Here is a 115,716-nt window from a genome sequence, read left to right as displayed (position 1 = left end):
CTTTGCTGTGGATATCTGCTCTGTACTTGTACTGACACTAAAACCCTTGGAGAGCAGGTCTCTTGTAAATGTCAATAGTGTGCCTGCCCACAAGAATGGAAGAGATAGGCACAAGCAGGGAAACATTACGTGCAGCTCTGAAGCTTGCACATAATGCTCATGTCTTAATAGTTTACTTTTTATTGCTGTCGTGATAATTGTAAGAGTGATTTGAAGATTCTGCGATAAAGCAGAATGTTAAAAGTTGGGGAGATGGTGTGAAAGATGCTGACTGCATTGCTTTCAGTGAATTGACATGAGAGATGAATTTGGACCATTGCCTTTATTCTTGAAAGTGACCCTTTTAAGATTGACAAGCATATATTTTTACCTACCATTAAAGTTACCACATGGTGGAATCTCAGCTGCCACAATTGTCCCCTATACTTTGAATAGGAGAGCTGTAGAAACAGCTGGCAAAAGTTCAATTTAATGGCTTCTGCTGTAGGTAAAATTGAATTGTGGGGTTCTTAGCCTTGACGAGTTTCCTTTAAGGAACAAAGGAAATGAGTCCAACTTCTAAGGATAAGTCCAATAAAGGAGATTACTTCAACTACCTTCTCTCGCTAATATTGTGGGATCAACATGGCTACAACAATCCTGCAAACAACTTATTCTCTGTCATTCCACTGAAGTTCACGGGTGTGAATTTGGTTTGCTCAGTCTTGGTAGATACTACTAATCTTGTAATCTGCCTCTTTTCTTCAACATAACCAAACTCTATTTCATATAACTAAGTAAAGACTAAAATGCTTTAGTGTTAATCAGATTTGTAACAATAGCTGTACACCTATGATTTGTGTCCATTATTTTCTATTAGCAATGTACAATATATATAATCGTTGTGATGGATGTGGGGTTGCTATGTATTAATTCATGAATACCGTATTTCCTATATGGCTGTGCAATTGCTGTAAGGGATGTTTTCTGTCCTGACAAGTGTTAAGTCAAAAGGGGCTATTAGTTTCATTTCCTGCTTGTTTTTGCTATGACTAGACAGAAGATACCTCCCAGTAAACCACTTCAGGATTGTTAAGAGAACAGGGACCGGGCTATTAACTGGGAAGACCTACCTGCCTTGGCTCTATGTTAAGAGACTTCTCATGCCTAAGTTTAAGGACTAGAAGGACCCTAAAAAATTGGGATTTGCAAAGGTATTTAGCTACTTGACTTCCATTTGTTATTAACTAAATACCTTTTTGAATCCCACCCTTTGTCACTCTCTAGAAAGAGAAGTGGGGTGGGGAGTCAGTTTCAGGGAAATGGCTACCAAAGACACTTTACAGAGGGACTCTGAAGAAGTTGGTCTTATTTAGCTACCAATACAGGAATAGTAAGCTTGAGGTAGGTAATCAATTTAAAAACCCATGTTCAGATTGTACGGTCACTGTGTATGTACCACTGGTCTCAGCTCCCATACCGCAGAACTGCAGGAACTGAGTTTAAACTGGGTTTGCTGAGCTAATCCTGGTTAACAAACAGGGATCTGTAACACAGGTCCTGGTCTAGAAGTGGAGAATCACACAACTATAGCGAGAGAGACGAGAAATTTTGAGGCTTGTCACCTGTTGGGGTGCACTGAGACCCAGAGAGAGACGGGGGTACATCTAACCCGGAAACTGTGACAAGTGTATATATTTCAATAAATAGATACAAACATGGAGAGATTTTTTTGAAGTCCTGCCTGAGGTTTTGTTTTGCTGTGGAGTTTATATATCATGACTATTAAACCCTCCCTTTGTTAGCTGTGGACTTCATAAAAATAGCCACATCAGTCAATAGATTTGTTCAGTATCACTTTCTCTCTATTTTATTTACTTGAGACTTTCAATCTGTAGTCATGCCAAAAAGAATATATACAGCTTCTGTAGGGAAAAAAAAACTAAACATTAAATCAATGGTTATACCTCAACTCCTAATTTGTTAAAATAAATCTTAAGAAAATAGCACACCACTTAATAAATTCCGATTCTTTTTTTTCTCATTAAACTACTTTGGACTTTAAAAAAGCATGAAGTAACAGCTTTAAAGATATGCAGGGGATGCACCTCCGGGGATGCATTCTTGGCTTCCTTTGCACAAGTATGGAATCCCTCAGAGCCTAGCTTTATGTTCTAGTTTTTAAATGCTGCTTTGGTAACACATTTTTATGCTGGACAAAATGGATACATTTTCCTGCACTTGAGTTCAATAAACTGGCATTTATGGAGTATGTTTGGGGCAGTAAGTTGTTTCATTGGAATTATTTCCCTATGTTTTCCCAAGGGACCATCAACCTAGTCAGCTCATGGTACTGTTTACACGCACAAACTGCCCTATTCCCTTTTGTGCACTTGGTCTGAACTCTGTAGTATGATGTGGATATAACATTTATACTTCCTTAGTAATCTTCAGTGTGTTTTTAATTCTGGGATGATATATGCTCCTTCAACTAGTAAAATCAACCATGAAAAAATTCAATATGAATTTTATACAAACCACTAATATAAAGAATGTTGGGGGCATTGTTTCAGGCCAGCAGTACTGCCCAGTGGCAATACTCCAGACTGCTGGCGAGAGTCTGTGGCCACTTTGCCTAGCTGCTAGAGCCAGTGATAATGTCATCCAATGGCAAGAGTTTTGGCTGCCTGGCTTAGCAGCTAGAGCCAATGGTGGTGTTGCCCAAGGGCGAAAGCCGATGGTTGGGGATAGGGGAATGCGAGCACATCCTGCTGCACCAGGTTCCAACCCAGGACCCTTCAAAACAATGGTCCAGTTATATGGCCTAAGGGTGGATGCCCTTATGCCTGTTCCCTGGGTCACTTCCTACCCATTTCTGTTCCTCCATCTGTGCCACAGGTCTGGGGGTTCCCCTCACTGTCTTTTCAGGTCATGCTCCAAAGCATCTTCCCTTATCTGAAGCAACTCATCACCCTTGGCCTCTACTGTTGAAAGGCTTGCAGCAACTTGACTGTGAGGCCTGGGCCTGGCTGCTCGGAGCCCCAGTGGCTTCTCTGCTGGAGGCTGCAGCACCCAACTGCTCTTCTGTTCAGTTAGCCTAGACTCAGCTGCTCCCTTTTGAACTCTTCCCTCCTTTGGGATCAGGCCCAGCGGGGGCAAAGGGGTGTGACTTCCCCTGGCCAGAGCAACTCCTTAACCCTCATCTCACCAGTATGAGGTTTGTGCCTCCTCATTATACACAGGCTCCCATTTGAAAAAAACACCCTCTTCCTTAGCCTGTAACATATCCTGTGGCACAGAGCATGGTACAGAAGCGAAGCAAAGAGCGGAGGAATCAATTTGGCTTTTTTTTGGTCATTTAAACAAAAAAAGTGTCCCTTAAGCCTCTGCTGAAGAACAGAGATATTTGCCTCATCAAATAGGGGAAAGAGATTCACATCTAAGGGCACCACAACTGAAGCATGAACACCTGCAGCTCTGAAGGTTTTTACTAGTCATTTTGGCCTGGTCTCTAAAGCACCTGACGATCAAGGAGATACCTGGTACCAAACTGGCATTGTTTTCCATTTAATAGACAGTGGCTGCACTATGAAGTTCTGCCATACAACTACTCCCCATAGCTATGTAGGGACTGCTTTGCAGCCCAAAATCCCCACAGTACTGAGTACTACAATCAATTCCCCTCTGCTTGGTTAGCGCCAGGACCAGGTCCTATATGTCTGACTAGCTCAGAAGTTTGTACCTCCCTCATTCTATTTGGAAACTACCAAATTTTATTGCCTTTCATCTGAATTCATCTTGTCAGGCCATGCAATATTGTGATGCATATTCATAGCTGCATCTGCAATAAAGTCTCTGTGCATTGTTATTTTATCTCACTATCAAACACACAGGCTGCACATAAATGAACATGTAGTTTTCTAGATTTTGTATGTCATTCTTTATTGAAGTGCTGTTGTGAAATATAAACAAAAAAAAAAAAAATTCTGCAATGTTGGAAGACTATAGTAGGGGTTCTGAGTAGAAATATTATCCAGCATTAAATTAGTTGTATAACTATTCTTTCCTATCTCATGCCTTTTTGCCATAAAGGATGACACTACTTTAAAATTTGGTTCACTTCAAATCCTATTATACTTCCATTATAAATACACTGATAGTGACCAACTCTCTACTGGCCCAGTTACACCTGTGCAACCCCACTGCCTTCAATGAGATTCCATGGATGTAAGTAAGGGAGTAAGATTGTGCATCACTCGGCATTCATTTGTACACTGACTGTGCATCATTCAGCACTATTCAAGAACTGGCACAGTGAAAGAATCAAATTACTATCTATTATCTTCAATTACAATAGTTCTTCTAGGGTAGGCCTCAATGTCCACAAATATGTAACGGTACTCATATCTTCTGCTTTCAGGATTCTGTAATAAGGAAAAACATGCAAGGGTTATTTTTCCCCCTTTAGTAGTTTAAGCATCAGGTGATGCTGGTTGTCTGTAACTGAGACAATTTTACCTCTTTCACTTCCACATGGACTGTCCCTTGCTTTCCACGTTCTGAGCCCTCAATGTAGAACTTCAAGCGCATGTATTTCAATCCATCTTTTACATACTCAATGTGACTAAGAAAAAGTAACAAGAAAACATGTTACACATTCTGTGCATTGCAGTTTGAGAAACCATGTACATTACAGGCATGATTATGTGAAGTGAAACAGCTGTACTCACAGCAATTTTGTCTCAATGTGTGATCTTACCTACATGTCAATGCCAAATTGTAATTGTATGGACAGAAGGTCTTAACTCACTTGTTAGATATAAGATAAAGGTGCCGGACTGCACTTTTTTAAAAATTATGTGGCTGCCTTGATATTTTAATGAATTGTATTTGAGTTAACACTCTCACCTAGAAAAGTTGCTTAGCTATGTTGGGAGGGAACGTAGTATGTAGTCCAGTGCTTTCAAGAGACACTGGCATGATCATTTAGGCAGAAAAGTTGTTTAACATAGGACCATTTTAGGTATCTGAGCAACTACTGTGTTGGTCCCATTTTCAGATCAATTCTGTGGATTCTAGCCGTACAGATGTGCACTCAATATCAGTCGTCTGTTAGGAGTTAAAATCAAGAGCAAGAATGCAGAGGTAGATATGTTACTCTACTATTAAATATTGGAAAACAAAACAAATTAATGCTTATGCATAATGGTGGTTGACTCCAGTTTTATTCAGCTTCAGGAAGCCAGTACACAGGGAAGAAGAAAAAAAACAACAACAACACAAAAGCCAGTGGTTTTATTGGCTCTGAAGTTAAACTTTGATAGACTTGGTGGCCGATTAAAGATTACTTGCTTGTAGATGTCAAATCTTAAAAGTTTCATTTTGCTGAACTCTTACTACTCAACAGCCAAACAGGAGTGTAGGATAAGCCAGGACTTTTTGTCAGGCATGGTGGCACTACATAGCTAGTTCCTCCTGCTTGGAGCTACTTCTTTTGAGGTCACTAATTAGATCCCATTGGGAGATGCTAATTTCCTTTATGCTAATGAAGGACTTCCCCATTCTTTGGGTTCAGAAAGGCCAGAGATCCAAAACTATACCCAGTGAGCAGGCCCATAGGTATTCTGAGACACATGAGATCATGGGTCAGGCCACAGACTTTATTGCAACCTTCCTCAAAAGTCCTGACTCAAAAATAACTTTTAAAAAAATGCACAGCTAGCAAAAAGTTGGAACTGAAATCATAGGAACCAATTACTTCTTCAGTCAGCTATGGCCTGAGAAGGACAGTTCCTGTTTTTATGGACAGATGCTTAAAACTTCCCTTTTACATTTTAGTATTCAGCAGCTCAACTGTGAACAGCATTTCTGACACACAATCTGGTAAAAAAAAAAAAAATCTTTAAGTGGGAGAAGAATTCTTTTCCTTTAAAAAAAACAAAAAAACCCTTCAATTTCAGTTTTTCTACGCAGGCCCATCAATCTGCCTCACACTAAATCCGTTTTGGTAAACTGAAGCCCAAAGGCCCGCATAAAGATTGAGATCTAAGCGCATTGGGCACCGTACTAAGCCATAAGAAGTCCATGCCCCCAAAGTGCTTATAATTTAATTTAAGAAGAGCTAGTGCAAGTGAATATGACAAATAAGAGAGAAGTGGGAATGTAATACATTCTCACGCTTTCAGAGGACTACATCCATTTCAAAGGTGTTGTCGGAGATCAAAATGATTACTGTATAGTATGTGCGTAGTGTCAAATGTGAAGAACTATATGACTGAAAAGTGGTCAGTGTTGGACATAAACAGACATTCTGCTGTATCGTATTAAAGCTTTTACACAGCATGTTCATTTTAGTATTCTACCACTAAGGTGTTTCTTTAGTTTTCTGCCAGTCTTACAGGAGAAGGAATTAGACCAATTGGAACAGAGGACCTTCGTGCATCTTTACAGTTAGGAGAAGGAAAATAAACCTGTCATTGACTGCCTTAAAAAAAAAAAAACAAAAAAAAAACAAAAAAAACCCTTTTCCAGCCTTCTCTCTTCCTTTAAAAATAAAATGCTCTTCTAGGTGGCAGTTCAGGACAGGGTCTAGCTACTCTTTAAACAAAACAGACCGCACTATAATACTTTACAATTTATACAAATAATTCTGTGAGTTAAATGATCAGCACAACTATAAACAGAAGATGAAAAACATTGTGACTGTGTTTGTAACCCTAATAACTCAAATTCTGAGCCCTCAGAAAGATGAACTTAGAAAAAATCTTCCACCTAAAATTGTTCTCAAATGTTCTTTAACCCTAGAAAACACTTGCTATGTGCCATGTAAGCAGCCCTACAAAAAAGGTTGCTCAGTTCTTTTTTATAAATGACAGAGCTCAAATATATCCTATGCAGCTAATTTAGTCTAGATGTAAATCTTGGCCCAAAGCGTCTTTGCAGAAATAGGTGTTTGTACAGAACAAATGCAAACAGTACCTGACAAGCTGTCGTCTTCCTCGTCGTGTTGGCTCACCATAACCTTTAATGGGTTCACCAAAAACACCTATTACCTAAGAAAAAGAACAGAGATGAGATATAGCATGTCTAAAGGGTCACATTCAAACACATACTCCAGCGTCATCCCACCTCCTCATCTGAAATCATTTTCGTTTCACCAAATGCTTCTCGTATACTATTGATTGTGACAACCCAAGAATTTAGGAAACAAACTAGAAGACAGCAGCAGATTCATATCAAATAGTATTTCTATATTTCAATGGATTTCTTTATCAACCAGTTTCAGAGTAGCAGCCGTGTTAGTCTGTATTCGCAAAAGGAAAAGGAGTACTTGTGGCACCTTAGAGACTAACCAATTTATTTGAGCATAAGGTTTCGTGAGCTACAGCTCACTTCATCGGATGCATTCAGTGGAAAATACAGTGGGGAGATTTATATACATAAAGAACATGAAACAATAATTCAATTATCCTTAAAATCCTATAAAGATCTGCATTATGGGCATCTATCTTAGCTGACAGAATTCTAACTTTTACTTGTACTGTATGTATATTATTTACTTTAGTCTTCCCAGGTTTACACTATACAAAGAAAGAAAAAGCAAAAATGCACTCCCATCTCATCAGAGACATTGCCTCGGAGTATTTCAAAGTTTCAGTTTTAAAAGTAATCTAATAATCTAAATAGCAATGATTCCTTTTATTAAAAACTACAAACAAAAGGTTTTGTCATTTCTATAAATCCGGTTCCAAAGCACAGCAAGAAATCAGCCAGGTGTTCAAACTTAGTTTAGTCAGATCAGAGAGGAAGCATGATTTTGTGGTATGCCACCGGAATGAGGTTATCATTTTTATAAGCCTAATTCCAAAGTATATCTCTCTATTTTTATCTTTCTAATATTTTTGCTATTTCTAGATGAATCCCACTGACACCCTAGTAATCTTGTCTGGAAGGCTATTACACACATTTATGGCTTTGTCTGAAAATGTGATTTTTAAGGTCTAGCTTTGAGTTGATTTTTATTTATATCTAGCTATCCTACACAACTTCATGGTCTTATTACTGTTAACTTCATCCTTCCCTCCCTTCTATTTATTAAAATCCCTTTGTTTCAAATTACACTAAGTTTTTTGGGTGAGGGGGGCATGTCTTCCTGAATATCTGTACAGCACCTAACTCAATGGTGTTCTGATCTTAATGAGACTCTTGTGCAGTACCACAGTATAAATAATAAGAGTATACCATTTGGTGAAGAAAGCAGTCAGAAATTACATGATGTACTTTCGTGGGCACCAATTCCCCACTATATTGAGTGGAATTATGTGTGTGACTGAGTCAACTGGAATTTTCTTTGGAGCTTAATGGTTCAAATCTTCCATTCAAAGAGCATGGAAAACAGCAATTAATAAGAAATCCTTTTGTTCAACTGTGAAACTGTAATTTAGGTTTGAACAACAACCTCTGGGTGAGATCTGCATTTCTCCAAGGCATCGCCATAGATCTTACTGGGACTGGAGGAAGAGAATAGTTCTTTAAAAATCACATAGAACAAACCACCTGAAATAGAGGGAAACAAAAGCAAATAAAATGAGAACTAAACTAATCTGATGAACAATAATGAATACAAAATATTTATAGGGCATATGGGCTTTTTATATAACCTGTAACACCAATCCCAACGAGTACCACTATTAAGTAGGTGAAATCCCTTCCAGCTTCTTTCACTGTAATAGAGACAAAAAATATAGTAGTTACAATGTCAGTTAATAAGATTAGCATAATTGTATCATATAAATAATTTTCTTCTCTTCTCTGAGCCAGTCTAAGATTCAATTAGCATTTTGGTAAGTAAGTCTCATATTGATAAGGGGGAAAAAGTCAGCTTTTAGTCCATTCCTTCTGTTATGCCTCAGCAGTAAAATAAAGAGACCATGAAAAGTTTGTCAGTTCCAGCAGAATTTTTTTTAAACCTTTCAATGAGTTTAAACCCAGAACAACCTGTGCTATTGCTCTCACGTTGACATACAAAGCCATTTTCTTTGAAGTTTTAGTAATACATTTTCAGCTGCAAAGTATTCAAGTTGCAATCTAACATTCATTTATAGCAATTTTTTTTAACAAAAGTATGGGGAAAAGAGTCAACACTACTGACAAAGAGACTGTGAATGAGGACTTATCAAATATGTGAACTATAAATGGCAAAGATGCCACAAAAGCATATCCTTTATTTAGTCAATTGTAATTTATTTATAATATTTCATCGTGTACAAGAGTAAGAAGTCTTATTATGAGACCTCATTACAACCTCTGCTATAAAAGCTTGCTTGAGAAGTGGGAAGAGATCACCAATTTGTGTGGATTATAAGGTGTGCTTTTTAGCAAAGTTCAAATTAGTGAGGAAACTTTAATAACCTCTTTTCCTCCCACTTTCCACAGCTGCCTTAACACCTGAGAAGGTTTTGTCCAAAGAAAAAAGTCCTTTCACTTTCTGAAGCTGTGTAACAATCACTTCTTGCTCGAAGGAATGAATGGGAGGAACTAGGGATCATATGATGGAACTGTCATCATTCATTACATAATTACAACCATAATAAATAATAATAATGTTAGAAATAGATAACTGAATTACTATAATTCCAAGAAAAGCCCTCTCATCCTACTCTACCTCTAAGCAAAGTATTTCATTTTTATTTCACTAGTAGTGGAACTAAACAGAAAAAACTGCTAGAGCCTTTAGGGAACTAAATTGGCTTACTGTAATAAAAGCTACATGTTGTAACTGCTTGACGGATGCTCAAATCATTCAAGATCTTAAGACATTACATTCTGATACTCACTTATGTCTATCAATGAAAATGGAATCTCTTTGGCCTCAGAGAAATAAGATTACATGGTTTAGCATTGTATTTATTCTATTGACGATTTAAGCAAAGAAGTATGAATGCCCAAGGCAGTTCCTGGGGATTAATACCTAGTTGAGACACCTCAAACTTGGGATCTCCAAACATGGACCACATCAAAGCCTCTTATGGCCATCTTCTTTCCCATTTGGAACAACATGGACTGCCTCCCCTTCCACTGGTGATCAAATGACAACGTTGATGGCAACTACAGTATATTAATTATGTACATGGAAATGCACTATTAGGAAAGCATTCACTATTTTTAAGATGTACCAGTTGTAAAGTAGGAGGTAGTACCATGTGATCAGCCAACTCTGCTGGCAACCAGCAAATGGACCACTGTTTGGAAACTGTCTCTTAGGTCATTAAACCCAGCCAGTCTTAATCTTCAGGAAATGACATGGACATAGAATTTATGCAGGCACTTATAGACAACAAATTCCAATTCAGTGAGAAGAGTTTGAGCCACCTCTACATTCCATTCAGTTTTTTTCCATTTGAACTGATGGATGATGATGTTCAACCTAAGACCATCATTGTGGCCATGTGGAAGAAATCCACAAAAGTGAGTTACAGTTTCCATATTAAATAGGGATTGATGAAACTGATATAAAATATCAATCTAATATATAGATGTGGAAATTATTAGATACAAAGCCCTTTTTCTTCCCACCCAAACTAAAAGAAAAATATTTTGTTATGTCAATAAGAAAATTTCATGTGTGCATTGGAAGAAGAAAATGATTTTAGAAGAGTTAATTAACAGTCTATTTGAATTTGTATCAGCCTTCAACCTATGTGTTACTGCAATTTTTTTCCAGTGTCTCTGAACCAGGTATCTTCCCTGTTTTCCCATCTATGATCCCATCTGACTTGGGTGGCACTTTGTAGAAGCAGAATGTGGACACTCTGCTTGGAAAATGTACTTTTACGTCACCTCCTGGCTTCCTGTTCCATGGGGATGTGGGGACAGCAGGGCTGGGGTGGAACCAAAAGCTGACTGCAGGCAGGCAAAAGGCAAGGGAATGGGAATGTAGTGGTAAACTTATGCAAGTGTGTGTGTGTGTGGGGGGGGGGGGGGGGGGTCCAGCCATAACTGGGGAGATAGATGGGAGAGGCACTGTGTGTTACTTAAGAGGATCCTACAAAATATATTAGGCTTACTCCAATTAGTCTAAATATAAGAGGCCAGCCACTTAGCTGTTTAGTATGCATTAGAAAGTGTGTGATGACATGCAAAATACAAGTCGAAATTTGCACAACTGGAGCAGTACTGTCCAGTCTGTCAAACATACACAACAGGAAAGTTTTCCAAAAAAATCAAAATCCCTATTGCTAACAACATCATTAAAGTTGAACTTGAATTAGCAACTCATGGACTTTATTTTTTCTCTAATGTAGCCATGTATTCAGAGTCCTCCCCACACCCTCAAACACTTGATGCATCAGATTCTTCCCTCATATGCACAGATACCACTCCCAATAAAGTCAAGAAGAGCTGTAAGGGGGAATCCAAGGGAAATTTTACCCTGTGTGTGGGTAATATACACATACAAGTAAAAAGTTAACACCGTATGAAGTAGTCATGCAAAACAATGCAGTGTGTACACCAGAGAATGAGTTGCAGCTGTGGGAACCACAGTTTTTAATTCCTCAATTCTGGTTGCCTAAAATCTCAATTGTAAGGGTGCAGCTAGTTCCTGCAGGAACAATCTCTAAAAACAATGCAAGTTGCGACTAATACTGGACACAGGCCCACTTACCTTTCTGAGCAGCCGACACGGGTGCTCCTCCTTTTTGACTTCTTTGCACCGATACTTGTTTGCTTTTATTCCCAGCTCTCAGGGACCCCTCCTGGGTCCAGATATTTTGTTTAGCACCTTGGAAAAACATACGAGGGCGCAACACAGATTCTCTGTGAGCAAATTCCTGCCCCCACCTAAAACACCGCGAAGTCCTTAGAAACACCTTCCCATGGGGCGCAAGCAACCACTTTCCTGGAGAGCCTTGTAACTTCTCACTGCATTGAATAACTCGCATAAACGAAGCAGAAAACATGATGAGGCAAAACAAGTCTTAATATGTTACCAACAACTAAGATCTATGCAGATTAGTTGAACTAAAGCGTCCCTTGATTGCTGCATAGATCTAGCCTACTGTAGTCTGCACCTAAGCCACACATGCATAGTGTGTGCACGGAAGGTGCAGCCCTTATGATGAAACAGAATTAGAGCAATCTCTCACTTTGAGTTTTACTTTTACCTTGTTGATTTACTTTAATTGAGAAACCTACATTACCCTTTGCTCGCTGACATTTGCAACTTCCTCGCCATTGCGTTTGCAAAGTTCTCTGGAAAAAAATACCACGAGGCCCTGGGAATTGTAGTTCACAGAAATTCTCTTCACGTCCACAGTTAATAGTGGCTTCGAAGAAAAATGACTACAACTACCACAATGCAAAGCGCCACCCCCTGCTGTTGAAATCAAATTACACGCGACACAAAACTACAGTACTTTCAATCCGCTGGTTCGGGTACAGATAGCACATAACGAAGTGGTAGGGGAGGCTGGACTTTTTTTTACCTCCTTTAACTATAAGGGCTTGTGAATGAAAAATAGCGTGTTTTGGTAGTGTTTCTTCTCTTTTGATTTTTTTTTAATATTTCCAATGATCTTCTCCTTAGAAAAACACTATGACCTTGCAATAATGCAAACTGTTCGGGTTTTTTTTCAAATAAAGTGGTAAAAATACAAATTTGGAAGTATTTCTTCCTTTTCCAGGGTGCATAAAATTAATCACATTAAAGTCTCAATCCCACAAAGATTTAAGTACACCTTTAGTCTCATTGTATTTGCAGGATCTAAGGTTGTCGTTTTTTTACGGAAACTGGTGGATGCAAAATCTATTTTAAAAGGCCCCGATCCAGCAACTGGGTCAGCATAGATGTAACTCTGCCCCTATGGTTCAAATTCTATTAATTATTTTTCCTCAGTTGAATAATTCCTTTGTGGTCAGCATGTACATAAAACTCATACACAATCATGTACATATTTATTAATTAAACTCAGTCAGTAAATAACTGTAGAAAGCCACCACTCAAAAACAGCTGTAAAGATTTTACTCAAACTTTCTAGGAAAATTCACACCCAACAGGAATTTGTTTAAGGAAGTTCTGAGCAATGAAAAAGCAGGAGTCATAATGACAGCTGGAATTCAATCACAACTTTAGTCTCTGCTGCCTCTAGCATGGATGCTATAATAATGATAATAAAAACAATAACAGAATTTTACTTTAAAACATCTTTAAGAATCTATGCTATCCCATTCGATAAACAGAGTTGCAATCCTTTATGTCCAAACCTACATCAATGAACTATTGAGATGGTGACTCATTGTTTATAAATTCTTTGTAATATTAGATGTATTTTAATATTTTCTTTAGGCCCTATCTACATAAAACTTTCATTGGAGTTTATATCCAGTGCTTAATAACCAATAATACCTACCATCTTTGTAGTGCTTTACATTTTCAAAGCACTTTACAGCCATGCTGTTAAACTCAGTTGGAAGTCCCATGTAGATGGGACTTTTGGTGCAAAATTTGAATCCAAACTTCTCCAAAATTTGGGGGTTGTGACAAAGTCAGTCTTGACAGACATAAAAGAGCAGTCCTGCTGGATTCTGGGAAGTAGGCTAAAGGATCTCCTGCCCCCTCCCAGGATGAGGTGAAGCAGGTAACCTGCCACTGTGTCTTCAGATGCCGAGTTTTGGTTTACTCCAATATAGTGATGAGGGGACATCTCTAAATCTGGATTCTGGGCTTTCAGTGAAGCTATCTCTAGTTAGGTTATGTGATAAGAACTACATTTCACCTTACATAATAATATATTGGCTTTATACCTATGTCTCCTTCTACTGGGTGAGTGCAATGACTATACTAACCTATTATCCCTCACACTTCTACTTCTGCCAAATAACCTCACACAGAATTTACTCCCTGCTGGTGGCTGTAGTAGGTAGTGCCTGTCTGAATATTACCATGGTTACCCTGAGATCCCTATGTATTTATGTATTCAGCTCCATAAGTTCCCTTCTCTGTTACAAATGTAATGGTTTTCTTTGGTCCAGTCTATATCATGTACCTAGTACACTTTAGGTTGCTGTATAAATAAGTTAAGAAGATCACCAAACCCAATAATAATATACTAATAAAAATACTTTGGTGAAGTGGTCACAAAACCACAACCCCCAGCATGGTTATTACGGAGGTACCAATTGCAGCTCGGTAGCTTAGGAGTTTTGCACTTAAAGCTGACATTCAACCCTTTTGTAATGTATAAAAATTATACATTACTCTTTTACTCAATTACTCTTTGAAAATAGGTTGAATTTTCTGACAATTTACAAGTAAACCCATTAATTAGTTTAGGAATTCAAATTAATAAAAAGTTGGGTCTTTTAAAAATTTACTATATGTCAAACTGATTTTTTTTTGGTCCCAGATTAGCTCAATAACAATACACAGACGCTTCAAACTCCCCACATAGTTTAAATTCAGAGAAATCTTATGCGTAGGCCTCTTTTGGTGGGTTTTAAAGGACTGATAATAATTTTTTCCCAATTAGTCTTCACAACTGCAAGTTTCTCCTTCAGCAGAGGCTGAACAATAAAGTTCTGCTACAGAGAATTCCACCCAGAGCTGCCCTCTTTCAAAATGACTGCCATCTCCCATTGTTCTCAATGAGCCTGAAGTCACCGGTTTTCCTCAGGTGGCCATTCTTAATAGCACTGGGCTCTATGCCTCCTAAAGGGTGTGGGGAAAACAATCTTTCCTGGTTTTACTCTCATCAGAACAAATGGCCAGTTTGAAAGAGGGCACTTCTTTGGGGGTTTCTCTGAAGGAGAAGTTTGATGCAGCAGCCTTTGCAGACAAGCTTTCAGTGATGAAAATGGCAAAAATGAGTCGACCCTTATTAATCCTATATTCTTCTTTCCAAAAATCTATCCATTGCACCGAATCTGCTCCAAAGGGATGACAGGAAAGAGGGGGAAACTGGTGTGTGTGTAGGACAATGTGGGGTGTCGTAGGGAGAGGGAGCTGGGCTGTGCGTGTGTACCCAGCCGAATATGGGGTGCAGATGGGAAACTGGTGGTTGTGCATGCTGTGGAAAGTAGAGGATAGGAGGGAGGAGGAGTTGAGGAAGTATGAGCAGGGGAGCATAGAGATGCCCGAGGCAGTGGGCATTTGGGGGAAGCAATGGTGGGAGCACTGAACTGGGTTCTGGAGAAGAGTTCAATAAGCTAGGGGAATGCGCTTATCCTTTTGTTGCCCACTATGGGGGTGACTGAATCCAGGGATGTTTTAGGGTGCAGTTGTGGGTGGAGGCGCTCTGCACTGGACTGCAACCCTTACAGAGTGTGGCGCTCACTACCAGATACAACCCTAGACTGGGGCCTTCTCTGGGCTGAAATTTGGTGTGTGTGTGTGTGTGTGTGTATGGGGGGGGGCATCTGAACGCCTGTAACCAGGATGTGCGTGGGTGGAAGAGCCAGGCCCTTCAATGGGCTGCACCCAGCAACCTCAGGCCAGGGAGAGGCCGCAGCGGCCCCGTCGGCTGCAGCCACCTCCTGCCCAGCTGCGACTCCGCCCGCGCGTCGCGGCGGCACAGGGAAGGCCAGGCAGAGGCAACAGCACGCGGGCGGGCTTGTTGCCGGGCCGCTTGGAACGCTGGGCCGCGACGTTCGGGTTCCGGTGTCACCATGGCGACCGGACGCGGCTGGATCCTGCAGCAGCACAGCCTGGGGCTGGCGTGGGCAGCGGCTGCTCCCCAGCGCCTGGCGCCGCCCGCCCTCCCCAGCCGGAGCCCCCTGTCCTCCGCGGCTCCTCCTCCGGGCCCGGACCGCGGCAGCTTCGCCCTCAGGTAACCCCCGGCTGAGCGGCACTCGGGTTCCCTCAGCACCGGTGCCAAGTGAACTGGGCGCAGAGCCGAGTCACGCGAGTCCCTCTACCTCCAGACGCCGCGTTTAATTGTGGTGCGGTGCCCATGCAGTCAGGCCTGCTCTCGATCTTCCCCCTGGCCGAGCTTGCTCATGGGAGCGTTGACTCGGAACCCTAATGATGGCGTCCCCACTGTTGCACCAGTGCCCGATGTGCAAGGGGAAGGAGAGCTGCAAAGTCTGCTGCGAGTGGCAGCTTGTAGGTCTACTTCACCTATGGGCAGAGCTTGGGAAAGTGTGGCCACTTTTTATTTCTCCCCCGACGGGTCAGTGCCACCCACTGTGGAGTGTGACCTGATCCGAGCCCCTGTTCCCAGGGTTTGTCTGCTGCACTCACTTGCTGCCTAGTTTGGACCCATTACTGCAACTGCATAGAAAAGTTTCAGGGAAGTAAGTGCACGGGAGGGACTCCAATAGGATGGTCAAAAGGAGAACAATGCCCTTCTTATTTCTCCTCTCAGTCATTGTGACACTGACTGTACTGCTTCAGAATCCTAGTAGGTCATGCCTTGGTCTTGCTGCCCATGTTGTACCTTGGGCCATTTTGAAACCAAAGCTTCATCAGGGGCTAGGACAGGTCACAGGTCAATGAGGGATAGGCAGCCGTGGTTAATCAATCTTTAGTGAAAAAGCTTTTTAGAAAGGAATAAAGGAGGAAGCTAGAGCTGGTATTTTTGGGTCTGGTTGTCTAAGGTTTGTAAAACTAGTGAAGCAGAATTGCTGGATCTTGTGGTTTCATCATGAATCTCTCAATATATGTTGTTTTCTTAAAGTCATAGCTCCTGGAGTCATGCAATTATGTGAAAATTTCTAGTTTCCAGACATAATTGATCTGTAGAAAAGCTTGAAAACATGAACTTTAAAGACTCAAAAACAGAAGCAAATAAATCTCTTCCATAGTCCCCATCCAAAAGTAATTTTAAAAAATTTGATGATTTGGAAAGGCCTGACTTGTGATTTTTTGATCCCTTGGGGCTAGCAATACAAGTGAAGAAAGTGTACTGGCTGCGGCTGCCTACTGTTGCGAATCATTGTCTTTTTTCATGTTAGTCAAAACTATCTTGGTTGGTACCGGTATCTGCAATAATTGAGGACCCAATCCTACAAACACTCACATGCATAAATGGTTGCGGGACTGGGCCTTAATATTGCAAGTCTCATTGACTCGTAGACTTTAAGGTCAGAAGGGACCATCGTGATCATCTAGTGAATACCTCCTGCACAAGTCAAGCCTCTTTTCTCATGTGTTCAAATCTTTCTGGAATATTCTCTCTCAAGGCATTTTTCATGTTTGTTCATTGCACAAAGATATTTTGTTTGTTTTTGGTTTGAAAGCTTGAGCAAAATTCCGTGAACTGTTTTTGGGTTATGGAAAATGAAACTCTCTTTTCTATTAAAGAAAATTGCTAAAACCACTCTTATAAATGCCTGTAGCAAAAATGGCAGAAGTTTGAAACTAGGCATGGATTTTGTACTCAAAGAAGATGTGCTTTTGTCTGGTTTGATTTAACAAAATATGGCTATTTGAAAATTTCATGCTGAGATTATGACATATTTATTTAAAGTCTTTCCTGTGGCACTAATTACTGTAGCATCTGAGCGCTTCACAAACTTATTATTATTTTTTCCTTTCTCAAGGGAATATTGCAAAGATGATATCATTATCCCTATTTTGCAGATGGGGAAACTGAATCATAGAGGACTATAAGGGTATGTGACACTTCAGTTGTGAAAGTGATCTTGAATAAAATGTAGGGGGAATAAAGTGTCTTGAACCTTGTGTAGTTATTTACATCTCTGTAAAGTAGTTGTAAAAAGCTAACAAATCAAAATTATCCACTCCTACTGTCAGAGGTGTTTAATTTAGAAGGGGTGTAAAGGACTAAACAAGGTGAAAGGCCAAGCAGATTGCAAAAAAGATGTGTTCACTTCACACAGAGAATATATTGTTATTCCTGATTTAAATATGTATTTGATGTAATTCTCTCCTTCCTACTTCCCATAATTGCAGCTTTCCATTACAGGCAAATGTAGGTCCAAGAAAGTTGTCCACATGGAAAGCCAAGGCAGTGTAATCAAACCATTTCTGAAGCAGGTTCAGGATGACTGCTGCTGGTCACATAAGTGTTGCTAAGGAACACCTCAGCTTCTCTATGGTTGGGGCGCTATCTTAGATGGGACATTGTAGTCAAGGGGGCCGCCAGAAGAGGCATGTATAGTTTCATATTAAATTTGGTGAGTAAGAAAGGGAGTAAAGTACATTCTAAGGTTATATATAAATAAAATGAAGTGGGGAAGAGGCTGTGAGGTTATGTCCAATTAGTTTAATTAATTTATATTGGAAAAACAGAAGAGGATCTGGGTCAGGTAAGGGCATGGGGTAGGACTTCAAATTCCTCTGGCCCTGAAAGACCTTATTTCAGGCCTGGGTGGTGAGAACTTATTTACTTTCTCCACACCAGTCATTATTTTATAGACCTCGTATCCCCCCTTAGTCGTCTCTTTTCCAAGCTGAAAAGTCCCAGTCTTATTCATTTCTCCTCATACGGCAGCCGTTCCATACCCCTAATAATTTTTGTTGCCCTTTTTTGAACCTTTTCCAATTCCAATATATCTTTTTTGAAATGGGGTGACCACATCTCCACACAGTATTCAAGATGTGGGCATACCATGGATTTATATAGAGGCAACATGATATTTTCTGTCTTATTATCTATCCCTTTCTTAATGATTCCCAACATTCTGTTCCCTTTTTTGACTGCCGCTGCACATTGGGTGTATGTTTTCAGAGAACTATCCACAATGACTCCAAGATCTCTTTCTTGAGTGGTAGGGAACAGCCAATTTAGACCCCATTGGAAAACATAATCCCAACTATACATATAAAACAATGTGCATTACTTTGCATTTATCAACATTGAATTTCATCTGCCATTTTGTTGCCCAGTCACCCAGTTTTGAGAGATCCTTTTGTAGCTCTTCGCAGTCTGCCTGGGACTTAACTACCTTGAGCAATTTTGTATCATCTGCAAATTTTGCCACCTCACTGTTTACCCCTTTTTCCAGATCATTTATGAATATATTGAATAAGACTGGGACCAGTACAGACCTCTGGGGGAACACCATTATTCACCTCTCTCCATTCTGAAAATTGACCATTTATTCCTACCCTTTGTTTCCTATCTTTTAACCAGTTACCAATCCATCAGAGGACCTTCCCTCTTATCCCATGACAGCTTACTTTGCTTAAGAGTCTTTGGTGAGGGACCTTGTCAAAGGCTTTCTGAAAATCTAATTGCACTGTATTCATTGGATCCCCCTTGTCCACAGGCTTGTTGACCCCCTCAAAGAATTCTAGTAGATTGGTGAGGCATGATTTCCCTTTACAAAAACCGTGTTGACTCTTCCCCAACAAATTATGTTCATCTATGTGTCTGACAATTTTGTTCTTTACTATAGTTTCAACCAGTTTGGCCGATACTGAAGTCAGGCTTACCGGCCTGTAATTGCTGGGATCACCTCTGGAGCCCTTTTAAAAAATTGGTGTCACATTTGCTATCCTCCAGTCATTTGGTACAGAAGCTGGTTTAAATGATAGGTTACAGACTACAGTTAATAGTTCTGCAATTTCACATTTTAGTTCCTTCAGAACTCTTGGGTCAATACCATCTGGTCCTAGTGACTTATTGTTGTTTAATTTATCAATTTGTTCCAAAACCTCCTCTAATGATACCTCAATCTGGGACAGTTCCTCAGATCTGTCACCTAAAAAGAATGGGTCAGGTTTGGGAATCTCCCTCGCATCCTCAGCTGTGAAGACCGATGCAAAGAATTCATTTATTTTCTCTGCAATGGCCTTATCGTTCTTGAGTGCTCCTTTAGCATCTCGATTGTCCAGTGGCCCCACTGGTTGTTGAGGAGGCTTCCTGCTTCTGATATACTTACAATTTTTTTTTGCTATTACTTTTTGAGCCTTTGGCTAGCTGTTCTTGAAATTTTTGTTGGCCTTTCTAAGGAGTTGAGTACTTAATGTTGTTACATTCCTAAATAGCTAAGAGGCATAGTGGAGGCAAGAAATCCAGAAGGGGGGAATAGGGGAGACTACATATGCCAAAGCCCTGGAAGTAAATTCTAGTAGTCAGAAAAAGTGAGCTTCTCACTTCCTGCATCACTGCTTATGACATTTCAGCTGGTAAGAGTGAAAGAATGACAGCAGGGGCAAATGTGTGAGTGACAATTGTCAAGTATGCTTAATGTTAAACAAGACTTAAAGTCAATGGCACTTCTAAAAAAAACAAACTGCCAAAACTGCACTGAACTTGTTATGCAGCAGTAAAGTTGCGCAGTTAAAATTACGAAGTCTGGACGTGTAAATCGTAACTGGATAAAATGCTATTAAATTGTTGTTTATTTCTTCGGTATTGTTTTTCTCAAAGTGCTATTTGCTGTGATATTTGGGACAAGCTTTCTCCTTTCTGTTTGGCCTGATTCATTCAGCAATGACAGAGTCCAGTGTGTTTGACATCAGAGGCCATCTCCATGAAATTTTTCACAAACGATAGATTGTGGCATTACTGAATGAACTGTACAGGAAAAGAATGGGAAAGAGAAATCTGAGTGAACAGAAGCTTAACTGGTATTTACCAATGGAAGTATGGGAAACAAAGGAAAAGATACGTGAGTTAAACAAGATTTCCCATAATAATTGCTAACAGACACGCTGCGACCCATTACTTCCCCATTTCTAATGAAGGTAAACTCCAAACATCGAATACTGGAATCTCCAAAATTAATATCTAGTCCCGTATCCAACATTCACATTCTGTGACATTTATAAAATTGAGGTTTGCCAAGTTCAACCAGGTGCATGATTGCTAAGATAAGGAAGGAGGGAATAGCATAGGTGGGGACAGGAGAAAGGCGAAGCATGGGCCCCCTGTGTTCTGTTTTATACCCTCAGTCCAATTTCAGGCATGTCCGGGGTGGGCATTGCTGAGTCCCTAGGCAAGGTTGAGCAATTCCCCTGGTGTGGCCTTATGCAGGTGAGTCATTGAATTGTAGCTCCCTTGCAGGACAATGGCTGTTAATGGTTGTTTGACACCCACCCGGGTGTTGGTTACTTTCCTTGGCATTATCTCTGGAGAGCTCTGGGCACTTCCCAAACCCACAGCATATTTGTGGGCCACGTCTACACTGGCAGAGTTACAGCACTGGCAGTTACAGCGCCTCTCAGAGAGCGCTGAAGGGAAACCGCTGTTGTGTGTTCACACTGTCAGCTGCCTGTGCAATAGCGTGTTCACACTTGTGGCACTTGCAGCAGTATTCAGAGCGCAGCTATCCCACAGAGCTCCTTTTTCTCTTCTGCCACTAAGACTTGTGGGAAGGCAGAGGGGGTTTCGGGGCATTCTGGGTCCTGTTCCAATGCCCCGTGATACATTGCTTCGCTTCCCAGCAATCCCTGTGCTTCCATCCGCATTTGGTGCCATCATTCAACGGTTTGTGTACTGTGCGCCCTTCCTCTTCATGGATCCTGAACTGAATGGATCCTGAACTGCTAACCAGTATGCGCCTCGCTCTGACCAACACATCACGAGTGGCAGTGGAGTTATTCCTTAAACTACAAAGTCAAGAAGAGTGCAACATTGATCTCGCCACGCGTAGTAGCTATGACACGAGATTGCTTGTGGCATTCACGGAGGTGCTGACCAGAGTAGAACCCCGCTTTTGGGCTTGGGAAACAAGCACTGAGTGGTGGGATCACATCGTGATGCACGTCTGGGGTAACAAGCAGAGGCTGCAGAACTTTTGGATGAGGAAAGCCACATTCATGGGACTGTGTGATGAGCTCGCCCCAGCCCTCCAGCACAAGGACACGAGAATGAGAGCTTCCCTGTCGTTGGAGAAGTGCGTGGCGATTGCACTGTGGAAGCTGGCTACTCCAGACTGCTACTGATCGGTCGCTAACCAGTTTGGAATGGAAAAGTTGACCATTGGGCTTGTGTTGACGGAAGTGTGCAGGGCCATTAATCGCATTCTGCTCCGAAAGACTGTGACTCTGGGCAACATGTGTGGCACTGTAGATGGCTTTGCACAAATGGGCTTACCTAACTGCGGAGGGGCGATAGATGGCACGCGTATTCCAATTCTGGCATCAGACCACCTAGCCACCTCGTACATTAATCGCAAGGGGTATTTCTCAATGTTTCTCCAGGCGCTTGTGGATCACCGTGGTCGTTTCACAGACATTAACGTTGGCTGGTCCGAAAAGGTGCATGACGCATTTTTCAGAACACTTGCCTGTTCAGGAAGCTGCAAGCAGGGACTTTCTTCCCGGACCAGAAGATCACCATAGGGAATGTCTAAATGCCCATTGTGATCCTGGGAGACCCCGCCTACCCCTTAATGCCGTGGCTTATGAAGCCATACACGGAGCAACTTGACAGCAACAAGGAGTGGTTCAACAACAGGCTGAGCAAGTGCAGAATGACTGCTAAGTGTGCTTTTGGCCGTTTAAAAGCCCGCTGGTGCTGCCCCTATGGGAAGCTGGACCTGGCTGATGACAATATTCCTTTGCTTACAGCTGCGTGATGTACGCTCCATAATATTTGTGAAGGGAAGGGTGAAAGCTTCACTCAGGGCTGGATCGCAGAGGCTCAGCGCCTGCAGGCTGAATATGAACAGCCTGAGACCAGGGCTATTAGAGGAGCGCAGAGCGGGGCCATAAGGATCAGGGATGCTTTGAGGCAGCAATTTGAAGCTGAAAGCTAGTAATATTTGGGTTTGCAGTGCTTGTAATGCTAGTAGGTGATTGGTGCACATGATGCAATAAATGAGTTTAACATAATTTTATGTTGCTTTTCTGTGCTCTTTTTGCTTTCAATTAATAGAATAAAGATTGCTTTCAAACAACCACAATTCTTTTATTAAAAGACAACAACTAGGGTAGAGTCAAACAAAAAAACCCATCAGCAGTGAGGGGGATGAGGGAAGGGAAGGTCCCAGGCAGCTAAAGATTTGTATATGTCCAGGGATCATATCCAGCCTTCTCCTTTGGAGTACAATATAGCGGGTGCTGTACTTCAGCAGGGCCAAACTGCAGAGGGACGGGTGTTGAGTGCAGTGGGTACTGCGAGTCCACGGGGCTGGACTGTGATGGGGCAGGAGTGGAATGCAGCGGGTACAGACTGGAACCAGGAAGTTGATAAGAGTGTGTTGGCAGTGTCTGAGGGGCGCATGGGAAAGAGTTTTGTAACAGTGGCTGCAGGGGAGGGTGGGCGCAGAGCTGCTCGGTATGAAGAGCTACTTGTGACGTTCCCCTCTGGTGTTGTCTGGACTAGTGATCTGCTAGGCCACTCCAATCCTTGTCTCTTGGAGCCAGCCTTACCCTGCTCTGCTGTGAGAACCCCCACTCCTGGGCTGTTCACGCACAGCCTCTGGTACGTAAGCTGCTCCCAGCTACTTGCAAGTGAATGACACTAGCCAATATCTCCGGTCCCAGAAACAACCCTAGGAACCTCCATCTTACAGTGTCCCATTATGCCCACTGGACGCTGCAAGCTTATATAAGTTCGTCAATTTAACAAAGAAATTGATATGTACCAGGCTTGTTATCCCAAGGGGAGTCTCTGACACGCTTCAAACCAAACGCACTGCTTCAGGTAGAATAAACAAACAGATTTATTAGCTATAAAGATAGATTTTAAGTGATTATAAGTCAAAGCATAACAAGTCAGATTTGGTCAAATGAAATAAAAGCAAAACGCATTCTAAGCTGATCTTAACACTTTCAATGTCCTTACAAACTTAGATGCTTCTCACCACAGGCTGGCTGGTTACTTTTCAGTCAGGCGCTCTCTTTTGATCAGCGCTTCAATCACTTGGTGGTGTCTGTAGATGTAGGTGGAAGAGACAGCGCATGGCAAAATGTCTCTCTCTTTTATCATGTCCTTTATTTCCTATTGGCTTTTCCCCCCAACCCCCTTCAGAGTCAGGTGAGCATTACCTCATCGCAGTCCCAAACTGCCCAAAGGAAGGGGGTGACTCCCTTGAGGGTCTAACACAGGGGTTCTCAAACTGGGGGTTGGGACCCCTCAGGGGGTCGTGAGATTATTACATGGGGAGGGTCACGAGCTGTAAACCTCCACCTCAAACCCTGCTTTACCTCCAGCATTTATAATGGTGTTAAATATATTAAAAAGTGTTTTTAATTTATAAGGGGGGGGTCTCACTCAGAGGCTTGCTATGTGAAAGGGGTCACCAGTACAAAAGTTTGAGAGCCACTGGTCTAACAGATTCATTTGTTGCTGCCTAAGCCAGTGTCCATTGTTCCTGTGAGGCTGGGCTGGATTTGTCCCATCCATGCCTGACGAGGAGTGAACTGCCTCTCTGTTCTTGGAGAGTTTTTGCATGGGCTTTCTTTAAGCCCTGAGGATACATTTTCAGCCTCATAACTATATACGTGAAATTGTAACCTTACTATAACATTAAGAAAAGGAGAACTTGTGGCACCTTAGAGACTAACCAATTTATTTGAGCGTAAGCTTTCATGAGCTACAGCTCACTTCATCGGATGCATGTAGCTCACGAAAGCTTATGCTCAAATAAATTGGTTAGTCTCTAAGGTGCCACAAGTACTCCTTTTCTTTTTGCGAACACAGACTAACATGGCTGTTACTCTGAAAACTATAACATTACTATAACATCACTATAACAACAATGCTCAGTGCATTATGAGCCTTCCGAAGATACCCAACATGACAAACTTTGCATTGGATACCACACAATCATTTAATAAAGATAACATGGGGGTGTAAGGTGTTCCCCCGAGGTACAGAGCGTCACACTAGTATTGCCTGGAGCGTGTCTGCTTGGCGCTCCATAACCTTTAGCTGCTCTGTGGCTTAATTCTGGCGTGCCACTTTCTTCTTTCGGTCCCTCTTCTCGCTGTCCCAACACTCCTTCAGTTCCTGTTTCTTGGTGGCAGAGTGCATCATAACATCACGCAGAAAATCCTCCTTAGTTCTTCTGGCCACTTTCTAATTCTGTGCAGCCATTCAGCTGCCGATAACAAAGAGGGAGGCTGAGCTCCCAAGGTCATTTTTGTGAAGTTTAAATGCAACATTTTACAGAAGCAGCATTGTTTGCAACATAGACAACACTGATTCAGTGATTTAAAACACAGCCAGTACTCGCACACCTGACACTAACTGGCTGACCCCAGGCAAGCACACATGAGCCACAAGACCCCCAAAATGGTGAGTAGCCACAGGGGCAGGGGCAGGGTAAATCTCTCTTCCCGGATCCTGCTGTACACTGGGCACGTGGCTCTTCGGGAGAACCAGCACGGTAGGGGGGGCCTGATAATCATTCCTGTCCTCACACTTTCCACAGGATGTGATCATTATGGCAGCACTGTGGCGCGGGAAAGTTACCATTAATGGGGCAAGAAACAAAGCAGCTCTGATGAAGAATCTGTGGCAGCGGATTGTCCAGTACCTCCACGAGAGTTTCCTGGAGATCTCTGAGGGAGATTCCGTTGAAGTGAGGGAGTCAATCAACAGCCTGTTCCAATGCTCAGACTAGGCATGCAGTGGGAGACAAGCCTGCTTTCTGCAACCCTCCTGCCCCCAACAACTCGCTTCAGCAATTCCCAAAATCAGATCCACTTACCAGGGGCCTCCTCTCCTGTTTGCGCTTCACCAAACTCCGACAGCTGTGACTGGCTAACCTCTTCTGGCTGCATGCATCTCTGGCCTCTGAGTCATCCTCTGTCTCAGGGTCTCTCTCCCCCTCCTCGTCCAAGATTTCCTCCTCCTGGCTCAGTCTACTCTCAACTGGCATGCAAGCCACCGAAGTATCCACAGTGGTCTTTGCAGTGGAGGTGGGGTCGCCGCCGAATATCGCATCCAGCTCTTTGTAGAACCGGCAGCTCGTGGGTGCAGCGCCGGAGCGGCTGTTTGCCTCCTGCACCTTGTGGTAGGCATTCCACAGCTCCTTCACTTTGACCGTGCACTGCAGTGTGTCCTGGTCATGGCCCCTTTCTGTCATGCATCATGAAATCTGTCTATAGGTATCCTCTCCCCAAATGCTGATGAGGAGCAGCTCGGCATTGCTCCAAGCGGGGGATCACCTGGTTCGTGGAGCAGGCATGGCCACCTGGAAAGATGCACTGAGACGACTGCATGCATCACTGAGCAAACAGGAAGGGGGGCCAGGGCTGGGCGTACATGTGAGACTCTGTCCCTCTTACTTGCTGTCTTTGTGTACCTGGCGTGGAGGGGCAGAACCCCGGGATATTTCTGGGGCAGGCCCAGCTCTTGCACTGTGTCAGGGTCGGGTGCAGCCTCACCACTGAGTCCGTGTCTGGGGAGGGGAAAGGGCAGGGAGGGACTACAGGGCAATCTCCCACCTCCGTGCAGCCAGTGGCCTGTGTTCCCTACTGCCATGCTGGAGCCTCCACATTTATTGATTGATTGATTTATATATTTATTTCCTTCTGTGCCAGGTGTGGACAGGCAGGCTCAGCAAGGCAGGATCCAGGTGTGGGTTGAGAGGATTCTGTGTGGGGCAATCTGGGGGTGGGCAGCTCAGTGGGGGATCCCGGGTGCAGGGGGGATCTGGATGCACAGGGGCTTGCTGGGGGGGGGTCTGGGTGCAACGGTAATGGGACTCTGCAGAGGGGTCCAGGTGAAGGTGGTAGGGGCTCAGCGTTGGGAGTCTGGGTATGGGGGATAGAGCTTGGCAGGGGTGTATGGGTGTGAGGGACTCAGTGGGGGGGTCCAGGTGCAGCTGGTTGGAGCTTGGTGGGGTGTAGATCTGGCTGCGGGTGGCTTGTTGGGGTGGTCCAGGTGCAGGGGGAGTGGGGCTCATTGGAGGGAGGGGTTATGAGTGCGGGAGGGTGAGGCTTGGCGGGAGGATCTGGGTATAAGGGGGTCTGGATGCACAGTGGTTGGGTGGATGGGGGAGAAGCTCGCTGTACAGGGTCCCTCCCCCTGCAGCTGAGGAGCGATGGGTACAGTAAGTGGGGAGGGAGGAGGAGGACAGAGGGGGAGTTTGCAGAACTTCCTTCAGCCAGGGGAGAAATCTGGGGGTGGGTCTGACCCGGCCCTGGATGCAGTGCAAGGGAAGAGGAAGTCCCATCCTCCCCAGCCCATCTGGGACAAGCAGCTGAGCCCGGTACAGGGTAGGAGCCACCAGCTGGGTCTTCCCCAGTCCCTCCTCCTGGCCCACAGTTTTACCTCTCTGCTGGCTGCCCTGGGCCCCTGAAACATACTGGGGAGGGTCGCATCACTGCTCTTGTGACTTCCTTTTGCTTCTCCGTGAGAGAGTCATTTTTCTGTGGGGAAGCAAAGAAATCTACAGGGAACATAAATTCTGTGCATGTGCAGTGGTGCATAATTCCCCCATGTATAATTTATACACCTTCTGTGATTGCAGTGTGGGGGTTTGTCAGGTTTCATTTTTCTGGAGTGGGGTTCAGCTTCCAAAGGTTTGAGAAACACTGACCTAGTAGTAATGTCAGAAGACTTTTGTGTTGTGTTCTCAACCCTTCTGTTGTGTGACCTTTGGCAAGTTTCTTATCCATTCTTCACCTCAGTTTCTCCACCTGTAAAGGAGGGTTAGTAATACCCCCTCCCCTTGTAAAGCACTTGGACATCATCAGATGAAATGAGAAATAGCCATTTAAATTATTATTGTCATTGTTTATGACTAGATATATTTTAAAATTTTGGAAACAGAATCGATATTGTCACAACTTTAATTACAACTTGCTATTTTCTTTGAAACAGGCTAGATTACTTCTTCTCTAAAAATGGTTGTCTCCACTTTGCATATACTACAGGTTATTGAGGTGAAAATACAGCTACAAAACTGAGTGCCACAAATTGAATAGCTAATGAATCAACCATTGAGGCTGTTATGCGCCTTTGAGCTTGAGCCTCTTAATATAATGATAAATGACGCTTCTGAAAAAAGTGTGTGTGGGATCAACATCTGGCATTTAGATTTTAAGTGGCAGGCCAGCCTTATCTATTTTGTCATGAAAGTTTTTCTTGTATTTGGACTGATTTCTTATCGTTGTGCATACAGTGCATGTGAAAATGATTGAATTAGTTGATGAATTAGGGAACTGTGGACTTTTTGTTTTGAAAGATGAACAATAATAAATGGAATACAAGGTTTTAAAAAAAAAGGCTTTAGCAAGGTGTAGAAATAGAGTGGAAGATTTTCAAAAGCACCTTTGGGGTTTAGGAACACATCCCATTGGTTTTAAAATGGACATAAGTTCCTAAATCCCTTGAGCGCTTTTGAAAACCTCCCTCAGAACACAGAAATCTTAATGACATTGCTTCATCCAAGATGATGTAATTTCATCCCTTTTTCTAGACAGTGATATTGGTAACCTGTACACAACTAAAGATTGGTGTTTTCTTTAACTTGTTAAGGCTGAAGTTCTGTGTTCCAGTTGCTGAGCAGTTTTACTGAAAAATGCAAAGTGACATTTTTCCCTTTCACAATTAAAAATGTCAACTTTGATCCAAAATTACCTATTAACAGTAGTTAACAGACATAGTCACACATACATCTGACCTTCAGGATCATATATGACATACACTTCGACATGTTATTACTGATCGTGCTGGTCCATTAGAGCAGTGGTTCTCAACCAGGGGTACACACAGTGGTGAGCTGGAGCCGGTTCGCACCGGTTCACGCGAACCAGTTGTTAAATTTAGAAGCCGGTTTAGAACCGGTTGTTAAAGGGGTGGGCAAACTCCCGTCCGTCCCGCCTGAGCTCTCGGCTGGGGAGGCTCCCCTGTGAATTTTTACTCACCCGGAGGCACTCCGAGCCTTCAGCGGCGGGTCCTTCAGTGCCGCCGAAGACCCGGAGCTGCTGAAGGAACCGGTTCTTCAGCTTCTGGCAGCTCATCACTGGGTACACGTAACCCTGGGGATACACAGAGGTCTTCCAGAGAGTACGTCAACTCATCTAGATACAGTATTTGTCTAGTTTTACAGTAGTTTACAGGAATAGACTCAATATGGAGAAAAACTTAATTGTTGCTGTTGCTTCACTGCCTCCCAGAATGACAAGGCTCAGAAGTGAAAAGCAGGCTCAAGGATCACACAGAAATGCAAGTACAATATTTATATTCCAATCAATTTATTTTAAAATTATATGGTAAAAAGGAGAAAGTAAGCAATATTTCAGTAATAGTGTGCTGTGACATGTTTGTATTTTTATGTCTGATTTTGTAAGCAAGTAGTTTTTAAGTGAGGTGAGACTTAAGGTACGCAAGACAAATCAGACCCCTGAAATGTGTACAGTAGTCTGGAAAGGTTGAGAATCGCTGCGTTAGAGGATTGGCTTTTGAAGTGTGCAGTTTATTACTTTTAGATCAGAAGGAAATATGCCCAATGGGATCTTAGGGATTTCTACTATGAAGGGATAGTAATTTGTGAAGGTAGCATAGTACGTAATGAGGTCAAAGTTAATTTTGTTCCTTATCTAAGTTTTATTTCTGCTCCATGACCATAAAATGTTCTTTATTTATTACCTATGTGTATTAAATGTTGTGCTGATCCATGTCCATCCAAATTAGATTTCTTTTTAAGCATCACCAGCATCAGTTAGTTGCCTAGGTATAGAGAGTTGGATTGACGAGATATTTGAATGCCAGCTGGCAATCCAAACGCTGGAGAATTACCAAAGAGAGAATATAGGAAGCTCTACTCAATGGCATTACAGAAACAGTGGGTGCTTGGTTGTCAGAGTCTGTTTAGGTTTCTGAGGCTCCATCTACATATTCTATTATTTCTTCCAGAGTTTTTGTGGGGTTTGATGATAATTAAGAATATTATGAATATATAGATACTGTTTTGGAAACTTAGGTATAAAATGTGTGGCAGGTTAAGGTATGTGGCTTTTTTTGCCCTTGGCACAAGCATGTTACTTTTTTGTTTTGTGGGAAGAAATGGCAATTTGTCTCACACTCCCAGCACATGTTAAAAACTAAATGCATAAAAACAGCAGCAAAACCCACCTGTCTAGTGATTTAGTACTCCTCTGACTGCAAAATATATACCATTACACAAAAGCAGATCTGAGGTGGTAATATACTTGCACATTTTAGATATGATCCAGATTTATAGCTTTGTGAAATTTTTCTTGGGCTCTGACAAATTCAAAGCCTAACTTACACTGACTTTTATTTTTATTAACATACCAGAGTTAGGTGGGTCAACAAAAATGTCCTATGTCTTGGTGTTAAACCTCTGTTTACAGTCTGAGCAGCTTGAGTCCTTAGCAGAGTCTCTTCTGTAGCATGATTATGCTGGCCATGTTGCTCTTTGTAACAAGGTGACTGGATTGTCTTCATTGGTAAAACTGGCTATTGTCATGGTACCATTCATCTGAGTACCAGTAGAGATTGACCTGAGTGGTCATAGCAGAGCCCTATGTTTCAGCCCCATTTCCTCCCATCAGCTCAATAATTTCACATTACTGAAGTGCTGATTATGAAGTGAAACATTGGCCATATAACATGTCCTTCTGAATCTTGTTTCTGTTGTGAGGCATAGTGCATATTGCTACATATTTTTTTTCCCAGTTAATGATCATGTGACTATTAACAGCCTTATCTTTGTCTGTAGTAAGAGGTCAGGAATCTTCACTGCCATGTCTGCGAAACTATCTGAAACCCAAAATATTTGCATTCAAAGGCATTATCAGAAGACTTCTATGAAATCAAAATCTTGCCCATGCATTGAGAGGTGAGTATGTCTGTGGCTTCAATGTGATCATCAAATTTTAAAGAGGCTGTTCTACTCTGAAATATAATCATGTTTAAAAACAGCCTAGTGGAGTTCCATGTTTGTATCTCAGTGACTTCCATATCAAATATTCTTAGTATAAAAGTGAATCGAGTGGTTTATACCAGCCTACCTTGAAGCTTCAAATTGGGCCCTGAGTAATAAACTGGGTTTTTTCTTGTGCATTTTCACCCTTTAATGAAGGTTCTGTAGGCCATGTTAGTCCCTCAGTTACCTGTGTGCAACCCTATGGTCTTGATGAATGAACTACAGGTATATCACTTCTTAAAATCAAAGTTGTTACAGTGTTAGTTTAATAAATGGCAGTTTGTAATTAAACTTTTAAATACTTTTCATGGTGAGAAGTATATTTAGCACAGGGAATTTTAGAATGATGGGGTATGTAAAATGGGTGGCCTCTTCCTTCAGACCAGGTCTTGAAGATGGAACTGTACTGCTGTGCCTGGTAATGTTACAGGGACACCCTTGACAGAAAAATCACATTTCTCTCTGAAAAATCTTGTACCTACTGTTGTACAAGTAACGTCTGAGATTATTATAACTGGAAGATTAGAGAAACTTCTTTGAGTTTGCTTACTTTGTGCATTTGATAGCACTTTGTGTGCAGCCATTTTCCGCATTTCCCTATGTAGCTAATTATTTAATCACTTTTCCCTGTTGTCTTTCACACAGCAACAGGGAAAAGGGGAAAGCATTTTCTAAAAAAAAGAAAGAAAAAAAAAAAAAGGAAAATGTTGTTATAAAATCCAAAACTGGTGGATGGGACTCTAGAGCAAGGGAACTACTTGATACTATTTTTAACTCTTTTTGCATCTTACTAGGTATGAAGCTGTATTGGGACCCCAGGTAATTAGTGCGGTGGCTAGCCCACGTTGAAGCCCATGCTGCCACGGCTTCACTGCTTCGGTATCTGAGCTAGCAGGATTAAAGTGAGCATGAGTTTCAATCAGATTCCGTGGTTGCAAGTGACCATAGCCTTAGATGTTGAGATTTTAACATATTTCCCGTAGTATTTAGTGGTATTGATCAATCTGTGTTTGGAAGATCACAAACTGCTGGAGTAAACAGTAGTCTTAAACGTGCAGCTTCTTCACAAGAACCACAGCTGACCTGTTCTGACCCATAATCGATTTGCTTGGTCACTTGCAAATGGACATAGACATCAGGAAAGACCTTAAGGTTGCTGATTCCCACAGTAGCTCCTTTGTTCAGTGGTAACTCTGACACCAGGGTACTGCAACGCTCAGAAAAGTGAGGACAATGGAAAAAGTTTATTTCAAACTTTTGTACCATACGCAAATGTTAATCTAATGGCCTGTGGCTTCCAACCCCTAGAGTCTAGACAAAGGATTCATGCCCCAGGCTGTGGTTTGCACATTCCAGCAGGTGATTGCAAAGCAACAGCAGCAATGGGATTTCAGGGAAGGCACCTGCACTTCATTGAACAGCCTGACAGCCACAGTGGAAGACAAATTTTGCATTTGGAAGTACTCTGAGGACGCCTGCAAGTCCTATTGAAGTTAGCGGTAGTCTTTCCATTGACTTTAATGGCAGTTAGATTAGACCTTTTATGAGTACACATGGAGCTGAGGAGAGGTACAGCATCCCACCAAAGTTTGGTTTGGAGTAGGCACTGTTGATAAAGTATCTTGGGACCTGACACCACATTTGAAAAGTGATAGTGAACACACAAGATTCTGGGATACATTTGAGAGGTATTAGTGATGAGTGACTGAACGTGGAGCCATGATATGAAAAAAGACTGAACCTCAGGGGAGGGGTGAACAGAATAATTTCACATAATTTGAATGAATTCTCTGTTACTTTTCAAAACTAAATTGGCTTAAAGCTCAAAAAAAAGTAACATGAATGCATGAGGAACTAAGCGTGCAGTTAACATCTTGTGCCACTTCAATAGGCTGTTGTGAAGTGCAGTAAGCAAAGGCTTTAGATCAAAGCAACAAATCAAAACTGATAGGGCTGCAGTTAACACTCTATGTGAGAACACAACATTTTACAAAGACAGGTTTGACATGTGGATTTATGAAGTGGTGGCTTCTCCCTCTCCTGATCACTTTCTTGTGCTGAGGGGTTAAAGGTTTTAGCCACCTGTCAACTCTGTTTTGCACATAAGTCCAGTAATATTTTCCCTTTCTTTTTGTTTTCAGTATGCCATCAGAGATACTCCTGAAGATATTTTCTTATTTGGATGCTGTATCCCTGTTGTGTATCGGTTGTGTGAATAAACGCTTCTATCATCTGGCCAGTGACAAGTAAGAAGGGGGGAAACATAGTAATCTCAATCTCACAGCAGTCAAGTTAACCTGGGTTATATGAGACTTTTTAATTTAGTTTCATTGATGCCAGGGAATTGATGTAAGTACCCAGCAGCTATTTTTCTGTTGTATTGCAATCTGTATGGTAAATTTTCAATATATTGCATGCAGTTTTAGCTGTGTGAGTTCCATTAAAGTTAATGGGACTTACGTGGCTAAAACCAAGCACGCTGCTTTGAAAACTTACCCGTTTGCATTTATTGCTTCATAAGATCCATTTATACTTTTTTTTCTGATTTAGATAAACCAGCACAGGATGCAGGGCTCCCTCCTCACAGGCAGGGATTTTCACACCTTCCTTTCAGGTTCCTTCTTTTTCATTCCAGTTTTTTCCTGCTTTGTTGCAGGGGGTTTAAGTAGCCAGGCAGTTCTGGTGGTGGTTTCAGCTGCTTCCATTTGTCACAGTGCAATGAATTTATTTTTGATCAAAACAGGAGGAAAAAGCAAATAGAAGAAGGTTTATTGCAGGGGTATCAGTTGAAAGGGCTAAATTCCATGTTTAATTATGGTCCATGGGTCAGAGTATAAATTTAAGACTCAATTCATAGAGATCTCCCACTGATGTCACTGGGAGCTTTGAAGATAGATCAAATGGAGAGGCCAACCTGTATGTAGTAATTAAAATGTTTAGGTATCATTTTTTCAGTACCTTGTTGTTGTATTTAGCGTCACTTAGGGAGAAAATATGCTTCCCTGTAGACCCACCACTATTTCTCCAATTTCTCCCACTCCATTTCCTACCCCATCTGCTAAAATGATATGCACTGAAATTGTTACTGTTGTCATTGAAGTGTCATCACTGGGCTTTGGAGCAGACACTCCAGTAAGATTAAGGAGTCAGGGAACTCCACACCTCTGAGTTACGGTCCAAAATGACTGCTTTCATCTGCTGACATTCACTGCATTGATTGCATTTGGTTCACATATGGTAGATTTACTTTGCAACCATGAGGGCTAGAAATAAATAACCTCAGATTTCATTTCATTCTAAAATGTGATTATATCACACAGGCCACATAAATGCAAGGGGGCACCCCTGGTTTAGGGAGCTTGTGGCTTGTAATAATTCCTTTGCCTTTTCCCAGCTACTTTCTTCTGCTCACACCATGAATGACTGCAGCTACTGCCAGTGGGAGAGATTGCAATAGCTTAGTCTGGTGCATGCCTTCCTCCTAGTTGGTAAATGCTGTACTAGACGCCTCAGGGATGTTTTGGACCTTTCTGAGAACAAGGTCTCCTTTCCTATCTCAGCCTCCAGTGCTAAACATTTTCAGCTCTCTGTCCTGTTCTGGGATTTTCTCTGAAATCTAACTTCTCCATCCTGAATTCCTTTTTCAAATCAGAATCTAGGAGTGGGAGGGAAGAGGAGGAGATCTTGAAAGCTTGGGCTGTTGGTGGTATGATCTTTGCAACCTCTTACAGAGAGCCTCTCTGCAGCTCCCCAGTTGTGCCTCCCAGACTGTGTGCTTTACACAGCCTCAGCTCAAAGAGTTGAAGAGAGGAAGCTTCACATAAATCTTACATGAGTTAGACCATCAGACTAATGTTGATTTCCCTGAGAATCCCATACAAAAGGAATGATGTACTCATAAGAAGAGACAGCTTGGTGGTAGTGATGTGTAGTGACTTACATTAACCACTGAGGGCACGGGAAACAGGCTGATATGAGAGAGACTGACTGTTCTCTTGGACAGAGGTCCGCCTGGGAGCCATCTAAGCCCTGAATATTTTATGGCAAAAGACCCAGAGAAACATACTAGAGCAGGTTAACATAGTTTTCATCTGGGAAAAAGCAGGGACTGGTAAGGAAGACTTGGCTGGCCAGTGGATGTGAAAATCCTGTGGTGAGGCTAATTTCTAAGTGTGAAATAAAACACCATAATGTGTCTCTGGTATAATTACTATGGACTGTGTGGCTGATATTTTGGTAGCACATCCTGTTCATCATTTGTAAAATTGTATTCAGAGGATAAATGGTAACATATTTATTGCATACTGTCCCCCTTTCCCGTCCCCTCGTCTCTAATTTGTATGATTTTAACATATTTTAATGAGGAAAGGACAGCCCCAGAGGGAAAGAATTAGAACATGAGGAAAGAAGGATGCTTTTTAAATGCATACAAAAATGCATGAGAAAGAGAGAGAGATGTTGTCTAGTGCTGCATCACAAGACTAGGGATTGGGAAGTCCTGAGTTCTTATTCTGGCCCTGAAACAGACTCTTTTAGGCATTGGGCAATCCTTTAACCTTGCTGTCTCATTTTTCCCATACATAAGTGATACTTATCTACCTCCCTGGGGTATAGTGGGGATTAACTAGATAACATTTATAAAACACTCTTGATGTGGAAAAGTGGCAACTCTTGGGTGGCGAGGAGCCACTGTAGCAGCTTTGCTGGTACCCTCTTCTGGCCATGGTGCAAGGGATGTGCTTGGGACAAAAAGGGCATGTTCAGTACATCCCTGGTATGACCTAGCTGCTGGATTAGGCCTCGGGGACATTTACAGCCAGCACAATTTAAAGCAGCCTTCTAATTTGTACCAGGTGGCTGCCCTGACATTGAGGTGGCTGAGGACAGGTGGGGGAATGCAGCACAAATGGCACTTTTGCATCTTCCTGTTAGTTATTATTATGATGTCCTTCCTCAGTTTTTGTTCAGACAGTCCCACAGATCTTAGTGATAATTGATTGAGAAGGTAATGAGTAACAAGTAGGTGTATCTGATGTAGTATGATGTCAGGTAAAACTTTTTATATCCAACAAAAATATCAAGATGTGTATAAATGCCCTTTGGTTCTCATTTTGTGACTTGTCGTTCCCCCAGCAATCTAAATTCTAGCATATCTGCACTAATACAGAATATGGGGTTTAACAACAAACTAAAAGAAGGGGAAATTATGAATACAGAAGGACAACAGCCATTGAGGCAAAACCTAGATGTTGGGACTTTCTAGAAATGATTTGTATTCCCTTTATCTACCGAAATCAAATAAACCCAACTTGTTCTTAAAGTTGGTTAATATATTTTTTTCTTAATAAGATTCTCAATAATGCCTGAGATGCACATGCAACTGTATATTTTAATTCTGATGCTGGTGGGTCTGTTCTTTACTGGTCTGTGCCCTCACTGGTAATAACTCTTCATGGGATTCACTTTGTCTCTTGAATGTTTTTTCCAGTGTGATCTGGTTCAAAATTTACTCCAGTTTTTTTCCACCTAAAAGAACAAATTGGAAAACTAACTCTGTTGAAAAAACAGCTGTCTTACTAAGCCATGCTATGATTCAGGACAGAGAATTGGGATATTGGAAGAACGAATATATCATGAAACAAATAGCAGCTGGCAAAACTAGAATAATTCAGCTTCTGAAACCTATAAACCCTTACACTGGCCTTCCACTTAAAACCAAAGAGGCTATCAAGTAAGTAATGTCTTGTCATAAAGTGTGTTTACTCCCAGGCTACATTCAGAATGTTGGCATAGTGGTTTTATATGGTATCTGTATATGGGGAAATAGAGATGAGAATTCAGATCATGATGGGGAGATGCTATCACGATCTGATTAATGTGATTTAGTCACAAGATAAAACATAATGAAAATAAAAGTGAAATAAGACATTTCTTTAAGTTTTGCTTGCAGGGAAGAAGACACTTCAAGAGAAATTACCTTGGTTATTTCCATTGAAAGTAATAGGAAGGATACATGCTCTTCTTCAAGGAATCCCCAGGGACATTGCTGACTGAATTTCTAAAGTTCCATACGTTGTTCTTATCACTTCTGGGAGGTTGTTTTAAAAACTTTTTTTATTGTTTTTACTTCCTCGATAACAGAACATGTAGTTTGAATTGGGTGATTGTACTGAAGGACAGAAATGGAAAGGAACATGTAATGGAGCAGGTGGACATCTCTTTTAATGACACATCTGTTACTGTATTTTGGTATGGTACAAACTGGCCATGTTTAGACACCTTGTCAACTCTGGAATTATGTGGAGTGACACCATTGCTTCTTGACCAATGTAAAGTTCCCCCCAAGAATGGGTGAGTTTAAATTAAAGTATTTTCATACAATTAAATATTGTTGGAATTGTCTGTGTGGAAATTGCCTGACCTAAAACTGACCCAACCAGTGAATTATTTTGAATCCTTCTACAGCCTATCCTAGGAAATCTATTTCTTGTTCTTCATGTCTCCAGAGAGAATAGAGAATTTAACAAAATTATATATTATTTATTTATTATTACATTATTTTATGAACTGAGTAGGTGTGATATAGTGACTGGCCATGTACAATACAGAAAAATAAAGACACTTCCTGTCTTGGAAAACTGACAGTCTAAGCATAGGTATAAATAAGATAGCATGGTAAATCCAGACTCATGGAAAACTTGTAATTAAAAATCCAGTGAGAACAATTCTTTGCCTCTATTTAATCATATATATTAATCTAAGACATTTGTTACACAAATAAGAAAATGTTTTTAAAATATATTTTAACCTGAATTTTTTTTTGTTTAAAACAAATGTGTGTGTATGTTTAGAAAACCTAAATGAATAAAAGGGAGATTTTAATAAATTCTTTAAAACATCCATGATAGGATTTCTTTGGTGTAAGTGGAAGGGTTTCAGAGTGTTAGTCAGTAATTTAAATGTTTGTGTGAGATGTGAAATTGCACACAACAGTATGGTAGTGCATAAGACCTGGAACACAAACGTGTTGATCTAGTGTCATTGTCCAGGAAGAGTGAGTGATGTATGTGGAGAAGAGAAAATTATATATATCTATATCTATATATTTAAATTCTTTGATGTTGTTGGTAACATGCCCATTGACTTTCTTTACCCTCAACAACCTCATGTATTTTTTAAAATTGCTGATCTAACTCTTTGTGATCTGTTAACTGAAATAGTTTACAAAGTAAATGTTCTTATGTCTGGAAAGAAGACTTTTTGAGCCTGTCCTACACAATCTGGTTTATTAGGGAAGGCGGTATGTTTGTAGCCCTTGGAACTTCCACTTTTAGTTTATTAGCCATAGCCATTGAGAGGTGTTTGGCTATGATTAAAAGAAGACTTTGTGCATATAAAAAGTAAAGTGTTTTTCTTCTTATTGGAAAATGTTGGCTTATTTTGGTTTCCCTGGGTAACTTACCAATCCTTGGCTGGAACTATATTAACAAGTATTCCAGTTAACAAATCACAACGAATTAGACTTCTGATTTTTAAGAAAAAGTACATGTGATTGTGAAATTTGTTGTTTTTTCACAGGACAGTACGTACCATCAAGTTCCCTAGGATTTTTTTAAAAATGGCTCCAGAGGCAATCCTGGCAATTACAGGCCAATAATCCTAACTTTAGTACTAAGCAAATTGTTTGAAACTGTAGTAAAGAACAGAATTACCGTACACACAGATGAATATGATATGCTGGGGAAGAATCAGTGTGACCTTAGTAAAGGGAAATCATGCCTCATAAATCTATTAGAATTCTTTGAGGGGGTCAACAAGCATATGGACAAGGGTGATCCCGTGGATATAATGTACTTGGATTTTCAGAAAGCCTTTGACAAGTACCCTTACCAAAGGCTCTTAAGCAAAGTAAACAGTCAAGGGATAATAGGGAAGGTCTCCTCTTGGATCAGCAACTGGTTAAAAGATAGGAAACAAAAGGTAGGAATAAATGGTAAGTTTTTATAGTGGAGAGAGGTAAATAGTGGTATATCCCAAAGGTCTGTGCTAGGACCTGTGCTGTTCAACATATTTATAAATGATCTGAAAAAAGGGGAAAACAGTGAGGTGGCCAACTTTGCAGACAATACAAAATTACTCAAGATAGTTAAATCCCAGCAGACTGTGAAGAGTTACAAAAGGATCTCACAAAACTGGGCAACAAAATGGAGGATGAAATTCAGTGTTGATAAATCGAAAGTAATGTACAGTAGAAAACATAATCTCAACTATACATACAAAATGATGGGGTCTAAATTAGCTGTTAGCACTCAAGAAAGACACCTTGCAGTCATGGATAGTTCTCTGAAAAAATCTGCTCAATGCTCAGCTGCAGTCAAAAAATCTAACAGAATATTAGGAATCATTAGGAAAGGGAGAAAAAATAAGGCAGAATATACCATATTGCCACTTTATAAATCCATGGTACACCCACACTTCAAATACTGCATTGCAGTTCTGGTCGACCCATGTCAAGAAAGATATATTAGAATTGGAAAAAAGTACAGGGAAAGGCAACAAAAATGATTAGTTACTACATGAGGAGAGACTAAAAAGACTCTGACTGTTCATCTTAGAAGAGAGACAGCTAAGAGGGGATATGATAGAGGTCTATAAAATCATGAGTGTTGTGGAGAAAGTGAGTAAGGAAGTGTTGCTTACCTCTTTCTGCTGTTTTGAACCTCTCTTTTTCTTTTTTTCCTTTCTTGCCATTTTAAAACGTTCTGTACTTTTCCTTTCCTGCAGTTTTAAAACTTTTTTTCCCTTTTTCTCACTATGCAATAATCCACTTTCTTTTGTAAATTACTGGAAAAGGGACTAATCTGTATTTACTAAACTTTATTTAAAATGCGTAAAAACCTGTTTTCTTCTGAAAATCATCTAATGTTAACATGTGTGAAAAAACACACAGAAGCAGTCCTAATGCACCCCATAAAAGAAAAAGTAAAACATTATTTCAAAATGGCTGCCTGGGAAGTTTTTTTTTTCTTCCCTAGCTTCCTGGACATCATAGGAAGCTGTAAGTGGACCATGGCAGTAGGCAAGCTGGAAGTTGCAAAGGTGTGAGTAACTGTTGTAAGGTTCACCTTTCTTCACCTACTGCTGTATTGGTAGATGAAGAAAGGTAATACTGCTACTATCAGGAAATCCAGGAACCATTTTGGATCTAATCAGGATTCTGAAGCTGTGAACTATTTTAGCAGAAGCTAGTTCTCCTCAATCGATAATACAGACTCTTTGTTCGTACTACGTGTTCTTCCTAAATGTCTCATTTGCCAACAAGCATCTCTTCTTCCTTATTTGGATGAGTTGCTGCTTGTTCATTTTCATCCAGATCCTTGTTCTTGGTCACACACTGGGAGAGTTATTGCGCCTAAAGAATCTGAATTTCAGTAAAAGGACATGTAGTCTTATATCCTAAAAATTAGACTTTTGAAGTTTTAGGAATGAAGAACTGAGTATTACAAGCATATTGATGTGATTGGGATGTGTTTGCAGCTGCAATTGCCTGCTGATGGCATCCTCCTTTTTTAAAAACGCACGCACGCACGCACGGGAAGAGTGACACTATGGATCTTTACAAGGGTCTTTGTGGAGAGTGAGCAATTGCCAAACAATATCTTGTGAAACTTCTCTGATGGGAAGGATTGAACACACTATAGAGCCACTACTTACATTCCTGCAAACAGCCAACAAGGCAACAGTCAATGGTATTAAATATACATTCTACACCAATTTTTAATCCCAGATTGGTAGGGTACAAAAAAACCTGAAAAATACAACTATATAGTAAATGACCTTTCGGTTCAAATTTCACTTGTTCTGAGAAAGCTTTACCTTCCTAAGTTGCCTGCTTAATGTTGATGAATATTTCATGATTCCCTTTGCTATGGAAACATTTTCTTTATAATGACACATTTGTTAATAAAAGAACCCTCTGGGCATTTAAGAAATTTAGTGAGCATATCAGTTCCTCTTGTTGCACTGTACAGTGGATATGTAATACCAGCCTGTGATAGATTTTGGTAGACATCCTTATTGGAGATTCTCTTCCCACTAGGCTTTGCAGTCCTGCTGGTAAGCTGCTAGTTAGACTTTTTACTGCTTCTCATACTGCACGGTTTCAGAACAATTTGTTTTAGTGCCCAGGGAGAAAATGAAAAGTGGCTGAACTTTCATATTAATACTGGCACACTCGTGTCTTTCTTTACTCTGCTATGTCTCTTCAAAGACCACGGCGACGTTCCTTAATTGCTGAGTTCAACCTTACTAACCTCACTAAAGTGACAACAATGATTGGCTCTGACATGCTTGTGCAACTTTTCCATCTGAACCCAGGACTCCTGGTGGGTCTCTGGAAGGTAAGATTACATTCAGCTACAGTATGTTATTCATTATGGTAGCCTGGAAGGCACAGTTTCCTCCATCTTTCCTTTTTTTTCTTTTGTAAAGTTCAGACATATATATGCAGATAAAGAAGATGCATGCAAATGACTTCCATAGCCTAATAGGAATCCACAGTCAAGGCCCCCTGTACTATTTTGCAACACCTTCATTTATGCTTTAAAAATATAGATTTCTAATTATTTCAGTGTAACATTCATATGTGTATTGTATGGTTTATTTTCCTCTTCTAGTTTTTGATGTGCCAGGGATTTTTTTAATTGACATAGTATCAAAGTTCAAGGGCAAGCTGCACCTGTGATCTCTCCCCCAGACTTTCTGTGGGCACTCTTTCCAAGAGACAGGCCCTGATCTCCATTCTCCCAGAGTGCTACTCTGTGGTTCCCCCGACTTTAGACTGGATCACCAGGCTACATACAACACCACCTATTCTCACTGTACTGTCACAGTTACAGGGCATGAGCTGCTTTAGACCTCTTTACAGTCCTTTATGAGTGCTCTCCTCAGGTGACAGTGCTAATTATAAGGTAGAAAAATAAGATTAATGAATTGTTGCTGATACTGCAGAGAATCTTCCTGTATGGGTAGCTATCCAGTGGTGCTTCATGTGTTCTTGTGCTGGGACAATGTTTATGGTAGCATTCTATGTGACTAGTGGCCCACATATAACTATTATTAAAATTGTACTAATGCGTTGTGGTAATCTTGCAGCAGCAAAAGAAGAAGCATTTATCTGTGGGCTTTAATGCACAGTACTTCCAGGTGAGAAAGGTATTCACTGTAATTAACTTTTCAGAAAGGAAATGGAATTGCTTTTGTTACGGCAAGTCTTCATCATCATCAACTTATTGAGAGAAGCACTTTGGGCTCTGCCACTATGTAAGTACTGGTTTCTCTTTGCCTGTGGATGCTAGGGATGATCTTTTAAATAAAGCATTGAGTTTGAAAATTAAAATTGATTGGTGATCAAGAAAGTTCAGTAACAATTGTAGCTCCCCCTAACCAAGAATAAGAACTCTGTTGTGCACTGGAGTTGCAATAACTGGTTTACAAAATGGCGTGGAACAGGCCTGTGTTTTCCGTGCTAAAATGTACTGTGGTGAAGTAATATATTAAAGAGACCCTGTAAACTTAATTACACATGTGTCTGAAACCTTTCACTGTAGCTGAAAGAAATTAGAAATTTTTCTGTATTTTTTTTCTTTTGTTTATTTTCGTCACTTTCTCCTGATGTGTGACAGACCCACAGGGAAGAGGGACATTTTAAAAAATAGGAAAATGTCATTGCAAATCCACAAAAAGTGGCAGGGTGATTTAATTTAGAACCTGAATCTACTTTTAAATCTTATTGAAAAAGTTATTAGATTTCTAGTAGACAGTGTCCTTTAAATAAGTGTATATATAACATTGTATATTAATGCAATATATTCATGTGTGAGTTTTTCCTCACACATGTCAAAATAATGGTTACAGTGATTACTATGTCAACTAGCCTCCCTGAGCAGCTCTTTTTTCTTCTTCTTCATACCCTTTCCTCCCAGGCTGAAGGAGCATTTTATCTGGCGTAGGTATGATGTCTTTCTCTCCCCCCCTCCCAGCCCCCTTCATTGGGATTCATTTCACACACGCAATATCTAATAACTTTCACTCCACTGGGACAGTCATTTATATGGGAAAAAATTTCCAATATGTTTAAGTGACTTAGTTTAAGTGTAAGTGACTTAAGAGCCTGTCTCATTGACCTTCACTGGGACTTATGTCACTTAGGTGCTTCTGAAAATGTTACCCCACACCAGTGATTCAATACTCTGCTCTTTCCACTAGGGTTCAGGCACAGGGAGACTATTTCCCTGCCTGCTGTTAGAACGGCGGTTCTCAACCCACGGCATGTGGGCCAATTAGAACACAGCTGCGGCCCAGGTCAGCTGTGTGCTTGTCAAGGTTCCTTCCCCACTCTGAACTCTAGGGTACAGATGTGGGGACCTGCATGAAAATCCCCTAAGCTTATTTTTACCAGCTTAGGTTAAAACTTCCCCAAGGTACAAATTATTTTACCTTTTGCCCTTGTACTTTATCCCTGCCACCACCAAGCGTCTAACAGAGATATAACTGAGAAAGAGCCCGTTTGGAAACATCTTTCCCCCCAAAATCCTCCCCAAACCCTACACCCCCTTTCCTGGGGAAATTTGCATAGGTGAACACAGACCCAAACCCTTGTATCTCAAGAACAATGAAAAAAGCAATCAGGTTCTTAAAAGAAGAATTTTAATAGAAGAAACAGTAAAAAGAATCACCTCTGTAAAATCAGGATGGTAAATACCTTACAGGGTAATCAGATTCAAAACATAGAGAATCCCTCTAGGCAAAACCTTAAGTTACAAAAAGACACAAAAACAGGAATCTACATTCCATTCAGCACAGCTTATTTTCTCAGCCATTTAAAGAAAACAGAATCTAACGCGTATCTAGCTAGATTACTTACTAAGTTCTAAGACTCCATTCCTCTTCTGACCCCGGCAAAAGCATCTCACACACAGACAGAGAGAACCTTTGTTTCTCCTCTCTCCAGCTTTTGAAAGTATCTTGTCTCCTCATTGGTCATTTTGGTCAGGTGCCAGCGAGGTTTTCCTAGCTTCTTAACCCTTTACAGGTGAAAGGGTTTTTCCTCTGGCCAGGAGGGATTTTAAAGGTGTTTACCCTTCCCTTTATATTTATGACAGTGCTAAAGACCGTGGATGTGCCCCAGGTTCCAGGTTCCCTGCTGCCTGGGGAGAGGGGTCCAGGCTGCCCCACCACCTAGTGTGAGGGGGTTGGTCTCCCAGATGGGGTCCAGGGCTCCCTGCTGGCCCCAGAGGGTCATGAACTCTGGGGTCCGGGGCAGCCGACTGGCCTCACCAGTTCCAGGGTCCAGGGTAGCTGGCTTGCCCCGCAGGGTCCGGGATCTGGGGCAGCTGCCCTGTCCTGTGAGCTCTGGGGGCTGGGGCAGTCACGTGGCAGGGGACTGGGGGGGTGGGCAGCCGCGTGGCTGCGGGTGGGGGGATGGGGCAGCCAGCTGGCCCCCGAGGTCCGGTGGTGGCGGCCCACTCATATGCGCCCACAATGTGTAATATGTTGAGAACCACTGTGTTAGAGAAAAGCAGGTGGCCAGATGGATGTTAGATTCAGAGTTAATTTGCCCGTATATATAATGCAGACAAGTCCATCTATTGAAATTTTACATGTACACACTTTAGGTGTATTTAGTGGTAAATTTAGTTAGCTGCCTTTGACTAGTCTTTACCTTTACCAAGGTAATAAACCTTGTAATGAATATGGTAAACTGTAGTGAAACTTAGAGATTCAGAAATTTTAGTAGGACAGTAGAACACCTTGACTGCTAATTGTGTTTGCCCTTTTCCCCACCCGATTTCTCTTGATTTTATTTAAGACAATATATCCTGCCCCCTCATAAACCTATACTGGATGATGTTGACCCAGAATATGGACTGCATGGCTACCAACTACATATTGATATGCACAGCGGAGGACATACTTACATGTGTGGTACATTTCGCAATCTATTCTGCAGAAAAGGTAGAGTTAATGGAATTCACATGTTCCTTTAAAAATGGTTTCTGGGTTCATTTCCCCCCATTTGTATTCAACTTCTTTCTGTTCAAGGGAGAAAATAGAATAGGCTTTTAGGATAAACTAGTTTTTTTTTCCTTGCATTTTTGTTGTGGAATTATTTTGATGGCTAGTGCTGGCAAATTGACAGTCTAGATATTATAATGTCTGTTGCTTTTTTTTAAAATGCAGGCTTCTGGATTAAAAATAAAACTGTTCTTTACGTTTCAAGGCTGAAATTAGGATAAAGCATCTTGGTAACAAAGCATTTCCAAAAACAGAATTAATTTTATAACGTATTAAACAAATATAATAACCAAGACTTGATTTCAATGTGTTGGTTTTTTTTAAATTTATTGCTCTTCTTCAATTACTTAACTTTGCTTTGACTAGATGTGATTTTTAACAAAGCTTTATTGTTCAGATACAATGCAACTTAATAAGCATACTGTGATTCAGACAAAGTATAATTGTTTGGTTTGCTTCTCTAGATTGAGATACATATTGTTATGGCAATCAATACAAGTTGTGAGAAATTGCATAAGTGTTTGTAAATAATTTACAATAACATTTATTTACTTTATTTATTTAGGCTTAGGCTTAACAATAAAGCATGCCCTTGCAGAAGCTCTGAGTGTCCTAATAATAATTAAACTTACAGTAATAACCACCCAGCAGCATTAAATAATAACATACAGGTAAATGCTGCCAGCTGGCAGCATTAAATAATTAAACTCAGATAACAATTTCCCCAGTCAACAAATAAAACCAGAAAATCCTTTTTTCTCCCCCTTCCTTCCCTCCACCCTCCCCCGCAAGCCCCTCTCAAATTACATGATGAAAAATATGCATTCCTTTTTATGTTGGATGTAGGAGGTAAGGAAACTTTTTTTAAATTTTAAAAATCATATATATATATATAAACAAGATCTATACCCTATGAACAGTTGTTTTTTAAAAACTGAGGTAAGCAATTATTACTGTTTCATATTATTTTTCCAATAAATGGCTAATGCTGATGCTTTGTTACCAAATTTGCCCATTACTTTGGGGTACACTCATTTATTAGGGTTATTCTTCTGGTGGCTGGGGTTCTGTAATTCTGTCAATGTACTGCTTGTGTCACTTGTGTTCTCATACGGAGCTCTACTTTCTGCAAGTTCCCTCCCAATGGAGCTATTCTGCATGACCTAGGTTCCCCAGGGCTGGGTTCCTCTAGCCCCAGAATCGGACGGGCGCGCGCGCACACACACACACACACACACATTAACAGAGCGCGTTTGAGAGGAAGGGGTTAATCAGCACGCCCAAGCTGACCCCGTATAGGTCACTGGACTCAGCAGGCTGGGTCGAGCAGCACTTCCAAGCTGCCACCCTCATAGGCCCCTGGACTCTGCACGTCCCTATCCCCACTTTCACATTACAATTGTTCTGGTAGTAACCCACTTGATAAGCAAACCCCACAGGATTTTTGGGTGCTGCAGGGATCTTTAGCTTAGGTACAAGGAGCGTTGCTGCAGAGCAAATAGGGAAGCCAAAAAACACCACGAGGGATAGGGGAGAGAGAGAAGAGAGAAAGAAGCAACCAGCTTAACAATGCAAGTTATTTATTGCCAGGTAATAATCATACAAGGGGAGCCAAACAAACAAAACAGTTATAATATTAAATCTAACTTAAATTTGATTATAAAAGTCAGGTTTAGAAAACTGATCACACAAGTCAGGGTCAGAAGGCTATATATAGAGAGAGAGACTGAGAGAGAGAGAGATGGGTTCTCACCATTCCGTGAAGCCTGAATCTCAACTGCCTGGCCCAGATGTTGTGCAGATATCCGTCAGTCAGCTGCTATGGTTGTTGTGTCTCCTGCTTTCCTTATCTGGAAGGCAAAAAACCTTACCTTACACTTGTCTACATAGTACCTCTGCTTGTCCTGAGCTTCTGGGCAGTAAGAATTTTTCTAGTCTACCTATATACTGAGGCTTGAAAAACCCACTCATCACCTAGAGCAGATGGAAATATTGCTTGCGCAAGTGTGGGTGGGGTTGGGTAGCCTTTATTTCCTTCTGTTGGGAGGAGGAGGGAGGTACAGGACAAAGCAGCAGAAGTACCACTGATTCTTTTGAGGAGAGGAGGTGGTATCGGCAACAAAGTGAGGGGGAGCCACTGTATTCCTCCTTGGAGGGGAATGAGGAGCAGATCATGAATTCTGTGAACTACAGGAGGGATGAGGAAGCAGTAAGTGGGGTGGCCCAAGGGTTTTCTGCACACCCAGGAGGAGATGGGGAAGTAGCCCTGAAAAGGGTGGGGAGGAGATTGCATAATTGTTTAGATTTGGACACATGGAATCTATTTTGAGGGGAGAGACAGAATTTTGATGTATTGGGAATGGGAATATGTCTGGATTTGGAGATGTGCCTTTTGTGGTCAATGACCGCAGCATCAGCACAGGGATTTCTAGCCAGGCTGTACACATCTAAAATGCTAACAGTTCTATAAATCTGTGCGTGGGTCTTGGGGTCTCCATAATGAAGGAAGAAGTGCAAAAGGTAGATCTGAATGATTAATGAATTGATTTATTCATGAATGATGAGTTCATTTTTTAAAAGCATAAATTCTCAGTAGCTGTTGTTTGCATCGATGATTCAACTGGTGTTAGTGAAAAGGTCAGAGAAATGGTCAGAGCTCTACAGAGTCCTGTAAATTAAAAAAGAGCTGCTGAGTCCTTGGAATTTAAGTGCATTGTCTATAGCCAGAACTTCCCTCCCTCAGGAGGCGAGGGTAAAAGTTTCAAATGTAAAAAGACGTGCAGTAACCGAATACCATGGTAAGGTATTTTAATTTTTTCTTCAATTGTTGGCTGGACCTCACTGTTCCAGGTGATGGGTGAAGCATTCCTTATGCAATATTCTAGTTCAAAGATGCATTTATAGCTTCCAGGATAGTGTAATGCTTAATTTTTCTCACGTGTGCATGCATACTTAAGGAATGTTTAAAGTATGAGATCTCCTTTTATCAGTTCTAGCTTAGGAGTAGAGAAGTAGTTCTAGGAGGAAATGTATTACATTCATAATAGCTTCCCCATGTGGTCCATCAAGGATGTGGGGATTCCTTTTATTAATATCCTGTAATAACTGTAGTGTCCTGGATGTTCGTTCTTTATTGGTGGCATGGTTCCTTCAGTTGCTTTATTTTATTTCCATTAAAATGTGATGATCCTGAGTGGATTATTAGAGCAGAAATAGTCATTCCGTTATAGAGTCTGACTTGTGGATAAGTGAATATCATTCCTTTGGGGAAAATGCTTAGTAACCAGTTTTGTTTTTTAAAGTCCCATTTGCAAAAGCTTAGCTTCAAATGGAAACTCTTAATGTTCTCTCTGTGCAAACGGTAGATATTTATCCTAATCTAAACTCTGTTGTATTGGATTTATATTACCTAGGTTTGGAATTTGACCTTTCAGATCTAGAGAAACGAAGTAAAATCCTTAGATAAGTTACCTTCAGCCTGGCTTAATGTATGATGTTTTTAAAAAGCAGCAAAATTTTTAACCTAAATGAAAACTTTTTCATAGTATAACACATCATAGCAAGGATTCCCAAAGTATATGTGACCCGGGGTGCCTGGGGCAGCCGTCACTGGAAATGCCAAGGTTAGGGCAGGCTGCAAAAGGGAGGGCAGATACTCCCAGGACTGGTGAGTAACACTGAAGTTAAACTCCCCAACCAGTCACAAACTGCGCTTCTGATCCCCCACACTGGTTATCAAGAAGCAAACAAAAAGAAATCACACAGCCACCTTTATTTCATTCCAGTTCTCTGGACCCCAGTCAGCACCTAGGTCCAGTACAGTGAGAAGATATTTAAAAAACTCTGCTCACATATACAAAATGTTCTTCTGACCCCAAAGGGTCAACCACATTACGAAGTCAGCATGGGTTTGGATCTTACCCAAAATACCATGCTGCCAGCCAATCCTTTAGTATCTAAAACTAAAGTTTTATTATAAAGAAAAAAGAAAGAACATGAAGAGAGATGTTAAATGGTAAAGCAGTCACATACATACAAAGACTTCAAAGTCTATATATCAGGTTCCTAGGAGTATTCGTGAGTTTGCTGGCTTGAAAGTCCCTCTGGAATACATCCACAGCTTGGATGGGTCATTCAGTGCTTTGTTCAGAGCTTCGGTTTGTAGCAAAGTTCTTCCAGATGTAAGAAGCAAGACTGAAGACAAAATGGAGAAGATGCAACTGCCTTTATAGTCGTTTGCCATGAGGCCTGTGTGTCCTTTGTTTCAAACACAAGCGGCCCAGCACATGGCTTGAAATCATTAGAGTTCTGTCCACAGGCATGCCCCTGCATGCCTTGCTGAGTCATAAGGTTTATCTGCGGTCTCTCTCAATGGGTCATTTATATAGCTGATGGTCCTTAATGGGTCATCAAGCAGGCTAGGCAGTGCTGATGCCAAACTGTCTGGGGGTGTCACCCAAAAGCATAGCACAAGTTTGAAATATAGACATACATACGTATCTATAACTGATAATACAAAGGGGATACAAACAGAAAAATTAGATTATCATGTCTGGCAAATTATAACATTTTTTGCAGATACCTCACATGGCATATCTGGCATAACTCATTACAGTTTTACAATATTAATATTCATAATATTCTCAAGTGTCCCCCAGATTCCGTGCAGCGTCACAATATAGACCAAAAATTTCAGATGGTTTCTAAAGGTCAGCAGCTAATTTTGCATTATTGCACCTAGCTTTAGGCACCAAAGTTTAAAATTTTTGGCCATTGGTATTTTATTTTGTTCTATAGTAGAACTAGAGTATGGTTTGTTAAAATAGTATGTAATAATACTTTGTCACTTTAATTTAAATTGTTTTCAATGAAGGCTCTCAAAGCACTTTACAAACATTTGTAAATGGAGGGAGAGAACTTCCCCTCTCTGTCTCTCACTGCTCTATTTCTGCATACCATATGCGTCTCACTGAGGATTTTGTTGGCATAAAGTTTTAGATGTGAGCTAATACAAATATGCATTTTGGTAGCTTGCCAGACAGTCATGCAGTACATCAAATCAGTTTGTTTTCAACTTTGTTGCAATGTGGGCGGAAAGAGAGAGCAGCATTGTTTAAAAAAAAAAAAAATTTAAAATTTTATTAAAGCTAACATTAAAAAATGATATAATACATAGGCTGAGAAACGTGTCTGTACCTCTGGATATAGTGCTTAGATTATCCACAGATACAAAGTTTGGTTTTAAAAGTTGTATGATACACATAGTACATAGGTTTCAGAGTAGCAACTGTGTTAGTCTGTATCCGCAAAAAGAACCACCTTTTGTGTCAGCATGGGTGACTCCAACCCTGTATTCGTAAGTGATTGAGATCATCTATGGAAGGCTAGACCTGGTGTTTCCTTTTCCTTCATCAGTATGGTAAAAAACTCCAATGACACTCCCTCCTCCCTTCTTGCTCATGGTGATTTATCAGCCTTAGTATCTCTGCTTCAAGGAGACCTAGTTCACTTATGAAGAAGTTCACTTATCTTATGAAGTGATAGTTTGTCCTTGTCAGATATCTATGGATTATTAAGATGAACACCAAAATATAATCAGGCCTCAGAATATTCCATGTCCATTAGAAAGAAACTCTTCATATTTGCGGAGAAAAAACCCACAGGAATTCTTTCCCTCTTGGTTAGCAAAAAGATGTACCAGATCCAATATAAAGGCTATATTTAATTGTACATAATTAAAACAATATATTTTAATGGTTGTACTAACCAATGAAAATGAATTTTTCTTTGGAAAAATAACAGGACAAGCAAGAAACATAAATCATTTATTTAAATCAAAGTTTTCCACTTGCTGATATAAATAAATGTACCCTGGAATCGATATTGGTTCAGCATGATAGCTTACATCAAACAAAGTGGACAAAAGAGTGATAATGAAGCACCGTTTCTCTTCTCCTTCTCTGATGTTAAGCCTGATGTTTTTGTAGGGATTGTAACATTTAATTTGGGACTCTTTTTTTTGCATTCTTTTTAACTCTACTGGGTTGGCCTCAGATTTCAGTATTTGAATAAAATGAAAATCCTAACCCCTCCACACCTTTTGTCACCTCAGAAAATAAACTAATCCTTTGCATCTTTGAGACATGCTGGCTTGAATTTTTCAGCTGGTTGGGTATGAAGAATTATTGGCTCTTGAGGAAAGTATCCCATTAATGTGCAGGTTGTGAATAGAGGGTTTAAAGAAAGGAAATGTAGAGGTAAGAACATTCCCTGAGTGGCTGACCTAGTTTGATTTGTTGTGCTCTAACTATGCATGTATTGTTAATCTTTTCAGATTACATTCAAAATGGATACTTGAGGCTCACAGTTATAAGTTTAAAAAATAATTCACAACATTTACCTCTTGCTGGGAAAGTTGGCTTCTTCTGGAGAACTGATGTGTTTAAAGGCAGCATACAGGTAAATCATTAACGTTTTGTTTCTGGAAATAGTTATTTAAAAAAAGGAGTGATATATGCATGCTAAATATGTTACAAAGTTATTTTGGGTAGTTTAACTTGTAAAAAAATCTCATAAAATCTAGATGTTATGGAGGTTGTGAAGCTAATGCTGTTCTTGAGAAATGCCTGCCTAGGACTCTGTTGTATTAAATTCCTAAAAGAGGACTGTCCATAAACTACAAACATGCATATTTTTAATAAGGAGATTGAAGTAATTTACTGCAGTACTGCAACAGTGTTTAAAAATATATTTTTAACATATTTAACTTTTGTAGATTGGAAACCTTTAAATGAGCGCACATCTGAAGTAATCTCGACACAAATCTTTCAAACAGTTCTAAAAATGAATATATACTAAAGAGTTTATGCTTGAATTTGACATTTTGATAATATTATTTTGACATAAACAAATACAATTAATAGGAGTTGCCATTTTGCTGTTAGGCAGGCTGAGCAGAAAGAAGTACTGTATGATGAGTGAGTTAACATTTGGTTCATACATGTTAAACTACCTGCATTATGCTTTACAGTGTTAATAGGTTGTCCTGTGCAACAGTGAGTGTAAAATTCAGCTTAATTTTTAATGATTTACTACTGCTGCTGTTGGCATTACCCACTGCAGTTAAGATTGAATTCAAACTTCCATTGAGTCCTCACTCTTCAATTGTTTATAACATTCTCAAATTCCTTTTTGACTGAAATTTCTTATGCTTGGTCTTTGCCCAGAGGTAGGGTTGCCAACTTTCTAATTGCACAAAACCAAACACCCTTGTCTCGCCCCCTTCCCTGTCCCAACCCTGAGGTTGCGCCGCTTCTCTAAGGCCCCCCTCCCACCACCACCACTCACTCCAGCCCCCCTCCCTCTGTTGCTCGCTCTCACTCACTTTCACTTGTCTGGGGCAAGGGGTTGGGGTGCAGGGTCCGGGGTGGGGCCAAAAATGAGGGGTTCAGGGTGTGGGAGGGGCTCTAGGCTGCAGGCTCTGGGGTGGGGCTGGGGATGAGGGGTTTGGAGTGTGGGAGTGGGTTCAGGGCTGGGGCAGGGGGCTAGGGTGCAGGAGGGGGTTTGGGCTCTGCGAGGGAGTTTGGGTGTGGGAGAGGGTTCTGACCTGGGGCAGGGGGCTAGGGTACAGGAGGGGGTTTGGGCTCTGGGAGGGAGTTTGGGTGTGGGAGAGGGTTCTGACCTGGGGCAGGGGGCTAGGGTGCAGGAGGGGGTTTGGGCTCTGGGAGGGAGTTTGGGTGTGGGAGGGGGTTCTGACCTGGGGCAGGGGGTTGGGGTGCAGGCTCCAGACAGGTGGTACTTGCATCAGGTGGCTTCCAGTTGGCAGCGCAGTAGGGCTATGGTAGGCTCCCTGCCTGCCCTGGTTCCATGCTGCTCCTGGAAGCAGCTGGCGTGTCTGGCTCCTAGGTGGAGAGGCCAGAGGGCTCTGCATGGTATGCGCTGCCTGTGCCCACAGGCGCCACCCCCGCAGCTCCCATTGGCCGTGGTTCCCAGCCAATGCGAGCTTCAGAACCGGTGCTCGAGGTGAGGGCAGCACATGGAGCTTCTTTGGCTGCAGGGACATGCCACCTGCTTTTGGGATCTGCTCGGAGCCAGGGCAGGCAGAGAGCCTGCCTTAGGCCCGCTGCTCCGCCGACTGAACTTTTAACAGCTCAGTCAGCAGCGCTGACCAGAGCCGTCAGGGTCCCTTTTTGACCGGGTGTTCCAGTTAAAAACGGGATTCCTGGCAACCCGACCGAGAGGTGAGATTTCTTCTAGTATCTGCAAGATCAGCTGAGCTTTTTTTTTTCTTTCTTTCTTTTTTTTTTTTTTAAGTTTTGCATATATGAAAAATACACTTTTCCCATTTTGTATCAACCAATCAGAAATGTTGTGGTTAGAAAACTGAAAATAGCTGAATCTAGAAATAGCCACATTTAATAGTTCTAGAGCTATGATCATTTTAAGTCAGAAATGTTATGCACAGTAGATTACTTTTAAACTTCTTTGAGGCTTTTTAAAAGTTTGTGTTGGCTCTTGAGTTTGTCAGCCTGGAGTTTTTACCCTGTTTATGTAGAATTCCTAAGCATGTGTATAAGTCTCATTAACTTCATGGAATTATTCATGGGCTTAAGGTCAATCGGACGTAAGCACATGCTTATGTGATTTACTGAATCAGGGCAAAATGGTCTTGATGGAAGATGGTGAGGAGGAAATGGAACTTGGCGAGGAGGGCAGGCGGTTATACAATGAATGCAGCGGGGGTCTGTGCTCTAGTTGCCTTTCCTGCAGCTCCAACAGACACCTCATCATGTCCCTTTGCTCCCCCATTAGCCTCAGCATCTCCTCCTGCCTCTGCTCTTCGCGTGCACTTAATGCTTTCCTGGCCTCTGCCACCGAATGCCTCCATGCATTCAGCTGTGCCCTATCAGTCCGAGAGGATTGCATGAGCTCTGAAAACACATCATCACGAGTGCTTTTTTTTTTCCACTTTCTAATCTGTGATAACCTGATGGACGGAGTTGATACGGGGAGCATAGAAACATTTGCACCTGCAGGGGGGATAAAAAGGGAGAGTACAATTTAAGAAGATACATTTCTGAAAAAGGGAAACTCTTTCACAGTGAATCAAGCAATTCACAGCAGACAGCACATGTGTTTTAGGTCGCATTTTGCCTTTTATATTGAGCACCTGCTGGTATGGTGACACATCACACACGGCTGGGCAACAGAATTTGGTTTCCAGGCAGCCATGGTAAGCCAAAGGGTACGCGGGGTTGGCTTCTTCTGCCTTCATAACATGTGGGAATGGTTTCAAACTGCAGTGCCCTCCTTTCCCATAGCAAGCAATGCCGGTTGGGTTTGCCATTTAAAAGGAGGGGCTGTGGTTTTGGGGTGGATGTGCAGCACATCCCTCACGCCCCCCCCGCGTGGCTATTCTCCAGGATGATCCCTTTTAGCCAAGCGCAAACAGCCCAGCATGAACGGGGTCCTTTTACTGTTCCCTTACAAAAATTCCCCTATTTCAACCAGGTGACCATGAATGATATCACTCTCCTGAGGCTGACACAGAAAGATAAAGACTAGATTTTGCATGAATGTAACCAAAACCCGGGACCATTCACTGCCATGCTTTGTGCTGCAATGATTCCAGACTACTGGCTTGGCATGGTAAAGTGTCCTACTGTGGAGGACAAAATAAGGCAGCCCTCCCCAGAAACCTTCTGCAAAGTCTTTCAGAGTACCTCCAGGAGAGCTTCATGGAGTTATCCCTGGAGGATTCCCGCTCCATCCCCAGACACGTGAACAGACTTTTCCAGTAGCTGTAGTAGCCACAAATGCACCCCAATTCTTCAGGACAAATCAAACATTAAACACAATTGCTTTTAACCCCTGTACTTTAGTTACAAATGTGCACTCACCAGAGGTGCCTTCTCCGCCTTCAGGGTCCGGGAACAATATGCCTTGGGAGGGTATTGGCTCCAGGGTGAGGAAAAGCTCCTGGCTACTGAGGAGAACAGATTCTCCCCTTGCCTGCTGCACATTCTCCTCCTCCTTCTCTTCCTCATTCACAAAATCCTCCTCCGTGTTGCATGAGACACCCCCCTTGCAGATGTCCATGGACAGTGCTGGGGTCCCCCCCTAGAATGCAGCTGATCATAGAAGCGGCATGTATGGGGTTCTGACCCGGAGCGACCGTTTGCCTCCTTTGTCTTTTAGTAGGCTTGCCTGAGCTCTTTAACTTTCACGTGGCACTGCTGTGTGTGGAGGACAAAATAAGGCAGCCTTCCCCAGGAAGGATGATTTTAGCGCTACTCCCATCCTCGGGGAGGAGTACAGCAGTCGATTTTAAGAGCCTTTTAGGTCGGCAGAACGGGGTTGGTTGTGTAGCCGCATTGCTTATAAAATCGATCTAATGTGGCTAAATTTGACCTAACCTCGTAGTGTAGACCAGACCTAAGAAGGGTTAGAAATCAAGGGCATGAGAAAGGAAAATTTGCTGAGACTTCCCTCATGACATCTTGTATGTGAAACGTTGCACTGACTTGATTATCCTATGAAAAAACAAGTGTGAATCAGATATTTCTCTTATGTTTTGAAAAATTGCTTTGTTTTTTACTTTGTACATTTGGCTGAGAAACATCAGATAGTTTGTCTACACAACATAATTAATACGGTGTGACCCATAAAAATGAAAATGCATGTCCTCGTTCAATGTACAGGAGTAGTTTTAACAATTCTGAACTCATTGCCAATGGGCAGTGACATATCACCTGGTGTATATGTCTGTCCAGTATTTGTATACCTGAAGAATGCTAATGTACAAGCCTGTAAATACTTCTTGCATCAAAACAAGCAATAATTCTATACGTTGACTCATGTACACCTTGATATTTTATAGTCTTGGGTAATATTTTTATACATTTTTTAAAGAATCATTTTTAAGTATTTTATTTAATTTTAGTATATAATTTAAAAGGAAGATTAAAATATTGTATTTGCCACTCTGGGAATCAAAGACCTCTCTCTACAGCCTCTGCCCATTCCTAGAAGGTTAAGCAGGGGGATGTCTTGCAGTATTTTTAGTTTAAAGGCTGATCTCTGTTTTGTGCACATCTGTATTTTTCTACAGTCATGGAACTCTTTGCACCTGTTTTGGGATGTTGCCTGGTCCATGGAAGTTTAAACTCCATATGTTTGCTCATAATGGAGGGCATCTTGCTATTTTAACTAATAACACACTAACTGTGATTATTTATAGATATAGTTTTAAATATTTTTAAAAAAATGTTTAAAACGTTGCTTATGGTATTGCTGGTATCACCATGTGATTGCGGGAGGCTACCAATGGCATGCTTAGGCTACAATCCTGTTGGTTGGAAACCTTTTCAGTTAAATAGATTGTAGTCCTTTTACAGTGGCCGTTGAAATGCAGTGAATTTTACTTTGACTGTCTACCTATGTGCCAAATCTTGCAGTCTGTACAGCCCTAAGTCAGGGAGAATTTCCCCTAACATCAGTTGTAGTTCTGCCTAACAGTGCAAGGACCATGAGATGTAGCCCTGTGGTAATTATGATATATGCTGCACATAGAAAAATAATGTTTTTTGCTTATGTTTTTAGAACTGTTACATGATGGATGTGACCCTCTTGGATGAAACAGAAAAACCCTTCTGGTGTTTCAGTGCCCCAGTCTACATGAAACTTTCTTCCAAGGCATCCTGCCTTTATGACTATATGGGCCAAAACTATGACTTAAACTATGTGGATTCAGAGGGGAAAGTCCACATTGAGCTGGTTTGGGTAGAAGAAACCAAGGAATACTATATAGTCAATCTGGTTCTTTATCTAAGCACTGAAAAAGTTAACCGCTGGTTTGGAACAAAATACTGATTCTAATAATTTGAGCCGTTACTTTCCCTGCTGGTAATTAGTTGATTTTTTGTGGGGAGGGGGTGGGGATTAAGGTTGAAATGAACCCCACAATCCAGGTGCTACAAGTTGTTTTGTGCTTTATTTACTGAAAACTAGGAAGTATAGTCACTTCTTTATTTTTATTATTGTTTTCACTTTTGTTACTGGGGAGGGAAGTTTAAACATAAAAAGTAATGGCTTTCCTGTGAAGCACCATGATGTGTGCTACTCTGTGTTGCAAGTACTGGGCATGATCAGGGTAAAAAGATCAGTGTCACTCGATACAGTATTATCTGGCACAGTCACATATGTAATGCTGCTTCTGAAACAGATACTGTAAATATGACTGTGTTCTCTCTCCATATTTGTATGTTCTACACTGTTTCTAAGATCTTAAAAACCACCTTGAAAAACTCAACTCCATGAAGTCTGAAGTAACAAAACAATGCCAGAGTGTTGTTGAGTGAGCCTCTGTGCTACTCTCCTTTAGATAATTATGAGAAACTATTGCTAAATGACCAAATTTATGCAGAGGAGGTATTTTTTAATCATAATTTATCATTTAAAATTCACTGTGGTAGGGGCTTTAAGGATTTAGATTGAAAGACACAGGGATGACCAATGTGGGGAAGAAGGCTTTTGCCAAGGGAAAGACTTCTATAGACCCTTTTCTTAAAAGTTGACTGCTAAACTGCTGTTGGGTCAGAGGAAAAAATGCAGTTGTTTTAATTTGGTTGCATGTATTGTGTTCCATGTCTGAAAGCACTGAAGCCTTTAGGTAGGAACTGAAAGTGATTTATGTTGGCTCCTAAATAAGGGGTCTGATTTTTTTTTTCCCCAGAGGAGCTGAGCGTCATCAGCTCCTAGTGACATAGTTAAGATTCAGTTACTTAAATAGTTGATGGGTACCTAAAATATTGCTTTTAGTATCTATCTGTAGGCACTTGTTTGAAAATTTTGTTTTGTATGTTTAATGTTTCAAGCTACTTGGTTGTACCTTGTGGAGTCCAATCCTGTACGCCTTACTTGAAATCCATTGGGAGTTTTGCGTGAGGGAGATATGTGGCGTTGGCACAATTGTGTCTTTTTAGTAATGTGGATAATGTTCCTGTATAGTTTGTTACAAATAGATACATTTTGTTTTGTTTCCAAGTACTTCCTATTACAGATGAGGTTGTCCGACCATAATTACTTATTTGTTGTCTTCTGTGACTTGTTTTTAACTGTGGCAAAAGTGATTTGCTTTAATATGTGTTTATTTGCCTCCTGTCTCTATAGTCACTTGCATATATGAACCAGATATTTAAACAATTGCTGAGTTTAAGTATTTGTCCTTTGCACTACAGATGTAGTGATTCTTTTTGTTACTTTGATTTTTAAATTTGTTTACTGTTTTCTTTGAATTCAAAGATATTAAGTAAAGAAAATAGAAAAGGTGGGTTGGTTCAGCAATATGTTTACAGTTTAACGTCTGCGTAACCTTGCCTAATCGAGAAACAAAATGTCTGTGCATTTTTAATGGCCAATCAACATTACTTCTGCTTCTCTGCTTCAGACCAGCCATATTCTTATTCTCCTTCCCCCTCCCCATCCCACTCCCCTGCCGTTGCCATTCCTGGCTATTTTATAATGATGGGCAGGGGCATGCGCAACCGTGTGCAAGCAGGAACATGGGACTCCCCAATAATCATCTCTGCCACTGTCTGCAGCTTCTGCCCTGACCCCCGCCCTGGGATTCCCTCCCCCAAGCTCCTCCTCCCCCATTTCTGCCGGGGATGGGAGTCGGGCTGAGCTCGGCTGAAGAGATGTGCCTGGGAAAGGCACTCCAGCTAGCGCTCCTGCTGAGCCCTACTCCAATGGCACCCAGAGCAGGGAAGCTGGGCTGGCAGCAGAGTTCTGTGAGAGGGGGCCTTGGAAGCCTGCTGAGCCCCGTTCCTTCCTCGCCTGCAGCCTCCAGTAAGTATTTGAAGCCTGGGACAATGGCGTGAGGGAGGCAGCGGGGCACAGGGGGTTAGGTGGGGAACCTGGGGAAGCAGCAGGGCCTGGAGGCATTGGGTGGGGGGCTAATGTTTAAAGTGCCCCCCCCCCAAGTAGTCACATTTAAATTCCTGCGCATGCCCTTGAAGACAGGGAACTCCTAGGGCTGCCAACTTTCTAATCACACACAACTGAACATGCTTGCCACGCCCCTTCTCCAAGGCCCGACCTGCTCGCTCCCTCCCCCCTCCCCCTCACTCATTTGCACCGGGCTGGGGAGGGTCCTGTAACCCTATTAACTTAGCATGTTCAAGAAGATCACTGGTAACTGGAGCTGACTGGAGGACAACAATTCCCATTCTGTGGCAACTCTTGAGATTTTGACCTTTGTTTTTGTTCTGCATTGGAATAACAAAAGCTTTCAAATGTTTTCTCAAAAACAGAATTATGTCCAAGTGTCTGTCTGTGGTTTTTTTTATCAAAACCTGAGCTTTTTGATTGGGGAAGGTAGAGAGGAGGTGTGTGTATGTAGGTATGTATGTATTACAGGTGTAGCCATAACCTGGTGGTTAGGGGGCTGGGTCTAGGAGGCTGAGGCACAAGTCCCTGCTCTTTCTGATTCACAGCAGAATTTTTAATCCCAGATCGCTTTATAATCAGGCAGATCAGAGACTTGGACCTGGGTCTCCCATATCCCAGACCAGCGCCGTGATCACCAAGCTATAGAGCAAGACAGAGAGCATTGGACTCTCTTTCCGCCCCCCCCGCCGCCCCCCGCCACCCAATAAATATTGTATGTTGAAATGGGTACATCTTCATAAAACATTTCAGCTTTGATGAAACTTCATTTCCTTGAAAAATATTCCAGTTTAACACCAACGGGTTGTCTGTCTGAGGCTAAACAGTCATTTACTTCTTCAACACAAAGAGAAGTTTCTTTAAGGTACTGTATTAAATTGCACTGAGATATAAAAATGAAATTAGATTGAAAGAAATGTTTAATTCTCTGTTTTAGTTTAAAAATAAAGCATTTGGTTTTATAGCATGAGGCATCTTGGAGGAGTGGGACTTTTCAGACTATCATGTACCACAAAACGGATCTTATCACACAGTGGGCACCTGACCATAAGAAATCACAAATCTGAGGGTCCAGCCAGGAATCTTGGTCGTATTCTGAATGCATTTTCTGCAACACAGACTGCATGATTTGGATTAGGAAAGGAAGTTATCCTGATTAATCCAACTCTTCGCTGCTGAAAAACATGCTTTGCAGAAACTATCTGAAGCCTGCATCCCAAGTAAGGGGAAAAATTCATAGGGAAGAGTTGCAGACCCAGGTGGATGAGCAAGCATCTTAAACTGGTGATTAAGAGAAAGCAGAAAGCATTCCAGGAATGGAAGATGGGATGGATCAGCAAAGAAAGCTACTACTTGGAGGTCAGAAAGTGTAGGGATAAAGCGAGAGCTGCCAAAAGCCAAGCAGAGTTGGATCTTGCAAAGGAAATTAAAACAAGTAGCAAAAGATTTTATAGCCATATAAATAAAAAGAAAACAAGGAAAGAAGTGGGACCATTAAGCACTGAGGATGGGGTGGAGATTAAAGATAATCTAGGCATAGCCCAATGCCTAAACAAATATTTTGCCTCAGTTTTTAATAAGAGTGGCCAGGTGGCTAATGGGAACAACGATATGAAAGTAGAAATTACCACATCTGAGGCGGAAGTCAAAATCAAACATCTTAATGGGATTATATTGGACGGTCTGGATAATCTCCATCCAAGAATATTAAAGGGACTGGCACATGAAATTGCAAAACCAATAGCAAGGATTTTTAATGAATCTGTAATTAAACTCGGGGATCATACCTATGATTGGAAAATTGATAATATAGTTCCTATTTTTAAGAAAGGGGGAAAAAGTGATCCGGGAAATTATAGGCCTGTTAGTTTGACCTCAATTATATGGAAGGTCTTGGAACAAATTTGGAAAGAGAAGTAGTTAAAGACATAGAGGTGAATGGTAGCTGGGATAAAATACAACATGGTTTTGCAAAAGGCAGATCATGCCAGACCAACCTGATCTTCTTTGAGAAGATAACTGATTTTTTAGACAAAGAAATCTACCTGGATTTCAGTAAGGCATTTGATACAGTTCCATATGGGAAATTATTAGTTAAATTGGAGAAGATGGGGATTAATATGAGAATTGAAAGGTGGATAAGGAACTGGTTAAAGGGGAGACTACAACAGGTCATGCTGAAAGTTGAACTGTCAGGCTGGAGGGAGGTTACTAGTGCAGTTCCTCAGGGATAGGTCTTGGGACCAATCTTATTTAACATTTTTATTACTGACATTGGCACAAAAAGTGAGAGTGTGCTAATAACATTTGCGGTTAACACAAAGTTGGGAGGTATTGCGAATATGGAGGAGGACCAGAATATCATACAAGAAGAACTGGATGATCTTGAAAACTGGAGTAATAGAAACAGGATGAAATTTAATAGTGCAAAGTGTAACGTTATGCACCCAAGGACTAACAGCAAGAATTTTTGCTATAAGCTGGGGACTTATCAGTTGGAAGTGACAGAAGAGAATAAATACCTGGGTGTATTGGTTGATCACAGGATGACTATGAACCACCAATGTGATGCAGCCATGAAAGAGGCTAATGCAGTCCTAGGATGCATCAGGTTAGGTACTTCCAGTAGAGACAGGGGAGTGTTAGTACCATTATACAAGGCACTGGTGAGACCTTGTTTGGAATACTGTGCGCAATTCTGGTCTCCCATGTTTAAGAAAGATGAATTCAAACTGGAAAATGTGCAGAGAAGGGCTATTAGGATGATCTGAGGAATGGAAAACCTACCTTATGGGAGGAGAGTCAAAGAGCTTGGCTGGTTTAGCCTAACCAAATGAAGGGTGAATATGATTGCTCTTTATAAATATGTCAGAGGGATAAATACCAGGAAGGGAGAGGAGTTATTTAAGTGCCAATGTGGACACAAGAACAAATAGATATAAACCGGCCATCAATAAGTTTAGGCTTGAAATTAGATGAAGGTTTCTAACCATCAGAAGAGTGAAGTTCTGGAACAGCCTTCCAAGGTGAGCAGTGAGGCAAAAACCTAACTAGCTTCAAGCTGAGCTTGATAAATGTATGGAGGTCATGAGAGTGCTTACATGGCATGTAGCTGATCTGTGACTGCTAGCAGCAAATATCACCAGCAAGAATCCCAGTGATAGGACACTAGATGGGGAGGGCTCTGAGTTACTACAGAGAATTCTTTCCCAGGTGTCTGGCTGGTGGGTCTTGCCATATCCTAGAATTTCAGGGTTGGAAGGGACCTCAGGAGGTCATCTAGTCCAACCCCCTGCTCAAAGCAGGACCAATCCCCAACTAAATTATCCCAGCCAGGGCTTTGTCAAGCCTGACCTTAAAAACCTCTAAGGAAGGAGATTCCACCACCTCCCTAGGTAACCCATTCCAGTGCTTCATCACCCTCCTAGTGAAAAAGGTTTTCCTAATATCCAGCCTAAACCTCATCCACTGCAACTTGAGACCATTACTCCTTGTTCTGTCATCTGCTACCACTGAGAACAGGCTAGCTCCATCCTCTTTGGAACCCTCTTTCAGGTAGTTGAAAGCAGCTATCAAATCCCCCGTCATTCTTCTCTTCTGCAGACTAAACAATCCCAGTTCCCTCAGCCTCTCCTCATAAGTCATGTGTTCCAGTCCCCTAATCAATTTTGTTGCCCTCCGCTGGACGCTTTCCAATTTTTCCACATCCTTCTTGTAGTGTGGGGCCCAAAACTGGACACAGTACTCCAGATGAAGCCTCACCAATGTCAAATAGAGGGGAACGATCATGTCCCTCGATCTGCTAGCAATGCCCCTACTTATACAGCCCCAAATGCCATTAGCCTTCTTGGCAACAAGGGAACACTGTTGACTCATACCCAGCTTCTTGTCCATTGTAACCCCTAGGTCCTTTTCTGCAGAACCGTTGTCTAGCCATTTGGTCTCTAGTCTGTAGCAATGCATGGGATTCTTCCGTCCTAAGTGCAGGACTCTGCACTTGCTTTGTTGAACCTCATCAGATTTCTTTTGGCCCAATCCTCCAATTTGTCTAGGGCCCTCTGTATCCTATCCCTACCCTCCAGCCTATCTACTGCTCCTTATGCTTAGGATCTAACTGATTGCCATATTTGGGGTTGGGAAGGAATTTTCCCCCAGGACAGATTGGTAGAGACCCTGGGCTTTTTTCTCCGTTTTCTACAGCATGGGGATCACTTGCAGGTTTAAACTAGTGTAAAAGGTGGATTCTCTGTAACTTGAAGTCTTTAAATCATGATTTAAGGACTTCAGTTATTCAGCCAGAGGTTGTGGGTCTATTATAGGAGTGGGTGGGTGAGGCTCTGTGGTCTGCAATGTGCAGAAGGTCAGACTAGATGATCATGATGGTCCCTTCTGGCCTTAAAGTCTGTGAGTCTATATAACTCCTGGAGAGAAAAAAGCAAGTTTGCCAATAATAGGTTAAATGACCATTTCAAAGCATGAGTTTAATATCCTCATTGGTAGTGTTTTTGACTTAAAAACAAAATAGAAGCCTTCATTTTTAGCAAACTGTGTGGTGTGAAAGGTGCTGGAATGACAGACCCTGAAGTGCTCTATGCACAGACAAGTGCTGCATGGGCAGCAGCAGCTCAGACTGCTTTGCCAGTGTGTCTCATGTCTGTATTTGAAGGACCACCTTTAGTGGAGAAAGGATAGTTCAGCTTCCATATCCTTTCAGCCTTGGGCCTCATTTCATTAGGGTGCAGATTAGGTCAGGTTGCATTGACTACTTTGTGATGTGAACACACTTGTCCTCTGAGACCTGGTGTGAAACCACCAAACTCATTTTACACTGGCCACCAAACAGCCAGTGGATGGTTGCAACCTTCTACCAGTACTGACTTGAAATGAATTTGTTGTATTAATATTTTATATTTCCAGTGTAAAACACATGAGAACTTTTATTCATTTAAATGTCTTTTCAACTAAAAATGCTAAATTATGCAAAGGAAACACAATGTAACAGCATAATAAATACTGGTCAAGAAAATATGCTTGCTGTAGTCTCTAAAAACTGATAGAAATCTAATGATCTGCCATTTGTTTTATTAAGGGAGCCCATGGGGAAAGGGATAACAAGTCTTTAATAGCCTTATCATTTATCAACTTGCACACAGTGAAAGTGGATAACAGTTAAACTGGGAACACTTCTATTACAGGTTAACTCTCATTAGCTACTTGGTCTCTACAAACGTTGAATCCCAAAAGAAACTACTTTCCATTCCAATTTTGTTCAAAACTCTTCCAGGGCATGACAAGTTCACTTACCCACAGCAAAGTTGGGAACAGAATTAACCCTAAACTAACTGACTTTTAATTTTAAAAATTATGTTCCTAGCTGTTAGGGTTGTGAAGATGTTTGGAATAATGTAAATCAATGCAGTCCTGCTGTCTTTTTGGGTCTTCAGACCAACAACTCCTTTGCATTTCTTACTACTTATGAGGGCTTGTCTACATCACCTGCTGGATTCACGGGCAGTGATCGATCCAGCGGGGGTCGATTTATCGCTTCTAGTCTAGACGCGATAAATCGAGCGCTCTCCCATCGACTCTGGTACTCCACCGGAGCGAGAGGCACAGGCGGAGTTGATGGGGGAGCATCAGCTGTCGACTTACCACGGTGAGGGCACCACTGTAAGTAGATCTAAGTATGTCGACTTCAGCTACGTTATTCACGTAGCTGAAGTTGTGCAACTTAGATCGATTTCCCCTCCTCCCCCCCAGTGTAGACCAGGCCTGAGTTAGCAACAGAATTAAATTAACACACTCTGATCATTTCCATTTATGTCTCTGCTATTCAGAACCCCGTAGATAGCAACAAAACTGACAAGGATCATCTTGATTTCACTCTGATGGTGGATAGAAAAGCTATAAACAGCACCAAGGGAGAGGAGGGCGTGAAGAAAAAAGGAGACTGGTATGACAGACCTCGCTGGTTTGCCTCTTCACCTCAATCATAGAATATCAGGGTTGGAAGGGACCCTGGAGGTCATCTAGTCCGACCCCCTGCTCAAAGCAGGACCAATCCCCAATTTTTGCCCCAGATCCCTAAATGGCCCCCTCAAGGATGACCTGGGTTTAGCGGGCCAATGCGCAAACCACTGAGTTATCTCTCCCCCATCAAAGAAAAGGGCAGTTTGGGGATCTTGATTCTTAGCAGTACGAGACAAACCCAACTTAAAGTTTACCAAGAGGTGGCTGCATAACAGTCGTAATAAATATCTGTCACTCCTAGATGTGGCAGCAATACGTTGCTCGATTTTGTCTGTCCAAAAATACAGAACAGTTATTCCTAAATATTTACTTTAAGCATAGATTTATTGATAAATTGGATATGCATCCAAGAATGTGATATCATGAATAATAAAATTCACCTCAAGATATTTCTACTTTATTGTTTTTAATATTTAAAAACTGCATATTATACAAACAATAGTTTTGACACCTCCTAAAGAAACATGGATATACATGGTCATGAAACTATTTTTTGTACATTTTCAGAGTGTCAGTTTCTAGTGAATCGCTGATGGCCTTACTCTGTCTGGAAACAAAGATTGAGTTTCCATATGCACTCCTATTAATAGGCCTGTGGTTGGCCTGATTCTCTTTACATCTGTTTTACACTGCTGTAACTTTTGACTTCAGTGGAGTTACTCTTGATTTATTTGGCAGCAGAATCAAACCCAGCTTGCATGAACTGGATCCTGTAATGATGTATGTATTGCGTGATAGGCGCTTCCATGTTTTTCAGTTCCTCATATGGTTGCATATTACTGTTTTGTAAAAGTAAAAAACACTATCTTGAAGCTCTATTAAGATCAATGGGATATGAGGGAAATAGCATCAGCAGTTAAAAGGGGGACAAAAATCAAAGGCCAAAATTATTTTGAAATAATACTTCCTTATTCAGTAACCATTCTTATACCCTTCCAGCCTACGCAGAGTTATAGGGGATGGTAGGGAGAAATCAGGCTTAGAGTCCTCTGTATGTCTTGTCATCTTTTAAACAACCAAAGGGAACTGACAGGCAAAAGAAACCACGTGAGCGGAAAAGACAGCATCCATAAAAATACTTACTGGACACAGAGATCATAAATCAGAGTATTCCATAATTATTTATTATGGAGTTTCTTGCACCTTCCTCTAAGGCATCTGGTATTGGAGTTGTGCTTTTGGCTTAGATTAGATGGACAACTAGTCTGATCTGCTGTGGCGCAATCTATGACATATTATTGCTACTAGTAAGTTAAAGCAAATCCAAAAATGAAGAAAACTTTTTGTTTTTATACATTTTCAAAGACAAACTCATCTAAGTGAAAAAGAGAAACTGCCAGCAATTTTAAGTGTGTATATTTAACTACTATGTTTTAAAAGGGTAATTTACCTGGTAGGCAAGCATAAAAACAGTAGTTATGTTTATTTTATTACATGTATAATAGTGTTCAGTTAATGTAATGAGCTTAAATTGCCTTGAAAAGGGATCAATAGGTATGAAAGAGTGATTTAACCAAAATGATTGTAGCAATTCAGAAATTTGTCTTTTTTTAAAGAAAGCTACATCAAAATGTTAACCCTGCTGTTGTCATTGGTGGCCTACTGCATAAATAAATTACTTTATTTGTGTCCTATGGTCTTGGTTTTTTGTACATTTTGCTGCGGAATGTCCTCCTAGATTTGTAATTCTTTTCATGAATAATGTATAAATTCTCTTGTCCCATATCCTCAGCTGGTGTAAAATAGTGTAACTCCATTGACTCAAATAGAGCTAGAGAGACAAGGTGGGTGCGGTAATACCTTTTATTGGACCAACTTCTGTTGCTGAGAGAGACAAGCTAGACTTGAGGGAGAGCTCTGTGTAGCTTGAAAGCTTGTCTCTCTCAGCAACAGAAGTTGGTCCAATAAAAGGTATTACCGCACCCACCTTGTCTCTCTAATATCTGGTACTGACACAGCTACAACAACAGTGCATACACAAATGGAGCTACACAGATTTACACCAGCTAAGGATTTGTCCCTCTTAATTTTAACAGTAAATATCAAGGTGGCGCTGGAACATTTCAGTACTTTATTCAGTCATTTTTCATTCAGAGCGCTTATCACAGGGGCTGCAGGTCACTGGAACTTTGGAGTGTGGCCTGGGGACCGAGGTGTTCTCCCTTCATCTTACCCCCCGAGATGTTCTCCCACTACATCTTCTGCAGTAGCTACTGAGAGCGCCAGATCTGCTTCCACAATGCATACAATGTTCTCAATACCATAAGCTTGCTGGAAATAAACTCATTACAAATGCTACGTACAGTACTATCTTGTTACACTTTTCCTCCTGTGCTGTGCAAATCAAAATCTTTCTGCTTCTGATTCTTTAGACACTCACGCATGTGCTTAACTTTACTGAAAAACTGTATACATGCTAAATTTTGTGTGTTATTTTAACAAATATGCATAATTATATTTCTAATTGTGGTAAGCGCATGCACTTAAACACTTTAGAATGACTGTCACAGAGATGTTTATTTTTGATGATAAAACGTGTTAATTTCACTGTTTAAAGTACTCAGTGAATATATTTTGCTTTTTAGTCATCTGAATGCAAAAACTAGAAAGCTGAAAAGTCTTGTTTACCTGTTAGAAAACCATAAACATATTCAATAAAATGTTAATATCTATAGATGTAATTTGTTTTTGTTGAATTATGGTTTGAGTTCTGGCTACAGATTATTCCCGTGTCTTGTTTATTGATTGAAATTAGTTATTTGTAGGGTTATGAGCAGAAAGAAGAAATGTTTAAAAGAATGGGAATAAGGTGACTTGAAATGGCTTAGTATGTCTTTACACTAATACTACATAAGGCTGAACTAAAAATTGCACAGATGAAATAGTTTTTTCCACAAATCACTAAGAATTGGGATGACAACACAACAGAAGAGTTTCTAAACTACAGTTTGTGGTTATTTTTATAGCTGTTGTGAACTGTTAAATTTGATCAGTTAACTTCCTTTCTTCTACCTCCCTTATAAATCAAAATGGAAATAGTGGTAGCAAGGATACTTATAGTAAGCTGTCTGTGATAAGGAAAGATATATTGAATATTAGTGCATCACTTGTTCTTTTCTCATTTTCAAACTTGGTCAAATCCTCTTGGGGATTTTTCTCATCTTGTAGCAGCTCTAAAATGTCTGCAGAGAAAGAGCAGAGATACTTTGTACTTACTGCAGGTCTGGTCAACACAGATGATTATAATAAAAGGAGAAAATTATAAGGCTTGTAAACACACAGAGAGAAGATGGAACTGGAGAGCTTGGACCCTGGATTTGATTGACGTTGTTTCATCTCTCAAAAGTATATTGTGAGAGAACAAAGCACCAGAGCTTTACAAAGTCTGAAAGTGCAGACCCATTGAGAAGGAAATACATGTACTACAAGTCAGAAGTATTGATCAGAGACCAGTGGTTAACATTACATTTGTTCTACATATGGATGATTTCCAATTATATTCATTTCTCTGGGTTTTTGATGATGAGACTCTGTCAAAACAGCTGAGCTCATTAAAATAAAAAAAATCAGCAAGAAAAATGGTTAATAACCAGCTGACTAAGTAACATTCTTTATTCAAATTATTAATTTGTTTTTCAGTGCAAGCTGAAGTACTGTAAATCAATGTAGCCTTGAGAGAGTAATTCCGTGTACAGTGCTTATTAACTATTTCAGATAGTTTCAGACCAAATATGTGTAGTATTGGAGTTCTACAACCTCCCTCCGAACCAACCATAACTGCCCTTTTTTTTCAAATAAATAAGATAAATTTACAGTAAGAAAATTCAATATTTAAAAAAAATCTGGAAATGAACAATTAAGGGATGAAGTCAATTCCCTATTGCTTTATAACCATTCATTTGTCACTTTGACCTCATCTGACCACCACCCACCCAGTCATAGCTTTCTCTCTTTTTTTTCTTTGTAAGAAAAATGTGTGGCTGGATGTATATTTCTGATTTCATATATTGTTCGTTAAATGTGTAATAAAGAGTGCGAAAGGAGGATGCTGTAGCATGAGCCTATGGCAGAGTTCTGTAGGTTCTGTGTTAGTGTGAGGTTGAGCAGAAGATTGCTTTTGGGAATAGAACCAGCATTTGTCCTGTTACAAAAGATGCTGATCAGATTAGTGTTCGTTGGTTATATAAGTCTGTGCAGACCTTGCTGTTTATATGTTTAACTGTATTTTATAGGAACTAATGTGTGTGGGGGACCGGAGCGGAAGATTTTGTAGTGTATAAAGCTACATATGCCAAAGCAGGGAATGTTGTGCTGAGGAGGGAGGTAAAGGGGGACCCAACCAGGGTCACCCTTCTGTCCAGCATCACCCTTTACCCAATACTGTACAGAGGAGATGAGTTCCTTCATGCTGGGGCACTACGCCCCAGATGCTATCTCCCCATAATGTGGGCTGCAGAGAAGAACCAGCCAGAGATCCCAGCTGGTAGGGGCAGAAGCAGCCAAAGCAGGGACCTCTGGACATTCAGAGAACTCTCTAGAGTTTTGACTGGACTTTCTCTGCCCTGTGCTGATGGGCTGTTTGCGCCAACCCTCCTCCTCCTCTTCTCCTTCACAGTCTATGTCCCCTCAGCTTCACGCCACACCCTCCTACCGTCTTGTCCCCTGCCTTGTCCCTCTTCCCTTTTCTTTCCATCTAGCTTATCCCCTCCTAACTAAACCCATAAATAACATTTTATTTATTTATTCTGTAGCACTATCATGCTGCTTGCTGCCAACGCATTGTTTGCTCTGCTGGTGTGTTCTACTCCTTCCCCCACCCTGCGTCTCTCTTGCCTGTCAGATTGTAAGCTCTTTGGGGCAGGAACTGTCTACTACTCTGTTTGTACAGCGCCTAGCCCTTGGGCACTACCAAAATGAACATGTTAAATATACAATAATAATATCTTAATGTGACATCATATTGGAAGTGGATTTGGTGATGAGACAATGGGATTTTACAACTTGAGTCAATTTTCATGTTGACCTTCTGTATGTGGTTTTGCACATTGAAGGGGACAGAGTTGAGGCTGAATTGGAAAGCCACAGTTTTCCACATGCAGTCTCAGATCAGTACTAGCATGCAGCTGTTTTGATGCCATCATCATCATCATCACAGCTTGCCACCTTGTTTGCCTCTTCAAAGAGTGGTAAGTGGCATGAATCCCGGTGGACTGCATATAAAATGTATGCATTGTTAGACACTTCCCTATTCCCATGAGGACCACTTTTCAAATGGTTAACTGCAGTCTCAATAACATGAATATGAAGGTTGATAGTGTGCCAACACCTGCCCCTCTGCAAACCCCTCAAAACCCCATCACTGAGGAGACCTTGTACAGGAGATTGCTCTTAATGAAAAGCCTTTTACCTAAATTTCCCCAACATTACTCCATGCAAATACGTAGTCTGTCCTCAGATGTGCAGGTGCCTTCCAATTAAATTACGTCATGGTGCCCTTTCACAGGTGGAATTTTATCTCTGTTTAGCGCAAGCTCCTTATCTATGGATGTCTGTAAATTTAGAGTATAGGTGGAGGCCCACCTACAGTTCAGACCTTCCATCGAGAAGTGTGTTTTTCAGTGCATTGGAACAATTGGGGATTTTCATTCTGGAGTACTTCATTATAATTGGATCTTCAATCTATCACAGTTGATACTAAGCAGGCTCAGTGCTCTACACCCACCCGTACTAATTCACTGGTAACATTTTGCAAGCTAGGAGTCATGTTTAAATAAAATGCATGAACTATACTTATGCTGCCTTGATTTCTCAAGCAGTGAAATTTACAATTCAATGGGAGGAGGATTTAAAGTTTGTGTTTCATACTGTAGCCTTGACTATTAAAATACAAATTAACCTCAGGCTACAATGAATGCTTTGGAATTAGGATATAAGCAGTTGTTCCATCCCTCTTTCACCATAAATTTGTACTGAAACCAATTCTCTGGCCTTATAAGCCTGCCCCAAATGCATGGCTGCTAAAGCTAATTGGAAACTGCATGTAATCTGGCTGTGCCAAGTTCCCTATATATTATATCTGAGTTTTGGTAATTTCCACTAACTCAGATATAACAGTAATGCAAATAGATTTAGAACGTCTTTCCTTAATACTTTAGGAGATAGTAGTGTGTTATAAGGCTGTAAGGCAGACATACTATCTAGGCTTAAAATAATTTTTTTTCTACAGCCACAAAATGTATGATGACTGACTGGAGCTGTGACTCCCTGCCTCCTTCTGAAATTTGCAGTTTGACTATCTTCCAAGGATTACGCTGTTTGAAACAATGGAATTGGAAACAAACTGACCCAAAGAGGATTTTAATGCAGTGACTTTTCCCGACACCTTTGCCACAAGCACTGCAGCAAATTTCAGACATGACACTTTCTCATTTTATCCTTTATTCTTATTTCCTGCTCCCAGGTAGTGCACATAATCTTCTGCAAACCTTGTTGTGTATTTGGCATTCCAGACAGGTAGCATGTGAAGTGATCTCCTCATCCTTTTTATTTTCCCTTCTCATTTCAGTATGATGTATAAAATGACACATGCTGAGATGGACAAACAGAAGCTTGTACAGACTGAATAAACTGTGATTGTTCACCCTATTTTCCCCCATACAAGAAACTGTTAGTGACTGGAATTTGCATAAGATTACCTTCAGTGAAGTATTATTTCCTGCTATTTGGTTGCTTTCTCCTAAGGCATCAAAATGACTGGCAGTCCAGCTGTCCTTGCAAATCACAGTTTCTGCTGTGTGTATTCTAGTCTGTGCCCATAACCCCCTTTCCCTATCATATACACTTTTGATAAAGGTTTTTGTATTAGTGCAAAACAAAACCTTGTTAGTAATAACGTGGGATAGTCTTGATAGATAAGGTACTGCTCAGGTCCTCACTGTCCTGGGTTTCCCCCATTTGGTAAACTGGATCTTGCATCCTGAGCCTAAGCAGAAGGTAAAGAATTGCAGGGTTGGGCAGGTCTCAGCCTTTGAAAATGATAGCAGCATCCAGGTGTTGGCTGTTCTATATTTAACAAGTCAGTCTTTTCCTGGCCCTCTTGTCCTATATTACACACACTTAAAGAAACAAGTGGATCCAATCCTTAGGGGCACTGCTTTGTGTATGAACATATCAGAGCTCAAGAGAGATGTCTTAAAGCTTCGGTAGACCAAACATGGGAAATAGGTGAAACTGGTGCCCAAATTGATGTGTGTGGTAGGTGAAAGCCTTTCGTCTCCTTAGGGCTACTTTTGCCACACAAAAAAACAAAACAAAACAGGTGGAAGCCGAGGTGAACTTTTCAGAGAATGCTCTTGATTAGTGTAGCCTCTCTTTTCTCCCACTCATGAATTATTTTTGAATTGTCTATTTTTATGACAATTATGTTCATAATTGTTGCCAAAGACATTATGCAAAAATATTTCTGCTTATGAGTTATTCACAAATTATTCTACTCAGCTATGTGATTTATTGTTTGCTATTCATTATTTGTGGTGTGTGACTAGTTATCTAACTCATGACATTGTTTCTGCTCTCTTATTACATGAATAAAACTTTCATAAACAGGTGTGAAAAGCATGTGTGTTGATGATGGCTATATGAACACTTCAGGTGCACGTCTGTTGCACGAAGCATATCCGTATAAGTATTCATGAGACTTGCACTTGCCATTAACATTCCTGTAACAAATCCCTCCCCTCCATTTGTATAAATGTTTATAGAAAATTAATAAAGAGGTTTGCAAATACTCTTGAAGTGAATTTGTGGTTGTTATTCCAGTGACTAATTCTGAATACTGTTTGTGTAGTATTTTCTCAGTTTTAGTATTTTTTTTTAACCTGTTGGCTTCTGTAATTAGGCTTTTCCAATGTGATAGAATACACTGAGGTTGATCTCTTGTGGGTCTGATTTTCAGAGGTGCTGAGCATGCATCTCCCAGTGACTTCAGATGGAATTGTGGGTATTCATCAGCTCAGATATTTGTTAGGCTTTCAGGTCCAGATTTGCCTGGTGCCAGTTGGTTAAAACATTTTTTTTTCAGTTGTGAGGCCTGTAATATGGCAATTGCTGTAGCCACTGCTTTATTAGTTTTCTGCATTCACCTGTTCGAGTGCTTAGATACTATAGCGGTGAGCCTATAAGCCATCAGACATACAAAATGCTCACCACTACTCCTTTTATATTTTTAAATTGACTTGTCTTCCAGAGTATTTTGGTCAGAGTGCAGACATGGAAAGAATGTTAGAAGACCAATTCATTAAATACAATCTTTCCCCTTAAAGCCCCCAAATCCAAGAAACAAGATCTGAGCAGGGAGGGCAAATATAACTCCTGATTCCTCCTGATTGAATAAAAGATGTGAAAGCTGTGGAAATGTCCTCCTTTTTTGGGAACTCAAAAACTGTATGATGAATACAGCCTGTTGTTGACAGTAGAGTCAGCCTTGGGCTTTTCCCCCTTCCCTGGATGGCACTTCCCCCAACAGGCTTCAAAACAGATTGGCCAAACTACTGACTGAAATGAAAACAGACGGGAACTAGACACTGGGTGAAATCCTGGTTGCATTGAAGTCAATGGCAAAATTCCCTTTGACTTCAGTAGGGCCAGGATTTCATCCCTGGTGCACAAGAGCGTCTAGCAGGGGTTCAGTATTTACCTCTTTATAAGGGAGTTGGCCAAGCCTATGTTAATGGCCACATTTTTTCCACCTTAGTTGGGTGTGGGATAAGGGTTAGATCCATGGCTGACATCCATTGTCAACAACAGTTTATTTTCTTACTGGAGACATGGTCTTAGTTGGTTCACTCCATTTCTTCTAATCCTTTGTTGCAGTACTGAACTGTTGAATTCCTTCCACTTCCTCCTAGACCTATCATGAACACTAGTAACAGAATTTTGGAATAACCTTGCTGTGGGAAGGAGGGGAGATGAAGATGGAAACAGAATCCTTAGCGTATGGTATCCCTAGTCCATATTTCATTATCTTTGCCTGTTTTCCCTCATTTTTCTATCATTCTTCATTCCATACTTAGCTCTTGCTATCCCTTTTCTCATGAGGAGCACCCTCTGCTCTTTCTCCTCCCATCACCGTCCACATTCAAGGTATAGATCAGAGGAGGGGCCCCTAGTTCTTTCATGTACTGAACATTTGGCAGGTTTGCTGCTGGGAAATGCCAGAACCTTTTCTTGTGTCTTACTGCATTTCTTTCCTAGTTTCAATATCCTGAGGCTAATGGTCTGACCACACACAATGCTTCCAATAAATCCAGTCTGATCTCCTCCCCTAAGTATAGAACTGAATATTTAATGGCATCATAGAGTGATTCCTAATGTTGGAAGTGAACATAACGGTAGCTTCCCATTAGTCCAAGGGTTAAAGAGGAGAAAAAAATATCCCAGCCATAGTATAAATTGAAAAACCGCAGCGGTCTTCCCATCTTAGCACAATACCTTTAGAGGTAGGCAGACTAAAAGAATGATATTACAGAAGAGATTTCAGCCATTGGCAATGACAGACATAATTGATACCCATGAAGCACAAATTTTATCACATACAATGTGTATGTCACCTGTAATCTGGAAACAGGGACTAAATTAATATTCTATAAGAAGTTTAAATCATAAATCAATCACACCACAAGTGTTTCCCTTCACATACAGAATAATGTATTCTTATTACTCTGACGATGTAATATACAGTGAGATAAATCACATAGATGTGTAAATATGAACCTCCATTACAGCTACTGAATAGCATCCTTGGAGACTAAGGCTATGTCTACACTAGACACAACTGGCCCTGGGGTGTAGGGTATGGGTAGTTACACACTGCAGTGAAAAGTAAAAGGGGAAGAGTAGAGTGATAAGCGTACTTTGTTAAAACTTTATTACAGCTTACTAATTCAACAGTATGAATCATAAATAGTAGAATCTCAGAATTACAAACAGCAGAGTTACGAACTGACCAGTCAACTACACACCTCATTTGGAACTGGAAATACACAATCAGGCAGAAACAAAAAAAAAAAGCAGATACAGTACAGTACTGTGTTAAACGTAAACTACTAAAAAATAAAGGGAAAGGAGCATTTTTCTTCTGCATAGTAAAGTTTCAAAGCTGTATTAAGTCAGTGTTCAGTTTTAAACTTTTGAAAAACCAACCATAATGTTTTGTTCAGAGTTACGAACATTTCAGAGTTACAAACAGCCTCCATTCCCAAGGTTTTCGTAACTCTGAGGTTCTGCTGTGCTAATTATTTTGCCAGTTGAAAGTTATCTTGTAAAGTAGCTTAATGAGTTAATTTCAATAGATAAGGATTTTCTAAATTATGTTGATGTTGGTTAATTTTGTCCACTAGATTTTGAGAACTTGGATCTGTAGTCTGTGTAGGTGACACATTTCTGGTTTACATTTTAAGGGAATTTAAGGTTCTTGGCATGCTCCAAATTGACAGCCCTTGAGGCAGAAGATTTCTGCCCTTCCAAAGAATTTGTACAACATGGATGACAGCAGAGTTCACCAACTCCTAATCTAGCGGTGTTAACCTTGAGGGGCGAAAAAATAGCTCAATCCCCATGCCAGTTCAATGCCTCTGCCTAGAAGGGTGCTAATTTTGCATTTTAAACAGCGACTGCAGAGGTGAAAAGCCGGCATTCCAACTCTCTTTCTCTGGCTTTTTAAAATAAAATTACATCAAGTATATGCCTATATACTGTGTTGGCAGTATAAGCCCATCTGCATTAGAGAGCCTGAGAAGTGCTGAGCACCTGAAAATCCAGCTGATTTCCATCTCCTTGAGGCAGGATTTTATTAATTATTTGTACTGTGCACAAAAAGTTGTGCTAAACACCCAACAAAACAAAGAGAGAAGTCCCTGCCTCAAAATGAAAATCTAAACTTCAGACATAGCAGCATAAGGGTCAGAGAGAACAAACCTGGGTGTAGGGAGGAAGGGGAAGAACAGTGTCACATAAATAACATCATGTGGATTGGTTAGACCAGCAGTTCTGAAACTGTGGGTCGGGACCCCAAAGCGGGTCACGACCTCATTTTAAATGGGGTTGCCAGGGCTGGCTTAGACTTGCTGGGGCCTGGGGCCGAAGCCAAAGCCCAAGGACTTCAGCCCTGAGCAGTGAGGCTCAGGTTGGGCTTCGGCTTTGGTCCCCCTGCCTTTGGTCCCCCTGCTGGGGCAGCAGGACTTGAGCGGGTTCAGGCTTCGGTCCCCCCTCCTAGGGTTGTGTAGTAATTTTTATTGTCAGAAGCGGGTCACGGTTTGAGAATTTTGAGAACCCCTGGGTTAGAGAATGCCGGGAGTGGAGGGCAGTGTGCAAGATTGGTGTGTCAGAGAACTAAAGGAGTATCAAGGCTGGTTTCTTTGCAGGAGCAGGGGGAAAAAAGAATGCAGAAAGGTCAGACACATAGCAAGAGCTGGCCTTTGAAAACAAGGATAAGTTTGAATTTGTTACGCAGAATGATGGAGCGTCAGTGAAGTGATTCAAAGATTGGAGGTGAAATGGCCATAGTAGATGAGAAGAAAGAGGCTTTTGGCAGTTGTCATATAATGGACAGTCTAGAGGGTATCAAGAAGACCAGAGAAAAGGAGGTATGCAGTAGTCATTCCAGGAGATGTTTAGGACATAGAGACTTAGTTTAGCCATAGAGCCAGAGATGAAAGGATATATTTTAGAGATGTTTTGGAAGCAGAAGCAACAGGATTAAATCCCTTTTGGTAGACTGTGTGTGTGGAGTCACAGATGATCCCCTAGGTTTTGGGCCAAGGGAGAATGACAGGTGTTCTCAATTGTGATGAAGAATGGGTCTGGGTGGGGTAGGGGAGGAGGATTTAGAAGGAAAGATCAGGAGCTCTGTTTTAGCCATCTTGAGTTTGACAAGACAGCAAGCTATCCAAGATGAAGTATTGGAGAGACAATGGGATAGAGACCAGGTGTGGAGAAATAGACCTGAGAGCTGTCTGCACAGAGGTGATAATTCAACCCAAGCAAGTGGATGAGATCTCTGAAAAAAGTGATGAGGGAGAAAATGTGGGAACAAGAAGAGATCAGTGCAGGACAGTTACAGAGATGAGGAATGGAGAGGAGAAAATGATCAAAACCAGACCAAAAAGAGCAGGTGGAGTGCACCAGAAGAGGAAAGTATCATGAACGTAATATACAAAAATAAAGAGGGAAATATAATGCAGCTGAAAGGTCAAGGCAGATGAGAGTGTGGATTGAAAAAAAAACCCACTTGAGATCTGGTCAGGCACATATCATTAGAAACTTGGGTGAGAGTAGTTTGACTAGATTGGCATGGATCCAGCAGTGGCAATGAATAAGTTAATGCATTGGCTGTAAATTAGTTTAAAGAGAAAGGAAGATGAGAGATAGGAAGGTAGGCAGAGAACCAAGTGATGCCTAGAGTTGTGTTTTTGAGACTGGGGGAAATGTTTGTCTATACATCGAGAGGAAGGAACTAGGAGAAATGAAAGGTTGAAGTTGAGAGAGGTTGGTAAGAAGCTGGGAGCACTGGATTTCTATAACTATTAGAAATTTGAACTCTACAGCTGAAAATTCCTCAAAAGTAATATTTTAGCACCTAATTTATGGCAACGTGCAAATTTGAGAACTATCCTTCTTTAAAAAGTCTGCACTTTGGGATATTACTTTAAAAATTGTGGTTCTTAGCTTGATTTAAAGTAGAGTGGCTTCAGTGCATCCTTTCAATAACTTTTTGAAACGGGCTCACAAAGGGAATAAGATATGACACACAACTAAGATATTAAAAAAAACATATAGGATTTCGACAAGAGCAATAAAGCAGAAAAAAATAAAGCAAATTACTGTACCTGCCTATGAAATGCTTAAAGTCCTGTTGCCACATCATTTGCTTTTTGTATTCTTGTTTGTCTGTCTCCTTCATTGTCTGTGTGAGAGGGTTTAGTCAGTTACCTAAGCTTGTTCCTGAACAATGCACACAGATGAAATATCTTTCTCTCTGCCTCTACTGCATAACTTACCCTGTTCTTGTGTGGTTGAAAGTATTACAGTAACCACGTTTAAACTGGAAGAGTAAAATGCATTCTCCATTTAATGGCTCATGATCAAGCTACTGTGAAATGAATAATTTTATGTGTTTCAAAAAGCAAAAAATTACATTTTCTAAGCATTGGACTTGACAAACATAATTCGAAAGGGAGTTGAATGGATTTTTTGGGCTGGCTTGGGAGCCCAGCCATTTCTATGGCTGTCTGAACAGCTAGATGAAGGTTCATATGATATCCCATCCCTCACCATTGATCCCCATTTGGAAACTGTCCAAGGAAGTATTATGAGGCTGTTCATACATGCCCTCCATTTTCAGTGGTTGGTTTTTTCCATTTCTGGTTTTTTACAACCATCTTACATTTGAGGATCTCAAATCACTTTATAATACCATGTGTGGAAAACATGAGAAATTTCTGCATTACTTTTGTGACAAAATATGCATGACTCAGTTTCCCCACTCACTTTTGTATTATATGTTAGGACTGAAGGGGTTAATTTGTTCTCTGGGACAGAAGCATAAGAGATGGGAACTGGTCAGGTAGGCATGTCTGGGGGCTTGTCTACACTGTGTGTGTATATGTGTGGGCCGGTTACAGTGACATATCTGCAGTGCTGTAGCTATGACACTGTAATCCCACAGCATAGATGCACCCTACAGTGTTGAAAAGGGTTTTTCAGTCACTGTAGAAACACTGCCTCCCCCAGCAGCAGCAGCTAGGTTGATGGAAGCATTCTGTCTACACCAGGGGTTAGGCTGGCATAACTGCAGCACTCACGGGTGTGAATTTTTCATACTCCTGAGTGACGTAGCTCTGTCAATCTAAATTTTTAGTGTTGGCCAGGCCTGGCTTGGTATGAATGAACTATCAAGAACTATCAACATCTGAATGGAGTAACCTGAGAGATATAATGGAAGTCTAACAAATGGACATTAACTTTTAATGACGGCTGGACATGTGAAATCAGTATGTCTAGAGCTTGAAACAAAGAATGGAGGAGTCAGGAGAAGAGCTGGTTGGAGATTTTCAGATGAAACAGGAACTGGAGATGCAGAGCCCTTGGTGGGATGGCCCTTTCTGGGAGATGGAGCTGGAGACTGTGGTAAGAACTCTGCTTCCCGGTGTAGTGGGAGAGATGGAATCCTGGATTTCTTAGGCCCAGAGAGGCAAGCTGTGCTGCTAGCATGGACATGCGTGTAAGCTTTGCTTAGCAATTCTAACCTAAAGACCTTAAAACACTGTATTCCAGTTGCCTAAAAAAAATGCTGTCTTGTATTGAAAAGGCTGCAAACATCCGCTGGTTGCATTGCTTCCAAAAGGTAAAGACTCCATCAGGAGTTCGAGTTTGAAGAAGCAGCCCTGGTCAAAAATAGTGGTGCTGAAGCCAGGGCCTGGTCTTGGAGTAACGCAGCTGCAGAGCTTCCTCTTGCAAAAAGTGGAGGCCTAGGGCATAGCATTAGAAGATAGACACTCCCAGAGAGACTGTAGCTGGCAGAGGCAGCTCACCCTGTGGGATCTGAGACACCATTACTGGTTATCATAGCGCTAGACACTGTAAATATATGATTACGCGCGCGCGCACACACACACACAAATCAGTTTAAAGAACATTAAGTTTGCAAAGTCAAGCACTCAGAAATTAGGAGATGCCAGAATTCAGGCTGACTGTGTGTGACGCTTGGTACCTCGGGGGAACACCCTGCACCCCCATGTTCATCCTTAAAATATGATTGTGTGGTATCCAATGCAAAGTTTGTCATCTCGGGTGTCTTCAGAAGGCTCATGATGCACTGAGCATTGTTGTTATAGTAATGTTATAGGTTGTAATCTCATGTATATAGTTATGAGGCTGAAAATGTGTCCTCAGGGCTTAAAACAAGCCCAGACAAAACTCTCCAGGAGCAGAGGGGCATGTATGGGACAAACCCAGCCCAGCCTCACAGGAACAAAGGACACTGGCCAAGGCAGCAACAAAGGATCTGTTGGATTCTCGAGTGAGTCACCCCCGTTCCTTTGGTCAGTTTGGGACTATGATGAGGTAATGCTCACCTGACTCTGAAGGTGTGTGTGTGGGGGGGGCAAAGCCAAGAAAGAAGAAAGAACATGATAAAAAGGGAGAGACGTTTGCCATGCTCTCACTCCTCCACCTCCATTTACAGACACCATTACGTGACTGAAGCGCTGATCAAAGGGGAGACCCTGGCTGAAGGGCAACCATCCAGCCTGAGGTGAGAAGCATCTAAGTTTGTAAGGGCATTGAAAGTGTTAAGATCAGCTTAGAATGCATTTTGCTTTTATTTCATTTGACCAAATCTGACTTGTTATGCTTTGACTTATAATCACTTAAAATCTATCTCTGTAGTTAATAAATCTGTTTGTTTATTCTACCTGAAGCAGTGAGTTTGGTTTGAAGCGTGTCAGAGACTCCCCTTGGGATAACAAGCCTGGTACATATCAATTTCTTTGTTAAATTGACAAACTTATATAAGCTTGTAGCGTCCAGTGGGCCTAATTGGACACTGCAAGATGGAGGTTCCTAGGGTTGTGTCTGGGACCTGAGATATTGGCTAGTGTCATTCGGTTGCACTATCCAAGCAGCAGCTGGCCAAAAGTGCTCACTGACATAGCTGGGAGCAGCTTACATGCTAGAGGCTGTGCATGAACAGCCCGGGAGTGGGGGTTTTCAAAACAGAGAAGGGTAAGGCTGGCTCCCAGAGTCGAGGATTGGAGTGACCTAGCAGATCACCAGTCCAGATAACACCAGGGGAAGTCACACTGCAATCTTAATTCAGCCCCCTTGTGCATATGCATTATGGTACAGTCTTTAATTACATAATCATCTACTATTTTTAACACAGGACCCCCGCCTCCTTATCCCAGTCCCAGTCTCCTCCTTGACTTCTTTTTTCTGAGATCCAGCCTTCCACCCACTTTGTTGCCTTCTGTAGATTGCCAAACTGAGCTCTGCAGTGCACAGAGGTCCAAACTCATGCAGTGGAACCATATGGCTTCCATTGCCTCTAGAGTGAATAGAGGTGTGGGCTGCACTTTGACCCTAACGTATACATTAAAAATGAAGATGAAATATGAGAAAGACATCGTAATTCTTGTTAGGTGTCATGTCTAGTGTTGAAATTTTTTCCCAAATAAGTTGAAATAAAGCAAATACTCTGAAATACTTTTCTTATGCCAGCAGGTCTTTGATCAAGGAGCAGAGACTAAAGCGTGTATGTATTTTAAAACTATTCACCCACCTACAGTATGAAACTTGCCATGTATTCAAGTTTAAGTGACATCGTAACAATCTACAATTATTTTACCCTCACTGTATTAGAGCTGTTAACTTTCACACACAGTGCAGGAAATCATAAGGATTTAGCCAGAGGATGTTCCCTTTTACCAAAAAAGGAAACCATTGAACGCAAAGTACTTAGGGAGACGTGATTCCTCACAGGCACTGATCCTGCATTGTTTTTATTGTATTTATAGAAAGATAAGCTCACTTTTATCCCAACACTGGCAATGTTGCAATTTTGGATGTTGTTCTTGGAAACCTGGGATTAGGTAAAAATCTGTCTTGTTTAGTTTAAAGTAAGTTTCTAGCTATCGTGTTTGTGGGAAAAGCTTGAAAATGTGACCCAAGTGAACTGTGAAAATTCAGGAACCAAAAGGCAAACAAAAACCACCTCCTGTATTTTCTTGATTTTGAGTATCATGATTTTGGGGAGGCCTGACTCATATTTTTGGAATCCTTTGGGTTGGCAATACTGCACAGGTGCCTTTGACCTATGCTGTTAACAGGCGTTAGAACCCTGAGTGGAAATGCTGACTGATTCCTTCTCACTCACCAAAGCTCTTTAACTCCAGCCAGGAGATAATGGAGGTGGGAGTGGCTTTCAAGCCAGAAAGAAACAGTCTGGGATAGACAGGTTGTGAGACAGAGATAATGGGTGGTGGTGGTTGAATTGCCTTTATGGAACCCTAGCACCACATTACAACAGGTGAAAGGGCCAGCCCAGAGCCACGGGAGCTGACATGCTATCTCACTTTTATTTCCTGCTGGTAGGCTAAGAGTCTGAGGCTGGGGACAGGCCCAGAGAGCAGCTTCCCTACATGTGGCCACTATGGATTGTGTGTGGCTCAGCTTGAGGTAGCACATTAAAAGTAGCAGTATGGACATTGCGGCAGAGGCTTGGGCTAGTCACTCAAGGTTGGACCTGCCCAAGCCTCCACCAATGCCACAATGTCCACACTGCTATTTTTAGTGCAGTAGCTCAAGTGCCATTAGCATAAGTCTGACTATGTGGGCTGGGAAGCATTCTCCCAGCTACAGTGTAGACATAACCTATGAGCTTGCACCACCTGTGAGAATAGGAGTACCTGGGCTGGTTGTCTGCTGATAAAGGCATTAGAATGATTCTTTATCTCCTTAAGGCTATAGGTGGGGGAAGAGAGTTTGGAGCTTACTGCTAGCACGTAAAGCCCCAGCAATAGAAGGTCCCCAAACAGGCAGGTGAGTTTAAGTATTAAGCCAGAATGAGGGTGCTCTATACTAGAGCAGGGTAAAGGCTGAGCTAGTTTCCAGGTTTGTACTGTGCTTTACACTGTACAGAATGTAACCTGGGACTTCCTAAGTGTTCTGAAATTTTTCCAAGATGTGTGTGTTATAATATTGCCAGCAACTACTAAACCATGAAACTTTGGTACGACTATCAGTGTTGTGATAATAGATTTATGACTTTCCACAAGTGGTTATCCGAGGTGTTCTTGCTATGGGTCATTTTGAAAACCCAATTATATCCTCGTGAGAAACTGTGCTGTAAAAAGACTGTCACTCTAGGAAAAATTATTTTTTAGGTGCCTAGCTGCGTGGGTGATGGATTATTTTCTATGCACCCATGCACAAATGCTGAAGTGGAATTCCTGCTAGCCAGTAACACAAAGCTGCCATTTTTGTACATTAATATGAATGACACTGCTTTAAAATATTTCCCATGTACTCGGAAAGATTTTTTTTTTAAATGTAGTGAAACTATGAATGCACCAAACAACGATCAAGGGATTCTTGGTTTGGTTGCATTTCTCTAAACTAATCCTCAGCTAAAACATCTTCAAACCCACATTTTACCAAATTGTAACCGTCACACAGTAAATGGTACAGCTGCTCAAATAGTGAGACAAATGTGATTTGCGGATTGTGGATTTGTATTGCTGCTCAGTAAGCCCTAAGGCTATCTGAAAATGTCTATGAATGCCAGCCTTTCAGTGTGAATGGTTGTCTGCCCAAAAACTCTCTCCTGAGGTATGTTCTTTAGTCTCATGTTCTAATGATCCAGTGTGGGGGTGGGAGAACGCTTCAAAACTCAATGATCAAAAATTGTGAAGAGGTAAAAGTTCTTTTATTAGCAGATTGTATAATCTGGGTTGGCTTGGCCCTAGAGTTTCCCTCCAGAACCAATTTGCTGAAGACCACAGTTCCTCACAGCTGAAAGCCACTCAGTTACTTGCAGGGTGGGGTTTGAAGAGCCAAACAGGCCAGTGAGTCAACAGGAATGTCACCATTACCATGCAAAGTTCCAACACCTGATATTTAAGTGCTGGTCAGGAGCCCAGGGCAAGGGAAACAAATATTATTTGCAATAAATAATTTAAACAGCTGTAGTAAGCAATGGTGCAATCAAAATAATAAAAGCAGAAAAGGTAGACAAAGGGGTATACATACTTGTTTCTTGCTTCCAAAATAGATGCAGTTTAATACAGGAAATGTCTAATACATTAGACGGAAGGGCAATTCTTGTTTTACTGTGAATACGCTTGTTATTGAATGGCTGTGAACTCTAACTTTAATAAAGTTAAAGAGTTTAAAGTTTAACTTTAGACAGGAACAAGAGAAGGCAAATTGCAATAATTATGGTCATTCAGTGACCAGAACGTTTTCCATCAAATTATACATTTGATGCTATATCATTAGGGACTCGTACACTGTACATTGAATGCTGAAGAATGGAGAGGGTATTAATCAAGCATTAGCAGAAGATAATTTCCTTTAAATGTGCCTTGGTACACACATAAGAATGATTTATTACTACAATGGGAGACGATACTCAAATCCAGTGTGTCTATATAAGAATGTAATTTTGCCTTTTCTTTTATGCTGATGGCATTTGAAGGCTTTGAAAGTGTTCCCAGCTGTAGTGTTTTTTCCTGGGGAATGTAGAACAACAGTCATCACATTGCTGATGCTAAGATCTGTTAGCGCAGTTGGGTGAGTGAAACCCCCTGCACCACCGTGCTCAAGGACATTTGCACCCACTATCCTTCCATTTTAGGAAGACTGAAAAGTGAAGAGGTGACTACAGATTGCCCCACAACAGGTGGCCTATAGTAATTTATTTTCTTGTAATCATGGATGGCTGTGGGAAGTTACTGCTTCAGGGGTATGACACTAAATAATACTTGGGCTTGTTCCTTAGATCAAGTGGACCGATCTTTCTCTCAGGTGAACACTGCCAAAATTCTATTGCCCCTATTCTCAGGCCATCAAAGAGTTCTGGTGATCTCATGTAAAAATGATGAGATCCCCTAAGTGAACTTCACACACACTAAATTTAGTGGTAGTTCTCCCATGATCATTGTGCTTAAATTTCAAAGCATATGCATTTGTAGTTATAAAAAGTTTTTATGGATAGCATTCTTTGCAGGCTGCTTTCCAATAAAAGCATGATCAAAATAATGTTTCAAAAAGGCAGCTGCAAATGAATATTTCTTCAGTGTTAAAAGCTATCCGTCATAAAAAGTGGTTTGAGGATAAAAGAATTAAGAGATATGGGACAATTTGGTGCCTGTCTTAGATTCCTCAAATAGTTTAGTTGTTAAAGATGGGCCAAATGAGATGAACAGATTTTTTTTTAAAGTAACCTTATCAAAACAGTGTCTTATCTCCTACTGTGACTTATCACATACCTTCAACTCTGCTTCATCCTCCTTTTCTTTTGTGTTTGCCACCTCTGAATATTTAAATACTGTGATGGGGCAAGGCCAGATGGCTATAGTAAAGTAATGGGAGACAGATATATTAGCCACAAGCTAAACAAATCCCTGTTACTAGAATAAGCAAATGGCAACTGCTTCAGGTCAATTAAGACAGCTGGGGCCAATTAAAATCTTTCCAGAAGGCAGGGAGGACAGCTAGGTTGATTGGGACACCTGAAGCCAATCAGAGGCTGGCTGAAACTAGTTAAAAGCTTCCCAGTTAGTCAGGTGGGTGTGTTGTCAGGAGCTGTAGGAGGAAGTTGTGCTGTTGGAGAGACTGAGCAGTACAAACCATATCAGGCACAAGGAAGGAGGCCCTGAGGTAAGGGTGAAGTGGACCTTGACGAAATGGGGGCTGCTGTGGGGAAATGGCACAGGGAATTGTACGCATCCTGTTTCTAAAAAAGTCAGCTACCATAGCTGATACTATTAGGGTCCCTAGTCTGGAATAGAGGGAAGGCCTGGGCTCTCCCCTTTGCCCCCTCCCCCCCCCGATTAATCACAGAGACTACAGAGACTGTGTAAGGGAGGGTAACTTCTCCTCACCTCCCTTGCTGGCTTATGATGAAAATGGCTCCGTAGGCTGTGACCCTTGCCTCTAGAGAGAGAAGGGCTACATGGAGGGTCACAGTGAGCCCCTGAGGCTAGCAAAATCTGCCAGGAAACATGGGACCCATGGAGACAAGGACAGAGCTTTGTCACAGTACACCTATAATTTGTATGGTAAAAGTTATGTATCTTCAATTTAAAAATTCGTATCTGAATAGAAATGAAGTGTGTTCCTCCTAGAGATTAAATTGTACCTAGGACAAAGCAAATAGGCTGCTGATTATGACCCCTAATGGACAGGATAAACTGGGTAGTAATAACAGTTTAGATATAGAGGGCCACAACTATTAGTGAGTAAGAGCACTTAAAAATTAATGCATACTTCAGTGGGAAGCCAATGTAGGGATCTTAAAGTAGAGGTGATATGTTCAATCATCCACAAAGAGTGGGAACATTGGATCTCTCTAGAGTACCACTTGGAATATCTAAAATTAGTGCCACTTTGTACAGAAGGGGCTCTGAAGCTTTGTTTCTGGGATGGCTTAAACCACTGTTCACTAATGGACGAGGGAGACCATTTTCCTCCTGCTGCACCTGTTCCTTTTTCATTGAGATCCTGAACACCCCCATCTCCCATTGATGCCTGTAGGAGTGAGGGGTACCCAATCCCTCAAGTATTAGACCATAACAGCTGGCAGTAATAGGAGATTCACCCTGCACAAAGAGGGTCTGCCTTTAATGTGGTTTTTCCTTATTTTATCTTCTGAGTTTTGGAGAAGACTGAATTTTCATAACTGGTAATAGACTTCAATGAAGGATTTTTTGCGAAGGTTCTAAGAATACAAATAGCTTCATTAGAAGTAGTTTTAATTATTCAAGGTCTTAGTGTAATTCCCCTTCATATTATGAGTTGTACACATGTTTTGAGGTGAAAGTAGGACCCATTTATAGGAATGAAAGTCATTCTGAAACAGTCTTTTAACCGAGAGAGGTCATTTGAACTACAATTCCCAGAACACCTATACTGATATAGCTGAAAGTTCCCAAAATAAATCATAATCCATCATTTTGAAGCCAGATTGATGTTAATGTTAGAAGGATTGATTGTGACTTTACAGAATGCTTTAGTGTACATTTTTTTGTTACCATCCATATATTATATGGTTATTTCCATCTTAGAGGTCTGATTATTGCATGAACTGTCTGACCTTCTCTGTCAGACACTATTGCCTCAGCAAAACCTTTTAGTTTGCACTCTGCATTGAAACTTGTCCCTACATTATCCTGATTATAATCTAACAGATTCAGAATCAGTATAGTTAGTAGGGACTGAGTTTTGTGCTGTGTTTTCAAGTCCTAAAAATCCTTCACTCCATCCCCCTTACTTATACCACTGACTCCAAGGAAAGCTTTGTTTTTTGACAAATACTTCTCACTGAATGGCAGCCCATTCAATCAATAAAGATTTTTGGTTGAAGGTAATTCTTGCCCCGATTAACCAGGCAAAATAAAAATGTAGTAGCTCAGGACTCCAGTTTTGTGAGAAGAAGAACATTAATTGCAAAAGTCCTGTTCTAATTCTTGTGGCACCTTAGAGACTAACCAATTTATTCCGATGAAGTGAGCTGTAGCTCACAAAAGCTCATGCTCAAATAAATTGGTTAGTCTCTAAGGTGCCACAAGTACTCCTTTTCTTTTTGCAAATACAGACTAACACGGCTGTTACTCTGAAACCTGTTCTAATTCTATAAGTCATGATTTCTGAGGCATGCTGTGTTATGCAATGTGACTCATCCCAGCACCTATTGTTAGGCTGTTCTTTATTAGCAGAATAGAAATCTGATAATTTGCTTCTATAATATTTAAGGTAACAGGGATGTATCATTATTTATTACTGTAGTAAGAATGGCAATAGATTAGCATTCTCTTTGTGCACCCCATGAGTATGAGGTTCAGATCAGGGAAACTGATCATCCAATCAGCAGACTGTATTCAAAGTCCTTTTAGGGCTGAATTTCAGTCACTTGCCAGCCCACATTCCTAATGGAATTCCACGCCCCAATGTTTGCGTCTTTGGGCTAGCCCTGAGAATACTACAGCTGAATACTGAGGGACTGTCGGCAGCCCAGTGCAGCATTATACATTACTCTAGTTAGACAGACAATAGAAGCTACAACATGAAATACAGGCAAATAACTTGTCAGATTTATCAGGAAAACAGTTTATTAGAGCACAAAATTCCTGAGTCTGCTATTCAGCAGTGAAATGCTGATATTGTATGAACTGTGCTATCCTTGAGCTTCAACTCCAGACCTGTGCTAATGACTCCCCACTTCTCAAGGCCTTCAAAACAGCTAGTTGGTTGTATTAGCTTTCTTCTCGTTCAGAGACAGCCCTAGAATTCTGTTGGGAGGCCAGAAAAGCAAGGTTTGCGGCCACCAAAATCCAAGCCATGAACATTTGCATACTCCCATCATGACCTTTCATGATGATGGAAATCCAAGGATACAATGTCATTACCGTACCTAGAATTGCCTACTCCTCCTCCTAGCCCCATCTCCCTAACATCATGTTCTCTGCTCATCACACACATTTTCAATTAGGATCCCCACCTTCTGTAAATTCACATTGGACCTTGCCACTAAGAACTTGGATCCAGCTCTCTCTCCCTTTCCTCATTATTCCACAACAGAAAGCTCATAATACCATTTGTAAAATGGGACAACCAGAAGGGTGTGGGCTTTCTTTGGTTTCCTTTTCTTACTTCTTTCAGTCTTCCCTTTTTTGGGGGTGAGGTGGGGGGGGAAGGTTTTTTTTCCCCCCTCTTAGTATCCTCTGTCCCCTTTCTCTCTGGGTGTCACAGCCCTTTTTCAATAAGTCCTCTCTGTCCTGTCTTAGTTATTCCCTCTCACAACACCAAATAAGCACTCTTTCCCTGTCCTCTCTCTCCCAGCTCTTTCCCTACTTCACATTTCTCACCCAGATATTTCCTCCTTTGAGCCTACCAAGTGCCTTCCCTCCTTCTGTACACACCCCATCCCCACAAAGTCCCTACATGTAACGTTGCCCCCCCAAGATTTTTCTTTAACTGCCTCCTTGCTCAGAATCCACTGTGATTCCTGTATGGGTGAGACAAGATGCTTGAGAAAACTGGGATATATTCCAACTTTGAAGGGTGACCTTAGGCTCCAGGCTCTTAAGAAAAAGTTTGTTTAGTTTTCACCTGTACCTGCTTAACAACTGTGTTCTTATTTCTGCATAGGTAGCCTTTGAGTCCACCAGGACTGGCTATTGAGATCACAGTACCCACAAAGTAAGCTCCACATTGATGGTTAGACCCCTTACGAAAAAGGGCACAGAGTGCTTAAGGGCCTGGCGTACCTGTGGTGTACCAAGCAGGTGCTGTAACAGCTGTCAGATGACTAGCTATGATTTACAAGGAAACACACTAGAGGGAGCTTGTAAGCACTGTAGATTGAAGAGCTGCCACTTTACATTCTCTGCCAACAAAGCCAGGGCAGATCCCATTATTTCTCATGAAATTGAGAAATAATGGGAACTAGTTTAAAAACCAGTTGCTGCTTCTTAAAGAAGACCAGTTGCTTCTTTTCCCCTGACCTAAATAATATAAGAGGAGTCTAATGGTTGCTGGAGTGAAATGTAGCCTCAGTTAACCACATGCATTCAAGGTACTGACTCAGTATGCAAGAAAGGCTATGACTTGCTCATCAACTGATCAAGTGATGATCAGTAACTTCCCAGTTATATGAAGATATCCTCTGAGGCTTTCAGATAATCAGCTGAGATGTATATTTCAGTTCTGAATTCTTACATAGCTTGAGGGTGTTAAGAATCTGAATTTAGATTAGACAGACAGGCCTGGACCTATTTCTCTTCCAAAAATCCCTGAAAGTTTCCTAAATTAAATCACAGAAATTTCATTTTGATCCACTGAAATATTTGCAATTAAAAGGTGACTAAAGTTATGTTGCTCTCCCTTCTGTTTATCCTTTTCGTCTCCCTTACTTTTAACATAAGGTTGTGGCTTGTTTTAAAGTGCAGTTTCTGCTCAAACAGATGCTGTCTGTATTTAGCTTTTTATTCCTTATCTACTGGCTGCTGCTGAAACTCATTTTGTCTAGCTAGAGGGATGGAACTGTGTCTTCCACCACAGCCAGCATGGAATGTTATACAAAATGCTTACACGGGGTTTTAAAAAAAGCTGTACTGAAACCAGGTTGCTGCAATGTCATGGCAAAGTCACAACTTCTCCAGCAAATTAGATGCTGCAAGCAACATGGTCCAGTTACAACTGGTACTTGTGTAAGTTACAGTTACTCCCCTAGGACTTCTCATCAGGTTGTTGAACAGCAAAATGCAAAGCTTTCACATGTAGAGAAATGGAGAGAGCTCTGATGTTACAAGAGAGAATTATCACTCATCCCTTCTTCTGGATGTTAGCTATGTTTACAGTGAGCAGCCTACCAGAAATCTGAGTCGATGGTACAGTGGTTGCTATTGGAATAGTCATTTGCCAACTGCTACCACAGTAATCTCATACTTGTGTGGTAATGGTTGGCAAATTCTGACATTTTAATGGTGACTCCTGTACTTAACTTTTCATGGTTTTCTAAACGGCGCTAACGTCTCAGCTTGATTTTAAAAATACTACCTTTTCTAATTCTCCAAAGTGCATGACCAAACTCAGCGCTGTACTAGTGAACCTCAGGGGCTACATCAGAGAGCTGTCACACTCATTTACTAAACCTAGAGAGGTTCTGTGTATTCTGTGGCAACGCAGCGCTGTACAGCTGATGATCACTTGCTTTTTTTGTGAGGTGAGAGCAATGGAGATAAGCATTAGCAAATGTTACTGTGAGTAATACAGCAGTACTTCGCAATCTTTTTTCCTATCTGGAGCCCTTCTACTCCAGGACTGCCATGGGATCCCTCATGCCCCCACTCCCCCAAGTTTGGCAATATGAGAAGGGCAGGATGGATGTGAACACTGGTACTTGTTTGTGCCCCCCTCCCCCCAATCATACCCCCCCCAGGTTGAAAAGCAATGTTCTATTCCACCCTAGAGAGAAGCATAGAACAAGTCAATGCTAGTCTGATGTATTCAACAAAGGGCAGAGCCACCTGTGGCAAGGAAAATCCTGGTCTCCCCTGAGCTCAAGCAAGTGATTCAAAGCATTGCCATATGAAAGCCCAGGGACTCCAGGGTGGAGAAGGAGCTGCTGATATTAAAGGCACATTCTTCATCTAAATGAGTGAAGAGACATGCACTGGTGGACTTAACTTTAACAGTCATAACATTTTAGCAGTATTAAGGTTATGTCTGTGCTGCAGCAGACAGGTTCTTCCATCAACCTAGCTGCATCAGCATGGGGGGTTAAGAACATAAGAACAGCCACACTGGGTCAGACCAAAACTAGCCCAGTATCCTGTCTGCCAACAGTGGCCAATGCCAGGTGCATCAGAGGGAATGACCAGAACAGGTAATCATCAAGTGATCCATCCCCTTAGTGAACCATCAAGTCACCCATTCCCAGCTTCTGGCAAACAGAGGCTAGGGACACCGTTGTTGTGTTGCTCTATGGTGCTCAAGGCATGACATTTTTCACAGCCACCAGCAATGTAACTAGATCCATTTAAGTGTAGCCCAGACCTAAGTAACTTTGTTTCACTGCTATTCTCCAAAGCATCTTGGTAACTTGACCATTGTTAATGGCACTGCATTCAAGTCATAAGGTGACTTTTCCCCCCCGACATGCCTGGGCCACCTACAGTGGAAATATTAATAGTGATGCCAGTCCAACCCACTGTGAAGAACTGATTGCTGGAAAGCCTCAAAGAACTTCATCCTCCAGTAGCATATCATGAGTGTACACCAAGTCTTCATGTATGGACCCTTCCCACAATATTAAGTTAGACAGAAGACAGCTGTAGTTTCATCCAGTTGTACTGAGAAATACTGTACTGTCTTTCCAGAACTCTTCTAACCAGCTGTTCCCAAACATCTACAGTCATCCCACAAAATTGACAGCTGACCAGGTCATTGGAGAGGGGAACTGCTTTGACTGGCAGCAGCAAATACCAAGGTAACATTGACAACATCCTAGGCAGGGCACAACTACATTTTCCCAGTATTTGCAAGGCTTTGCAATCTGCAGTGACACCAAGTACGATGCTTGAAGGGCTTTCCAATATTGCCTCTCCATAACACTTCTTAGTTTTGTAAACCTGTGACTTGTTTGAAGAATTTGCTGGGTTTCCTTTGTAACTATGGACACTTGGTATCCAAATGGCACAGACCTCCCTCCTCCTCATTGGCCATATGCTTCTCTGAAAAAAATCGTTGCGCACTACTGCAACAAGTCCTTTAAAGTACTGCAACAGTGGGCAAGTTTTCTGGTGAATGCTTTGGTCTGAGTTTGCCAGAGGGTGGCATGTGATCCATTGAAAAGGGAAGCAAGGTAATGCTTGTTAGTGCTCTGTTTGCTTGACTCCCTGGAAAAGTGCAGGGAATATGTATTGTAATGCAATTAATTTCTTCTTGTGGAACACCTGAAGAGCAATCGTCGCTGTAGGCATGCCATGGGAGGAAAGGGAGACAAAACGGAATGCTGGGCATCTGGTTGCCATAAAATGGTGAATTGTTTAGCGAAAAATGTTGATTTCTGTAGCATATTGGAAAAGTGTCCTATTCCATGGCGGCAAAACCACCAAGTTCACGGGGCTTTGAATGAGACAGTTGACACCTCTTAGAGCTATTGTGTCAGACTGCCTGAAGGTTTGGGCAAGTACTGCTGCATCAGTTTATGCCTGGTTTGTGTTTTCAAAGTTACCCCTGCAGTGAAAGACTAGAGACTTTGTTTTAAATAGAAGGCAGTACCCCCTCTCACGAGGGGCTCAGAACCCACAAGTTTGAAACCCATGTGCTGGAGAGTACATCCCCAGCACTTGCATGTGAAAATACTTCAGATTAGTAGTTGCCTGATTCTTCACATAAGTAGTCTTTAAAATATATACAACGTTGATTCAGGAGACTGGCTTTTTTTCTGAGATTGCCAATTAAGTTGTCGAGTATGGGTCTTTGCCCACTAGATTGGTATCCATTTTAGACTCTCAGCAGATTGCAAAGTTGTCCAATGCTACAAACCTTTGTTCACTATTGGTCTGGATTTGAACTAAAGATCTAGACATAAACTAGACTCCTGGCTATATTAGTTTTAGAGATGGTTCTAATAGGGTTGAAACACCGACTGAGATACAGGGAAGCTACTCTACTCTTCCCTGTTCTGTGGTGAAACAGAGGACTTGAGTCTCAAGGGCCCTTAATCGGCATCTTTCACCAATATAAATGTGCTTTGAATCTCCTGGTAGAACTGCAGCTTTTAGAATGAAAGCTTTTCATTGCATCTCTCAGTGCAGTAAGGTCAATTCCAAAGCCACCTAAAGTCCATGGGATTTCTTCTGTGGACTTTGGATCCAGCCCTAAAACAATCCACTAGGTTTCTTTGTGGAGTTAAACTCCAAAAGGTCAATAGTAGGGCACTTTCAGCAGAAGGCCCATCCCTTGGGAATCCCTGCTTGGTATACCAAGTGCCTGTTGAACTGTGAATAGAGGGTGAAATCTGAGTGTCCAAGTCTGGTGAACTTTTTACAGTACAGTGTAAGACTAATCCGTTTGGTCAAGCTTTTTTAGTGACTTTAATATTAGGGAACAGGAGTAGAGGGGTGGTTAGTGGGGGAGGTGGATTGGAAGACATGATGTGCCTTGTCAATGGTTGCTAATCTAAATGTCAAAAGTCCTGTAAAGGAAAAGTATATGTAGAATGCCCATCAGTTACTGTACAGTGTATATACAGTGAAATTACCCTTCTTGTCAAATCCTCACAGCTGGGAATAAAGTTTTCTTGAAGAAAATGCTCTTTCAGCTCTAAATGCTTTCTGCCTTAATAAAAAGTATACTTGTGGAAAGATGTTCTCCCCCCTCCCCCCAAAATACAAAAAGCATTCACTTAGACAATTATTGGCCTGTCTCAGCATGTAGCTGGGATTGCTTATTGGGACTAACTGTAATCCCGCACCGCCCCCAACAAACGGCAATTTAGAAGATATTCTAAATTATTATCTCCTACAGCCTTTATTAAGCACGCTTTCTGATGGGGATGTCATTTCTATTTGTAAAGTTCTTGAGCAGTGCATAGACTATAGTGATGGAGGGTGTAAGGTGTCTGAATAGATAGCTGGAACCTGTGTATAGCAGGTCAGTAGGTCTTCCTTCAATGGTGGAAGATAATTGAAGAAATGCCATTTGTGATTGTATAGTTAAGGTTTTGTTAACAACCTTTACTAAAAATCTGTTGTGCAAACTTTTGCTGCAAAAGTTTGCTTTGGGCTGAATCTTGGCCTGGATTCTCACCCTGAGAGCAATTTCCCACCCCTCAGCCTCTTTGAGTTGGGAAAGCTTTCTTCTTTTCTTTCTGTCCCCTGCCACCCCCTGAGAGTCTGTTAGCTTCATTTACTATTTATAGATTACTTCCTTCTCCCTCCAACTAAAAAGCCATGTTAAAATAAAATGTACAGGCTGGTGTTTAACCCCCATCCGGCAGCGTTTACTCAAAATTCTCAGCCTTAAGTTCCACCTTCAAAATTAGCCTCCTGGTGCATATACATTACAATATTATCCATTGTGTACATCTTTTGTCATGCTGTTTCAGAATGCTGGTCAGCGTGAAGTCATAATTCATCTTATATGGAAATGCTCATTAAGCTGTAAGCACTCTGGCACAAATCTAACTGAATAAAAAAGCTTGCTCACTCCATCTAAGACACTGGACTTATAAGGTGCTAACTTTGGGCAGAATTTCTCTTCTTAAACAGCATTTTAGTCCCTGGCCAAGAGTGGCATTTGCTTGTTACTAGGAATAATCCTCAAACTAATTTTGATTTCTTTAAAATGTATGAATACAGTTCAAGCTAATTTTCAGGCAACATTTTGAGGGGCAGGTCTTCAGCTGTCACAAACTGTCAGAGGGACGTTGAAGTCAGAGCTATGACAGTTTACACCTGCGAAAATCTGCCCCTTACCTTATAGTGAGCTATATCAAATTTGAGAAAACAGAAATTACAATTAAAGGGCAGTCATCTATCTCTTAAATTTTACTCTTTTGGATTATTTTGATCTTCCCTGCAATGTAATGGGGACTAGTTGCTTGAACAGCAACAAAATAGTTTTAGGGCTCTCTTGAAAAATGTTAGAGGGCTCTCCTGTAAATCCTGTACTGACAGTGAGAGACAAGTGCAGTAAATGAGAGAGGGAAGGAAATAAAATGGAAGGATGCTTTTAGAGAATGTTTACCAATCAACTATAAAGCAATGAATCTTGGTGTGTATGTGATATAGTGCTTTAGAATGCCCTACTAATCCTCTTTCATTTCTGGTGTGGTAGCTAAATATATGCATATGTATAAGCACTGTAAGGATGAAGTAGGTGGAGCACATGCACTAAATTATCAGAAAGAAGATGGATCCGATGCTGAATTATTCAACAGATATACCATGAAATATCAGATCGAGCTTTTCCCTTCTTTATCGCGTATTTGAGAATTTCTATGATTCTACTAAATAGACTTAAGATAATTGTAGGGGGTTGGGAATACTATAAGTGCATTTCTTTGAAAAAAAACCAAAGTGAAATTTAACATTATTGCTATGCAATAAGTATCTTAGCATTTTCAGTAAGGCATATTGATTTTTCTGGGTTCCTACTGCGAACATGAACTTTAAAATGACTGCAGGAGCAAACTTATATGTATGTGCTTAATTTAAGTGTAACCTCTGCCTGCTTAGTGTGGCACTCCATTCCCCTCTAGTGGTGGCTAGTCCAACTAGAGATTGTTAAGCCTGTTACAGCCTTGACTAACTGAGCTGTTTCTTCTAGCTCAGACAGTAGAGGCTCATGTGTTGAGGTCCCAGGTTTGATCCCCACTGCTGACAACCCACTCTGGGGTATTGGCTTTACATAAGTAGTCCTATTGAAGTCAAGGGGGGTAGAGGCATCCCTGGAACCAGAGGTGAAGCTCATGAAGAGTGGCTGACATTTAAAAAGCCTGAAAGGGAGAGCATCAAGCAGCCTTCGGTCATCCCACCCAACCAGTTCCACATTAGCTTAACTGCTCCCACATACATTGAGACCCACGGCCATGGGGTTTCCAGGCCTGAAAAGCAAGCTATGAAGGGGTGGAGGAGAAATTTTTTTTCTAAATTTTTTTAGAAGAATCATGACAATCCCTGAGCCCTAGCAATCAGTTTAGGTTTTCATAACCAAGGCTAGAGTTACCTTTTGTAAAATGAACAGAGTAACCTGAACATGTATAGAATTTTCCAGATCAGGAAGAACTCTGCACTGGAAGGCTTAATGGACCCTGAACTCTAGTTAATCCTAAACAATTAGATCTACAAGCATAAGGCAGTTCCATGCTAGCTGAATGTGGTTTCTTTTGGTTTGGAAAGTACTCCATACGTAATCAAGACACACACCTGTCAACCAAACAATACCCACTATCTAGATATCTTGGGTAATTGTATGCCCCACCCCATCACTGTAGTATCTGAGCACCTCACATTTTTTTTTAACATAGTCCTGTGAGGTAAGGAAGCAATATTCTCCCCATTTTACGGATGGGGAACTGAGGCACAGAGATCATTGTTCACAAAGGGATTCAATGTTGGGATTCTGCCCCCAAGACCTCTTTCCACTCGACTTCCAAGAACTCAGTTGGACTTCAGACTTTATCACATAGGTATCTTTATTTGGCAAAAAGCAATGCTTCTTTGACTTGATCAGACTTAAACACTGAGGGTGGATGCAGGGTACACCAGAGATCTACACTGACACTGAAACCCTCTCCCTTTATATACATTTACTACATATTGCACTACAAATTTTTGGCTTGGCTAGGTTACTTTGTGGGAACCAATCCCTGTACAGCATGCTCTGTTCATGTACTGTCCATGCTCAGCCAGCCTACTCTTTACCTCCCTGACTTATCTTGTCCATTGGTATCTTGATGGTAGTAAATGGTTACTTGGATATTCTCCCTTCTGTCTTACGCCATGTCTACGCTACCACTTATGTTGGCAAAGTTTGTCACTAGGGGTGTGAAAGAGACCCCCCCCCCGAGTGACAGAAGTTTAGCAGGCATAAGTGGTAGTGTGCACTGCACTACGACATAGCTACCACCGCTTGTTGAAGTGGTTTTATTATGTCAACAGGAGAGGGCTCTCCTGTTGGCATAGAGTGCCTACACGAGCAATCTTACAGTACAGCAATCGGTACTGCTATAAGCTTGCTAATGTAGACATATCCTTAGTTAGCACAAACATCCCATATTCAGCCCAATGACCTATTTACCCCCAGTCTTGTCTTCCAAGAAGTGAGGCCTCTCCCATGTTTAGTTAATTACTTCTGTCAAGCCAGGCCTACCTACACTTTAGGCTATATTTACATTTCACTTTCGTCAATAAAACTCTTGTCCCTCAGGGGTGTGAAAAAAACAAAACCACACCCCGACTGATAAGTATTACTGAAGAAAAGTGCCAGTGTGGACAGCGCTTGGTCGGCAGCAGATGCTCTCCCGCTGACAAAGCTGCCGCCCCTCGTTGGGGGTGGTTTTATTTTGTCGGCATGAGAGCTCTCTCCTGCGGACAAAGAGCAGATACACTGTGTGCCTAACACACTGTGTGCCACTGTAGGCTATGGCTATGCTGTGCAGCTTAAGACCCAGATTTTTTAAAAGATATTTAAGTATGGCTCCTCTCAGCACTGCAACTCCTGACTTATGATGAGCTTAAGTCTCATTTTCAAAAGTGACTGAGGCACTTCGGTTTCACTGAAAGTCATTGAAAATGAGGTGTACAGTATGTCTACACCACAGAGACTCAGCATTGCTAAGCTGGTATTGTCCCCTAGCACAGATGCAACCTACAGCGACCGAAGGGCTATGCTATGCCGATATAACTGAAGTCCAGATTGAGCCTTAGACTCCTAAGTCATCTACACTGGCCCACCAATGTCATCAGTCCCGACACCCTTTTGGGTTAACAAGATAATTCAATCTGTTTCCATTCTTGGTTTATGTGGTGAAACCACCAACAAAGGTACCAATTATTGTCAAATATGGTGACTTTTTTGTGATAGGGTCACTTGCTCACTGGGAACTGCTTTGGGACCACCAAGCTCATTTCACAAAGGTGATCATAGCCCCATCAAATGGTAATAACTTCAGATGAGTAGTAGTCTATGTCTACACTAGCACTTTTGTCCGTCAGGGGAGTGGAAAAAGACACCCCTTGACTGATGTAAGTTACATTGACAGGATCGCCGATGTGGCCCAGCGCTTTGTTGGTAGGAGACGCTCTCCAGCTGACATAGCTCTCGTCGCTCATTGGGGATGGTTTAATTACGCCAACAGGAGAGCTCTGTCTGTACAGAGCAGCCCCACAGGAGATCTTACTGCAGTGGTACAGCTGTGCCACTGTAAGGTCTCCTGTTAGACATAGCCTTAGTCTGGGCTGGATTCAAAATAGCAGCATAAAGGATATTTCAAAGAAACCCCCACAAAATCCAAGACCCAGAAACATGCAGCACGTACACAGCATGTGAATTTAACAGCTCGTTTAGAAGTAAGGCTCAGCAGAACAGCCTTTTCCAATGAGCACCCACTTGACTGGAACACAGGTTAGAGAACTGCCTAGACAATTCAGTCACTGGATTCTGGGCTCCAGTGAGCATTGTAATTATGGATCAATTGTGCCAGACCATTTAAGGAAGCCAAAATAGCTCCCAGTACCTTAACTAGTTATACAGAGTTTAATACAACGGATAACGTGTTAACTGCTACTCATGTTCTATCAATTGGATACCATGGTTTCCTGCTTCATCTCTGTCCTGGTGCAGGAACTGAGGGACAGCAGTTTATACCCTCCCCTATCCCCATCCTGGGATGGGCTATTTAATACAGGATGGTCTCCTTCCTTCCATTTTTATTTTCATTGCTAAACTTCTGGAAACGTTTAAAACAGCCTGGGGCCCTCACTCACCACCGGCAGCGGAGCTGAGTGGCTTCCTCCCTGCTCGCTCCACATGGCTGCCGGCCCCTCCCTGGAGCCCCTGGGTGGGGTGGGTCTGCGTCCTGCCCCAAGTGCCCCTGCAGCCAATGGGAAGCTGTGGGGGCTGTGCCTGGGGGTAGCAGCACATGGAGACTCCTAGCCTGCCCTGTCTAGGAGCCCCAGGTACCCCCCAACTCCCTCCCAGAGCCTGCACCCCCAGCCTGCACCTCTCATCCCCTCCTGCACCCCCAGCCCCTGTCCCAGCCCAGAGCCTGCACACAGCACCAAAACTCCCTCCCAGAGTCTACATTCAACCTCCTTCCCAGAGCCTGCACCCCCTCCCTCCACATGCCCTCCTGTCCCCAAACTCCCTCCCAGAGCTTGCACCCCCAGCCCAGAGCCAGCACCCAAACTATCCCAGAGCCTGCACCCCTCACCCCCTCCTGCACACCAACCTCCTGCCCTAGCCTGAAGCCTGTACCCAGCATCCAAACTCCTCTGCCAGAGCCTGCACCCAAACTCCCTCCCAGAGCCTGCAGCCCAGACCCCCTCCCAGAGCCAAACTCCCTCCAAGAGCCCAACCTCTCACCCGTCCTGCACCCCAATCCCCTGCTGCAGCCCAGGGCCTGCACCCCAGACCTCCTCCCCCCACCCAAACTCCCTCCCAGAGCCTTAGGCAGGTGGGGGGCAGAGTTGGGGGGCAGGTTCTTGGCACCACCAAAATTTCTACAAACCTGCCACCTTTGCATGCACTAACTTGTTATTATAGAAAAGTCATGAAATATTTTGACTGAGTATTGATATCTTTACTCATATCAAGGCTTTGTCTCATTTATTGATAAAAATGTTGCCTTTTGTTTTATTTAACATGGAATGGGCTTGCTTCTAGAACATCATTCTAATTTGCGTCTTTGCTTCAAAAGCAATGCAAAGCTGCTCAGCTTCAGGTTTGTGGCCTTACTAATGGTGGGCAATGAAGTTTGGTGCTAGAGAGTAATTTAGCCCTCCTGTGATATGAATTACCTGTAATACGCAGCCTGACTGCAGTATAATCTCCCAACCCCTACACACAGCTCAGCCAGTTTTGTCCACTACTAAAAACCTCATCTGACTTACCTTTACCATTTTACTGTAGAAATCCGTGGGTGAGACTAGATCTAAAATGATGGAACAATTGTAGAAAGCCATTATTCATAGAATCACTGGCCTGTAGGGCTGGAAAGAACCTCAAGAAGTCTTGAAGTCCAGCCCCCTGGGCTGAGGTAGAATCCAAGTAAACCTTGACCATCCCGGACATGTGTTTGTCCAATTTGTTCTTAACCTCCAGTGATGGGGATTTCACAATCTCTGTTGGAAGCCTATTCCAGAGATCAACTATCCTTACAGTTGGGAAGTTCCCCCCCCCCCCACCCCCCAATATCTAGCCTAAGTCTCCCTTGTTGCAGATTTAAGCCCATTACTATTTGTCCTACCTCCAGTGAAAATGGAAAACAATTGATCACCTTCATAGAATATCAGGGTTGGAAGGGACCTCAGGTGGTCACCTAGTCCAACCCCCTGCTCAAAGCAGGACCAATCCCCAATTAAATCATCCCAGCCAGGGCTTTGTCAAGCCTGACCTTAAAAACTTCTAAGGAAGGAGATTCCACCACCTCCCTAGGTAACATATTCCAGTGTTTCACCACCTTCCTAGTGAAAAAGGGTTTCCTAATATCCAACCTAAACCTCCCCCTTTTATAACAGCAAATATAAACATATTTGAACACTTATCAGATCCCCCTGGAGTCTTCTTTTCTTAAGCAACATGCCCAGTTTTTTTAGCCTTTCCTCATTGGTCAGGTTTTCTAAAACTTGAATTATTTTTGTTGCTTTCCTCTGGGCTCTTCATTTTATCCACATCTTTTAAGTGTGGTGCCCAAAATTGGACTCCGTACTCTAGCTGAGGTCTCAACAGTGCTGAGTAGAGCAGGACAACTACCTCCCATGTCTTCATAAAACACTCCTGTTAATAAATACACTGCAGAACATTAGCCTTTTTCACGCAACTGCATCAGATTGTTGACTTATATTCAATTTGTGATCCATGATAACCGCCGGATCCCTTTTTGGCAGAACACTACCTAGCTAGTTATTCCCCGCTTTATATTTGTGCATTTGATTTTTTTTTCTTCTGAATTGTAACACTTTGTACTAATCTTTATAGAATTTCATCTTGTTGATTTCAGACCAATTCTCTAATTTGTCAAGGTTGTTTTGAATTCTCATCCTATCCTTTAAAGGCCTTGCAACTCCTCCCAGCTTGGTGTCCCTCGAATTTTATTAGTATAGAAGCTATTATCCAAATCAATAATGAAAATATTGAGTAGTACCAGACGGTTAGTGAGCAACACATGGTGGTCAGGCCTAGTGAACAGAGCAGGAGTCAGGCCTCATGGTCAGAGAACAGATGCCAGAGTCAAACGTCGAGCCAGAGTCAGAAATGAGAGCTGAAGATCAGAACCAGGTTATCTGGAGTCAGAAGACAGGAGCAGGGCTGGGTCAGGAGCAGGGCTGGGACAAGACAGGAACTAGCGCAGCCATGGGCAAATACTTTGAGCAGACAGCACGCTGCTGCTAGTCTTAAGAGCAGGTCTACTGATGCCCTCAGCCAGGGCTCACCTGCACTTATTAGAGCACCTGGGGTTGAGCTACCACGTAACCAAGCTAGCTGTAGGCCCTTTCTCCCGACACAGACTCAGGACTCAGCCCTGTGGAACTCCACTGGACATGTCCTCCCTGTTTGACAGGGAACCATGGATAACTACTTAGTGTTGCTCTTGGAGTGAAACCTTTATTGCAACAACCTGAGCAAAATGTCTGTCTCTCAAATTCTGCCCTCTTTGTTGTCCTCCTTGAGGAAGGAGCTTCTGGGCCAAGGGGTTCTCAGACTTGTTCCTAATGTGGACCATCTCCTAATAATAGACGAAGCACCTTCCTCTGTGAGATTGTGGCTCACTCCCCTTCCTATTTGCAACACCACAACAGCCTTGTGACAACTACAACAATTGCTCGCATGGCCAAATAAAGGAATGATTTAATGCATTTTTTAGCTGACTTTTAATGACCTTTAGCAGCTGGAAATAAGGAAAAGGAGCCAGCACCAGATGACTTCTCAGCTCCCTTCAGACACTAGTGATCCATAGACCATAGTATGGGAAGCTTTGGCTCACCTCACAAGTACAGATAACATTGAGGCTGCACAATATAATTTTTTGGTCAGGAAATGCAAACAAAGATGATCATAGTAACAAAGGTATAGCAAAATCTGCTACTTTGCTATATGCTTGATAACCCAAACAGTAATATATTAAGCTATACACACAACCAGGAAAACAGAAATAGAATTTTCTATGGATCTGCAACATGGCAAAGTTCACATTACTGTAGCAATTCACTTCTGCATTTTCTGTTTTAATTATTTTGTTGCACAGTTAAAAATGTATTTTCATTTAGTTTGTTTAATTCCATATATAACTATGCATCTACCCCTATGGTTCTAGGCACATACAGAAATATTATAGACATGGAGCAGTGGTGGGGGAATCCTTAGTTTTATTGTGTAGCTATTGTCTACTTTAATCATACACATTCTTAAGTAGGCCTGGTCTTTACTCAGACAAACCTTCCCTGGAAGTCATTGCACTGAATTCTGCAGCAAACAAGTAATGGTAAGATACAGGGTCTGAGTCTCTGTCATCACTTTACATGCATAAAAAAAATTCATGTAAAATGGTACCAAATCTGTATGGTGCCAGTGAAAAATGCACAGAGGTAGTGACTATAGCAGATGAAAAAATGAAAAAAACTGGCCCATAATGTTCAAGACAAGTCACGGTCTATTTCTGCCAACCTTACACTCGCTGAGTAATACCTCACTCTTTGCCTGGTCCATTATTTTCTAGGGAAGCAGACACAATGGACCAGATTTCTGGATTATGTAAATTACCATACATCCATTGAAATCAAGGGTGTTATGCCACTTAAAAGCAGATGATCTTGTCTACAGTTTCTTTATAAACTGCAATAGTCTACTAGGAGCATTTCCTGAACTAAGCATAAGGATAATAAATGAGCTCCAGCTTACTGCATAACAACAACTATATGAGCCAGACTCTCAACTGCTATAAATAAGATCAGAATTGTCCCCAGCTATGACTTCATTGACAAATCCTCCAATTTCAGGCCTTTAGAGGCGAGGCTTGGTTATATGTCTATGACATGCCAGTATTAAACGCATTTCCTTGTTACACGGTTCTAAAGTTAATAACTGAAACAAACCCATACATCTTGCCTTGGTCTTCTGCTCTCAGTTCCTGGCCAATGGGGGCTGCAGAGTCGGTACTTGGGCAGCGCGGAGACCCCTGCCACCCCAGGGACATACTGGCCGCTTCCAGGAGTGGCGTGGGGCCAGGGTAGGCAGGGAGCCTGCCTTAGCCCCCTGCGCTGCTGACCAAGAGCCACCCGAGATAAGCACCATCTGGCTGGAGCCTGCACCCCTCACCCCTCCCGCACCCCATGCCCCATCCCTGAGCCCCCTCCTGCACCCAAACTCCCGGCCAGAGCCCATACCCCATCCTGCACCCCAACTGCCTGCCCCAGCCCTGACCCCCCCTCCCAGAGTATGCACCCTACATCCCCTCCCACACCTCCGCCTTGAGCCCCTCCAGCATCCAAACTTCCTCCCTAAGCTTGCACCCTCTCCTGCACCCCAACCCCTGCTCCGTCTCAGCCTAGAGCCTTCTCCCAGACATGAGACCCCCTCAGCCCCAGCCCAGGGCCCACATCCCAACCCCTGCCCTAGCCCAATGAAAGTGAGTGAGGCTGGGGGAGTATGAGCGACGGAGAGAGGGGGGATGGAGTGGGCAGGGCCTGAGAGAAGGGGCAGGGCAAGGGTGTTTAGGTTAGTGTGACTAGACAGGACCAGAGAAAGCACTGAAAGCTGGTTCAAGTGGGAACTGGAAACAGGAGCAGAGTAAGCACAGCTGCGGACATGACCCATGTGAAGCAGCCCCTGCTGACTCCCCTGCCCAATGAGGAAGCCCCACCATTTGGAGAAGCCTTATTGGGCCCCCCTGAGCTTGCCAGGTTGCCTAGAGACCAGGCTGAGACCCAGCTGTTCTCCTGTCACAACACTTGTAAAATGTAACAACCACTTCACACCCTTTTACAATTCCTTCAAACTTGCACCCAGGATACCACCCAAACCTACCCATCATTACAGCTACAGACCGCTCTGTCATCCAGGCTCACTACTGACAAATACCAATGGGAAGGAGATACCAGTGCCCTGCTACTGACAACCTACACAACTCTATCTAAATGATAGAGGCTGGAACCTCAAGGTACACATGTCTCTTCTTCCTTTGATCACTCACATGGGGGGATTCAGATCCAGATCTCCTTATATCATAAACATTCCCCTACCAACCTGTCATTCTAGTCCCTCCATTCAGTATAGCTATACATAAAACACTGAAAGCAGGTGAAGTAAGTGCAGATAATTCCCAGTGGTTCTTGCCAGCTCCATGGTGCTAGAGGTAAGGTTGAGTGAGTGTTTACCTTAACTCCATATTTCCTGGTTTTCAGAAGCTTAAGTTTTGTTGAACTCAATATTTCGTAAAGGCACAATTTCCCCCAGTGATCACTTAACTGTGAGTTAATGAAGTTTTTTTTTGCCATTTAATAGTGAAACGGTTTCAGAAGAATGTCTGGCATGAGTGGCCATTCTTGAACGACACTAAAGAATTTTGTCAAGGCTAATAGAGGAGCACTTTGTTATATTTCTTTCGATAAAATAAAATGCCTTTTTGTGCAGGCTTTACAGTGCATGTAATGACTTGATATTTTCCTTTAGTCAGAGTGAAGATGGTCCCACCTTTATAGCATTTACATTTGCTTTTATATCTAAGGCAAAATTAAATGTATTTTATGCCCAGTAAAGTGGGTGGATATTATTTTATTATGTAATTATCAAATTGCATGGGGCATAAATATGAAATTGCATGGGGCATAAATACGAGTTGTTGCTCTATGACTGGGGAGAAATCCAATCTAATATTTTTTAATGCTGATCATTCAATTTCCAGGAAGATTGAATTATTCTTTTACTTATGAGGCTATAAATGAGTTTGCTCAGCCTGTTACTGACACAAACTCACTCATCACTATTCAGATTAGTTTCTACTTCTTTAAACTGCTAACTTGCTTACTACTTTTGGAGAGTAGCCAGAGTTAAGGATTGAAGAACAGGATTAAATAATACTTTTATCAAGGCTTCCTGTACCCTAAGATCTTTTTTACCCTTTTCAACATGTCACCCTATCCTCACATGCAGAGGCTTTCTGCCCGAGATGGTTAAAGGTTTCCTGTATGGTGGCCATTAGTAGCCAATATATAGTGGTCTGAGACACTGATTATGTCCTTATACTTTGAAGAGGTAAATGTTGGATTTATTTAATTGTGAAGACTGCACTTGTGGAGGGAAAGCATTGTCTAGAAGAGGCTGATAGTCATGGTGGGGATGAAAAGCATTTCACAGACAAAGGGATAGTGGTGGTTCTGCCGTTACAGATCTGCCTTGCTTAAAACAAGAATAGGGAAAAAGGTAAATCTATCTATGTCATCAATTAGCACTCCAAGATAAGGACAAATTGTGAATAGTCTGAGGGTAAAATTTTCCTAAGTGCCTAGGCCACTTTTGAAAATAGGACTCTGGCTCCTAAATCAGTTAGGCCCAGATCCTCACAGAGAATAAGGTGCTTAAATACCTTTTTGAGGATCTGGGCCTTAGGCACTTCTGCAAAATTTTCAAAGTTCTGTTCCCATCCTTAGAGCACGCAGGCCAAGTTAGTGTTCAAATGCCTCCTCTATCTAGGTTTCACTTGCTAGGTAACTCAAATGGCTGAGACTCACAAAGCTTTTGGTAAACCTGGGCCTGGTTTTGCATTACCCTGAGCTGAGTTGTGATTTCACATAGAAACCATGCAAACTCCTTTTCACTGTGTTCATTCCAAACCAGGCAATCTCAAGGAGAAACTTAGGGAAGCAAACCCATGTTATCTGAAACTGGAGTGGGGTGGAGGAAAAGTGTTTCTACAAAACTGCTGAGTTTCACACAGCTCTGAATATAGCTCCGATAAGCTTTTTGCAGTTTGCCTTTAAAAATTCATGATGGCCAGAACAATGAGTGGGATATTAAAAGTTCTCATGCAATTATTTGCAAGTTTCTCTTTTGAAGGTGGGTGAATTTGTCTGTTTTTTAATAAGAATCAATGACCAGTTTACAGAAGAATATTTGGCAGGTGATTTTTAGTCCATTATAGAATAGTTTTAGATATTTGGTGAAAAAAAAATCTCAGTAAAACACATCAAAATATTTAACTTGCCTGGTATTGAATCATACTTTTTTACTACAAGTGCAAAGATGCCTACAGTTCTAGAACCTTGATACTGTTTTTATCCTAACGTCAAGGGATTTCCTGGTCTGCAGTGTGAATTTCACTGCCTAACATCAAATTTTTGGGTTTGGGGAGGAAAAAACAAAAAAAATACTCCCTTTCTACAAGCCAGGGAGAAATGTTAAGGTATGAGCATGGAATAGTTTTAAAATGCTTTTCAAATGGCTTCTAGTCATCAGGAGTAAATGCAGATAATGATTTGTTTGTCACACTGGGACATAAACACATGCTTGAAGTTAAGCATGTGCTTTAGTTCTATGCCCAGTAGGGGTCATGTACTAGGGTGCTATTCAGACCAGTGAGAGGTTGTGTCATTGGTTGTATTATAACCTTGAGAGCCCCAAAATGCTTCTGATACTTGTGGCTTCCTGCCTTGGATACACACAGCCAGCAACCAGCATGTACTTCATGCTGTACAGCTTTGCTTCAACCACTTTGAACCCAACAGCCTGCCAGCACTTATCACACACTCTTGTCTTTATCAGACTTGGTTAATGCTAGCTGGTGACTCCAACAAGCCTTCGTTCTGAACTTCTCCAAACCCATGTGTTTTATGTCCAGCCCTCTCCTGCAACACTGAGAGGAATAATAAGATCTGTCTGCTCCTTTAAAGAGACAAAGCCCAGCAACTTGCCATGCTAACTGGAGTTAACGTTCACTTTAATTCCAACACAGCACTGTTGGTTTAGAGTAATAGTAAAACAAGTAGATTAACAAAAGAAGACTGGATTTTAAGTGAGTTGAACTCTAAGAAATAAAGTTAGAAATTGTTATGAGCAAATAAAAGTGAAACGTGCACTTAAAAGTATAAAACTTAATCTAGCAATGTACAGGCTTTGTTCAAGATATCTTTTCTCACTCATGGTCTTCCAGAAAAATGGTGACTGAACCGCGGTCAGGATCTCCTCCAGAAGTCTCACAGTACTGGTTCTTTTGTCGTCTTAGGTGAAAGAGTTTGGGGTTTTCTGTTCTTTTCTTTGAAATGGTTCTTCTGAAGGTTACCCCTCAAAGTAAATTTTATGCAAACTGCAAAGATGATGAGATGGAGTCCAGTGGTAAAGAAAGCTCCATGCTGTTTTTTTTCCCCCCTTGCTGGTGTTTGCTAAAATGCAAGTTGTTCTCTTTCCTGCAATCTACTCCCCCTGCTGTCTTGATAGTCCTGTTCACTGCTTATATGTAAATTGAGGTAAGCCCACATTCCTTTGTTTAGGACAGACCCGTTTATCAATTTCTGGCTTAAATACATTTTAGTCATAATTTAAGCATATATCCATAACTCTTAATACACACCTAGTACATATATTACACAAGATTATTAACGATCAATGAGTTATTAGTTTTCAAATGATACCTCACAAAGCATGTTTTGTACAAAGATTACTGTAGTAGGGTAATGAGTGTGAATAGCTGGGTGCTTTGGGTCATAGTAGGGATGGATTTAGCCATGTGCTTTCCTGAGTAGGGGCTTAAGTCACTGATCCTGCAAACCCTCAATTCACCTAAGAAAGAACGATTCATGCCAAAAGTCCCACTGAATTCAAATGACGCAAGTAATGACTTTAATGGGTCTATGGGGTTAGTGCAGGTTTGAGGCCTACCAGTTTATAAGAAGCTGCTGGGGTCTACTGCCTGAATTGTTCCCATGTTCAAAATTTTTACCTAACTCTTTTTATTGTCATGAAAACTTTTATCTTCATATATCAATGTCATGTACTTCCAAAAGGGATTTTCTTTATCTGAATAAAGACTATAGGATTTCCCCTAACAAACAAACAAAAACCCCTCCAACCACAGACATTGAAAATTGAGTCTGTTGCTCCATTTTTAGTTCTTGCTGTGCTAAAAAGTGGTATTACATTCATTTGTGACTTTTCTGCACTTCACACTTGCTGTACTGTAAGGTTTCTTTGATTCACTATTACAGAGGGTACTGACCCCAACACCTCTGAACTTGGCAAGAAATCTCCTATCACTATTTCTGTAATGGGATGGTTTATTTTTTAAGATGACCTAATCCTAAATTCAACATTCTGCCTGTCTAAACAAATTGTGTCTGAATGTACCTGGCCCTTTGTGGCCCCCTCCTGGAGGTCCCATATCGCACTACACTCTGCCCCAGGAAAAGAGCAGTGAAGGTGGGTCCTCCAGGCCAGCCTAGAGAGGCTGCATGGAAGCAGCCAATCTGACCCTGGTGGGCTCAAAAGAGTGGCAGGGCAGTAGCAGCTCAGTTCCTAGCTAGAACTAGAGAGGTAAGGGAAGGAGCCCTGGAAACCCCTCCATTTTGTCTTCAGTCCTGCTCCTTACCTCTGGAGGAACTTTGCTACACTGAAGCTCTGAACAAAGGACTGAATGACCCATCCAAGCTGTGGATGTACTGCAGAGACTTGATTTGAACCTGCAGTTTATTCCAATCACTGCTACAAGCCTGAACCAAGAACTTTCCCATTACATATGTAATTGATTCCATTTAACCAACTCTAGCTCTCATCTATATTTCTTTCTTTTTATGAATAAACCTTTAGATTCTAAAGGATTGGCAACTGTGTGATTTGTGGTTAAGATCTAACTGGTATATTGACCTGGATCTGGGGCTTGGTCCTTTGGGGATTGGGAGAACCTTTTTTCTTTTACTGGGGTATTGGTTTTCATAACCATTCATCCCCATAAGAAGTGGCCCTGATGGTGATACTGGGAAACTGGAGTGTCTGAGGAATTGCTTGTAGGGTTAGCCAGTAGGGTAAAACTGAAGGCCTTTCTGTTTAGCTGGTTTGGTATACCTTAGTAAAAAAGTACACCTAGCTTTGGGCTGTAACTGCCCTGCTCTAAGCAATTTGTCCTGAATGGATACTCTCCATTGTGTCCTGCCAGAGGCCGCATTGTTACACTGTTATAACCCATTATTAAACAAGAGCCCAATGTAGTAATCCACTAATCAGACTACTTTAAGAGAATACTTACTTTAGCCAAGTTTGATCAGATTTACATGTTAAGCTTTAAGCAGTAATTAGTTTTACTCTGAATCTCCCATCCTAAGGGAGGCTCCATTTTGCCTTCGCTCTTACTCTGCCCAGTAATCCCTTTATAGAATGTCTCATAAGATGAATGTCTTGCCATGCACACTTACCTGCAGTTTAGCTGGGAATCTTCAGTATTTGTGTCAATTTCTTCACTGATAAATGCTCTCAGTTCTTGCCTGGTCTCCTTCGTGACTGTCTGTAAGTGAGCTTAGCAGTAGAGGGGGATGGGTGTGAGAAGCAGTATGTTTCTTTTACTTCCTTTTCCTAGCTATGATCTGTTGCAGATACCAAGATTGGTTCAAGAGAATTTGGGGCTGCAACTCCAAGATTTCAAGTATTTCCCACCACACTTCAAATGGCTCTATCAGCAGGGGGACAGGACTTAAAGGACTTACCAGTATTCTGGAGTCCTGAGCAGTGCCTTGACCAGAAGAGTCGAGGCCTTTAAATACCAAGATTTAAAGGTCCAAGGGCTGTAGCTGGGAGCTCTGGGGCCTTTAAATCACCCCCAGAGCTCCCAGCTGCACAGGCAGCTGGGCACCCAGGGGCTCAGGGGTGATTTAAAGGGCCCCGGGCTCTGGCCGCTGCTACCACAGTGGAGCTCCAGGCCCTTTAAATCAGCGCCAGAGCCCTGCCACCGCTACCCTGGGGGCTTCGGCTGTGGGGCTCGGGTGGCGCTTTAAAAGGCCTGGGGGCTCTGGCCTCTGCAGGGAGCCCCAGAGGTTTGGGGGGCTGCTTTAAAGAGCATGGGGCTCTCCGCAGTGGCTGGAGCCCCTGGCCCTTTAAATCAGCGCTGGAGCCCTGCCGCTGCTACCCCAGGGGCTCCAGCAGTGGGGCTCAGGGGGTGCATTAAAGGGCCTGGGGCTCCAGCTGCTGTGGGGAGCCCGGGGCTCTTTAAAGCGCCAGCCTAGGGAAGCTAGACCAGTCCAGTATGATGTACTGGCTCTTGCTGGTACGCTATACCAGCTTATTTTCACCTCTGGGCTCTACCATGTCCGCTTTGGCGTGTATAAATAAGAAGGGGATGTGTCCAGGGCTGGTGTGTGTTTGTAGGAGGAGGAAAGTCATGACTAGAAGTTGAAAAGGAGGAAGGGTAAATGTGCATTTGTCCCTGCATAGAGCTCATCTAGAGCCCAGTCAGCAGAAAACAGCTTATCCATAAATGTGGCACTACGGTATGGGCAGCAGTACCCTGAAGTTGCAGGTTTGATAAGTGTTAGAACCATCCCTAGCAGTCAGAAGCATCTGAAAACATGCCAGGCCTTGTGTTCCCTTGCTTGGGAAGGTTATCTGGTTTTCAAATGCTATTTTGTAATAGCGTTCTGTGTACTTGATTTGGTGACAGGTTTATTATGGTAGAACTTGCAGGAGCCCAAACTGAGTTCAATGCTGCAAATAGCAGAGTTGCAAAAACCTTCTGACAGAGCAGTTTTCAGCCTGCATTTAGAAGAAGTTGATTCAATGAAATTGAAATATTCTGAGAGTGCTTATTGCCTTTGTCAAAACTCTTGCCAGAGACCACCAAAATATTTTTTTGTTTTGATTTATAAGGTTTTTTTGGTTATAAGTCAAAACAATTTCAACCTTATTGAGGTTTGAGACTTTGACTTCTTATTCCAAATCAGGATGACACCAAATTCTAAAATCGTGGAATTTCCATCTGAGAGGAAATTCCATCTTTTGAGCAGCTCTAGATGCCAAGTCTTGCTATTTTAGCATAAGTCCTGTGATACCTAGGTTTTTTCCCTTAAAACCACAGTTCTTGGATTCATGTGGTTAATATGAGAATCTCAGCTTTATTTTAAAACATTGTTTCTAGCCCTCATGGCTCTAGAGAGAGGCTGAAAAATGTGAACCCTAAAAGCTCAAACCAGCAGTCTCATAAAGACTCACATTTGTTTTTAAAAAATCATGAGATTATAAATCAGTCTTGTGGGTTTCTTTGATGGTCTTGACTCCTTTCTCAAGCACTTGAGGGGGCAAAACTTCAAGTTCCCCAGGGGCAGCAGCATTGCCTGGAATTCCCACAGCACTACATGTTATAACAGGGCATTCAGGGACTGTAGGCATTCCGCAGTTCTCCAAAAAGGGGGACATTTTTTTTTAATTCAACGTACTCACCTTATGCACACCCACACCATATATAATTTGAAAGCTTGCTTTATGTATTTTTAGATGAGGTCTGATATAGAGCTGTCAAGTGGTGCTGTCAGCCTGTAGGCAAGGTGAAACAATGGTACATAAAACAAGTGTCCCTTTTTTTGCACACAGCCACATGACTATAAATACAAGTCTTACCGCCTAACTTAAACTTTCACACTTCAATGTGGTGGCTTTTGATCAAAACTACCAAAAACCAATGTATTAAGACTTTTTCTGTATGGACAAGTATTCTTTCCTCAGAAAAGACGAAGCAGTTTAGCATGTTGCAAAAATGGCAAATATCAACACTTTGCAGTATACTAACATGAAATGTTTTCACATTGCTAATTCTTAATTGTCAAAGGATCTCACAAGTGATTATAATAGCTTTCAGCTGAAAATATAGAACCTTGCTGATCAGATCTGTCTGTCACTAAAGGCTGCGTACCAGTAGCAGCAGATTGTATATCCATAGGTTGTACTGCATCGTGGGTAGCTATAAATGTGAATTCCAAAACTAATGCTTCTCTAATTAGAAGCTTGGCTACATACAATATAGCATTTAGTCTGCCTGGTAGAAGGTTCCAATTTGTAATTGTTTATGCATACAGTACTAGCCTTTGAAATAGTCTATCAACTAGCTTTTAAATTGAGATTTATGCACAGGCCAGTATCAGTGTTGGAGATGACAACAGAGAGGTTCATATTATGAATATGCAAAAGCTATGAGAGACATGGCCTAACAAAAAATAGTGAAGACAAAGTCCATGAACAAGTCCTTGGTTCTGTGCTAAAGAAGAGGGAAGAGCATTTTGCAGCTTTTACTGAGCATGACAACAACATGCCAAACATATTTGACCCTGAATCACATCCATATATCTACTGGACAGCAGGTAACATCAGATGTACAAGAGTCTCTATTGAAAATAGCTCCATACAGGGATCAGAGCATGGTCCAGTATTGCACCCAAAGACTTAGCTTCCTCTGGAGACTGAGGACGGAGAAGGTGGGAATAGGATGAAAAGAGTCATTACACCAACGTCTTAATTGGATAAATAATTTTTTTTTTTTACACTGAGGGGAAGTATGCCCTGCTTATGTTTCTGGCATAACGGAGTAGAATAACAGGTTCCCCCCCCATCCCTAGTTTCCTTTTATCTTCTCCTGTCCCTCACTATGGAGGTGATGGGAGTGAACACTTGTGTAAGCGGGGGAATAGTCCCGCTATTGTGGGGAACTTTCCTGGCTTCTGCACTACCCTGGTGAAGTGAGCTAGCGAAAGGATCTGAGTCCTCGCTCCCACTTCCTTTACCCAGTGGCCTCCCTGCCCTTGAGGACTCCCCTTCCACTCTCCTGTCTGGCAGACTCCTTGTAACCCCAACAAGGCTGGGCCCAGGATTTGTGGGGGGCTCGACCCCCAACCCTGCTGTGGTCACCTAGGACAGGGGCTAGGGTGTCCCCCCTCTGCGCTGGGCACTTCTCTGACCCACTGACCATTACATACAAGTTAAAGCAAATGCAAGTTATTTAATCAACAATTAATTTTAAAAAGAATAAGGAATAATGGGAAAGGTTAAAGGAAACACATCACCCCGCTCTGTGGCAGGGAACATCACAAACAGTGTCTCTGGAATGTCCGGGCAGTTCACAGTCATAGAATCATAGAATATCAGGGTTGGAAGGGACCTCAGGAGGTCATCTAGTCCAACCCCCTGCTCAAAGCAGGACCGATCCCCAATTAAATCATCCCAGCCAGGGCTTTGTCAAGCCTGACCTTAAAAACTTCTAAGGAAGGAGATTCCACCACCTCCCTAGGTAACGCATTCCAGTGTTTCACCACCCTCCTAGTGAAAATTTTTTTCCTAATATCCAACCTAAATCTCCCCCACTGCAACTTGAGACCATTACTCCTTGTTCTGTCATCTGCTACCACTGAGAACAGTCTAGAGCCATCCTCTTTGGAACCCTCTTTCAGGTAGTTGAAAGCAGCTATCAAATCCCCCCTCATTCTTCTCTTCCATAGACTAAACATCCCCAGTTCCCTCAGCCTCTCCTCATAAGTCATGTGTTCCAGTCCCCTAATCATTTTTGTTGCCCTCCACTGGACTCTTTCCAATTTTTCCACATCCTTCTTGTAGTGTGGGGCCCAAAACTGGACACAGTACTCCAGATGAGGCCTCACCAGTGTCGAATAGAGGGCAACGATCACGTCCCTTGATCTGCTGGCAATGCCCCTACTTATACATCCCAAAATGCCATTGGCCTTCTTGGCAACAACGGCACACTGTTGACTCATATCCAGCTTCTCGTCCACTGTAACCCCAGGTCCTTTTCTGCAGAACTGCTGCCGAGCCATTCGGTCCCCAGTCTGTAGCGGTGCATTGGATTCTTCCGTCCTAAGTGCAGGACTCTGCACTTGTCCTTGTTGAACCTCATCAGATTTCTTTTGGCCCAATCCTCCAATTTGTCTAGGTCCCTCTGTATCCTATCCCTACCTTCCAGCGTATCTACCACTCCTCCCAGTTTAGCGTCATCTGCAAATTTGCTGAGGGTACAATCCACACCATCCTCCAGATCATTTATGAAGATATTGAACAAAACCGGCCCCAGGACTGACCCTTGGGGCACTCCACTTGATACCGGCTGCCAACTAGACATGGAGCCATTGATTACTACCCGTTGAACCCGACAATCTAGCCAGCTTTCTATCCACCTTATAGTCCATTCATCCAGCCCATACTTCTTTAACTTGCTGGCAAGAATACTGTGGGAGACAGTGTCAAAAGCTTTGCTAAAGTCAAGGAACAACACGTCCACTGCTTTCCCTTCATCCACAGAACCAGTTATCTCATCATAGAAGGCAATTAGATTAGTCAGGCATGACTTGCCCTTGGTGAATCCATGCTGACTGTTCCTGATCACTTTCCTCTCCTCTAAGTGCTTCAGAATTGATTCCTTGAGGACCTGCTTCATGATTTTTCCAGGGACTGAGGTGAGGCGGACTGGCCTGTAGTTCCCAGGATCCTTCTTCTTCCCTTTTTTAAACATTCCTTGTAAGTCCCAGGCCACCTTCTCAGGCCCTGTCTGTGCTGTAGGCATGCTGTGGGTTGGACACTTGCTCTGGTGGTGGCCACATGCTCTCAGGCTCTAAGTGGTAGGACCCTTCTTCCCAGTGTAGCCCCCACCCTGTCGGGGTTACGATCCAAGCCTGGCCTGCAGAGCCTCTTGGCTGAGGCGTCTCCTTGTGCTGGGCCCGGTGCCCAGGGTCCCCCTCGCTCTCCCCAGCTGCTCACCGCACCCAGCTCCGGACTGCTCCAGCCCCAGCTCCACCACTCGGTCTCAGCACTGCTGCTGTTGCTCTGCCTCCAGCTCCCTGGGCTGCTTCTTTGGCCCTCTGCCTCTGGTTGCTGCAGCTCTGCTCCCAGGACAGGTCTGCTCCCTGGGCTGCTTCTGTGACTCTGCTCCCAGCACTGACCTGCTTCCTGGGCTGCTTTTCTGGCCCCTCTGGCTCTGGTTGCTGCAGCTCTGCTCCCAGGCCAAGTCTGCTCTGTCTGGGCTGTGCCTCTGGCTTTGGGGCTGCAGCTGTGCTCCTGGGACAGGGTCTGCTCTCTCTGGGCTGCTTTTCTGGTCCCTCTGGATCTGGCACAGCTCTGCTCCCAGCTTAGCTTGGGCACCTGCTTTCTCCTTAGCTCGGCCCCACTCTGTCTGACCCAGGCAAATCCAGCTCACACGGAGGACGGGACCTCCCTGGCCTCCTGACTCCCTGATTAGCCTGCCCACCCTGTCATTCAGGCTGACCTGGAGCATTGGCCTCTCCCCATTGTTCCTGGGGACTGGCAATCTCAGGATCCTGATTCCCGATCGACCCTTCTCCCTTTTCAGTACTGGGAGCTAGCAACTAAAACATCCCCACTAAATGTTAGTAAGGGGGCAACAGTCCCCTTACACTTGCTTAGCATTCCACATTTTTAAAGCACAAACATTAGCTAAAAATCCCCTCTCCCTCCTCTCATGAAGGACAATAAGTGACGATTCTCACCTTGTTACTCCCTGCCTCGAGTGCCTGAAAGGTGTTCGAGAGCTACCCCATGAAGGACTCCCTCTTACTAAAGTACTCTGCTCTGGGCTTATCCCAGTCCTTTCTTTGCTTTGTGGGTTAACAATTCCCCCAAATCCTATTGCATCGTTCCCCGGGTATGTCCAGCCCCTGATACTAGCTACTGTCACTTTGCAGATCTGTACCCGATGGTGCAGCGTACCCCAGTTTTACCTTAAACCACACAGCACTTGTGAGCATTTATGATCAAACAAAATAACCTTTTAATAAAGTAAGAATAAAGATTTAACTAAGAGTGGTGGAAACAGGTGGTTATGATACATAGCAATCCATAAAATGCAAACCTGAGTTTATGCATATTACTAGTTTAACTTTCCTATATAACACAGTATTTTCCTCCCCCGAAAGTTCTCTCTTGCAGAGC

At 41.9% G+C, this 115,716-nt stretch overlaps 2 protein-coding genes across 4 annotated transcripts; one reads left to right on the top strand and one right to left on the bottom strand.

Moving 5' to 3' along the window:
• Positions 1–3,910: 3,910 nt before the first annotated feature.
• TIMM21 (translocase of inner mitochondrial membrane 21) lies at positions 3,911–12,242 on the bottom strand. Its single transcript, XM_074944720.1, has 6 exons — positions 11,645–12,242; positions 8,640–8,702; positions 8,438–8,535; positions 6,958–7,031; positions 4,498–4,603; positions 3,911–4,403 (listed from the first exon to the last, which is right to left on the bottom strand). Exons 1-6 carry the CDS (start codon positions 11,937–11,939, stop codon positions 4,311–4,313), a joined length of 729 nt encoding a protein of 242 aa, XP_074800821.1. The 5' UTR covers positions 11,940–12,242; the 3' UTR covers positions 3,911–4,310.
• Positions 12,243–15,543: 3,301 nt separating this feature from the next.
• Positions 15,544–58,579, top strand: FBXO15 (F-box protein 15). 3 transcript variants are annotated; one of them, XM_074943140.1, is made up of 11 exons: positions 15,544–15,803; positions 30,535–30,654; positions 32,883–32,987; positions 36,230–36,472; positions 36,883–37,092; positions 41,012–41,141; positions 41,981–42,063; positions 42,726–42,752; positions 44,612–44,757; positions 51,152–51,276; positions 56,419–58,574. In XM_074943140.1, the coding sequence occupies exons 1-11, from the start codon at positions 15,643–15,645 to the stop codon at positions 56,686–56,688; spliced, it is 1,620 nt and encodes a 539-aa protein (XP_074799241.1). In that variant the 5' UTR covers positions 15,544–15,642; the 3' UTR covers positions 56,689–58,574. The 3 variants fall into 3 exon arrangements, with proteins under 3 accessions (XP_074799241.1, XP_074799243.1, XP_074799242.1); XM_074943142.1 differs by lacking the exon at positions 36,230–36,472 and having other exon boundaries at positions 56,419–58,579; XM_074943141.1 differs by lacking the exon at positions 42,726–42,752 and having other exon boundaries at positions 56,419–58,572.
• The last annotated feature ends 57,137 nt before the right edge of the window (positions 58,580–115,716 follow it).

This window comes from Natator depressus, chromosome 2, assembly GCF_965152275.1.
Source record: "Natator depressus isolate rNatDep1 chromosome 2, rNatDep2.hap1, whole genome shotgun sequence".
In the NCBI taxonomy this organism is placed as follows: domain Eukaryota; kingdom Metazoa; phylum Chordata; order Testudines; family Cheloniidae; genus Natator; species Natator depressus.
The sequence above is the reverse complement of the archived record's forward strand: the minus strand, read 5'-3'. Positions and strand labels throughout refer to the sequence as shown.

Coding starts and splice junctions, on each gene's coding strand:
- TIMM21 (XM_074944720.1), bottom strand. CDS start 11,939: ATGTTTTCTGCTTCGTTTATGCGAGTTATTCAATGCAGTGAGAAGTTA. Junction 7,032..8,437: donor AATGCAGATCTCACCCAGAG/GTTGTTGTTCAA, acceptor TCTTTTTCTTAG/GTAATAGGTGTTTTTGGTGA. Junction 4,604..6,957: donor GGAAGACGACAGCTTGTCAG/GTACTGTTTGCA, acceptor ACTTTTTCTTAG/TCACATTGAGTATGTAAAAG.
- FBXO15 (XM_074943140.1), top strand. CDS start 15,643: ATGGCGACCGGACGCGGCTGGATCCTGCAGCAGCACAGCCTGGGGCTG. Junction 37,093..41,011: donor AAAGTTCCCCCCAAGAATGG/GTGAGTTTAAAT, acceptor GTCTCTTCAAAG/ACCACGGCGACGTTCCTTAA. Junction 44,758..51,151: donor CAATCTATTCTGCAGAAAAG/GTAGAGTTAATG, acceptor TAATCTTTTCAG/ATTACATTCAAAATGGATAC.